Source organism: Bos grunniens, chromosome 18 (genome assembly GCF_055505025.1).
Source record: "Bos grunniens cultivar Pamir isolate PY7600 chromosome 18, Bosgru_T2T1.0, whole genome shotgun sequence".
NCBI lineage: Eukaryota > Metazoa > Chordata > Mammalia > Artiodactyla > Bovidae > Bos > Bos grunniens.
Window position 1 is genome coordinate 58,917,287 of NC_141182.1, and position 144,179 is coordinate 59,061,465.

General features: G+C 42.7%; 3 protein-coding genes and 2 pseudogenes across 34 annotated transcripts; 4 read left to right on the plus strand and 1 right to left on the minus strand.

Moving 5' to 3' along the window:
- The first annotated feature begins 5,336 nt into the window (after window positions 1-5,336).
- LOC147354431 (uncharacterized) lies at window positions 5,337-30,588 on the plus strand. 15 transcript variants are annotated; one of them, XR_015146333.1, is made up of 8 exons: window positions 5,337-5,493; window positions 12,636-12,702; window positions 14,655-14,781; window positions 17,441-18,876; window positions 20,753-20,834; window positions 21,320-21,375; window positions 25,596-26,865; window positions 30,516-30,588. XR_015146333.1 is itself a non-coding variant. In XM_086353870.1 (5 exons), the coding sequence occupies exons 2-4, from the start codon at window positions 12,658-12,660 to the stop codon at window positions 18,838-18,840; spliced, it is 1,572 nt and encodes a 523-aa protein (XP_086209996.1). In that variant the 5' UTR covers window positions 5,337-5,449; window positions 12,636-12,657; the 3' UTR covers window positions 18,841-18,876; window positions 20,753-20,935. The 15 variants fall into 15 exon arrangements, 6 of the variants coding, with proteins under 6 accessions (XP_086209996.1, XP_086209999.1, XP_086209997.1 ...); XR_015146323.1 differs by having other exon boundaries at window positions 5,337-5,449; XR_015146325.1 differs by having other exon boundaries at window positions 5,337-5,449; window positions 26,768-26,865.
- A 2,172-nt stretch (window positions 30,589-32,760) lies between these two features.
- On the plus strand, window positions 32,761-59,161 carry LOC147354432 (uncharacterized). Of its 6 annotated transcripts, none has more exons than XM_086353803.1 (5): window positions 32,761-32,931; window positions 34,259-34,393; window positions 47,611-47,699; window positions 50,379-50,502; window positions 54,733-59,161. In XM_086353803.1, exons 3-5 carry the CDS (start codon window positions 47,685-47,687, stop codon window positions 56,406-56,408), a joined length of 1,815 nt encoding a protein of 604 aa, XP_086209929.1. In that variant the 5' UTR covers window positions 32,761-32,931; window positions 34,259-34,393; window positions 47,611-47,684; the 3' UTR covers window positions 56,409-59,161. The 6 variants fall into 6 exon arrangements, with proteins under 6 accessions (XP_086209929.1, XP_086209925.1, XP_086209928.1 ...); XM_086353799.1 differs by having other exon boundaries at window positions 32,761-32,795; window positions 50,376-50,502; XM_086353802.1 differs by having other exon boundaries at window positions 32,761-32,795.
- Window positions 59,162-70,705: 11,544 nt separating this feature from the next.
- On the plus strand, window positions 70,706-71,014 carry LOC147354433 (bolA-like protein 3 pseudogene; annotated as a pseudogene).
- Window positions 71,015-71,675: 661 nt separating this feature from the next.
- On the plus strand, window positions 71,676-111,608 carry LOC147354434 (uncharacterized). Of its 13 annotated transcripts, none has more exons than XM_086353811.1 (8): window positions 71,676-71,888; window positions 72,373-73,111; window positions 81,496-81,554; window positions 83,299-83,380; window positions 95,205-95,294; window positions 96,578-96,660; window positions 101,890-102,016; window positions 109,328-111,608. In XM_086353811.1, the coding sequence occupies exons 6-8, from the start codon at window positions 96,646-96,648 to the stop codon at window positions 110,986-110,988; spliced, it is 1,803 nt and encodes a 600-aa protein (XP_086209937.1). In that variant the 5' UTR covers window positions 71,676-71,888; window positions 72,373-73,111; window positions 81,496-81,554; window positions 83,299-83,380; window positions 95,205-95,294; window positions 96,578-96,645; the 3' UTR covers window positions 110,989-111,608. The 13 variants fall into 13 exon arrangements, with proteins under 13 accessions (XP_086209937.1, XP_086209934.1, XP_086209935.1 ...); XM_086353808.1 differs by lacking the exon at window positions 83,299-83,380 and having other exon boundaries at window positions 72,373-72,495; window positions 73,025-73,111; XM_086353809.1 differs by lacking the exons at window positions 71,676-71,888; window positions 72,373-73,111; window positions 83,299-83,380 and adding exons at window positions 78,991-79,057; window positions 79,325-79,395 and having other exon boundaries at window positions 81,486-81,554.
- Window positions 100,666-101,062, minus strand: LOC147354435 (ATP synthase F(0) complex subunit C2, mitochondrial pseudogene; annotated as a pseudogene).
- Window positions 111,609-144,179: the final 32,571 nt, after the last annotated feature.

Genomic DNA, 144,179 nt, shown 5'->3' on the forward strand with positions numbered 1-144,179 from the left:
TACATCTTGAAGACCTGTGCCCAGTGGGGTACTGTCGTCTCCTTTTGACCATGGCTTTTTTTTATACATTGCTTGTGGTATCTAATCGTGACCATAAAATTCATGATAGTGTCTTCAAAATTTTTTTGTCCCCATGATCAGCAGAAAAATGACAAAGGTACAAATATTTTTCTTAATATAGCCCCATGGTACTTTTATTTTATTGAAGTATAATTGATTTACAATGTTGTGTTAATTTCTGCTGTACAGTAAACTGACTCAGTTATACATGTATATGTATTCTTTTTCATATTCTTTCCCATTATGGTTTGCTGCAGGGTATTAAATATAGTTCCTTGAGCTCTATAGTAGGACCTTGCTGTTTATACATCCTATGCATAATAGTTTGCATCTGCTCCCCAAACTTGCAATACTTCCCTCTCCTACCCTGTCCCTAGGTTCTTGTTCAGAAGTCACAGAGACCTCTCTGACTTTGGTTATTTACAGCCATGTCTTCTGACAGATAGTGATGTATTTAAAAAAAAATTATTGAAATACAGTTGATTTACAATATTGTGTTACAACAGAAATTATGTTTTATGTGTGATAGTGTGAAATCGTGGAAAATATATTTATTACTCTCTGCCCCTGGTTCCTGGCACAGAGCACCTAAAACTCATGATTTCCTAAGTGATGAGAGCACTAGGCACATCTTTTGTTCTAATTTTGGTCTTTGATTCCTGACATAGGGCACCAAATCCTTTAGAATTTCCCAGGGTGATAAGAGTGTCTTTTATTTTAATGAGACAAATCTTGGTGCGCTCCTGGATGGGAGCTAGTCACCAGAAAGACCAGTCTATGATTAGAAGGTGGGAACTTTCCATTCCTCACTTCCTACCCAGTCTCCAGAGAGAGGAAGACTGACAATGAAGTCAATGATCAATCATGCCTATGTGGGACTTCCCAGGAGGTCTACTAGTTAAGACTCCAAACTTCTACTGCAGGGGGCACAGGTTCCATCCCTGGGTGGGGAACTAAGATCCTGCAGACCATGAGTACAACCAAAAAGAGAAAAAAGAATTCCTTGTAAAAATGCCCTAATTGCCCAGTGGTTAGGACTGTGCACTTCTACTGCAGGGACGGCATGAGTTTGATCCCTGGTATGGTATTCTTGAAGCTGTTCAGTGTGGCCCAAAACAAAAACAAACAAAAAATTAGTTCCTTTTTTTTTTCCTTCTTTTTCTTTTTGGCTATGCTATGGAGCTTGCAGAATCTCAGTTCCCCAACCATTAGGCCACCAGGAAACTCCCTTCTTATTTTTGAATCTTTAATTAATTGGCATCTGTTTGGGTTTTTTTTTTCAAACTTTAAACTTTTTATTTTGTATTGGGGTATAGCTTGTTAACAATGTTGTGGCAGTTTCAGGTGAACAGTGAAGGAACTCAGCCATATATACATATATTCATTCTCCCTGGCATCTGTTTTTCCATATGACAAGAAGCCCAGGGTGGGCCACCCCAAAACGTGCCTCAATGCAAATTTTGAATTAAACCTACTTAAGAAACGACCAGTGTAAGGGAGACACTCTGATCCTCCTTTCTATCTCCTGAAAGCAAGAAATAAATCCTCATGTGGAAGGTTCATTCCCTGCGTCTGGAGGTAGAAGGATGCCCTTATCACCAGAGATAAGAAATCCAGGCAAGACGCCTGTGTAAACAAACCTTGGAAATTCCCTGGTAGTCTAGTGGTTCAGTTCAGTTTGGTTCACCCAGTCCTGTCCGATTCTTTGTGACCCCAAGGACTGCAGCACACCAGGCCTCCCTGTCCATCACCAACTTCTGGAGGTTACTCAAACTCATGTCCATTGAGTCGGTGATGCCATCCAACCAACTCATCCTCTATCATCCCCTTCTCCGCCCACCTTCAATCTTTCCCAGCATCAGGGTCTTTTCCAATGAGTCAGTTCTTCGTATCAGGTGGCCAGAGTACTGGAGTTTCAGCTTCAGCATCAGTCCTTCCAATGAATATTCAGGACTGATCTCCTTTAAGATGGGACTGGTTGGATCTCCTTGCAGTCCAAGGAACTTTCAAAAATCTTCTCCAACACCACAGTTCAAAAGCATCAATTCTTCGGTGCTCAGCTTTCTTTATAGTCCAACTCTCACATCCATACCTGACTACTGAAAAAAGCATAGCTTTGACTAGACGGACCTTTGCTGGCAAAGTAATGTCTCTGCTTTTTAATATGCTGTCTCAGTTCAGTTCAGTTGCTCAGTTGTGTCTGACTCTTTGCGACCCCATGAATTGCAGCACGCCAGGCCTCCCTGTCCATCACCAACTCCCAGAGTTCACTCAGACTCACATCCATCAAGTCAGTGATGCCATCCAGCCATCTCATCCTCTGTCATCCCTGTCTCCTCCTGCCCTCAATCCCTCCCAGCATCAGTCTTTTCCAATGAGTCAACTCTTTGCATGAGGTGGCCAAAGTACTGGAGTTTCAGCTTTAGCATCATTCCTTCCAAAGAAATCCCAGGACTGATCTCCTTTAGAATGGACTGGTTGGATCTCCTTGCAGTCCAAGGGACTCTCAAGAGTCTTCTCCAACACCACTCTGCAAAAGCATCAATTCTTCGGTGCTCAGCTTTCTTCACAGTCCAACTCTCACATCCATACATGACCACTGGAAAAACCATAGCCTTGACTAGACAAACCTTTGTTGGCAAAGTAATGTCTCTGCTTTTGAATATGCTATCTAGGTTGGTCATAACTTTCCTTCCAAGGAGTAAGCGTCTTTTAATTTCATGGCTGCAGTCACCATCTGCAGTGATTTTGGAGCCCAAAAAAATAAAGTCTGACACTGTTTCCACTGTTTCCCCATCTATTTCCCATGGAGTGATGTGACCAATATGGTGTCTAGGTTGGTCATAACTTTTCTTCAAAGGAGCAAGAGTCTTGCTAGTGGTTAGGACTCTGCATTTTCGCTACCTAGGGCACAAACTCAATCCCTGATCTGGGAACTAAGATCCTGCAAAATTCGTGGAGCAGCCAAAAAAAAAAAAAAAAAACCAAGAACCCACCACCTTATTACTCTTTAATTTACTATCCAAATACCTGATTCTGTTTAGATTCTTCACTAATCGAGCATGCAAAGCGTAAGTTTCTATGTCCTGTCAATTCCTTGCAAATTTGTTTTTTCTTTCTCCAAAAATTATAAAAGCTGCTTTTCTGGCCACTTCTTATGACATCCTTATGGGGTTTCCCTGGTGGCTCAGCAGTACAGAAATCTGCCTGAAATGCAAGAGATGCTACTGGAGCCACAGGTTCGATCCCTGGGTCTGGAGGATGCCCTGGAGAAGAGATGGCAACCCACTCCAGTATTGTTGCCTGGAAAATCTCCTGGACAGAGAAACCTGGCAGGCTACGGTCCATGGCGTCACAAAAGAGTTGGATGCGACTTAGCAATGAAAAAAAAAAAAAAAATTAGGTTCCTATGACACCTCCATGTGCTCAAATTAAAATTTCCTTTTCTTCTTTTATTACTGAAGCAAACTTGGGTCTGCTCACCTGAGTGCAATAAAGCCAATCTACTGACACCATGTTATGGAAAAGGAAAATACGCAATTTGTATTTGTATTGTAAAAGCGCCAATACAAGGAGGATGGGTGGCTTATGCCCAACAACCTCTAACTCCCTCAGGGCTTTCAGAGAGGAGTTTTATAGGCAGAATTTGGGGCAAAGGCTGCAGGGTGTGTGACTCTCATTGGTTGGTGGCGATGCTCCAGGAATCTTGTGCTCAGCCTGAAGTTACCATCCTCCACCTGAGATGGGGGACTTAGTTCCTGATGCTGCTGCTAAGTCGCTTCACTCGTGTCCAACTCTGTGCGACCCCATAGACGGCAGCCCACCAGGCTCCCCCGTCCCTGGGATTTTTCAGGCAAGAACACTGGAATGGGTTGCCATTTCCTTCTCCAATGCATGAAAGTGAAAAGTGAAAGTGAAGTGGCTCAGTCGTGTCCGACTCTAGCGACCCCATGGACTGCAGCCTACCAGGCTCCTCCATCCATGGGATTTTCCAGGCAAGAGTACTGGAATGGGTTGCCATTGCCTTCTCCTTAGTTCCTGCAGAGGAGCTCAAAGATATAGTTCTGCATTGAATATATTCCTTGAGGAGGAACAAGGACCCCTGCCCCAAAGCTGCTCTATTCTTTCTCCCTTGTCTCAGCACCCCCTTCCTTCCCTGATTAGCAATTGAATCTGCCCTTTGGAACTCAGGGAGGGTCATGGATGCTGAATGAAGCCTCCTTTGGTGCTCAGGGAAGGTCTTCAAGGCTGAAACCTATTTTCTACAAATAAAATGGGGGGGGGGGGGCAGGGCTGGAAAGAAGGGGGACACAGAAAAGATCTATACCTCAGAGGGCCTGACAGTGTGCTTCTCCATTTTCACCGGAACTTAAAATAAGCAGGACTATCACTAAGCACATCTGAAACCCAAAAGTTTACCACAACTAGATGTTTGTAAGGTGTGTCTGAACAAGTGGGGATAACTTGCTCAAGTTATTAAGAAGGCCTACTCAATGTGAGTGGCTGCAGCAGGTTTGTCCTCGGCAGAGTGAGAACTACAGGTCTAACTGGCCAACTTGCACGCACGCTTAGTAGTGTCCAACTCTTACACCATGGACGCATGCCAGGCTCCTCTGTCCATGGGATTTCCCAAGCAAGAATACTGGAGTGGGTTGCCATTTCCTCCTCTAGGGAATCTGCCCGACCCAGGCATTGAACCCGCCTTTCCTGCATTGCAGGCGGATTCTTTACCACTGTGCTACCTGGGAAGTGGACTGGCTGACCGAGTGATGAGGAATTTACCCTTGACTCATAATCTAATTGTCTATTCCTAAATTATAAAGGTACTCATACTTTTTGGTCCTATCAGACAAAAATTTCATATGGATATATACAGCAGTTACTGTTAAGTATTACTGAACATTGAGTAGCAATCTGTACGTTTAAAATTTGTTAAATCTATTTTTTAAAGGTTATTAAAGCATACCATGTTAATTTGCTTTTGTAATCAAGGTGACTAATAATTTCAGTTGTGTAAATAAAGTCATGTATCGTTTAAAAAAAAAAAAACAACGAAACCAAGAGACATGCACAGAAAAAACAGTCAAGCCCTTCCAAGCCCTGACAACGCAGAGGCATTGAGAGCGGAAGCCCTGGCCCCGCCCCTGCTTGGCCCCGTCCAATTATGCCTCTTTCCACGCCTCCACGTTCCCGCCCAGCCCAGGCCCCGACCCCGAATTGCCCCGCCTCCGGGTTGCCCCGCCTCTTCTCTTCGTTCCCCTGCGCAGTTTCCTGCCGACCCGGAAGCGGTTATCGCGGAGCGAAGGTCGCCCTACGGGAGCGTGAGTTTCATCTTTCTTGTTTAAACCTGCGCTTTGCGGTACGCTGTCCTCCATACCTGGGTCTGAGGGTCAGTACGAATTTTAACGTTCCGGCACTCATCCTCTACCCGAAGTAAATACCGACGTCGCCTTGAGAGGGGGTAGGGGTGGGGTGCCGCTTCTCCGTCTTTTTGAAATCCGCGAGCTGCCTGCCACTCGTGCGCTGCGTGCCCCTCAACCTCGCCCTCTCGGCCACTGGAGAACAGCGCCAGCTGCCCGGGTGCAGGAGAGGGCGCGTCCTCTTTGTGACGCTGGGGCTCTGGAGAGTCCGCTACTTTCCCGAGACACACTCACGTCCCTTCACTTCGTACAGTCCTCAGCAGAGTCGTACCCATCCCCAGGCCTCCCCGTGTTAGTCACCGCCTGTCCTCACCTTGCGTTGGGGAAGGAGGCTAAAAAGAGCCTGTCTTGAGACACCCATGATTTTTGTGTCCGAAATTCTACCCCACTGAATAATGTGTCCTATTAATGTGAAATTAATAGGTATCTAATTCCAGGGCTTCCCTAATGGCTCAGTGACAAAAAAAAAAAAAAAAGCCGCCTGCCAAACAGGAGACGTGGGTGGATCCCTGGGTCGAGAAGATCCCCTGGAGAAGGAAATGGCAACCCACTCCAGTATTCTTGCCTGCGAAATCCCATGGACAGAGGAGCCTGGCGGGCTACAGTCCATGGGGGTCACAAAAGAGTCAGGGCTAAAAACAATCTAATCCCATGTATCCACTTGAGGGGCGGGGGACGGGAATGCACCACGTAGAAGTTGAGAATGCTGTTTCATTTGGCAGATAAAACTGAGGACTTAAGCCTGTAAGACAGCCTCCCAGATCTCTCAAGAAGTAAGGGAGGAACCAGGGTATATAAGAGTTTTGCAGCAACAAAAACAAAAAACAGGTAGTTGGAACATCAAAAGATTAGTTAATTTAAGGAAACCAGACATCTCAAGCTAATGAGTTTAGTACTTTTCTATGCATAGGAAAATGTTAGCTTTTGGGTACATGGAAGTCATTCCTTTGGTATGCACTTTATCATAGTATCTATGGCTTTTCTCCACCCTGAATTCCCTCAGAGTGCACAGTTGGGGTGGCTGCAGTGGCTCTTGCAACATCCTTTGTTTAGATAAGGCTGGCGACATTCTTCATCCACACATCCCATACCTGGGACTGACCCACTGAGAGACTGACCCACTGAGAGAATTAGGAAAATGAGGAAAGAAAACTGAAGGGGAACCATCCACAGATGCCACAGTGAAGGATAGATGAAGTTTAGTCACTTAGTCGTGTCCGACTCTTTGCTACCCCGTAGACTGTAGCCTACCAGGCTTTTCTGGCCATGGGATTTTCTAGGCAGGAGTACTGGAGTGGGTTGCCATTTCCTTCTCCAGAGGATTTTCCTGACCCAGGGATTGAACCCAGATCTCCCACATTGTAGGCAGATGCTTTACCATCTGAGCCACCAGGGAAGTCATAAGAAACGGTTATTGTCCTAAAAAATAAAACAGCCAGTTATTTTACCAGCAGAATGGGTTTAGGAATTGCAATACAGGACAGGCAGACAGTAGCAGAAAACCATAGGCAAGACCAACAAGCCATGATGAGGAATTGCTTTATAGAGAAAAAGGGGAAAGTCGGGAGTAGTTGTTTTGAACAAAAGTCCTTTGGAGGGAAGTGGAAAGTTTGGAAACACAGCCAAGGTGTTTCCCATTGGCTGGGCTCCTGGGCGGGGAGCATAATTCCTGTTGGGGTTTGTAATTGTCTTCTTGGCATTTGTAATTGTTTTTTTTACTGCCCCCCGCCCCCATCAAGTGCTCAATATCTTTTTCTGTTTTGAAATATTTGTTTATTTGGCTGCATTGGGTGTTAGTTGAAGCACCGGGAATCTTTGCTGTGACTTGTGGGCTTCCTTGCTCTGGGGCATGTGGAATGTTAGTTCCCACACCAGGTATCGAACCCTTGTCATCCTTTGCATTGCAAGGGGGATTCTTAACCACTGGACCACCAGGGAAAGTCCCTGTAATTGAATCCCAGTGGTAGTGCCTGAGACCTTTCCCTGAAAACCTCCAGACTCCACATTTTAGAAATTTTATTTGTTCTGTTTCACAGAGTGAAAGAATAAACTGAGAAAGTAGCAGGGGGAGAAAGGAAGATCCAGATTATTTAGAGTAAGGTTGGGGTGGGGGGTTTCTCCAGGGAGATGAAGGAAAGCAAAACAGGGAGAGGAGGCCCCTGATCCGCAAGAAGAGCACTGTGCCTAGAGTGGGGGAGAGGGGTAAGAGAGTGGGCGGACAGAGCAACTTTGAGCTGGTACAGAAAGAAGGGACAATGGGAGACGAGAGGGGCAGAAGGAGAAAAAAGCAGGGAAAAAGCAGAGTGAGCCTGGGGGACAGAGGGTAGGGATGAGGCAGGTATAACAGGAAAAGAGTGAACACAGCAGAGAGCAAAGGTGGGGGAAGAAAGAGGCAGAAATCCACGAAAATGTGATGCAATCAGGGTGATTGGGGAGAAAGAACAACAGGGCTGGAAACAAGTCCCCAGAGTGGAGCAGAACAAGGCTGAGAGGAGGAATCGTTCGGCCAAGGGGAGAACAGCAGACAGGGAGGAGACCAAAATCAGCAGAAACCTGGGAGGAAAACATGGAAAAGCCAGTAGAAATGATGAGAGGGGAACTGGGAGCTGTGGAAAGAGAAGGAGCCAGATGAGTGCTGAGTTGACTGGAGATGGATGATGAGGGGGTGAGATATTTGGGTGTTGCTTTCTCGTGGCTCAGCTGGTAAAGAATCCACCCGCAATGCGGGAGACCTGGGTTCAATCTCTGGCTTGGGAAGCTCCCCTGGAGAAGGGAAAGGCTACCCACTCCAGTAATCTGACCTGGAGAATTCCATGGACTCTAGTCCTTGGGGTCGCAAAGAGTTGGGCACGACTGAGCTACTTTCACTTCACTTCTCATAGAATGCATTCAAGATCTGGTTAAATTAGGCACGTGAAGATGACATTTGCAAAACTCCTTTCTGAAAGGCTTGTACATTTTTGTAATTACTTGTATCAGAGGATAACTTCCATTTGCAGTCCCTATTCAGCCAGGAGGCAGTGATTTGACTCAGCTGGTTATCGGTCACCCTTTTCCCTTTTCCTAGTGTGGGGTAGAAGGTCAGGGAGATCAGAAGGAGGGCATGCAATGACTGTCCCTACATGGTGCTGTTTGTGGCCGCACTGTCCATTTTGCAGGATCTTAGTTCCCCACCAGGGATTGAACCCATACACCCTGCAGTGAAAGCGCTGAGTCCTCACACTGAACTGCCAAGGAATTACATCAAGGGTCCTGGAGCAAGTGTAGAACCATTGGAAAGGCAATGTAAGGTCTGTCTAGAACACCTGCAGATGGGTTTATGGGTGGTTATGGGGCTGCGTCTTGGAGTGCTATTATCTTAGCTCAAGTTCCCTGGGACATAGATGCAGAGACTGAGATGTGCAGGTGTGGGTTTAATTGGGAAATTCGTGGTCACACTTGAGGAATGAAGTGGAATTAGGCCGAGTGAAAAGACATCCTACGATGTTGGAACCAAAGCCTGTGCTGGGCTCATTGTGAATTCATGAATTGCTGGGGTTTGTGCGATTTTGTCATAGGCGGGAGGTTCAGCACGGAGTATCTGGGGAATGTGTGGGGACCCAATGGGAGTTTGTAAGAGCATCAGATTCTAGAAGTGGATCAGTGGGGCACTTCAAACAGCTCAACTGGCAGATGGTTTTCACTAGGGAGAACTTGCTGGGTATGGGCCTGGAGGCAAAACACCAGAAGAGAGCCATGAGGTAGGGAAAGATCTCTGAAGAATCAGAGGGCAGTGACGCCACAGCAAAACACCTGCAGTAGAAAGGCTCCTCCCGGGGAATTTTTTTTTTTTTTTTTAAAACTATAATTGATTTACGTTGTTGTGTTAACTTCAAGTGTTGTTGTTGTCATCTGGTCTCTCAGTTGTGTCCGACTCTTTGCAACCTCATGGACTGCCTGCCAGGCTCCTCTGTCCATGGGATTTTTCAGGCAAAAATACTGGTATGGGTTGCCGTGTCTTCCTGCAAGCGATGTTCCCCACCCAGGGGCCAAACCCATGTCTTCTGCAGGTCTCCTTCATTGGCAGGCAGGTTCTTGACCTCTGAGCCACCAGGGATACCCCAATTTCAAGTGTACCGCACAGTTACTCAGATATATATATATATATATATATTCTTTTTTAGATTCTTTTCCCTTATAAGTTATTACAAAATATTGAGTGGAGTTTCCTGTGTTATACAGTGGGTCCTTGTTGGTTATATTTTATTTATAGTAATGAATATTTTAATCCCAAACTTCTAATTTATTCCTACCCCCTCCTTTCCCCTTTGGTAGCCATAAGTTTGTTTTCTGTGTGGGTCTATTTCTGTTTTGTAAATAAGCTCATCTGTGTCTTTCTTTCTTTAAGATACCACATATAAGTCGTATCATGCACTGTTTGTCTTTCTGTGTCTGGCTTACTTCCCTTAGTGTGATCATCACTAGGTGGGACTCTCGTTGGAAAGACACAGCCTACCTTCCTTGCTGCCAGGGGAGTGGGGATTACTGTCTACTGGTCACATGGTCCCTACCCGCACTGACACTTTCTTTTTTAGAGTCACAGGCCTCTTTGCTTAAAAAATTATTTTATTGAAGTATAGTTACAATGTTGTGTTAATTTCTGCTGTACAGCAAAGTGATCCAACCCACTCAGGATACTGGAGTGGATTGCATGCCATCCTCCAGGGGATCTTCCCCACCCAAGGATCGAACCTGTGGCATCTTCTGCATCACAGGCAGATTGTTAACCATCTGAGGCACAGGCTTCCCAGAAGTTTGATCCCTGGGTTAGGAAGATCCGCTGGAGAAGGGAATGGCTATCCACGCCATATTCTTGCCTCGAGAATTCCTTGGACAGAGGAGCCTGGCAGGCTACAGTCCATGGGGTTGCAAAGAGTTGGACGCAACTGAGCAGTGAACACTTTCACTTTCACGTATATACATTCTTTTCATATTCTTTTCCATTATGGTTTAACATAGGATGTTGAATATAGTTGCCTGGGCTTTCTCTTTGTGGCTTATTTCACTTAGTATGATCATCTCTAGGTCTATCCATGTTATGGCAAATGGTATTGTTTCATTCTTTTTTATGCCTGAGTAATATTCCTAAGTATTCCATCTTCTTTATTCATTTCTCTGTTAATGAACATTTAGGCTGCTTCCATGTCTTGTAGATTTATCTGAATATATGCTCAAGGGTGGGATTTCTGGGTCATTTGGTAGCTCTGTTTTTGGTGTTTTGAGGAACCTCCCTACTGTTTTCCATAGTGGCTTCACCAGTTTACCTTCCCAGCAGCACCTCGTTTCTAAGGCCAGTATTTAACTTCCTGGGCACATTTGCTTTTCCCGTCAGCCACAGGTGCCACCGGTCATCACTCCGTTTTCCTTGAAACCTTGGTTTTGAGGATGTCTGACTAACCTCTACAAGCCTATCTGCCTATTTGTTTTATTTTCTTCTCCCCTCTCTGTTCACTTCTTAGTTTCGTCTGATGAATTCCTGAACTTCCTGGTCTTTGAATATGGGAGCATCCCAAGGCTTAGTCCGTGAATCTCTTCTCTGTCTACACCCGCTGCCTTTCCTCATCATCTCATCAAATGGCTTTCAACCCCACCTACTTGTGTCCCAGTTTATCCTTTCCATTCAGACTCCTGCCCTAAACTGTCAGTTCTGCATTCGGCTGTCTCCTCAGTATCTCTGCTGGGACGACCCACAGGCATCTCTGCCTTAACTTGTCCAGAACTGGTCCTGACCACCTCCGGTCCTGTTCCCCCTGCCGCCCTCCTTAAGGTTGCTTAAGGGCAACCCTGTACTTTCCAGGGCTTAGGTGAATATCTCAGCATGCTTTGACATACATACTCCATAATTTGTAAATGTTTTACTGTATAAGGTAAAGCAAAGATTAGATGTTTACTAAAAGTGAAAGAAGGAACACATAGTTTTCAAAATTTTCTTAAGTGATGGGAGAAGAATGTTTGGTCCTTCCTCTTTGGGTTCCCCACCCTGTGCCTCTCTGGCCGCCACTCCTGTCTCCCCGTCCCCTTCCCCTGCTCCAGAGGCACAGCTCTCTTTCCCCTTCGAGCCCCAAGTTTCCTACCGGCTCAGGGCCCTTAAGGGAGTGTCCCTCTGCCTAGAACTCTCTGGCCCAGCAGATGTAGATGGCTTCCTCCCCCAGGTCTTTGTTCTGACTTCACCTTCTGAGTGCAGCCATCTCTGAGCTCCCTGCACCCATGCCAGCCCCGTCCTCACCCCCACCTCTGTTCTTTAAGGCCTGCTTGGTGTGTTTTCTTCTGCTCCTTCCCCTTCTGTGGCTGGTTCCTGGTGACAGCAGTTCACCACGGGTCAGAGAGAGACAGAACGTGGGGCCGTGCTGGGTGTGCCTCGGAGTGGTGTGCAACCCAGCCTTCATGTTAGGTCCATGAAGCATTTTGCATAGACAGGTTTGTGCTCCTTTTCCCATCAGAGACTCTCCTCAGACAGTTGTGTGGGGCCTAGCCACAGGAATGTTTGCATGTGTGCATGCCAAGTCACCTCAGTCATGTCTGATTCTTTGAGACCCCATGGAGTGTAACCCACCAGGCTCCTCTGTCCATGGGATTTTCCAGGCAAGAATACTGGAGTGGGTTGCCATTTCCTTCTCCAGGAGATCTTCCTGACCCAGGGTCAAACCCACATCTCTTAAGTCTCCTGCATTGGCAGGCGGGTTCTTTACCACTCGTGCCACCTGGGAAGCCAGGAATGTGCACAGAGCCGCAGATGATTCCAATCTGGATCCTGCATTGAGGACCAGGGCTCTTAGCCTCCACTTCTGAGACTGAGCTCAGGCCCTGGGGGAGGGGAGGGTGCTCTGCTCTGAGTGGGACTGTGTGACCTGAACGGCATCGTGGGGTCAGCAGAGGTGCTCCCTGCTGCTGTGTACATGAGGCCTCACCAGGAGGGCAGTGTGATCCGAGGGAAAATGTGGGAAAGTCCTGTGTTGGTCTCTGTGCGGGAGTTGACCGTCCTGCGTCCCTCCTGAGACAGTGGGCACAGCGGACTGTCTGTTTCACATGGTGAGGGCTTCCCTGTGTATGTGGTTGGGGCTCAGGAAGGGGGTATGTTGGCTCTAAGCATTAAATAACATGTTTTCCACTTTCAAGACTGACTTCCAAAGTCTCAACGATGCCTGAGGAAAAAACCCAGACGAGGAGGAAGAGGAAAGAACAGGTAATGGCTCTTTCTCAGGTAAAGGTAAAGTCATATTCTCAGTTGATTTACCACCTGTCCTTCCTGAAATGCCCTTCTCCGGACTCGCGAATCTTGTTTGACTCTGGAGTATCCTGTCTGACTCCTGTACACGCACACTCACGCGGGGCCTTCCCTCAGAGCCTGTTGTCTCCACTTGGATCCTCGTGACTCAGTGATGAAGAAACTTGAAAAGGCTCCATTGTGGTCATAGAGAGACAATTCCTTTTATTTCAGTAAATTTAAGTGCATATACATGTGTGCATGAATGCACAGGTGTGCCAGCCTGTGGTTTTTATAAAATACATATCATTATGTCTATATAAGTTATATGGTATTGAGTTGTGAAATTATATTTTATATATTTTTCATTGTCTTAAAATTTTTCCACACAGTGACATTCATGAGTTAAATAAGAGTAATTAATGTATTTCTGCATGTGTGCGTGATGACATTTTATGCGATTCTAGGTTGTTAGCCTTGAACTTGTTTCAAGTTTGCTCAAGAAACCCTCTGCCAATGTACCTTTGGTGATTTTATATGACTTAAGTTTTTTACATTTAATTCTAGAACCTAAACACCTGGGTTTATATGCTTGCTCTACCATCTTTAGCTGTTTGACCTGAGGCAGATTTCTTAGAATGTCTGTGACACAACTGTCGCTGCCTTCAGATGTATGGGACTTGATTTTTTTATTTTAAAAAATTTGTTTTTAATTATTTTATATTGGAGTATAGTTTAATAGCAGTGTTGTGTTAGCTTCAGGTATACAGCAAAGTGATTCAGTTACACATACACATGTGTCTATTCTTTTCCCATTTAGCTTATTTCAGAGTATTCAGCAGAGTTGCTTGTGCTATGCAGTAGGTCCTTGTTGTTTATCTATTGTATACATAGTAGTGTGTATCGGAGAAGGCAATGGCACCCCACTCCAGTACTGTTGCCTGGAAAATCCCATGGACGGAGGAGCCTGGTAGGCTGCAGCCTACCAGGCTGCTACCATGACTGAGCGACTTCACTTTCACTTTTCACTTTCATGCATTGGAGAAGGAAATGGCAACCCACTCCATTATTCTTACCTGGAGAATCCCAGGGATGGGGGAGCCTGGTGGGCTGCCATCTATGGGGTCGCACAGAGTTGGACACGACTGAAGCGACTTAGCAGCAGCAGCAGCAGTGTGTATACACACCCAGTTCCGCCCCCTGCTCATGCCACATTTTCCCTTTGGTAACCGTAAGCTTGTTTTCTATGTCTATGAGTCTGTTTCTGTTTTGTTTTTCATTTATTTATTTACTTGCTTATCTATTTATTTTGATATTTTAATTTTATTGGAGGATAGTTGATATACAATATTGTGTTAGTTTTGGGTGTGCAGAAAATTGAGTCAGTTATACATACACAAATATCCATTGTTTTTAGATTCTTTTCAGATGTTTTAAAATTTGCTATTATGTTGTTATACGATTAGTACATGCAAAGCATTTAGAGGAATGCATGGCACCTGAGAAGTGTTGAAACACTTGATGAGATCCCTGTTGCCGTCATCACAGTTTCTTTAAAGTCACTATAGACACTGTCATCTCTAAAGATTTCATTGCTGCTCTAGTTCCTCTTAACATTGAGTATTACTTGGTGTGTGGAACATACTGTCTCACATTTCTATACAGATAATCCTGTGTCGATTGTGTGTGTTTCTTGTATTGTCCATAAAAATGGGAAATATATACTGATTTAGAGGCTGTTATAACCTCTCGTGGAAAAGTATAATAAACCAAAATCAGAGACACATAACTTGCTCAAAAGTACCTTCAGTGAATCTGTAACCACACTCACTTTAGTCAAAATCAATCCTTACACCTCTCTCCTTTTCTCATTTTGTGTGAAAATAAGACTTTCCTGGTGGGCCCCTTGGTGAAATGTGTTTTCGTTTCAGGGACGGTTGACATTCAAAGATGTGGCCATTGAATTCACTCCCGAGGAGTGGGAATGCCTGGACCTTGCTCAGAGGGCCTTGTACAGAGAAGTGATGGTGGAGACCCTCAGAAACCTGCTCTCTGTGGGTGAGGATCACTTCCCTCCAGAAGTTGGAATCTGCCCATGGGTAGCTCTGCATTTTCCCTCCTGTAACTCTTGGGGGCGCCTGCATTGCCTAACTGAGCTCAGAGCCCTGTTGACTCAGACATGAAAAGCTTCCTAATGCAGCAGGACTTTGAACTTGTCCTTTCTTCATATGACCTTCCCATTTCATGGTCGAGGGTGATTCCAGAGCTCAAATATGCACCAAACCTTATAACAAATAAAAAATATCCAGTTCCCTCTTTTCTACCCCTGAGCTTTTGATTCAGAAATTCTTGGAAGACAGCTAGGTATCTGCATATTATATACTGTGCCCTATGCATTAAAAATCAGGCAGCCAGTGGATGAATTTTTGGATTGTGGCGGGGGGAAGCTGTGTTGTGTGGCATACAGGAACTTAGTTCTCCAACCAGGAATCGAACCCAGGCCCCTGGGATTGGGAGTTGAAAATCAACCACTGAACCACCAGGGAAGTCCCATGTAATGGTTTTTTAGCTTTATTGAGGTATAGTCAAATAAAGTTATAGTATATTTAAACTGTACAACACAGTGACTTGATACACATGCACATTGTGAATAGGTTTCCATGAAGTTACTTAACACACAAATTACCTCACATGTTACTTTTATTTTTTGTTTTGGTGAGAACACTTAAGTTCTACTCTCTCAGCACATTTCAGTTTTATAGTATTAATGTTATTCACTGTCATTGTCATGTTATATGTGAAATCCTCAGAGCTTGTTCATCTTATGATGGAAATTGTGAGCCCTTTTATCAACCCCTCCTCATTTCTGTCACCCCCAGTCCCTGACAGCAGTTATTCTAGTCTGTGTTTCTTGGCCTGGTTTCTTCCCTTTTCATCACATTCCCTATCTTTTAAGTCTCTTCCTTTTGGCCCCATGTCATACAGTTAAGAAAGGACAGTATCATGCTACTTGCTAAGTCAGTTTCTCTTTTCTTCCCGGGTCAATGTTTTATGTGCCCAAGTACGTTTATCTTCCCACAAATTGGCACGTACAAACACTGCCCACATGCCCTTTGCTTCCTACCCTCCAGTGTTCTTTTTTTTTTTTATTCTCTCTATTAATTTATGTGTATTTGATTTATAATGTTGTGTTAATTTCTGCGGCTCAGCAGAGTGATTCAGTTATACAGCTATATACATTCTTTTTCATGTTCTTTTCCGTTATGGTTTATCACTGTTTACTGATCTTCACTATAACCTATAGATAATGATTTTTCAGGATGTATTTCACAGTATAACCGACTCACACCATTTGTTCATGTGGCAGAATGGCCATTCTAAGTGAGTATGGTTTTAGAAGTGGCATTCAGAGAATTATTTTATTTTTATAACATTTTATTAAATTCTTCCTCATTTCCACAGGGCAGATACGGTTTTCCAATTCTAAAGTGCCATTTACTTATATTACTCACTAATTAAATTTGTTGTGGCTTATTTACCATTAGAGTACTATGCTTTAGCATTATTACTATACATTAAGTATATAGTAAACATATATAATATGGGCTTCCCTGGTGGTTCAGATAGTAAAGAATCTTCTTGCAATGCAGGAGACCTGAGTTCAATCCCTGAGTGGGGAAGATCCCCTGGAGAAGGCAATGGTTACCCACTCCAGTATTCTTGCCTGGAGAGCAGTAAGATTGTTACTGTGTAATATTGTACTTTCAAGCATGAAGCAGCCATGTTTTCTGTGAAGTAATATGTGGGTTTAGGTCATGATGCCAAAATACCCCTGTCAGGACTAACGTAAGTTTGCATGCTGAGGTTTTCAGCCATTGATTATTTAAAGTAGGCTTCCCTAAAATTAATTTGAATTACATGTAATCACCCTTTTTTTTTCTTTCACTTTTTTCAATTATGGTAGAAGTGACAGAACATGAACCATACTATCTTAACCATGTTTAACTGTGCAGTTCAAGCTTCCCAGGTGGCACTAGTGGTCAAGAACCAGGCTGCCAATGCAGAAGAAGTAACAGAGCTTTGATCCCTGGGTTGGGAAGATCCCCTGGAGGAGGGCATGGCAACACACAGAGTATTCTTGCCTGAAAAATCCCATAGACAGAGGAGCCTGGTGGGTTATAGTCCACAGGGTCACAGAGTCAGACACGACTGAAGTGACTTAGCATGCATGCACACAACTATGCAGTTCAGTGGCACTAAGTATATTCACATCATTGTGTAACTCTCACCATCATCCATCTCCCAAATTTTTCACTTTCCTAAAGTGAAACTCTGTCCACATTAGATATTAAGTCCCCATTCCCCCTCCCCACACCTCCTGCCCCTGACACACCTCGTCCCTGGCATCTTACCAGGGACTTTGTAACTGGAAAGAGTTTCTGACTCTGTAACTTTGACTATTTGACTCATAAAAGTAGAATCAAACAATATTTGTGTGCACCTCCTGCCAATATTCCTGGTGTGTTCCCAAAAGGGAAAGATCATGGTTGCACCATTTCTTATTGGTGTGTTCCCAAAAAGGAAAGATCAGGGTTGCACCATTTCTTATCTGTCCAAAGCACGTAGTCCTTTCGGTATAATACCATGTTCTTCCATGTGAAATATTTCTTTCCCAGCTATAATTAACAGGAGACATGCGATTCTGTTTGTCTTGCAGATACCTCTCCTAAACGTGTGTTGAAGGGATCAGCACCAAAACAGAGCAGTCACACAGGAGGGATCCTGCAGACAATGTTGTCGGAAAGACACAAAAGCCATGACACCAAGGACCAAGGCTGTCAGAAAATCCAGAAAAACGTGTACCCACGGGAAAGTGACAAAAGTAATCAGAAGGGAGTGCCTGCCACCCGTCCAAAAAATCTCACTTGTCCAAGAGACGAAGGAAACGAGCCAATTGAAAGCAGGCTGGCGCTAAGCTTTCCGTCATATCTGACTGGACTGCCTGTCTTCCCAGCTGAAGGGCAGTTTTATGTGTGTCATCAGGTTGAGAAGGCTGACAACACAGGAGCCTCCTTTTCAGTACTTCCAAGAATTGTTCCTCCTGTCCAAATCAATGTTTCTGATGGATACGGCATCAGTTTCTGGCATTCTCCACTACTCATACAAGACCAGAAAGCACATGTTCGGGAAGACCCTTACAGACGCAGCCACGATAACAAAGCAGTTCATGACGGCTCCCAGCGCCCCAGCCGTCAGGTGACCCATGGAGGGGTGAGGCCTCACATGTGTAACCTGTGTGGCAAAGCCTTTCATCAGAACTCACATCTCACTCGACATCAAAGAATCCACACGAGAGGGAAGCATCACAAGTGTGAAGAGTGTGGTAAGGGCTTCAGTTACAGTTCACACCTTGTACGCCACCGCAGAATCCATACTGGAGAGAGACCTTACCAGTGCAACGAGTGTGACAAAGCCTTCAGTGTACTTTCAAGTCTTATTTATCACCAGGTCGTCCACACTAGAGAGAAACCTTACAAATGTAATGAATGCGACAAAGTCTTCAGTCAGAGTTCAAGCCTTACCAATCATCGCAGAATCCATACTGGAGAGAAACCATACAAATGTGATCAGTGTGGCAAAGCCTTTAACCAGAGCTCGCATCTCACCAGACATCAGGTCATGCACACCGGAGAGAAGCCTTACAAGTGTGATGAGTGTGGCAAGGTCTTCACTCAGAACTCCAGCCTCGTAAGTCACCGGAGAATTCACACTGGGGAGAAACCCTACCAGTGTAACGAGTGTGGCAAAGCATTTGGTGTGTATTCGAGTCTGACTTATCATCAGGTAACCCACACTAGAGAGAAACCTTACAAATGTAATGAATGTGGCAAGGTCTTCAGTCAGAGTTCAAGCCTTCCTAGTCATCGCAGAATTCATACCGGAGAGAAACCCTACAAATGTGATCAGTGTGGCAAATCCTTTATTCACTGTTCAAACTTCAATAGACATAAGAAAATCCACACTGGAGAGAAACCTTACAAATGTGACGAGTGTGGCAAGGTCTTCACTCAAAACTCAAGCCTCGTGAGTCATCGGAGAATTCATGCTAGGGAGTAACCTGACCAATGTGATGAGTGTCACAAAGTGCTTATTGTAAGTTCTAGCATAAATTGACACCAGAGAGTCCATACTAAAGAGAAATTATATCAATATAACATATAGGACAGTTCATAGCTCACTAGACATCCAGAATCATACACCTTTGATGAAGCCACAAAAATGTAATGTGTATATAAAAATCAAAACTAAAGAACATCATGACATTCCTATTGGAGAGCAGCCTTACAAATGGAATGAATATGGGAAGGTTTCTTATTAAGCATTCATGCCTTTGATGTCCTGAGAGTATTTAAACTAGGGAGAAACCAGACAGACTTACTGAGTATGGAAAGGCCTTTCAGCAACAGTATCCCATCAGAATTCACCAAATAATTCATTAATGGAAAGAAACCTTACAAACATAATGAATATTTTAAATTTCTTCATGACTTTTCATAACAGTCTGCCTCAGAGCATTCACGTGAGGAATGACTAAGTCTCAAATTTAATCTGAAGTATTTCAGACTGCAGAAAAAAATATGTTCAAACTTAGATAGGTCCTGAGGATATTATCCTATGTTTTTTTTCTTACAATGTAAATTATGACGGTTTTACATTTCATGTTTAAAGCTATGACCAATTTTAAACTAATATTTGTACAAGTGTGAAGTTTTGGTGGAGCTTCTTTCATATTTTTTTCCCTAGTATGGGAAATCAGTTGCTAGGGTATAATTTTTCAAATTCTTTGTCCATCTGGTTTCCTTGGTACCTTGTCAGACTCAGTTGGAAGTACTTGTTTGGGGGCTGTTTCTGGGTTTTCTGTTTTGTTTCTTTGACCTGTATGTCTTACTCCACAGACATCACAGTCTTGATTACTTTTTACCATGTTAGAAGTCTCGAATGAGAGTGACTCCAAACAATTTATCCTTCTTCAGATGTTTTTGCTATTCTAGTTCTTTCCATGTAAGTTTTAGAAAAATCCTTTTTGTTTCTACAAAATACCTTGATAGAAAATGTCTTATCAGTTTGCAATCATTTGACAGCGTTTCTGTGTTATGCCTTCCAATAAATGGCTGTTGTATGTCTTTATTTGTCTGTTCTTTGGTTTCTTTCACCAGTATTTTATAAATATCAGCATCAAAATCCTGTCAACACTTTGTTTAGCACATTTCTATACTTTTTGAATAATTGGACATGTTATTTTTAATTTGTCTCCATGTGTTAATTGCTACTATATAGAAATACAGAATGTATATAAATATAGAAACACACTGTGCAGTTACAGGAGAAGGCAATGGCAACCCACTCCAGTACTCTTTGCCTGGAAAGTCCCATGAACGGAGGAACCTGGTAGGCTGCAGTCCATGGGGTCGCACAGAGTCAGACACGACTGAAGCAACTTAGCAGCAGCAGAAATACAGTAGATTTTTGAATGTTGATCTTGTATCCTCAGAATTTACTAATCTCACTTATTCTAGAGATTTTTGTAGATTCTTTGGACTTGTGTATCTGTAATCATTTCAGTAGTTGCCTAGTTCATCTTGCCAACAAAAATTCAGTTATCAAGAAGAAAAGGGAATTTATTCGAGCCAAACTGCAGATTATAATCCAGGAAGTAGATTCTCAAAAAGCTCTGACAACTGTTCCAACTGTTCAAGGTACAGTCACAAACATTTTTGAGACAAAGGATTGTACGTCAAAATGACATATTTTAAAAAATTGTTTTAACATTTTATTTTTGACTGCTCTGGATTTTCATTGCTGCACAAAGGCTTTTCTCTAGTTGCAGGCTTCTCATTGTGGTGGCTTCTCTTGCTGTGGAACACAGGCTCTAGGGCACGCGGGCTCCAGTAGTTGTGGCTTAGTTTACCCTGTGGTATGTGGGACCTTCCCAGACCAGGAATTGAACTCGTGTCCTTTGCATTGGCAGGTGGATTCTTAACCTCTGGACCACCAGGGAAGCCCAGACTACTGATATTTTACATGAAGTTCACCAAGGATACATGGTCCAGGTAAGTACATTCAAAGTGAATAGCAGGTCACCAGGACCTCGTATAGAATTTGGAAAAGACACCATTCTTTTAAGAAGTTAAATTGCTAGTTCCAAAAGAAAGGGAGAATATTAGGCCTTTTCTGTTGGTTGGGCAGACATGGCCATCCCTGAGAAACTGTGGATCATGTGTAACACAGGTGCACACTGTACATTCGGGAGGGAGGGAGGAGGCCCAAACAATATTTAATGTTTAAATTTTTTCTTGTCTTAAAATACACATTGTATTTCATCAGGCTGTAAGAAATTACCACAAACTAAGTGGATTAAAACAAATTGTCTTCCAGTTCAGGTCAGAAGTCTAAAGTGAGTATCTTAACAGAACTGGGAGAAATTTGTTTCCTTGCTGTTTCCAAGTTCTGGGGACTGCTTACATGCTTTGCCACTTCAAAATAAGCCAGGTACCATCTTTTTTTTTTTTCAATTGCTTTTGGCCTCACTGTGTAGCATCTTGGATCTTAGTTTCCCAACCATGGATTGAACCTGTGCTGTCTGCAGAGGAGGTAAGGAGTCTCAACCACTGAACCTCCAGGGAATCCATATATATGAATTCATGTACACACACATACACATTATACATACATATATATGTTACACAAGCTTGAATATATTGTTTATTGTTGAAACTCCTGTAAATTTTTTGTCTCCTCAAATCTAGTGATCACAAATAAGGGTATATTCTAATCTTTGTGTATGATTGAGAAATTGTCCATTTCTACCACTTTTTTATTCTTCTGCTTTGTTCCCTTGGATCTTTGCCTAAAGAAAAATCCATATAAACGAAAAGGCCATACACCCCACCCCGTTTGTGTATGTTAGTTGCTCATGTCTGACTCTTTGCGGCCTCATGGACTGTAGCTCGCCAGGTTCCTCTGTCCGTGGGTTTCTACAAGCAAGAATACTGGAAAGGGTTGGGATTCCCTTCTTCAGGGGATCTTCCCAATCCAGGGATGAACCCCAGTCTCATGCTTTGCAGACAGATCTCTTCACCATCTGAGCCCCCACCCTGCTCCTCTGCTTTTCTAGAAATAGTAAAGATTCCACCATAGATATATTTCCTCAGTGGAGGACAGGAGGAATGATGCCAGGTTGTTTTGAGGTTCATGTGAAATGGTAGCTATTAAGCATTTGGAATACTGCCTGGCACAAAGTAGGAGCTCAGTGATCACTGTTTAGTAACTAAGCAGTGTCTGGCTCTTTTGTAACCCAGTGGATTATAGCCCACCAGGCTCCTCTGTCCATGGGATTTCCCAGGCAAGAATACTGGAGTGGGTTGCCATTTCCTTCTCCGGGGGATCTTCCTGATCCAGGGATTGAACCCTCAACTCCTGCATTGGTGGGTGCATTCTTTACCACTGAGCTACCAGGGAAGCCTGATAGAGGATGTGGAAGTTCAAACTGACTCCTGTCTTCCCTCAAACTTACTGAGATAGCATTTAACAAAATATTTCAGCCTCTAAATATCCCAACATCCAATTGATATTTTTATTCTTTTTAATATTTATTTGGCCACACCACATCTAAATTGTGGCACACAGTGTCTTCAGTCTTTGTTGTGGGATTTTTAGTTGTGGCATGTGGGATCTAGTTCCCTGAGCAGAGGTTGAGCCTGGGCCCCTGCATTGGGAGCACAGAGTCTTACCACTGGACCACCAGGGAAGTCTCTCCAGTTAGTATTTTTGCTTGTTAATTTCCATCTTAAAAATATTCTACAATGAGATGCCACCTCATATCCATTCAGATGACTATTATCTAAAAAACAAAAACCATAAAATATTAATAACAAGTGTTAGCAAGGATGTAGTAAAACTAAACCTTAATCACTGCTGGTTGGAATGTGAAATGGTACAACTAATATGGAAATCTCATGGCAGTTCCTCAAAAAATTCAACACAGAATTAACATATGATCCAAAAATTCTGCTACTGGGTATATACCCCAAAGAACTAAAAGAAGACTCAGAAAGAAATTTGTACAAGCATGTTCACAGCAACATTATTTACTGTAGCCAAGAGGTGGACACAACCAAGTGTCCATTGGCACACAAAAGAAACCCAACGTGGTCAACAGTAAAATACCGTGTATGTGTGCTCAGTCATGTCCAACTCTTTGCAACCCAGTGAATTGTGGCCCTCCAGGCTCCTCTGTCCATTGGATTTCCCAGGCAAAAATACTGGAGTGGGTTACCATTTCCTTCTCCAGGAGATCTTCCTGACCCAGGGAAAAACCTGCCCTTCAGTGCAGCGTCTGACACGTTATTCCCCCATCCAGATCCATCCTAGGTATGTAAATCAAAACCGAAGGCTCTTTCTTTCCATAAACTCTTCTCACTTTTCACTGCCTCCTGAATTGTAGGGAAATTTTTATTAGATTGAAGTACACATACTCAGAGAAACTTTATATTATCTTCAAATAATCACAGGCCACACTTTTTACAACAGATCCTTGTCTCTGAAGTCTTACATTGAAACAGCTCATGAAAATGAAACTCATGACATTTTACTTAGTAAATAACTGGTTCAGTGTCTTCAATATATTTTATTTTTTGTGTATGTTACTTATACTTTTTTTTTTTGCTTAATTTTTTATATTGGAGTATAGTTGATTTACAATGTGTTAGTTTCAGGTGTACAGCAAAGTAACTCAGTTATGCATATGTCCATTCTTTTTCAGATTCTTTTCCCATAGAGTTTATTACAGAACATTGAGTTCCCTGTGCTATACAGTAGATCCTTGTTGATTATCTATTTCATATATAGTAGTGTGTATATGTTAATCCCAAACTTAATCTATCCTCTCTGCCACATTTCCCCTTTGGTAACCATAAGTTTTTTTTTTGACATCTGTGAGTCTGTTTCTCTTCTGTAAATAAGTTCATTTGTATCATTTTTTAAAGAATCCACATATAATTGATATATGATATTTGTCTTTCTCTGAGTTTACTTTGTATGATAATCTCTAGGTCCCTCCATATTGCTGTAATGGCATTATTTTGTTCTTTTTCATGACTGAGTAGTATTCCATTGTACCACATCTTCTTTGTCCATTCCTCTGTTGGACATTTAGGTTGCCCTGTGTCCTGGCTGTTATAAATAGTGCCGCTGTGAACATGGGGACACATGTATCTTTTCAGGTTATGGTTTTCTCCAGATACATGCCCAGGAGTGGACTTGCTAGATCATATGGCAGTTCTATTTTTAGTTTTTTTAAGGAACCTCCATACCAGTTTCCATAGTGGTTGTACCAACCAATAGATTTTAACTTCTGAAGACAGTCTGCTGCTCACCACTCTGTGATATGACAGCTCATTGTGGGGCTGGACACAGCGAAAACTGAATGAATAAAGGATTTTACACTGTGAATACAAGTGGAAAATTTAGAGCTTTCTGACCCGCTTAGGGACTGGGTTATTCCTTCTGCAGCAGGCAGAGCAGAGCCTGGATACACAGGTGTCTGGACTCATGAGAAGAAAGGGACTGATAGTGGGGAAACATGAACGTGTTAGTGAGGAGATGTTAATCAGCCACCAACTGGGATGATTGAAAACCAACATAAAAGTCACAAAAATGGTGCAGAGCATGTAGAAAGATAGAAAGGTGCTCACCAGGGCAAGGATTCTTTGGGCAGCTCTGATCTCAGGTAGGGATCTGGCTGAACGGTTGTTCCTAGGAATGTGGCGGACTTGCTGGTGATGTCTGTACAGGGTGAAAACCATGTATCCGCTGGCCAGGGTCATGAGTCCAAAAGACAGAGTGCTAGGAGGGCTTAAGAAAGCTGCCAGTAGTGTGGATGTTATTGTATCAAGATGAGTAATAGAGCAGTATCCCACATCTTTTTGCTTTGTGGTGTTCATGCTGCTCCATTTCCCAGACACATATGTGAACACAAATGTATTTACAAGCAAGTGCAAAATCCAGCACAGATAAAGAGTGAAGCCGGCGTACTTGGGAGCTTTTCCTTTAAGACTTGTCCATGTGGAGTTCCTGGGGCTGATCATGATGGCCTGTAAGACACTTAAGAGACATGTGGTGCTGAAAGACACCCCCGCAGCCACCCTGTGAACGTAGAAAATGAGTTTGCATCCAGAGTCACCGAGGAAATGTCTCAACCCAAAGGCTGCCACCATCTGGGGAAGTCCTTTAGAAAGGAGGGCCAAGATGTTGGCGAAGATCAGGTGCCTGAGAGTGAAATCAAGGGGTTTTAACTTGTGTCCCCTGAGGTGAGTGGTGACATTCTGATAAAGAAACAAGAAATTCCCTAAGATTCCAACTACGGTCTGTGATAAGGAGATGACCCCTACTGTAAGATCCCTGGAGGCCACTCTGCCACCTCCCAGACCCCAGGGTTCATGTTCAGAGTAAGCTGACATTGCAGGAGTATGTGAGCTTTGTGTTACTTGGTGACGTGGCAATTGAAATCCGCTATTCTTCACTCGGGCTTCCCAGGTGGCTCAGTAGTAAAAAATTCGCCTGCCAAGCAGGAGACCCAGCTTCGATCCCTGAGTCAGGAAGATCCCCTGGAATAGGAAATGGCAACCCACCCCAATATTCTTGCCTAGGAAATCCCATGGAAAAGGAGTCTTGCGGCCTACAGGACTTAGCGATTAAACAACAGTTCTTCATTCAGCAATACTCATTCATAGTTTCCAACTGGTTGCATAAGTGGTATTGTTTTGTATGTAACAACATCGACTCTTCAACTCTGAGATGTTATTGTTTTTCAGAGGAGGAGCACCTAAGTACAGATTGTAAGAACCATGCAAACTCGCAGCCCCCTAGGTGACCGTGTGAGAAATGGAACCTGTGTTTTCTAGCTGCAGACAAGCCTCTTCACCACAATCCTACATGAAGAAAGGGTGTCAGTTTTACTCTTTGTGTCCTCAAAACCTGTACTTTTTTTTTTTTTTTTTTACTGATGTCCTTTGCCATTCTTAACTTTTTATCTTCATTAATAATTGTTATGGTAGCAATTTTATAATTATGTCTATAAGTTTATTTTTTTATAGGCCAGTGTTGCTTATGAATAAATATTTAAAATGAAAATCAGACGATAAAGCACCGACTACCATAAAACCCTGTAAGAATGATTATCCCAGACGAAGTGTTGGGTTTATAGGGGCAAGAATGGCTTAATATGATGTAACAGAGATGCATTTGTCCTTATTCCAAGAACAAGCATAAAGTGAAAGTAACCACCAAAATCTTTGTACTGTAATATGATGGGCTAAACTCTAGGCTTTGAAACAGATATGAGACAAAACACTGTAAAAGAGAGACTAAATTATTATTGATTACATAGGGCATAATTGATCAATAATGAAAGGATTAAATGAAACTCTGTGAGGAACAATGTAATAATTATTGAAATAGACTCATATACAAGCATTTCAAATGACATGCAGGAGGCAGGGAAACAAGTGTAGTGAATAAATTTAAATTGTAGATTTGGTATGAATTTAGGATTGACATTAAAAGTTATTCTGTTTTCCCCCCAGACCCTGTGGCATGTTCGATCTTAGTTCCCTGACCAGAGCTAGAACCTGTGCCCCCTTCTTTGAAAGCACAGAGTCCTAACCACTGGACAACCAGGGAAATCCCTAAAAACATTTAACAGAGAAGTATCAGGAGAACACAACTGAAGCTTCAAACTGTCCAGATCATTTTGCTCTGAAACCCACAATGTTTTTTCTGAAATAGTCTTTGACTAATTTCTTTTTTGGGGGGTGGAGTGGTGGGTTAAGTGTGATCTCTCATTGGTTTTCCAATTTTCTACACAAAAATCCACAAGAAAGACTGCTAAGTTGGATAATAATGAGTCTTTGCTGATGCCTTCCACTTGCTCTAAGAGTAAAGGGAAAAAATTCTACACGAGACTGAGTTTATCTTTCTGATGCAGGCAAGACGCGTAGGTGGGTCTTGAGAAAACCCAGAGGGGAAAACTCTGGGGCCGCCTCCTTGGAACCAGGAAGGGAGCCTGAAGGCACGAGGACTGAGGTATGTGTCTCAAACCGACCTAGGATACCAAGGAACTGAACTGGGACTCTCCCTTCCTCTGGAAATGTGACTGAAGTAAGTTCCCTCGTCCTTAGTGCTCCTGGAAAATGGGGCCCATTAACCAAGAGACTACATGCCCTACCGTGGCAGTAAGGTGCTTTGAAATCCCCTGCGAATCTCAGCCCAGAAAACAAAAGGGTCTGCGAGGGAGAGGGGAGGGGCGAGGATAGGAGGGGAGAGGGTCGGTGGGAGCCAGGGAACATGTGCCCTGGGAAGAGAGGACTAGCGGAGAAGAGGGCAGAGAAGGGCAGGAGGAGGGATGGGGCGTGTGGGTGTCCAGCCTCTGGAAGAACAAAGCAGAAAAAGAACAAAGCAGAAAAAAACCACGCCTACCAGTGGCTGTTGGCTGCAGGGCACCCTAAGCCCAGCATCTCCCAGGCAGCCCTAGATTGTCAGTCTTGGCCTAATTAAAGAGGGTTTCACCATAATCAGAGCACAGGGAGTTTCTGTTTGGGTGTTTTTTTAAATCCACATGGAGATAAAATTAGTGCATCCATTTGAAACAGATGATGTGCTCAGCTTAAGAGGGAAAAAAGATCTTTTTGTTGTAGCGTTAAAGAAGAATTAACCAATAAGACAACTTTACCAGCCAAACTGAGAGTTTTGAAAACTGTTTTGGGCGGAGGTCAGTTTACATGTGATTTGCGGGAAGGGGCTGTGAAATCCCCTGTGAAATCCCTGGTCAAGCATGCCTCTTAGTGGAAGGTTGCTGCTGGTCACCGGGAGCAGACATCCCAGGGAATGGTTTCAGTGCTTTTCTAAGTATAGGAAGATGCAAGGACCCAGATTCATGAAAACGTTTCTCCTGGAAATATCTCCATCTCTGAAGGCCAGTTCTGCCAGTTTTCCCAGAATAGAGTGCGCTTCATCCTCTCAGGGCAGCTGTAGGTCAGTGACCGCGGTGACTGACGTGGTTCTTGTAGAATTGGCTGGTGGGCAACATTCTTTATTTTTACAGTCCCTTCTCTTTCGGTCTTAATTTCAAGGTTTGGGAGGCATTTGTGACCAATTTGTCCCCCAGTGCTAGGAGCTGGGAATGCTCATTCCTAGGTCCGCCAAGGATTTTGTTGGTGGGCTACTCAATGTGCCATCAGTAGTCTAGACCCTGTAACAGTAGCCAAAGGTTTCTGGACCTTCTGTCTCGCTAGTCTGTTACAAGCCAGGAAATGATGGCCCTTGGTTATTTCTTTCCATATCTGGAGTTACACAACTACGGTCATTGATCTTAAAAGACTAGGTATTTGGACAATGGTTTTAAGTTATCTAATCAATTTGCTCAGAGGCTAAGTGAGACATACATCTGGTATGCAGGAAACTATCATCTTGTGAAATAGGCAGGACACAGGTAGTGTAGCTAGTAACATTTATAAGGAAGGTGATGCATGTTTAAACTAAACTTCCCTTAAGTGTGTCCCATTATCTCCCTAGTTGTCTGACCAGTCTGTTCTGTACCAATTGTTATCTTTAAGGGAAATGATATGACATTATTGTACATAAGTTTTCACCAAAGATGCCTGCATGCACGAGGTGAATGGCCAGTCACCGTGGTCCCTCACAGGAGTGAGAAAGGAACCTTATGTTCCAAGGCAGTGGTTTTCAACCTTTTTGGCACCAGGGACGGGTTTCGTGGAAGACAGTGGTTTCCACAGACCTGGCGGAGAAGGTAGAGGGTAGAGATGGTTTTAGGATAATTCAAGTGCATTACATTTATTGTGCACTTTCTTTCTATTATTATTACATCAGCTCCACATCAGATCATCAGGCATTAGATCCCAGAGGTTGGGGAACCTTGTTTTAAAAAGTTACATGGGGACTTTCCTGGTGGTACAGTGGATAAGACTCTGTACTCTTAATGCAGGGGGCCCAGGTTCAAGCCCTAGTCAGGGAGCTAGATCCCACATGCCACAACTTAAGACCTAGCTCAGCCTAAATAAATATATAAAATATATATTTTAAAATATACTAGAGTAAAACAGCACTCATCCTCCTCAGGGTGGATTAAAAGGCATCAGGAATTGATATATAGAGTCAGAAACTATCCATCTCTCTCCATGAGTTCAGCACATACTCCAGGAATTATTCCTGCATCCCAAGGACTCTGTACACTAGACCGCTTTCTACCTGGGAAAATCCTGTTTCTGAAATGAGCACCTCTCCAGATTCTTGATACACTCCTGCCCTTATGGGTGGGAGAGGGCTCAGAATAAAAGAGAAAATATTCAGAATAAAAAAGAAGATACTCACCAGAGTCTTCTGGCTGCTAGGATGAGTGGGCTTGGTGCCAGAGTCCCCACAGTCAGTACATGTGAGGGGGAGACAGCCAGGCACTGAAATAAAACCTTGTGATGCTGTGACCTCACCTCCCCACAGAACTACAATTATTATTTCACCTGTAGCAGCAATGGCAGTACCCACTAGGGGAGCTGAGAATGTTTTTAAGCCATTCATCCCAGTTCTTGAGTATTAAAAACAACATGTCTAGTGAGTATCTCCCAAAAGGCCATTGGGGTGTGTAAGAAGAGTCTTTTTCATGTCTGTGTCTCTGGAGCATTGCCCTGAGGGCCAAGCCATGAGGGACTTCCAGCAAAGCAGGTCTCTCACGGCATCCTCTGCTGTCCTGAGAAGTTCTATTAAAGACTCTTGTTCTTTCCTCTCGCTCAAACCCCTCTCAAGCTTCCAGACCCCTTCTAAGTTATGGGAAGAGAAATTGGATGACACAAAAGAGACTGAGAAGGACTAGCGAATGGGGTAAAAGTGAAAGGAGAAATGATGTCAAGAATTGAAATATAAAAACATTAGATAGCCAGCCAGCAACAGATGACTGGGTAAAGAAGACACGGGAATACTACTCAGGCATAAAAAAGAATGACATTTGACATTTGCAGCAACATGGATATGAATGGACTTAGAGGGCATTGTGCTGAGTGGAATAAGAAAGACAAATACTATATGATACTGTTTATATGTAGAATGTAAAAAGTATAACAGTGAATATAACAAAAAGGAAGCAGACTTAGAGATATAGAGAACAAGCTAGGGGTTACCAGTGGGGAGAGGGAAGGTGAGGGGCAAGATGGGAGTAGGGGAGTGTAAAATAAGCTACAAGGTCTATTGTACAACATGGGGAATACATTCAGTATGTTATAATAACTCTAAGTAGAATATAACCTTTAAAAATTGTGAATCACTCTATTGTACACCTGAAACATATGGTACATCAGCTCATCTATCCCAGAAAAATTAGATAGTATATTGTGTTTAAAATAAACGCTTCAGACAAGACAGATAACCCATACAGCTGTTTTGCCAAAAGTTTTACTTTCTTTTTTTTTTTTTATTTCAAATTTATTTTTATTTGGAGGATAATTGCCTTACAGTATTGTGTTGGTTTCTGCCATATATCAACATGAATTAGCCATAAGTATACATATGTCTGCTTCTCTTGAACCTCCCACCACATCCCACCCCTCTAGCTTGTCACAGAGCACCAGATTTGAGCTCCCTGCGTCATACAGCAAATTTCCACTGGCTATCTAATTTTACATATGGTAATGTATATATTTCAATACTACTCTCTCAATTTGTTTTAGGTTCAAAGGATTTGTTAACAGCAACAACAAAACCACTCATTACACGCAAATAAAGTTTCAATTGTTAATAGATTATTCAACTTAATTAATTTCAATATACAGTCATTAGAAGAAAAGTTAGAAACAAGAGAAGTAACAGCATATATTATCACCAAGTTCGGCTGAACCTACATTCAGACTTGAACAGTGCTGGTAAGTTATGAATGACAGCAATCTAGAGTCCCAGTTGGGGAAGGGGTCCCAGGCAGTGTGTCCACCCCACAGGTGAGACTTCAAATTGCAGTTTGAGGGCTCCTACTTATAATCTCAGGCCACAAAATGGGATCATCAGTCTGTGTGCAAAAATGCAGCTCTGTGGAGGCTGGGTAGGAAGCTGGCCAGGCCCCCAGAGGCTCAAGAATTCCAAGACCTACTACCTTATCTAAAGCGCTGCCTGACTTGCTGTGATTGGGGGCAGGCATGGAATCTGGGCAGTGTCTGAGCAGGTCAGGAGCAGGTCAGAAGCCTGCTCTCCTGCTACTGAACCCTGAACAAGACTTCCTTCATTTTAATTTCCTTAACAGCATGGTAGGCACTAAATTAACTTGAGGTTTTCTGAAGCTGTGTGAGGAGCACGTAGAGAATAACAGCATAATTATAAATCATTTATGTACTATATCCTCAAAGAGGTGGACTATAATTCCCAACTCTCTTCAGTGTTGCCTGCATTAATTTCTTGCTTTTAAACAGTATAGTCTGACTATAAATAAAGTAGATGAACAAGGTCCTGCTGTATAGCACAGGAAGCTATATTCAATATCTTGTGTTAAAACATAATGGAAAGAATACAAAAAAAATGTACATGTATGTATAACTGAATCACTACTGTATAGCAAAGATTAACATTGTAAATCAACTATACTTCAATTTAAAAAACTAAATGCAGCTCTGCATTTTTTTCTCTGCTACCTTTGTGGAGAGAATTTTATTTTTATTCCTTTTTCATGTTTTTAATTATTGAAATATAGTTGATTTACAGTGTTCTGTTAGGTTCAGGTGTATAGCACAGTGATTCAGTTTTACATATATATATTCACACCCTTGGGCTTCCCTTATGGCTCAGCTGGTAAAGAATCTGCCTGCAACGTGGGAGACCTGGGTTCAATCCCTGGGTTGGGAAGATCCCCTGGAGAAGGGAATGGATACCCACTCCAGTGTTCTGGCCTGGAGAATTCCATGGACTGCATTGTCCATGGGGTGCAAACAGTTGGACACAACTGAGCGACTTTCACTAATAACACCCTAATCTTGTCAACAACCCCACTGTTTTGAAACTCTGAAGAAGAAAGAAGACAGCAAGACTATTTCTGCTGATCCTTATTACATATCCTCCCCTGACTATATAAACTCTCCCTGCTCCCTGCTCACCAGGCACAGTTCTTGAGGTGCTAGGCTACTGTATCCCCACTTTGTCTGGAAAAGTTATAAAGCTACTGTTTCTTCTCCTCCATAACTCTTGTGTCCACGTTTCAGTTTGGCCTTAGGGCACCGAGAGCCAAGATTTTGGCATCAATATAACCTCTGGGTTCTTATTCAATTTAAGAGCAACCCAGACCTCTGACTTGACTTAATGATTTAGAGCAAAATTCCTTCAACACGTACTGGTCTCTAGGATGTGACAAGACCATACACAACACAGCCACATATAGACACGCAGGACCCTTCAGCATCATTCAGAGGTATATATGCCAAGGTTCTTGGGCCTTTGTTATTGTCTTATTATTATTACTTTAATATTCCTAATGTTCCATTTTCAGCTATAGCATGTGTATTTATCATTTTTGACTCTTGCCTGTTGTTACAGTTTATGGTGACAGAGTTGAAGCTTACTTCAGACCCTCTAATTGTGGAAAATAGCAAAGGTTAAAGATTTCAAGTTCCAGGAAATGGCTTACTGTCAAGACCCACCCTTCCCCATTATCACTGATTTAAGACTCCCGCTTGGTCCCTTGTTTACTTGGGGAAAAGCCAGACACAGACTGTCCAAAATTCCATTCTTTGGCCTGTCAATGATTACCACTCCGATGGCCCCGCCCACCGCGCCTCGAGGCCCCGCCTCCCCACCCAGGCAAGCCCCGCCCACCGCGCCCGGGGTCCCCACGCCGGCCCGATTCTGTCCACGACCCGCCCCGTTACAGCCTCGCCCCGCCTAGGCCCCGCCCCCCAGGCCGCTCGGCCTTTTCCCTCCTGGTGCGCGCAGTTTCTCACACACCCGGAAGCTGAGAGGTCTCGCTGTGCAGCGTGAGTTTCCGTCTTTTTAGTCAAATCTGAGCCTCGCAGTTTCCTTTCTTCTGTACCCAGGGTCTCAGGGTCGCTACAGACCATGAATCCCCTTGCCCGCCCCACAACCCCCCAGCAAATTAAGGCGTCTCCCCAGGTACTTACCTTTCGGTTTAAAGTCGCTCTGGAGCCGGTTCCTGCCTTCGGTCTGCTTAGACGCTGCCTTTCGCACCCCTTTCCAGCTTAAAACCTTTCGCTGACCTCACTGACCCCTCTGCCCCTCCTGCACCGCATAAAATTCCCTCCCATGAGGTGGATTTATTCGCACCACCGCCCCTAGCCTCGCTCTCTCGGCCCCTGAGGTCAGCCCCGGCCACCCTACTCTCGGAGAGGCCGCGTCCTGTCCCCGTCCTGAGACACCCCCTCCCCCCAGCCCCGCTGTCCTCGAGTCTCCTCAGGCCGGTCCTTCTGCCCCGCAGGCGTTCCCTTCATAGTGACCTTTCCTCTAAACCCGTGTTGGCAGAGGTGACCTGGGTCAGCCATGAGACACCCATGGTCTTCGGTTCCAAATTCCACCCTCTGGAAAATAGGCTCCTGCGGGAGAGGGGACTTCTTATTCAGTCGCCATCCCTGTAAATAGTGGGCGAGGGGGGTCAGGAGAAGCAGAGACAGCGACTCCGAGAGAAATATAAAGTTGAGAAAAGCATGAGGGAGAAGCGATGGCAATGAAGAGGATTGGTGGGGAACTTGGAGGAGACACCTTCATGAAAGAGAATAAGCCTTGAAGGTAGCGGGTGGGAAAAGAAATTTAGAGAAAAGCAGGATCTCCGGAGAAATGAAGGTGAGCAGAATAGGAGAGGGGCCCCTGCTCAGCAGTAGCAGCGGGGAAGCAGTGGTGAAGCGCGTCATTCTGATGGGGCAGGCCAGAGGGTGAGACTTGGAGCCATGATGGTGCTGGGACAGAAGGAGACCTGAACGGAAATCTGCCCCCAAGGATGCGGGGCGGGACGGCTGGAGGGGGGGGCGGGCGGTGAGGAGGGAATGTCAAAGGGATAAGAGGGAGGGAGAGGAGAGGAAGCTCAGATGGGAGAAGAAAGAGGCAGAAATATTAATACTTGGAGATTTAGGACAGTCAGGCTGGGGGAAAAAGAGCAACAGAGAAGTACTGAGTGGCAGAGTGGGCAGGGCTGGTGTGAGAGGAGAAATAGAAGGGCAGTAACAGCCCAGAGCAGAGGGGAACAAAAGGACACAGAGAGAGAGAGAGGAAAAAAAGAAATAGATAAACAGAATGACAGAGGGGAACGCGTATTAGTGAAGAAAGAGGAGTGACCTGGACCCATGTGAGTCGGTTGGATATGAATTTGGATATAAATGGATATAAACTATTGTTGTGATATCATGACTTTATAGTCTAATAAATTTAAAAGTTTGTATATATGATGAGAATTGCAAAATTCTACTATCTAATGCTTGTGTTGTTTTAGATTTATTTTTATCAGAAGATAACTTCCATTTGCAATCCTTCAACCAGAGACATGGAATAGGGTGTATGTTTGGAGCAAGAGAAAATTGTCACTTCATGGTGCCTATTTAAAGGAAAATTACAACTCCTTTTTCTGGTAATTTTTTTCATTGTTCTTTTTTTAGCTTGAACTAAATCTTATCATTCAAGTTCTACTTTCCTATAAATAATAACTTCTGAATTGCTTTGCTGAAATTGCTGGGCATCCTGTAATCGGCTCATGTGATTTTCTAAATTTATATTCATAATATTTTCTGACTTTGACACCAGAATTGTGTAGGATATATATATATATAATTGTGTAGGCTATATATGTGTGTGTATATAATGGTGTAGGCTAATATATATATATGTATATATAAAATGGTGTAGGTTGTATATATCAGATCAGATCAGTCCCTCAGTCGTGTCCAACTCTTTGCGACCCCATGAATCACAGCACGCCAGGCCTCCTTGTCCATCACCAACTCCCGGAGTTCACTGAGACTCACGTCCATCGAGTCAGTGATGCCATCCAGCCATCTCATCCTCTGTCATCCCCTTCTCCTCTTGCCCCCAATCCCTCCCAGCATCAGAGTCTTTTCCAATGAGTCAACTCTTCGCATGAGGTAGCCAGAGTACTGGCGTTTCAGCTTTCACATCATTCCTTCCAAAGAAATCCCAGGGCTAATCTCCTTCAGAATGGACTGGTTGGATCTCCTTGCAGTCCAAGGGACTCTCAAGAGTCTTCTCCAACACCACAGTTCAAAAGCATCAGTTCTTTGGTGCTCAGCCTTCTTTACAGTTCAACTCTCACATCCATACATGACCACTGGAAAAACCATAGCCTTGACTAGACGAACCTTCGTTGGCAAAGTAATGTCTCTGCTTTTCAGTATGCTATCTAGGTTGGTCATAACTTTCCTTCCAAGGAGTAAGCGTCTTTTAATTTCATGGCTGCAGTCACCATCTGTAGTGATTTTGGAGCCCAGAAAAATAAAGTCTGACACGCTATATATATATGTATGTATATATAATTGTGTAGGCTATCAGTTCAGTTCAGTCACTCAGTCAGTCCGACTCTTTGAGACCCCATGGACGGCAGCACGCCAGGCTTCCTTATCTGTCACCAACTCCTGGAGCTTGCTCAAACTAATGTCCATCAAATTGGTGATTCCATCCAACCATCTCATCCTCTGTTGTCCCCTTCTCCTCCTGTCTTCAATCTTTCCCAGCATCAGAGTCTTTTTAATGAGTCAGTTCTTTGCATCAGGTGGCCAAAGTAATGGAGTTTCAGCTTCAACATCAGTCCTTCCAATGAATATTCAGGACTGATTTCCTTTAGAATTGACTGGTTGGATTTCCTTGCAGTCCAAGACACTCTAAAGAGTTTTCTCCAACACCACAGTTCAAAAGCATCAATTCTTCTATGCTCAGCTTTCTTTATAATCCAACTGTCACATCCACACATGACTACTGGAAAAACCATAGCTTTGACTAGACAGACCTGTGTCGGCGAAGTAATGTCTCTGCATTTTAATATGCTGTCTAGGTTGGTCATAGCTTTTCTTCCAGGGAGCAAGCATCTTTTAATTTCATGGCTGCAGTCACCATCTACAGTGATTTTGGAGCCCCCCAAAATAAAGTCTGTCACTGTTTCCATTGTTTCCCCATCTATTTGCCATGAAGTGATGGGACCAAATGCCATGATCTTTGTTTTTTAATGTTGAGCTTTAAGCCAACTTTTTCACTTTCCTCTTGCACTTTCATCAAGAGGCTCTTGAGTTCTTCGCTTTCTGCCATAAGGGTAGTGTCATCTGCATATCTGAGGTTATTGATATTGCTCCTGGCAATCTTGATTCCAGTTTGTGCTTCATATAGGCTAGCATTTCTCATGCTGTACTCTGTATATAAGTTAAATAAGTAGGGTGACAGTATACAGCCTTGACGTACTCCTTTTGCAATTTGGAACCAGTCTGTTGTTCCATGTCCGGTTCTAACTTGACCTGCATACAGGTTTCTCAGGAAGCAAGTGAAGTGATCTGGTGTTCCCATCTCTTTAAGAATTTTCTGCAGTTTGTTGTTATCTACACTGTCAGAGGCTTTGGCATAATCAATAAAGCAGAAGTAGATATTTTTCTGGTATTCTCTTGCTTTTTCGATGATCCAAAGGATATTGGTAATTTGACCTCTGGTTCCTCTGCCTTTTCTAAATTCAGCTTGAACATCTGAAAGTTCACAGTTCACATACTTTTGAAGCCTGGGGTTGGAGAATTTTGAGCATTACTTTGCTAGCATATGAGATGAGTGCAGTTGTGCAGTTTTGAACTTTCTTTGGCATTGCCTTTTGCCGGGAGCCAGCACAGGAGATCCCACCCATGACAAGGTCATGCGGAAGAGACCTGACAGGCAAGGCGGATCAGGACTCAAGGGACTCCCTGGACCTGCCCGAGCATCTACCCCAAAACCAAAGTCTGTCTGTCTACTGTTTACTATATTATGTCTTTTACCAACTCTTCTGACATTAACAGGGGGCTATCCCCAACCACCTTTCTCTGAAAAAAAAAAAAAAAAATCAACTTAGGGCTCTAGTTATAAGTCTCCTGGGTTTGAAAGGAGTATTTCAATTCTAACCTCTCTGTTAGCATTTTAGCTTGCTTGGCAGGTTTATCCATACCCTTGCAACTAACGTACATGATTGCTCACAACTCCCCAGCCATGAAAGGCACGGGAAGCCTAAGCATTCTAAAAGTCCTAATGAGCATAGAGCCCTTGGAAGGATGAAAAATTATTAGAATAGTACTGGTAAAGGGCTTCATTACTGGGCCAATGCTTGCTGCATATCCATTTCCAGTTCCCATATCCATTATCCATTGTGCACCTGGGAGTGCATTAGTTAATGTAGTTGGAATGTAAGAAAAACAAGTAGTAGCCTTGGTATTAACCACATCAGACCTTTGAGCTAATAAGTTCTTTCTTTGTTGTGACCCACTACACCTTCACTCCCTGAAAATGTAACTTTATTTAGTACTTTCTGAGGCTGGGAGAAATAAAGAAAAAAACACTTTAAGGGAAAACAAGTTTTCTGGCTGGTCAACCTTTATCAGAAAAGAGTCATGAAATGTTAACAGGCCACAGGGCCAGACATAACATAAGACCTTTGTTTATGAAAAGGTGTACAGAAAATGTCCTGGTTTTGATAAAGATAAAATTGATGGAATGTTGAGCTGACTCTGTATCTTTTACTTTGAGAAATGTGTAACTCAGAGTATAAAAGTTCCTTTTGAAAATAAAGTTGCGGATCCCACTTCACCAGAGCTCTGGTCTCTGTGTCTTTCTTTCTTTCTCTCTCTCTTCTTTTTCAGGCTGACTCCCTAGAGCACAGAGGCCCTCTGAGTTCACTTTTTTGCCCGGGCTTCTAAGACCCGATCAAGGAGGTGCTCTGCATCTCCACCCAATTGAGAAGGCGCTCTGTGTCTTCACCCCATCAAGAGGGCGCCTGAGGCCTCCGTGAACAGAGCAAGTCCCGTGTCAGGGGCTTTATTGGCTTTCTGTGTAAACCAAGGAATATCAGCCTCTTTCTCTCTCCCTTATTCTTTCTCTTTATTTTTTATTTTTATTTTTGACCCTGGACCACCAGGTCCCAGTCCATTATAAGGCCCGTGTCATCTCTCTCTAGTCCATTATAAGACCTGTGTCTCTCTCGCCGACGCCATTCATCCAGAGAGTTCCCTTGGATCCTGCTGGGGCTGGACCCCGGCAGCCTTTCTTTGGGATTGGAATGAAAACTGACTTTTCCCAGTCCTGTAGCCATTGCTGAGTTTTCCAAATTTGCTGGCATATTGAGTGCAGCACTTTCACAACATCATCTTTTAGGATTTGAAATAGTTCAACTGGAATTCCATCACCACCACTAGCTTTGTTCATAGTGATGCTTCCTAAAGTCCACTTGACTTCATATTCCAGGATGTCTGGCTCTAAGTGAGTGATCACACCATCATGATTATCTGGGTCATGAAGATCTTTTTTGTATAGTTTTTCTGTGTGTTCTTGCCACCTCTTCTTAATATCTTCTGCTTCTGTTAGGTCCATACCATTTCTGTCCTTTATGGAGCCCATCTTTGCATGAAATGTTCCCTTGGTATCTGTTGGGGATTTTTTTCCCGGGACTTGGAAGTGACGAACTTGAAAGAAGGACACTTGGCCAGTCTCTTGTAATAGACTGACAAGTTTATTTTTGTAGTCAAGCCTTTTTATAGAAGTAGGAACAAAGAGCTTAGAGTATACAGCCAGCAGAGCGCGTACGGGGTTAACACCTAATCAGTAAAAGTATTTTAAGGACAGCGCGCTCTATGTGACCCATGTGCTTATCCCATAACCCGTTTTTTCAAGCAACATCTTTAATATTTATTATTAAATCTTGGCGCCAGGCATATCCAAAGGCAGGAGATGTTTTTTTGCCCAAGTACAGCAAGCCGGGGTATTTCTGGCCCTTTGCCATTTTCCCAAGGACTTCCTCCAACCGGCTATTTTGTACTGAGCTTCCCAACAGTATCTCTAATTTTCTTGAAGAGATCTCTAGTCTTTCCCATTCTATTGTTTTCCTCTGTTTCTTTGCATTGATCACTGAGGAAAGCTTTCTTATCTATCCTTGCTATTCTTTGGAACTCTGCATTCAAATGGATATATCTTTCTTTTTCTCCTTTTCATTTAGCTTCTCTTTTCTCAGCTATTTGTAAGGCCTCCTCAAACAACCATTTTGCCTTTGTGCATTTCTTTTTCTTGGAGGTGGTCTTGAACACTGCCTCCTGTACAATGTCAGGAACCTCCATCCATAGTTCTTCATGCACTCTGTCTATCAGATCTAGTCTCTTGAATCTATTTGTCACTTCTACTGTATAACCATAAGGGATTTGATTTAGGTCATACCTGAATGGTCTAGTGGTTTTCCCTATTTTCTTCAATGTAAGTCTGAATTTGCAATAAGGAGTTCATGATCTGAGCCACAGTCAGCTCCCGGTCTTGTTTTTGCTAACTGTATAGAGCTTCTCCATCTTTGGCTGCAGAGAATATAATCAATCTGATTTTGGTGTTGACCATCTGGTGATGTCCATGTGTAGAGTCTTCTCTTGTGTTTCTGAGGGTGTTTGCTATGACCAGTGCGTTCTCTTGGCAACACTCTCTTAGCCTGTGCCCTGCTTCATTCTGTACTCCAAGGCCAAATTTGCCTGTTACTCCAGGTATCTCTTGACTTCCTACTTTTGCATTTCAGTCCCCTATGATGAAAAGAATATCATTTTGGGGTGTTAGTTCTAGAAGGTCTTGTAGATCTTCATAGAACTGTTCCACTTTAGCTTCTTCAGCATTACTGATTGGGGCATAGACTTGAATTACTGTGATACTGAATGGTTTGCCTTGGAAATGAACCAAGGTCATTCTGTCATTTTTGATATTGTACCCAAGTACTGCATTTTGGATCCTTTTGTTGACCATGAGAGCTACTCCATTTCTTCTAAGGGATTCTTGCCCACAGTAGTAGATATAATGGTCATCTGAATTAAATTTGCCCATTCCAGTCCATTTGAGTTCACTGATTCCTAAAATGTCTTGCCGTATCCTGTTTGACCACTTGCAATTTACCTTGATTCATGGACCTAACATTCCAAGTTCCTATGCAAAACCGCTTAAAGACGGCAGAGTAGAAGGATGTACACTCATCTTCTTTGAGATCTCCAAAATTATAACTCGCTGCTGAATAACCATCGATAGGAGAATGTTGGATCCCACCAAAAAGAAATACTGCACATCCAAAGGCAAAGGAGAAGCCCCAGCAAGACGATAGGAGGAGCAAAATCACATTTAGAATCAAATGCCATGCCGGCCAGAGACGCTTGGAGGGCTCAAACAAAACCTTGTGCACACTAGGACCCAGAGACCCAATAGAGTGTAGTGTGTGTGTGTGTATATATATATATATATATATATATATATATATATATATATATATAATGTGTGTGTGTGTGTGTGTGTGTATGTATATGTGTGTATATATATATATATATATATACACACACAAAATTGTGTAGGATATATATGTGTGTGTAGGATGTGTATGTGTTATATATATATATATATTTGGTTGTGCCTGGTCTTCTTTGCAGTATGTGAACTCTTAGTTGTGAACTATTAGCACATAAGATCTAATTTCCCCCACCAGGGACTGAATCCAGGCTCCCTGAATTGGGAGCTCCAAGTCTTAGCCACTGGACCACAATGGACATCCCTTTGTACGGTTTGGGTTTTTTTTTTTTTTTTTTTCCCCCTATTACAAATTATTTCCCTTTTAAATTTGTTTCTGGTTTAGAGAAAGCCTGTGACTTTCTTCTTTTATCTTATATATTGGAAATATTATTTGGTAACTAGTAAAGAATTTTAGACTGTCTCCCAAAGAGTTGGAAGCTGATTTCACCTAGTTAGTCTCATACTCCCTTTTCTTTGGTTTCATGTAATCTATTACAACATGAGCCATGAGCTCCTAACCAGATGTCTCCAGTTGCATCCTGGGAGCTGACCCTTTTCTCACAGTTCCCTCTGCCCTGGTCACATTCACCTTTTCTCTGCTCCCAAACATCAACAGCTTTTCTGTCTCAGATCTCACCTCCTGCTTGACCCTTTGTCTCTAAAGCATCGCTGCTCTGGCCCTTTCTCCTCCTTTGGGTCTTGGCCAGAGCTGTCTCCCCACCTTCTCCTGCTCATCTTCTGAAGTTCCCTTCACCTGACATTCTGTGTCTCATGACCCAGGTTTTATTGCTCCCACATGGGTCTCCTCTATCAGAAATGCTCTTCATTGATTATTTTGGGTCTTTCCTGTTTCCCCTCCATTGGAGGGTGCCTGGTCTCTGTCTTCTTTCCAGGACACCTGTGACACTACCCTTTGGGAAGATTTAGATGCTGGGTACTAGAATTGGATGGAATACTCCTCAGGGAAGAATGAGGAGCTTGGGCAGGTGATGAGGTTAGTTCCCATATTTGTTCTGGAAATTTCAACTTGAACTAAACCTGCTATGACTACTTATTTACTCAAAATAAGAGCAAAATTATATGCACTGAGGCTTAGCCCTACAGAACCAGTATGCCCCATGCAGTGTCCTGAGGTGTCCCATGTTCATTCCACTGTGTCTCTGCTCCACTATAGCCCCCAGGTCTTCCAAATTGTGTGCTTCTGGGGTGAGCTGCCATCTTGAACGGGATCCTTGCCTTACAGCAGTTCATCTGCTCAGAGTCAGGGATACTGACTACACTTTACTAAGGATGCAGAGAAGCTTAGGAGTGTGGGAATGGGCATGAAGGAGGGCCCTGCCTTGGAGCTGGGGTACCTTGCAATTTTCTCTGAGTGGGGAGGACAGGAGACAGTGAGAGCGGGGCTGTCTCTCTCTCTCTCTCTCTCGGTGACTTCCTCACCAAACACAATCCAGCCAATCCTCAAGCACCTTTAAAACTAGACTCCATCATGTCCCCAGTTGCTGGTGAGGTTTCCAGGGAGGTCCCGCTTCTTGATCTCCATACTGAATGCTCAGTGTCCTGCTGTTTGCAGCACTGTTCATGCCTGTTGCAATGCCTCTGCATATGAGTTCATTTTAGCCTGATTTGTTCATACATGCCTGAGATGTGAGTGTACTGTCACTCAGTCGTGTCCAACTCTTTTGCAGCCCCATGGACTGTAGCCCACCAGGCTCCTCTGTCCATGGAATTTTCCAGGCAAGAATACTGGAGTGGGTTGCCTTTTTCTTCTCCAAGGGATCTTCCCCACCCAGGGATCAAACCCGCATCTCTTGCATCTCTGGCATTGGCAGGCAGATTTGTTACCACTAGTGCCACCTGGGAAGCCTGGAAGAAATGTCAAGACCTGCGGAAAAGTGGAGGAAAGACTTTAGGGGTCTGCAGGAGGGATATGGCACCAAGTGTGGACCTCCAGAGGAGCCCAGTGAGCTGTATGAGTGCCCGTCCCATGCATGGCTTGGGGTTCAAGGGGTGTGTGAAACTTTTGGAAAGGGGCATCTCAGTACTGGCTGGAGCATCTAGACATGGATTCACTGGGAGCTGTGGGGCTGTGTGGATCGGGCTTGGTGCCATAGTGTCTTTTCTCAGGTTCCCTGGGACGTAGAGGCTGAGACTGAGTTGTTGGTTTTGTTTTTTGAGGTTGAGATTTTCAGGCATGGGTTTCATAGGGAAAGCCATGATAACACCTGAAGAGGAATGAGGAAGTAGAATTAGGAAAAGGAATGTTATCCTGTATTGTTAACCAAAGCCTGAGAGGAGCCCACAGGAAGCTCTGGGAGCAGGAGGATGGCTGCCTTGGCCCTGGGGGCACAGGGGGTGAATTCAACAGGTGCCCCACAGCACTCACTCCACACCGTGGATTTTGTGAGGTCTTTTGGTGCTGGTTTAGTCCCTAACTCATATCTGACTCTTGTGACCCCATAGATTGTAACCCACCAGGCTCCTCTGTCCATGGGATTTCCCAGACAAAAATACTGGTGTGGGTTGCTATATCCTTCTTCAGGGGATCTTCCCTACCCAGGGATCGAACCCATATCTCTTGCATTGGCAGGTGACTTCTTTACCACTGAGCCACCAGTGAAGTGTGGGGTCTTTGTTGGGGGAGAAATCATTGTGCAACCCATAGTGTAGTTACAGAGAACATCTCAGAGGTCATTTTGTGGGTTATCTTTGGTATTTTGGGATATTTGGGCAAAGTTGCAGCAAAGTTTCAGGTGCATTTTGGAAGACACAAAGAATTTGGAATGTTTCCTGGGAAGACGTTGGGGTCTCCTTGGCATCACAGGCCAAAGCTCTGTTTTGTTAGTAGATTTTGGAGGTGACAGTGCTCAGACTGGGGTCACCATGAATGAAAACGTGGTATCACGTCTAGTGGTCTTCATGAGTATCATTCCATCGTGAATGCATGAGTCATGGGGGCTTGGAGTGTTTGATGGGGTTGTGTAGCAGGTAAGGGGATGGCTCTGCTGTTTCTGGGGAGTGTGTCAGACCCCAGGGAAGACTGTAGGTTTGTTTGAGTCCAGAAGGGAAATGATAGGTATTAAGACTCACATGGCAGACAGTTATCAGCGAGGGCCTGCTGGGGATGGGACCAACTGGAGAAGGGCTATGAGGACTCATGACTCGGGGAAAGATTGTTCAGCTGATCAGGGGCAGTCACAGCGGAGAGACATCAGCCTCGGGAAGACCCAGCTGCTGTTGTCTTACTGCCAGACCAGTGGTGGTCACTCTGCTGGGGGAAAGATTGTTCAGCTGATCAGGGGCAGTCACAGCGGAGAGACATCAGCCTCGGGAAGACCCAGCTGCTGTTGTCTTACTGCCAGACCAGTGGTGGTCACTCTGCTGCCTCTGTCTGCCCATCTGGGAACTCACACACATGCAGTACAGTCATAAGGAAGCTGTGGTGCGGAGGGGCAAGCTGTTTTAAACTAAATGTGGAACAAGCGTATTTCTTTGAGAAGGAGGGCTGCTGTGTTCTGGGGAGGAAACAGGAAGGGGGACAGTGTTTGGGAACTCAGAGCCCTGGTGATAGCAGGAAAGCTCAGGAAAGAGGTGAAGGAAAACCTCTGTTCCTACTCACCAGTGCTCAGCAGCTAGCCCAATAGAAGGGGGTGAGGTATCAGGGCCCCATTTAGAGAAAGGATCTTGTCTTTCTACTCAGCACCCACTCACACTCTGTGCACATGTCTTCATTGTCTTCTCTAGAATGGCACTCATGGTGGTGTCCCCAGTAGATGACCTGAGGAAGTAAAGTGTTTTCTGTCTTTGTGCCCCAGCGGCCTCAGCTTCTCCTCCACCATTCTGTCAGACACCCACTTCCCTGCTGTTCTTCTCACTGTTGGTTTGCACAATCCCAATGAAGCCAGTCACATCAGCATTTCAGGCTGTGATTTTTCTTCAGCTAGCTCAGTTGGTAAAAGAGTCTGCCTGCAGTACAGGAGACCTGGGTTCAATTCCTGGGTCGGGAAGATCCCCTGGAGAAGGAAATGGCAACCCACTCCAGGATTCTAGCCTGGAGAATCCCATGGACAGAGGAGCCTGGTAGGCTACAGTTTATGGGATTGTAAGAGTCGGACACGACTAAGCACACAGACAGTATCAATGCAGAGTGAGAAACCTTAGATTCCAGGAACCTTTTTCCTGATTAAGTGTCAAGGCAGCCAAGAGCCTCCTCCTTTTTCTGTGGATTGTTTTATATTATGTTTGACTGCACAGCTTGTGGGCTCCTTAGTTTCCCCCAGGGATTGAACCCAGGCCCACAGCAATGAAAGCTGGTGAGTCCCAACCACTGGACTGCCAGGGAAGTCCCAGTTTTCAGCTGTCTATTGCCAGAATGGGTCTGCTCAGCCTCAAGCAGCTACCACTGGGATGAGCTCATTGCCATCCTAGTTGGACTTGCACGTGATCTTTGCACCTTTGGAGGGCAGGGAGCATTGTTTAAATGGAGGACACTTGGCTCCACCATCCTCCGCTGTTCCTGTTCGGCTTGTCCTCACTCCTCCAGGGCAAAGGTCCCCTGCCCATGTCAGTCCCCCAACGTGAAGACGATGGCAGAGTGGAAACTAGTGTAACTTTGTGTCCATCTCATTTACTTATTCACTACATAAAGAGCGTATACCATATTTTTAATTTCTGTGTGTGTGTGCTTAGTTGCTCAGTCGTGTCCAACTCTTTGCGACCCTGTGGACAGTAGCCCGCCAGGCTCCTCTGTCTGTGGGATTCTTCAGGCAAGAATACTGGAGTGGGTTGCCATGCTCTCCTCCAGGGGATCTTCCCAACCCAGGGATCAAACCCTGGTCTCCTGCATTGCATATGTTTTCTTTATCATCTGAGCCACAACAGAGGCTGGTTTTTTAATATTTATTGGGGTATGATTGATTTTCAGTGTTGTGTTAGTTTCAGGTGTTTAGCAAAGTAAATTGTCAAACACATACATCCACTGTTTTAGATTCTTTTCCCATGTAGGTCATCACAGAAGACTGAGTTTAATTCCCTGTGCTACACAGTTAAGGCTTAATTAGTTATCTATTTTATATATAGTTGTGTGTATGCGTCAGTCCCAATCTCCTAGTTTATCCCTCCCCTCTTACCCTTTGATAATTATAAGCTTATTTTCTACATCTGTAACTATTTCAGTTGTGTGGATAAGTTATTTGTAGCCCTTTTTTTTAGATTCCACATATGGTTGATATCATACAATATTTGTCTTTCTCTGTCTGACTTACTTCACTCAGTGTGGGAATCTCTAGGTCCATTTGTGCTGCTGCAAATAGCATTTTTTTTTTTTTTTTTAGTGACTGAGTAATTTTCCCTAAATGATGGAAACAGGGACTTCCCTGGCTCTGCAGAGTGTTTAAGTGTTTAAGAGTGTTTAAGACTTTGTACTTCCTGGGACTTCCCTGTGGTTAGGACTCAGTGCTTCCACTTTAGGGGCACAGGTTTGATCCCTGGTCAGGGAACTAACATCCTGCATGCTGCCTGGTGCAACGCCCCACCCCCACCCCCCAAAAATGGAGACAAACCCACCTTGTCACTTACAGTCATGCAAGTCAAATGCCCCAAAGTGAAGGCCTGGTGTGTGGACGTGGATTCTCCCCCACACCCATTGCTCTCCCGACACCCCCATCAAACCAGTTCTACCTTGTCCCCGTATGGCTCATCACAGCTGGAGAAAAACACACCCCCGAACTGACTGGTCTTGCTTCAGATTCCTCTGTTCCCTCACATTCCCTGTGTGTCTGCTCCATACCTTTCCTATGGAGCTCCTCAAAAGTCCACCTCCGCCTGTCCCATCTTTTTTTCTCAAAGACCCTGTTTCTTCTCCATTGAGCTCCTGGAGCAAAGGGAAGAGATCTCTTCTAACTGCCTCAACCATTGGCCTTAGGGCCTGTGCTCTGTCCTTAATAATTGACTGCTAATAGTCTGAAACTGCCTCTGGCTGTTGCTGGCCCTGAAATTGTGCCCCGGTTGCCAGCTCCACTGTCTAGGTCAGGGCCATATGGCATCATGTATTTTTACTTCTTGGAAGTTACTTTGATCAACATTCAAACATGGTGATATTGTCTCTCTGAAACACAAAGATGGGCACTCACATACACCCCACACCTTTTTATATGCTCAGTTCTTTCCTCTTTAAAATACAGTGTTCTCAATTAGCTACATTTTCCTCTCCTATTAAATACCATGTTGTACTGTTGCAGAATAATGGGGTGCAGAAAGAATGGTCATGTCCCAGGGGAAATCTTGGGATAGGTCTCCAAGTAAGGGTCCCTGGTTTCCTACAGGAAAGAATTCAAGAGGGAGACATAGTAGAGTGAGCCATGCTGTGCCGGGCCGCCCAAGATGCCTGGGTCATGGTGGAAAGTGCTCATGAAACGTGGTCCACTGCAGAAAGGAATGGCAGACTCCTTCAGTATTTTCGCCTCAAGAACCCCAAGAATGATAAACAGGTTTATTGAGAGAAATACACTTTCCATAGGCAGAATATGGTTGTCTCTGAAGGGGAGAGTGACCCTGGGCTGTGGGCATACTTAGTTTTTATGAGCTGGGTAATTCATGCACTAACGTGTGGGAGGATTTTTCCAGCTATTTGGAGGAAAATGCAGAAGTTGATTTTGGTAGTTATTTCACAATATATGCGTATATATATATGTCGAATGTCACATTGTGTGTCTTAAATATGCATGATATTTATTTGTCAATTATACCTCAGTAAAACTTTAAAAGAAAAAGGTGCAAGGTATGCTGTGCTTGCCTCCACTGAGTGGTGCTCATCCAGGCTACACATTGCATCCATGAGGCATTTTGCAAATACATTTGTGCCCTGACCAGAGATTCCCCTTTGAAAAGTCCATGTGGGGCTCAGCCTCAATGGTATTTAAGGGTGCTTGGTGCATCTAGCATTGAACATCAGGACTCTTAAGTCCTTCCATCCTGAGGGATGAGATCTGGGCTGAGGGTAAGGCTGCTTTGCCCTGAGTGGGTCTGGACCAGGGCCTGCTGTGTGACCTGAAGGGAATCATGGGGTTAGCAGAGGTGCCTCCTGCTGCTGTGTGCATGAAGCCTCACCAGGAGGGGAGTGTGATCTGAGGGAAAGTTTGGGAAAGTCCCGTGTTGGACTCTGTGCAGGAGTTGACTGTTCTGCGTCCCTCCTGTGACAGTGGCCACAGAGGACTGTCTGTTCCTCATGGTGAGGGCTTCCCTGTGTGCGGGGTTGGGGCTCAGGAAGGGGGTGTGTTGACTCTAAACATTAAACAGAATGTTTTCAATTTTCAGGATAGACCTCTGAAGACTCATGTTGCCTGAGGAAGCCCAGAAGAGGAGGAAGGTGAAAGGAGGAAGAGTCTGGAATGGCTCTTTCTCAGGTGAATTCATATTCTTGGTTGATTATTCTGTTTCTCCTTTCTTTTCTTTTTTAATTAATTTTTTTTTTTGAATACAGCTACTTTGCAATGTTATGTTAGTCTCTGCTGTTCTCCTTCCTTCTTTGCACTTGCTAATCTCTGACTCCAGAAGTAGCCTGCTTGATTCCTGTTCATTCACACTCACCCAGGGCCTTCTCTTAGTCACTGACACGTACCCTTAGATTCCATCTGTGACTCAGTTTTCTACTCTGTAAAATGGAAACGGATCTTTCTCTGATGAGTTATTACATTGACAACAAGTTAATTCATGAAAAGCATCTAGAGTAATGCTTCCGTGGTAGCTCAGATGGTAAAGAATCTGCCTGCAATACTGCAGACCTGTGTTTGATCCTTGGGTTGGGAAGATCCCCTGGAGAAGGAAATGGCAACCCACTCCAGTATTCTTGCCTGGAGAATCCCATGGACAGAGGAGCCTGGCGGGCTACAGTCCAAGGGATCACAAAAGAGTCAGAAACGACTGCTACTACTCCCACTAGTATTACTAGAGTAATTCATAACATACAGGAAGTGTTCAAAATTGTAGTCATTGCTGTTAATCATCATCACAGTTTTTAGATTCTGAGCTTTCCTTAACACCTTTGTATAGATGACCCAGTGTTGAATTTCTGTTTGTGTATTTCACGTGTCATACAGAAAAATGAGAAATCCACATTGATTTGGAGGCCATTGTAATCTCCTATGGGAAAGCAATTAGAGAGGCATCAGATCAGATCAGTCGCTCAGTCATGTCCGACTCTTTGCGACCCCATGAATTGCAGCACGCCAGGCCTTTGTGTCCATCACCAACTCCCGGAGTTCACTGAGACTCACGTCCATCGAGTCAGTGATGCCATCCAGCCATCTCATCCTCTGTCATCCCCTTCTCCTCCTGCCCCCAATCCCTCCCAGCATCAGAGTCTTTTCCAATGAGTCAACTCTTCACATCAGGTGGCCAAAGTACTGGAGTTTCAGCTTTAGCATCATTCCTTCCAAAGAAATCCCAGGGCTAATCTCCTTCAGAATGGACTGGTTGGATCTCCTTGCAGTCCAAGGGACTCTCAAGAGTCTTCTCCAACACCACAGTTCAAAAGCATCAATTCTTCGGCACTCAGCCTTCTTCATAGTCCAACTCTCACATCCATACATGACCACAGGAAAAACCATAGCCTTGACTAGATGAACCTTCGTTGGCAAAGTAATGTCTCTGCTTTTGAATATGCTATCTAGGTTGGTCATAACTTTCCTTCCAAGAAGTAAGCGTCTTTTAATTTCATGGCTGCAGTCACCATCTGTAGTGATTTTGGAGCCCAGAAAAATAAAGTCTGACACTGTTTCCACTGTTTCCCCACCTATTTCCCATGAAGTGATGGGACCAGATGCCATGATCTTCGTTTTCTGAATGTTGAGCTTTAAGCCAACCTTTTCACTCTCCACTTTCACTTTCATCAAGAGGCTTTTTAGTTCCTCTTCACTTTCTGCCATAAGGGTGGTGTCATCTGCATATCTGAGGTTATTGATATTTCTCCCAGCAATCTTGATTCCAGCTTGTGTTTCTTCCAGTCCAGCGTTTCTCATTATGTACTCTGCATATAAGTTAAATAAACAGGGTGACAATATACAGCCTTGATGTACTCTGTTTCCTATTTGGAACCAGTCTGTTGTTCCATGTCCAGTTCTAACTGTTGCTTCCTGACCTGCATGCACATTTCTCAAGAGGCAGATCAGGTGGTCTGGTGTTCCCATCTCTTTCAGAATTTCCCACAGTTTATTGTGATCCACACAGTCAAAGGCTTTGGCATAGTCAATAAAGCAGAAATAGATGCTTTTCTGGAACTCTCTTGCTTTTTCCATGATCCAGCAGATGTTGGCAATTTGATCTCTGGTTCCTCTGCCTTTTCTAAAACCAGCTTGAACATCAGGAAGTTCATGGTTCACATATTGCTGAAGCCTGGCTTGGAGAATTTTGAGCATTACTTTACTAGCGTGTGAGATGAGTGCAATTGTGCGTAGTTTGAGCATTCTTTGGCATTGCCTTTCTTTGGGATCGGAATGAAAACTGACCTTTTCCAGTCCTGTGGCCACTGCTGAGTTTTCCAAATTTGCTGGCATATTGAGTGCAGCACTTTCACAGCATCATCTTTCAGGATTTGGAATAGCTCAACTGGAATTCCATCACCTCCACTAGCTTTGTTCGTAATGATGCTTTCTAAGGTCCACTTGACTTCACATTCCAGGATGTCTGGCTCTAGGTGAGTGATCACACCATCGTGATTATCTGGGTCTTGAAGATCGTTTTTGTACAGTTCTTCTGTGTATTCTTGCCATCTCTTCTTAATATCTTCTGCTTCTGTTAGGTCCATACCATTTCTGTTCTTTATCGAGCCCATCTTTGCATGAAATGTTCCTTTGGTATCTCTGATTTTCTTGAAGAGATCCCTAGTCTTTCCCATTCTGTTGTTTTCCTCTATTTCTTTGCATTGATCGCTAAAGAAGGCTTTCTTATCTCTTCTTTTGCTCTAAATACCTTTACATGAATCTGTCAGAATACACATTTCAACTGAATCAATTTCTTCTCATTTTGTATGACGATAAGAGCTCTCCTTATGACCCCATTGATGATATGTGTTTTCATTTCAGCAGCAGATAACCGTCGAGGATGTGGCCATCAAATTCACTCCTGAGGAGTGGGAATGCCTGGCCCCTGCGCAGAGGACTTTGTACTGGGACGTGATGCTGGAGACCTACAGGAACCTGCTCTCTGTGGGTGAGGATCACTTCCCTCTCAAGTTGGGATCTGTCCTTGGGTATCTTTACATTTTCCCTCATATGCCTTTTTGGAGCCCCTACCTTGCTTGGCTGAGCTCGAAGCTCTATTGAATCAGAGGCCAAAAGCTTCATAATGTGGCATGAGGACTTTGAAATTGCCCTTTCCTCCTTTGATCTGCCCGTGTTATGATACCTCGAGGGTGGGTCCAGAGCTTGAAAATGCATAAAGCCTGTAGCAAACTTAAAACCTACACTTCCCTGTTTTGAAAATTTTATTTATTATTTTTTGGCTGTGCTGGGTCTTTCTTAGTTGCAGTGATCAGGGGCTACTCACCAGTTGCGGTGCTCGGGCTTCTCATTGTGGTGACTTCTCTTGCTGTGGTAGGCGGGCTCTAGGGCGCAGGGTCTCCGCAGTTGTGGTGTACGGGCTTAGTTGCTCTGCGGCATGTGGGATCTTCCTGAATGAAGAATTGAACCTGTGTCCCCTGCACTGGCAGGCAGATTCTTAACCACTGAGCCACCAGGGAAGTCCCACTTACCTTTTTACTACAAGCAAGATGTCTGCATATTACACTCTTCCCTGTGTATTCACTTGATCTTAGCCAAAAGGCTAAGAAGCGATTCCCCTGTGCATTCAGAAGGAGGCAAGCTGTGGATTGAAGTGTTTTCCACAACCGCCCCATATTGTCCTCACTCCTCAGCTGAACAAAGAGCTGGGGTTCTGGAAACAATATAGCATGTGATGTTTCTTTCTTGCAATTAGCAATAATTTCTTTTTCTGACCTGACTATTCTTATGTCCATTTTGGAGTAAAGAAAAGAGAGCACTGGACCCTGGAGAGGGAAGTGAAAATAGCAAAAAAGAAAAAGAAAAAAGGGAAAAACCACTAAAGGGGTGGAAAGTACCATGTGTAGACACAGGTCAGATCTCAGATGAACGGAGAAGAAACTGCACCATTAATAGTTTCAGGGAATCTCTCCCCAAGGGGAAGAGTTCTGTGGGAAAACAGTTTATTTTTTGGTAAACTCTCAGAGGAAATTGTTGTTCTCCCCATTCTTTAGTATGTAAAATGTATCTCGTCCTCCTGTGGTGCCACAGCTCCTACAGAGACAAAGGCAAGGTCTTTATATGATCTACAACAGCCTGTCATTTGACTCCTGTCAGCTTTATCTCTTGACTTTGAGGAACGTGGGATGGGCTCTTTCAGAGGGGTCTCTTGCCCCTGCATCTCCACTTCTGTGTGTGCTTTCATTGGCTGCTCAGTTCTTGGTCCCTGCAAGTAAGAGCTGAACTGCTCTGTAGCACCACGCTCAGCACCTGTCCTAGTTCCATCCCTACTCACTCTTCTAGGAAGACGTAGTCAAGGAGGTAGGAAACCACTGGTGCTCTCTGATTCTATCTCTCACCCTAGAACCTGCACAGAGCTGTCTCAAGCCCCATCTGCCTGTTCAGATCCCTCAGCCCTTCCTTCTGGGATTGTTATGTAGGAGAACTGTAAAGACAGTAGACAGATCTTCTCTTTGATCCTAGGTCCTACATGGGGAGCATATGTCGGCCTTTGAGATTCTTAACTCAGTGTCTGTGAGGAGAGCGCACATCTCAAGATCCTGCAGGATCCTCCCCTCCTGTCTTGTATTTTCATCACTCTTCCACTGCTCTACCTGGTCTGGGAATGTAGACTTTTCCTGATTGCCTATTGTCTTAAGTTGCCTCCGATGATTGCCTTTGAAATACACATTCCTAGGATCTGAGATTTTATCCTATATTTTTTTGCTGTGATAATAACACTTTTAAGGGATAGACAACTTCTAGGGACTCTCCTTATGGAGTAGGGTTATTTGGTGACAGAAACTTCCCCCCCACACACCCTGAGACTTTTTTTTTAATTGAAGTATAGTTGATATACAGTGTTGTATTGTCTTCTGATGTAAAGCAAGGTAATTTAGTTATACATATATATACATTCTTTTTTTTATTGTGTTTATCACAGGATATTGAATATAGTTCCCTGTGCTGTACAGTAAGACCTTGTTCTTTATCTGTCCTATATATAATAGCTTGCATCTGCTATTTGCAAACCCCCAACCTGTCCCTATGCATGCACACTTGGCCACCAGAAGTCTCTTCTGTATGCCTGTGAGTCTGTTTCTGTTTCATAGATAAGTTCATTTGTGCTGCATTTCAGATAGGACATACAAGTGATATCATATGATATTTGTCTTTCTCCTTCTGACTTATTTTGCTTAGTATGATAATCTCTAGGTCCATCCATGGTGCTGCAAATGGTACTATTTCATTCTTTTTTATGGATGAGTAATATTCCAGTGTTTGTGTGTGTATGTGTGTGTGTGTGTGTGTGTGTATTTATATGTGTAGACACACAACATCTTTATCCATTCATGTGTTGATGGTCATTTAGATTGTTTGTATGTCTGGCTATTTATAATAATAAATAGTGCTGCTGTGAACATAGGGGTACATGTATATTGAAAAGAGTCTTTTTACTTATTTTTCATTTAAAAATTTTTTTATTTTTGCCACATCTCAGAACTTGTGGGAACTCACTTTCCTGACCAGGGATCAAACCCAGGCCATAGCAGTGACAGTGCCAAATCCTAAACACTAGACCACCAGGGACTCCCAGCATCAAGCTCTTGCTTCTTTCACTTTCTTTGTAATTCTGGGTTATGTACATAGCCTTCTAAGTCTTGTGCCCTCATTTGAAAAATAATGGTAGTTTACCTCAGGCTTTTAAAACAAATATGTACTGTTAGATAGCTTATATATAATAATATTGCATATTTTATAGAAAAGCTCTAAGTTACTGTTGTTTAATGATATATATCTACTTTGTCATGTTTTGTTATGCTATATCCCTTTGTGTGCATTATAGTTTATATGCTTTTATTTTGCAGTTTGTCCTCAACAATGTAGTCTGTGACCTTAGTTAATATACATTTTAGGCACACACTTCATACTACATATCTGGGGACAATAAGCTGGAGAATTAAAGGGCACTGCATAGATAAGAAATTGCTCTGCTTGGTTATTATATAATGGCAATCATGAAATCATGTGACTTTTGTCTTCTTTCTTCAGGTTCTGTTCTTTTGTTGTTCATTCACAAAGTCATGTCCAACCCTTTGCGACCCCCATGAACTGTAGCATGCCAGCTTCCTCTGTCTTTCATATCTTCCAGTTTGCTCAAATTCATGTCCACTGAGTCGGTGATGCTATCTAACCATCTCATCCTCTGCCACCCCCTTCTCCTTTTGCCTTCCATCTTTCTCATAATGTTATATATTTTCCTGACCTAATATTTTAGAAGTCAGTTATGTCAATACCTTTTACAGTTTTCATATTGTGTGCCCTTTCCAGGGTGAAATTCTCTTCTTTATTCTTAAGGAAGAATGTTTAGAATTCCATAGAATATAATGTTGTACAACATGTTTACTTATTACTGGTTGTTTTACTACAATAGTAAAGGGTTGCTTTACTAGAATAGAAAGGGTTACTAGAATAATGTGTTTATTAATTTTTATTGTGATTTACAGTCGATGGTCTTTCAGAACATATTATGCAATATAACTGACATTTACTTGTTAATGTTATAAAATGCCTGTTTTTCATGGATATTGATGCTTTTATAACAGGTAATTCAGGAAAATACTTCATTTTTTAAATATCCCTAGTAAATTCTTTATTTTCTCAGTGCTGTATTTGTTTTGCAATTCTAAACTGCCATTTATTTAGGTTACTTGTTAGATAAGCTTGTTTTGGATTATTTACCATTATATTACTTATTTTAAGTATTAATTTATATACAGTAATGATGTAGATACTGTATGTAGATTATGTATAATAAGTATGTGGAAAATATGTCTAATATGTTTCTCGTCAGTTACAGTCAGTATGTATATGCTTTGGGTTCATGGTCATGAGATTAGCCACTTTTTAAGAGCTAACATAAGTTTACACAACCTGAGTGTTTTTGTCCTACAGTGTCTGAAATGAGGCTATGCTAAAATCAGTTTGAATTTCATGTGAACATACTTTATTTATTAAAGAATCCTATTTCTTTACTGTTTCTCAAAATTTGAAGATCATGGTTGGGAAGTTTCATAACTACATTCAGTGTAAGTGTTATTTTTGGTATAATATGTTTTCAACATAAAATATTTATGAATTATAATTAATAACATACCTATGATTTTTTTGTATTTTGTAGATATCTCTCCCATACATATTATCAAGAAATTACAATCAAAGGAGAACACTAACTCAACAGATACATTCCAAACAGTGATTTTGGGAAGACATGAAAGCCATGGAGTCCAAGATTTTTACTTAAGGGAAATACGAGGCAATACGCTTGAGTTTGAGTGTCAGTGGAAAGATGATGAAAGAAATTACAAAGGAGTGCTTGTAATCCATAATGAAAAGCTCACTGATAGAAAAGATCAACGTGGTAGAAGCAATGCAGGAAACAATGCAATTGAAAATAAACTTGCATTAAGCTTTCAGGATGAATTGCAGATATTTCGAATGGAAAGGAAAATTTTTGAATGTAATCAAGTTGAGAATGTTATCAACAATAGTTCCTCAATTTCAGCTCTCCAAAGAATTCCTCCGAGTGTTCAAACCAACACTTCTAACATGTATGGGAATAATTTTATCCATTCTTCAATACTGACAAAAGACCGTAAAGCGCATAGGGAAAAACCTTACAGGTGTAATGACTGTGACAAAACCTTTACTCATGTCTCACACCTCACTAAACATCAGGTAGTCCATACAGGAGAGAGGCCATACAAATGTGATACATGTGGCAAGGACTTCAGTCAGAGTTCGAACCTTGCAACTCATCAGAGAATTCATACTGGAGAGAAACCTTACAAATGTAATGAGTGTGGCAAGGATTTTAATAGAAAATCAAACCTTGAAACTCATCAGAGAATTCATACTGGAGAGAAACCATACAAATGTAATGTGTGTGGCAAAGCCTTTAGGGTGTGTTCAAGCCTCAGGAGCCATCAAGTAATCCATACTGGAGAGAAGGATTACCATTGTAGTAAATGCAACAAGGCTTTTTCCCGTAATTCCAAGCTTCTAAAACATCAAAGAATTCATACTCGAGGGCAGCCCTACAAATGTGATGCATGTGACAAAGCCTTTATTTTGCGTTCAAGCCTAATCAACCATCAGGTAGTCCATACTAGAGGGAAGTCTTACCCATGTAATGAATGTGGCAAGACGTTCATCAAACGTTCACACCTTAGGCTTCATGAGAGAATTCATACTGGAGAGAAGCCATACAAGTGTACTGAATGTGGCAAGGGCTTCAGGCAATGGTCTGATATCAGAATTCACCTAAGAATTCATGCTGGAGAGAAACCTTTCAAATGTAGCAAGTGTGGCAAATCCTTTACTCGGAGTTCACACCTCACTAGACATCAAATCATCCATACTGGAGAGAAACCATATAAATGTGAGGTCTGTGACAAGTTCTTCAGTCGCAATTCACATCTTGCAGGTCATTGGAGAATTCATACCGGGGAAAAACCTTACAAATGTAATGAGTGTGGGAAAGCCTTTAGTGATCGTTCAAGCCTAACTTACCATCAGGTAATTCATACTGGAGAGAAGTCTTACAAATGTAATGAATGTGGCAAAGCTTTTATTAAGCCTTCATATCTTAGGCATCATGAGAGGATTCATACTGGAGAGAGGCCATACAAGTGTACTGAATGTGGCAAGGCTTTTATCAAGCTTTCGCATCTTAGGTATCATGAGAGGATTCATACTGGAGAGAAACCATACAAGTGTACTGAATGTGGCAAGGCCTTTCAGCAATGGTCTGACATCACTATTCACCAAAGAATTCATGCTGGAGATAAATCATAGAAACGTAGTAAGTGTAGTGTAGCAAATCCTTTAGCCTTTGAAGCCTCAGTAAATACCAGGTGACCCATACTGGAAAGAGACTTTACAAACAATGAATGTGGCAAGGCTTTTTAGCAGGTGTTCACACTTTAGGCTTCATGAGAGGATTCATACTGGATAGAAATCATACCAATGTATTGAGTATGGCACAGCCTTTAGACAATAGTCCTACCTCAGGATTCACCAAAGAATTCACTCTGGAGAGAAACTTTACCAATTCCATGAGTGTGGGAAAACTTTTGCTCAGGGTTTACACCTCCCTAATCATCAATAATCCATAATCCATACAGGCTTGCAGATGTACTGAGTTTTGCAAGGCTTTTAGCTATTGCCTTAAACTCCAGGTTCACCAAGTAGTCCATACAAAACAAATGTAATGAATGTGGCAAAGTTTCAAATTATTGCTCACTTTTCACTAAATAAAGGTATCTGTATTCTGGAGTGAAAGCATACAAGTGTAGTGTGTGATAAGGATTTTACCCATATAGTAAACATTGGGGGACGATATAGGGTTGACACCTTCAAAATACAATAAACATGGTAAAGACTTTCCCTTGAATTCAAATATTATGCAACAATAGAGTCTATATTGGAGAGAAATCACTAAACTTTAGAATATACATCCTTGAGAGAAGCCACAAAAAAATAATGTGCATGCTAGTTACAGTTCACAATGGTGGAGTAGAAAGACAAGTGTTCATCTTCTCCTGAAAGAGCACCAAAATCGCAACTAGCTGTTGAACAGCCATCAGCAGGAGGACATTGGTCCAAAGACCAAGAAGCCACAATAAGATGGTAGGAGGGGCGCAAACACTATAAAATTAAATCCCATACTGGCTGGGTGGGTGACGTACAAACTGGAGAACAATAATACCAAAGAAGTTCTCCCACTGTAGGGAAAGTTCTGAGCCCCACCTCAGGCTTCCCAGCCTGGGGCTCTAACAAAGGAACTGGGAATACCCAGGGAATCTGACTTTGAAGGCCAGCGAGATTTGATTATAGAACTTCCACAGGACTGGGGGAAACAGATTCCACTCTTGGAGGGCACAAACAAAATCTTGGCATGCACCAAGACCCAAGGGAAAGGAGCAGTGACCCCCACAGGAGACTGAACCAGACCTACCTTCTAGTGTTGGAGGGTCTTCTCTGGAGGCATGGGTCAGAAATGGCTTGCCATGGGGGCAGGGGCACTGACAGTAGCAGCCTGGGAAGGTCCCCCTTGGTGTTAGTCCTCTTGGAGGCCACCATTAACCTGACCATAAACCCCAGAGCTGGGTTGCCTCAGGCCAAACAACCAACAGGGAGGGAGCACAACCCCACCCACCCATCAGCAGATAATTGGATTAAAGTTTTACTTGGTGAGGCCCTGCCCACCAGAGTGGGACCCAGTTTTTCCCACCCAGTCGCTCCCATCAAGAATCTTACACAAGCCTTTAGCCTCATCTACCAGAGGGCATATAGAAGAAACAAGAAGAACCACAATTCCACAGCAGCTAGAACAAAAGCCACATTACTCTAAGTTAATTAGGGTGAAAAAGAAGAATTATATCACAGATGAAGGGACAAGATAAAACCCCCAAAAAACAACTAAATGAAGTGGAGTTAGGCAACCTTCCAGATTATTCATGATTCAGAATAATCATGAAGATGATCCAGGATCTCAGAAATAGACTGGAGAAGATGCAAAAAACTGTTTGCCAAAGACCTAGAAGAACTAAAGAATAAACCAACAGAGATGAACAATACAGTAGAAAGAATCAATAGCAGAATAACTGAGGCAGAAGAATGGATAAATGACCTGGAAGACAGAATGGTGGAAATCACTTCTGCAGAACAGAATATAGGGGGGAAAGGAATTGAAAAAAAAAAAAAAAGCCTAAGACCTCTGGGACAACATTAAATGCATTAACATTTGCATGATATGGGTTCCCAGAAGAAGAGAGAGAGAGAAAGGACCAGAGAAAATATTTGAAGAGATAATAACTGAAAACTTCCCTAACATGGCAAAGAATATAGTCAGCTTACCAGGAAGTTCAGAGTCCCAGGCAAGATAAATCTAAGGAGGAAAACACTGAGACACATAGTAATCAAACTGCAAAAATTAAGACAAAATATTAAAAGCAACAAGGGGAAAATGACAACATAAATGGGAGCTCCCATAAGGTTAAAAACTTGATTTCTCAACAGAAATTATATAAGCCAGAAGGGAATGGCACTATATATTTAAAGTGATGAAAAGGAAGAACCTACAAACCAAGAATACTCTAACCAACAAGACTCATTCAGATATGATGGAGAAAGCAAAAGCTTTCCAGACAAGCAAAGGTTAAGAGAATTCAGCATCATCAAACCACTTTTACAATAAATGTTAAAGGAACTTCTCTAGGAAGGAAACACAGGAGAAAGAAAAGACCTACACAAAATAAACCCAAAACAATTAAGAAAATGGTAATAGTACCATACATATCAATAATTACCTTAAATGTAAATTGATTAAATGCACCAACCAAAAGACAGACTGGCTGGACCAATAAAAACATGTGCATGTATGCACTTAGGCTTACCACATCACTCTCCTTAATCCCCCAAATTGTAGGTAATTATTTTATATTGTTAGGTTAATCATGTTCCTATTATGGCTTGCGATTATAATTATTTTTGAATCTTGGATGCTATTGATTGTGAAAACTGATAAACATCTTTTACTATTGTGATTATGTAACTGTTATTCACTTAATACCATTGTATCATGATTGGTCAACAGAAAATAATAGAATTCTATATCACCAAAATTGCCATTTAATGGAAAAACCTGTAATCACTTTTTTAAATCCAGATGCATAACAGAATTATCTTGGAATTTTTTTGAAAAATACAAATGCCCAGGTATTGCTTTTTTTCTCCAAAGCTCCAGATGTATTTTTTTTTCTAAAGCACTTTTTTTTTAATTTTTATTTTATTTTTAAACTTTACAATGTTGTATTAGTTTTGCCAAATATCGAAATGAATCTGCCACAAGTATACCTGTGTTCCCCATCCTGAACTCTCCTCCCTCCTCCCTCCCCATACCCTCCCTCTGGGTCGTCCCAGTGCACCAGCCCCAAGCATCCAGTATCGTGCATCGAACCTGGACTGGTGACTCGTTTCATACATGATATTATACATGTTTCAATGCCATTCTCCAGATGTATTTCTAATGAACAGCCATGTTTAAAAATAACTGGACTCTATGGCAAAAAAAGGGTGCAACACTAGTGGTTTTACCCAAAGATGAAAACTGGAGCATCAGAGGATTTATATTTGAGAGCACCCTTACAACTGTAATGAATGTTGTAAAGCTTCAAATGTCCGTGCCTTTGGCATAATGAGAGAATTAATGCAGGACAGAAAATACACAGATATACTTAATGTGAAAATACCTTTAAGAAACAGTGTGTCCTCAGGACGCACCAAATAATTCATATTGGGGAGAATATTTTAAAAAGTATGTGGTAAATTTCTTAACCAGTTTTCCCAATGGACCATATTTCAGAGGAAACTATACTGGGAATAACTAGGTCTTCAGTTTTTTTGAGATTCGTCTGAGATACTATATACTGCAGAATAATTCAAAGTCAAAATATGTTAAAACTCATGACACAATTATCCTGGGAACAAGGACTTGTGTGGAAATGTTTCATTATCTCCAGTGTGTATTTAAATAATTAAATTTTCTTGAAAAGACTACTTTGACTTTAAACTTGAAGTTTGAAATCTTTTGATCTTATTCATTCAATACAGACCTTTCACAATGGTCTTGTTACAAAAATCACAAGTCGTGTGCCCAACGTACAGTGAAACTCATCAATACTAAACATAAAGAGTTTGGACCAGAGAAAGGTTTATTACAAATTCGTACAAGGAGATGGGTGGCTCATGCCCTAAGAACCCCAGAGTTACTGAAAGCTTTCAGCAGGTCCCTTTAATGCAAAAGGTGAGGGATGGGCATGGTTAGTTGTTGGAGACTTCTCAGTGTCAGAGCCTTTGTTCTTGAGGTCCGGTCATGGTCAGGTAATGATGTTCCTGTACCTCTCTACCAGATGAATGTTATTCTCTGTCCTGAACAGAAAGGACAAAGTCCCAATGCACAACTTTCACTCTTCAAGGTCCCAGTCCTGACCAAGTGGAGGCACATCTCAGTTGGCAGTTCCTTCAGGGCCATGTTCCCTCATCCTTCCCAGCTGTCATCCCTTAGGTAGCCAGCATCCAACCCAACTGACCCTCAGTCTCCTCAGGCCACCCAAAGGAGGAGACCAGGTCTCACAGACTGACCCGTGCAGACGGCCACTGCTATTAGGTCGCAGAGACAGGAATGGAGGAGAGGTTCATCCACCTCACTTCAACTGACTCCAGCTCCAATTCCACTGTATTCATGTACCACATTTTCTTTATCCATTCATCTGTTGATGGACATCTGGGTTGCTTTCATGTCCCAGCTATTGTGTAGCATCTCTTTACCACCAGGTGTGCATGCCTCTTTACGTTCACAGGCAGAACAAGATACGATTATTTTGCTTCCCCCAAAGATACAGACTATTATGAACAGTAGTGTTAATCCACTTCTCTTAAGGCCAGTTCTGGGAACTGCCCTAGGCACAGACTCGGTACTGGCTCAAGATGAAGCACTTTATGGCATGGGTGCAGTCGGGTCATCATGCAGTTGGCCTTTTCCCTCTGGTGGCAGTTACGTATCTGTAAAACTCAGAAATGTAGGACTTCCCTTGTGGTCCAGTGGTTAGGAATTTAATTTCCCTTCCAATGCAGGGGACATAGGTTCCAGCCCTGATCATGAAACTGAGATCCCACATGCCACACGACAACTAAACTGGCACACCAAAACAAAAGATCCCACATGCCACACCAAAGATACCATGTGCCACAACTGAGACCCAATGCAGTCAAATAAATATTTTTTAAAAGAACTCAGAAATGTGCATCAGATACTGTCTGTGGTTCCTTTGTCCTATTTATTAGATGCTTGAGTCTTTCTTTTGTGCCTCAGGGAAGTCTGGGAGACTTCAGCTTTTTTATCAACAAGAGACAGAAGAGAAAGACAAATCTAGGGTTTCATTTATCTGTGGAATCTAAACAAAGGGTACAAATGAACTTACTACAAAACCAGAATAGAGGTATAGACATACAAAACAAACATGGTTATCAGGGAGTGAGGTGTGGAGGGATAAACTGGGAGATTGGGATTGACACATACATACTAGTATATATAAAGTAGATAACAGTGACCTACTGTATAGGACAGTAAATTCTACTCAATACTCTCTAATGAGCTATGGGGGGAGGAATCTAACAAAGTGTGGGATGTGTGAAACATTGAATTTGTTGTACGCCTGAAACTAACACAATATTGTGAATCAACTATACTCCAGTAAAAATGTTTAGAAAAGAGAAGACATGGAGGGGCCTTTGTACTTGGGGGTGGGGTGGGGATGAGTGCAGGGTTCTGCTGGGTTCCAAGAAGATTCAGTCTTTTAAGGGGTCGGGATAAATGACAATCGAGGGACTCCCATACATATATATGTATTCATTCTTCCCCCAAACTCCTGACCCATCCAGGCCCACATGACATTGAGTAGAGTTCCCTGTGCTATACAGTGAGATGTTTCTGTTTTGTAAATGAGTTCATTGGTATCATTTTTTCAGATTCCACGTATCAGTTCAGTTCAATCGCTCAGTCGTGTCCAACTCTTTGTGACCCCATGGACTGCAGCATGCCAGGCTTCCCTGTCCATCACCAACTCCCAGAGCTTACTCAAACTCATGTCCATCAAGTCGGTGATGCCATCCAACCATCTCATCCTCTGTCGTCCCCTTCTCCTCTTGCCTTCAATTTTTCCCAGCATCACGGTCTTTACCAATGAGTCAGTCCTTTGCATCAGGTGGCCAAAATATTGGAATTTCAGTTTCAGCATCAGTCCTTCCAATGAATATTGAGGACTGATTTCCTTTAGGGTGGACTGGTTGGATCTCCTTGCAGTCCAAAAGACTCTCAACAGTCTTCTCCAACACCACAGTTCAAAAGCATCAATTCTTCAGCGCTCAGCTTTTTTTATAGTCCAACTCTGACATCCATACATGACTACTGGAAAAACCGTAGTCATGTCTCTCTTTGACTAGACAGACCACTATTGGCGATGTAATGTCCCTGCTTTTTAATATGCTGTCTAGGTTGGTCATAGCATTTCTTCCAAGGAGCAAGCATCTTTTAATTTCATGGCTGCAGTCACATTCTTCAGTGATTTTGGAGCCCCCCAAAATAAAGTCAGGCACTGTTTTCATTGTTTCCCCATCTATTTGCCATGAAGTGATGGGACTGGATGCCATGATATTAGTTTTCTGAATATTGAGTTTTAGGCCAGTTTTTTTCACTCTCACTTTCATCAAGAGGCTCTTTAGTTTTTCTTCACTTTCTGCCATATGTGTGGTGTTATCTGTGTATCTGAGGTTATTGATATTTCTCCCGGCAATCTTGATTCCAGCTTGTGCTTCATCCAGCCTGATGTTTCACGTGATGTACTCAGCATATAAGTTAAAGTAGGATGACAATATACAGCCTTGATGTACTCCTTTTCCTATTTGGAACCAGTCTGTTGTCCCATGTCCAGTTCTAACTGTTGCTTCCTGACCTGCATACAGATTTCTCAAGAGGCAGGTCAGGCGGTCTGGTATTCCCATCTCTTTCAGAATTCTCCCACAATTTGCTGTGATCCATACAGTCAAAGGCTTTAGCATAGTCAATAAAGCAGAAGTAGATGCTTTTATGGAAATCTCTTGCTTTTTCAATGATCCATCGGATGTTGGCAAGCTGGTCTCTGGTTCTTCTGCCTTTTTAAAACAGAGCTTGAACATCTGGAAGTTCATGGTTCATGTCCTCTTGAAGCCTGGCTTGGAGAATTTTGAGCATTACTTTGCTAGTGTGTGAGATGAGGACAATTGTGCATAGCTTAAACATTCTTTGGCAGTGCCTTTCTTTGAGATTGGAATGAAAACTGACCTTTTCCAGTCCTGTGGCCATTGCTGTTTTCCAAATTTGCTGGCATATTGAGTGCAGCACTTTCACAGCATCATCTTTCAGGATTTGAAATGGCTCAACTGGAAATCCATCACCTCCACTAGCTTTGTTCATAGTGATGCTTCCTAAGGCCCACTTGACTTCACATTCCAGGATGTCTGGCTCTAGGTGAGTGATCACACCATCGTGATTATCTGGGTCGTGAAAATCTTTTTTGTACAGTTCTTCTGTGTATTCTTGCCACCTCTTCTGCTTCTGTTAGGTCCCTACCATTTCTGTCCTTTATTGAGCCCATCTTTGCATGAAATCTTCCCTTGGTATCTCTAAGTTTCTTGAAGATATCTCTAGTCCTTCCCATTCTATTCTTTTCCTCTATTTCTTTGCATTGATCACTGAGGAAGGCTTTTTTTTTTTTATCTCTCCTTGCTATTCTTTGGAACTCTGCATTCCAATGGGTATATCTTTCCTTTTCTCCTTTGCTTTTTGCTTCCCTTCTTTCCACAGCTATTTGTAAGGCCTCCTCAGACAGCCATTTTGCTTTTTTCCATTTCTTTTTCCTGGAGATAGTCTTGATTCCTGTCTGCTGTACAGTGTTATGAACCTCTATCCATAGTTCATCAGGCTCTCTGTCTATCTACTGGAGAGAAACCATATAAATGTGATATATGTGGCAAACCTTTAGTGAAAGTGCAAATGTTGTAGTTCATCGGAGCATTAATACTGGAGAGAAACTATATAAATGTGATGTTTGTGGCTGGTCCTTTACTCAAAATGCAAACTTTGGAAGTCATCAGAGAATTGATACTGGAGAGAAACCTTACAAATGTAACGTGTGTGACAAAGCCTTTAGTCGGATTTCTGGCTTGTAGTTCATCAGAGAACTCATACTAGAGAGAAATCATGCAAATATAATTAGTGTGGCAGAGCTTTCATTGCACATTTATCTGTAACTGACCATTAGGGAAAACGATATAAATGTAATTTATATGTCAAAGCCTTCAGTCACAGGAATCATTTTGCAGATAATCAGTGAATCCATACTGGAGTGAAACCTTACAGATGTAATAAATGCAGTAAAGTATATCATCCTTTTGACCTTCAGAAAAGTCAAACTGTAGGAAAACTGCACGAATACAGTGGGTGTGGCAAAGCTTTGGATTCTGAGTTCAGAACTAACTAACCATCATGTAATGAATTCTGAGATCTTACCCATGTAGTTATTGTGGCAAATGTTTTAGAAGGCATTCAAACCTTGCAAATCGTGAAAAAAAAAATAATACTGGAAAGAAGCCATACATTTAGAGTGCAGTAAATCTTAAGGGGACCATAAGATAACCTGTACATGAAAGAAAGGATGTAAATGTAATATATGTGACCACTGCTTCAATACAACTTGTATTGTATTGTCTCATTAGTCACATGATCGGGGAATTCATAATCCAGAGAAAGGAAATGTAATAAGTGGGGCAAATGCATCAGGTAGCACTCAGGCCTAAAAAGACATCAGGGGATCCATACGCAAGAGACCTTACAAATGTATTCATTGTCATAAGGCTTTTGTCAGGTGTTTCCATTTAGGCTTCATGAGAAAATTCATACTCTAATACATAGAAGCTATGTTGATGTAATGAGTGTGTCTTGACAACAGTCTTATAGAAAGCTTATAGACAACAGTCTCAATTTAAGATTCCATAAAGAAGTCATTCTGAAGGAAAAGCTTACGACTGATAATGAATGTGTAAAACCTTCACTCAGGGCTCATATCTCACTAATCATCAGATGATCCATACTAGGGAGATCCTTACAAGTGTATGTAATGTGGCAAGGCTTTTAGGTGCTGCCTTAAACTCAGGATTTATCAAATACTTTATACTTAGAAATGCAATGACTATGGCAGTTTTTACAATTACTACTCACTCTCTAGGTATGTAGGAATATATATCCTGGAGACAAGCCACACAAATGTGTTTGTAGGAAGGAATTTTCTTAAACAGCAAAGTTTGGGGACGATACTAGACCAATGCCTTACAGATGCAATCGGAGTGGAAAAAGTTTCACCTTGAGTTGAAGTATTAAGCAATAAGAGTCCATATTGAAGAGAAGTCATGAACTGTGTAGGCAAGGGCTTTCTCAAGACATCAGAGTGTATTAGACTTAAAAATATATGTCTTTCAAAGAAACCACACAAAAGTTGTGCATGCTATTTCCTCTATCTAACTTCTTCAGGAAGAAGACAAGGGTGCCCACTCTCACCACAACTATTCAACAAAGTTTTGGAAGTCCTAGCAGTCAGAGAAGAAAAAGAAATAAAAGGAATCCAGATTGGAAAAGAAGTAAAATTCTTACTGTTTGCAGATGACACGATCCTCTACATAGAAAACCCTAAAGATACCACCAGAAAATTACTAGAGCTAATCAATGAATATAGTAAAGTTGCAGGATATAAAATTAATACTCAGAAATCTCTTGCATTCCTATATACTAAAAATGAAAAAAGAGAAACCAAGGAAACAATCCCATTCACCATTGCAATGAAAAGAATAAAGTACTTATGAATAAATTCACCTAAAGAAAAAGACTTATGTGTACAAAATTATAAACACTAGTGAAAGAAAGATGACACAAATAGATGGAGCAATATACCATGTTCGTGGATTGGAAGAATCAGTATAGTGAAAATGAGTATTCTACCCAAAGCAATCTATAGATGGAAATATGTTCATGTATGAACTTTGAGTTGTAAAATGAGTAAGTTCTGGGGAGCTATGTGCAGCATTCTAACTGTAGTAAATTCTTCTGTTACTACATACTTTAAATTTGCCAGTAGAGTAAATCTTAAGAGTTCTCACCATACAAAACTTGGAAACTGGGAGTTGATGGATGTGTTGACTGGATTGTGATAAATATTTCACAGTGTATACATCTGTCAAATGGTCACATCATTCATGATAAGTATACACATATCCATTTCATTAGTTCTATCTCAGTAAGGCTGGAAAAGAAGAAAGTAGGAGGTGGGCTGGGTTCGCCACCTTTAATGGTGTTCAACCCATGTTTCCCATGAGATCCATGAAGCATTTTGCAAAACCATGTATGGTACCCCCTGCCCTATCAGACATCCTCAGATACTTGTGTGGGTCCTAGTCCCAGGTATGTTCACAGTGCAACAAATCTGATCTGGATCCTACACTGAGAACCAAGGCTCTTAGGCTCCACTTCTGAGACAGAACAGCCCCAGGGATGAGGAGGCCACTCTGCTCTGAGTGGGGATGGACCAGGGCCTGCTGTGTGACCTGAAGGGGATCGTGGCGTCAGCGGAGGTGCCCCCTGCTGCTGGGTACGTGAGGCTTCACCAGGAGGGGAGTGTGATCCGAGGGAAAGTGTGGGAAAGCTCCTCTGTTGGTCTCTGTGCCGGAATTGACTGTCCTGAGTCCCTCCTGAGACAGTGGGCACAGAGGACTGTCTGTTCTCCATGGAGAGCTTCCCTGCACGTGTAGTTGGGGCTCAGGAAAGGGGAATGTTGATTGTAGGTATTAAACAGCAAGTTTTCAACTTTCAGTATCAACCTCTGCAGGATGCCTGAGAAAAAACCTGGAAGAAGGGAGAAAAAGAGTCAGGAATGGCTCTTTCTCAGGTGTCATATTCTGAGTTGATTCCCCATCTGTCCTTCCTGAAATGCCCTTCTCTGGACTTGCTAATTGAATCTGACTGGAGTATCCTGTCTGTCTCCTGCACATGCACACTCACCGGGGGCCTTCTCTGAGGGCCTGTCATCTCCACTTAGATCCCGTCTCCCCATGACCTGGTGACCTGGACCTTGTGAGGAGGCTCCCCTGGGCACCGTCCTGGGCAGGGCTTCTCACCCACGGGTTGGAGATGGGGGTCTCAGTGCTGTTGGGCAGGAAGTTTGCTTAGGGCCCATCTGAATGCACTGTCTGCTCTCTGTCAACCAGAATAAAGAAGCTACACGTGGACATCAGGTATTAACACTCACAATACGTGGTAAAATCTGGAAAAGAGGCCAATAAGGGGAAATCAGTCCTGAGTATTTATAGTACATTTAAGGACCCCCTTGAAAATCTTGGTGTTTGAGAATGGAATGGAAAGTTCAGAAAGAGACCTCAGGGCTAGGGGGCTTTTCATTCCATCATCTATTTTTCACTATGAAATCCAAGTTTACTGATTTTTTTTTTTTTTTTTTATATTCTTTGTCACATGGTGCAGCTTGCAGAATCTTAGTGCCCTGAGTATGGATTGAACCTGAAACTCCCGAAATGGAAGTGCGAGGTCTTAACCATGGGACTGCCAGGGAAGTCCCCAACTTTACTAACCTTGGTTCATTGTTTATTGTGGAAGTAACCAATAAACTTTGATTTTTGTTAATAACTACATACCTAAAATTTACTGTGGATAAAATCATTTTTTTAGAAAAATTATTTAATTAGTGTGCTGGGTTTTTGTTGCTGCTTGGTCTTTTCTCTAGTTGCCAGCAGTGGGAGCTGTTGTCTAGTCGTGGTGCATAGGATTCTTGTTGTGTCTTGTTGCAGAGCATGGGCTATATGAATCTTGGGCTTCAGTAGTTTCAGCACGTGGGCCTAGTAGTTTGGGCTCTTGGGCATTACAGCACAGGCTCAGTAGTTGTGTCACTTGGTCTTAGTTGCCCCGAGGCATGTGGCATTATCCTGGGGCAGAACCCATGTCTTCCACATTTGCGGGTGGATTCTTTACCATTGCGCCAGGAGAGATGCCCTCATATTATTTTTGAATACAGGTATTTTATAGAGATAGGACTCAAAGTATTCTATATGTGTTTTTTATATGTCTACCACTTTTTTTTAAACTAATATGGTATTAGAGTTGAGACGTCCCTGTTGGTACAGTGGATAAGAATGTGCCTGCCAATGCAGGGGATATGGGTTTGATCTCCCTGGTCTGAGAAGATTCCGCATGCCTGGGAGGAACTAAGCCCATCCACCACAGCTACTGAGCTCATGCTCGAGAGTCTGTGAGCCAAAACTGCAGACCCCATGTGTTGCAACTACAGAAGCCTTGTGCCTGCAGTTCACCTACAACCTGTTCTCTGTAACAAAAGATGCCATTGCAATGAGAAGCCCACTCACCACAACTACAGAGTATCTCCTGCTCAGTGCAACTAGAAAAAGCCACACAAAGTAACAAAGACCAGCACAACCTAAATAAATAAACAAGCTTTAAAAAAAATGTAATATTGACAAACTTAAGTACAGTTGACTCATTTTCATGGCCCCAGAGATGCTGAAATACATATGACTAAAAGTGATAATGAGAAAATGATTTAAAAATCTGTCAAGAGGCAACTCTTCATTTCAGTCAATTGTGTATTTACATATGCATGCATGTGTGCATGGATATGCAACTCCATGGTTTTATTACAAAACATCATCTCATAAATAAGCTTTGTACTTTTTAACAGTTGAAATTATATCTTAAATATATTATGTAGCCTTAAATTTTTTCTACCCAGCACAGGAATGATTTAAATAGTAATAAGATTACTGATATTGTGTGGAGGGAGGGGTTGAGGAGTGACCCTATACAATGATCTTTTATGGCCTTCCATTGCTCTTCAAATTCCTTGATGTTATTTGAGGTTTCTCAGGGAACTCTTATTGATGGACTTTTATGCTCTGTTACTTAACTGTTTGATTCCTTAGGTTCAAAGGAATTTGACTTGACTTTACTCCCTCCTCTTTTAGTATAAAAGGGGACTGAGTTCTAACTCGGATAAGATGGTTTTGGGGGTACAGTCCACCATATTTTCGGTTTGCTGACTTTCTGAATAAAGTCGTTATTCCTGCCCCAGCAACTTGTCTCTCAATTATTGGCCTGTTGTGTGGAGAGCAGTAGAAGCTTAGAATGTGAACTAAAGGAACAATGTGGCTTTCATCAATTTTTAAAGATGTATTGCTCTTTTTGGCCACATGATGCAAAGAGCGGACTCAATGAAAAAGACCCTGATGCTGGGAAAGACTGTGGGCAGGAGAAGAGGGCGACAGAGGATGAGATGGTTGGATGGCATTACCCACTCAATGAACACAAGTTTGAGAAAACCCTGGGAAATAGTGAAGGACAGGGAAGCCTGGTGTGCTGCAGTTCATGGAGTTGCAGAGTCAGATTCGACTTAGCAACTGATCAACGAAAATTGCTCTTTTTAAAGTAATGGTTAGTAAACTTTGTCAATTTCAAAATAAAAACAAAAAATGGTACTGACGGAAGTTCCCATCACATACCTTAGTCCTCCAGTCTCAGACTGTAGGTTTTGACCTTGTGTCTCTGGAACTGAGCCATGTGGAGTTTGGCCTTCCAGCTGAATGAAGAACAAAGAGGAAAAGTTGTTATACAGGATGTCACTGTAAAATGGCACATTTTCTCCAGGGATAGTTTTGTATTTCTTATTTTAGTTTGCAGTACAGAGAGAAATCCAGAAAATTTTCTTATTTTCTTAAGATGGTTAAATTATTCTAATGGCAGGAAATGTTCTGCATCTCATTACTGCCCTACAGGAACTCTTTGGAGACTCAGGTTCCCAACCCCTGAATTGCCAGGAGCAGACAAGAACCTGCTGACAAAAACATTTATTTATTTATTGCACTTGAAAATATGTGGGTTATTTTCAGATACCTTTTGGTTTTAACTTCTCACATAGTTTCACAGTAATAAGAGAATAGGCTCTGTATGATTTCAACACTCTTTATTTAGGCCATGAAACTTTTGCACCTTGTTTTACGTCATGTTCCAGTGTCTCCTGGTTAATAGTCTATGGGAACTTGAATAAATTTGTATCCTGCTCTTGTGTGAAAATTGTATAAGCCTTAATTATGTTGAATTGGTTCACAATTCTTTTCAGGTCTAGTATATCCTATTTTCCTGTCCATTCTATTAATTTTTGAGAGTTTAATACTGAAACTCCAACTAAAAATCTTAATTTGTCTACTTAAAAATTGTAATACATAGTGGAACTGTCTGTAACTATTTTCAAAGCCTCATGTAAATGTGTTGTCATACTTTCGTAATTTCAAAAAATTTTAAAAAGGAAAATAAAATCTTTATTGAAACTTTTCTACTTGTTAGGAGGACAGATCCTAGTTTCCAACATACTGGTCTACAAAGTTATAAGCTTTTGTCTTAAAAGTGTAACGGGGTGACACAGCGACCTGGGAAGGCCGGCCGCCTCTGCAGGCATGGCAGCGTGGAGCCCCGCCACAGCAGCGCCTCTGGTCCAAGGAACCAGTCAGCTTCCTCTTCTCCACTGTGCGCAGTGCATGTTTTCCTCGCATCCGGAGGTTGAGTGCAAAGTGACCCAAATCCTCAAAATTTCCAGGAGGCTGTAGGGGAATGTATAAAGTTCAAATTAAATCGGAAGAATTTAAGGAGAAGAGAACTGTCTAGCAGCCAACAGGCACTAAAGGAAGAAATCAAAGATAGGCACGGATTGCAGATTAAGTCTGTCGCCAAACACTGACCATACCCTGGCTGCTTAGATGTTGTTGCTAAAACACTGCATATATCTTACTAACGAGGGCTTCCCTTGTGGCTCAGCTGGTAAAGAATCCGCCTGCAATGCGGGAGACCTGGGTTAGATCCCTGTCTTGGGAAGATCCCACGCAGAAGGGAAAGACTACCCACTCCAGGATTCTGGCCTGGAGAATTCCATGGACTGTACAGACCATGGGGTCGCAGTGTCGGACACGACTGAGGGACTTTCACTACTACCACCTTTCTTTCCTCAACATATGACAAAAAGTTTATTTTGTTCACAGTCATTTCCATATTGTAATTATAGAAGAATATGCTATCTATTTAGATGTTAAAGGCAACTAAAAAACAGGCTGTAATTTATGGGGCATCAATTCAGTTCAGTTCAGTCGCTCAGTCGTGTCCGATTCTTTGCGACCCCATGAATCGCAGCACGCCAGGCCTCCCTGTCCATCACCAACTCCCGGAGTTCACCCAGACTCAAGTCCATCCAGTCAGTGATGCCATCCAGCCATCTCATCGTCCTAAATACCTCCCTGCACCTTGCCCCGCCTTGCTCTCGCTGTAGACCAGGACGCTCCTCGCCCCGCCCCTCGCCTGGAGCAATCCGCCCAACCCACGACCCGGAAATTCCGCCTCGGAATCCACGCGTGCGCACTTTCCTGCGGAAGCGGAAGGCCGCGAGAGAAGGTCGCCTGGGGGCACTTGAGTTTTCTTCTCCTAGTGTAAACGTGTGCTGCGCACTTAGCCGTCCAACCCGCCCTCGCTACGCCCATCTTCTGCGTCCCGCTGGTTATGCGAAAGTTATATCCCAATACCCCGCTGTCCGCCCCAAATAAACCCAGAGGCCGCGGTTACAGGTCGAGTATTCGAAATCGCTCTGAGGCTTGTCCTTGCCTTTTGCTTTTCGGCCTTCGGCTCCAGAGACACCGCCTTTCGGGGATATTTTCCTGCTTAAAACTTAACCGTTAGTACCTACGCCTGTGCCTTGTAAAGTCCCCGGGCGCGAGGGGGATTCGGGCACGCCCACCTCCACCGCCTCACCCTGTCGGCCCCTGGAGGTCGCGTCGACAGCCCCGCTCCCGGAGAAGCCGCGTCCTCTCCCCTGTCCTGCGATTCTGGAGAGCCCGCCCAGCCCGAGACCCCCTTCGCTCCCAGCCTCTCTGTCCTCGCCTCTCCTGAGGCCCATCATTCTGCCCCGCAGGCCTCCCTTCCTGGTCAGTCCCTTTTCCTCACCCCTGGGCTGGACGTGTGACACCCAGTGTTTATCCGTAACGAGTCTGTCTCGTTGGAAAATGTGCTCTTTTGATAGGCGGGCGTTTCATTTACTCATCATTTTTGTAGATACGTGGGCGAGGGGGATCAGAAGAAGCAGTGACTGAGAGTGAAAGGCCAAACTCAGAAGTGGAAAACAATGAGAGAACCGACGGGGTCGCCCAGGATGGCTGAGGCAGTTGCAAAGGGATGGTAAAATGAAATAAGAGTTAGCCCTTAAAGTAGCGGGTGGGTGAAAGAATAATGGACAAAGGCGTGGGATCTCCAGGAGTTGGAGACAAGGAGACAGGGGCCCTGCGTCTGCGGTAGGAGGGCTGACAGTTGTGATCCTAGGAGAGAAACAGGGATAGGTGTTGACTAGAAGAGAAGGAAGTGAGCCTAGACACCTGGAGTGCCCCAGAGTGGGAGTGTAACAGGGAGAGAAGGCGTGTGACAAGAAGGCAGAAAGGGAGCAGAGTTGGAGAAAGAGACGAATGTGTAGATATTTAGGACAATTAGAAGGGTGGGGGTGGGGAGAAGAGCAGCAAGAGGAGAACAAGTTGCAGAGGGGAGCAGGACAGATGTGAGGGAAGAAATAGGAGGGCAGAAACAGCATCCCACCTGAGGCAGTGGACACCAAAGGACTGTTCCACATAGTGAGGTCTTCCTGTTTTTGTGGTTGTGGCAAACGAAGGGGGGATGTTGATTCTAAGCCTTAAGCAGCCTGTTTTCCACTTGCAAGATCAACTTCTAAAAACTTACATTGTCTGAGGAAGAAGCTGGGAAGAGGAGGAAAAAAGGAAAGAAAACAGGAATGGCTCTTTCTCAGGTAAAATCATATTCTCAGTTGATTTTCAGTCTGTCCTCCCTGAATCCTTTCTTTGGACTTACTAATCATCTCTGACTCTGAAGTATCCTTCCTGACAGCTGTACATGCACACTCACCAGGGAACTTCCCTCAGGGCCTGTCGTCTCCACTTGGATCCCATCTCCCCATGACCCAGTGGCCTGGACCTTGTGTGGAGGGCACCATCCTGGGCAGGGCTTCTCACCTACAGGCTTGAGAAGGGGTCTCAGTGCTGTTGGGCAGCAGGGATTGTCTCGGATCTTTCTGGATGTGCAGTCTGCTCTCTGTCAATCAGGATTAAGAAGCTGTGGGTGGAAGTCAGGTATTAACATGCCCTGCTGCTGCTGCTAAGTCGCTTCAGTCGTGTCGGACTCTGTGCGACCCCATAGATGTCAGCCCGCCAGGCTCCCCCGTCTCTGGGATTCTCCAGGCAAGAACACTGGAGTGGGTTGCCATTTCCTTCTCCAATGCATGAAAGTGAAAAGGGAAAGTGAAGTTGCTCAGTCATGTCTGACTCTTAGCGACCCCATGGACTGCAGCCTACCAGACTCCTCCATCCATGGGATTTTCCAAGCAACAGTACTGGAGTGGGGTGCCACCACTGCACAGTACCTGGTAAAATCTGGAAGTAGACCTAAAAAGGGAAATTTGTTCTAACGTAATTGAAGCTAAGTGAGTGAGTCACTGACTTCAAAATCTTGATTGGAAATGGGATGGAAAGTTCAGAATCAGGTATCAGTGATAGATGGTGTGCTATTCCATCATCTGTTTGAAACTGTGACATGAATCTAAATCTCTGAAAGCTTGAAATTCACTTTCATTGCCTTCATTCTTCAGATTTTGTCTTTTCACGGTGTTCATTTTGTGGTTTGGCACAGAGATGTTTTTACTTTTGATGCAGGTGAGGTTTCCTCTTCATTGTTTAACCCATAGATTCACCATTTGTTATGGCAACTGTCTTTTTTCCCACTGGGTTTTCTTAGCATCCTTGTCATTAGATTTTAAATATATGCAAATCGTTGTTTCTGAGCATTCTCTTCTGTTCCCTTGGTGTATAAATCCGTGTTTATGCCAGTACTACACCATCTGGATTATATTGTGATATGGCTTGAAATTTTAAAAAGGGTGGCCTTCATCTTGCATCTTTGTACTTATTGAAGAGTATTTTTGCAGTTTGTGGTCCCCTTGAGATTCTTTATGACTTCTGACAAGTTTTTTCTATTTCTGCAAACATTTCTATTGTAAGTTTCATAATGAATTCATTAAATCTGTGGAGCACTTTGAGTAACTTGGAAATATAGAGTACTGAGATTTCCAGCCCATGACTACTAGATTTATTTGTTTATTTTGGGTTTCTTTTAGAAATGGTTAAATGGCACCACACTCCAGTACTCTTGCTTGGAAAATCCCATGGACGGAGGAGCCTGATAGGCTGCAATCCATGGGGTCGATAGGAGTCAGACACGACTGAGCGACTTCACTTTCACCTTTCACTTTCATGCATTGGAGAAGGAAATGGCAACCCACTCCGGTGTTCTTGCCTGGAGAATCCCAGGGACGGGGGAGCCTGGCGGGCTGCCGTCTATGGGGTCGCACAGAGTCGGACACGACTGAAGCGACTTAGCAGCAGCAGCAGCAGCAGCAGCAGCAGCAACAAGTAGTTTTCAGTGTATATGTTTCACCTCCTTGGTGAATTATTCCTAAATATTTCACCCATTTTTAATACAATAGTAAATAAAATTGTTATGTGATTTTCTTTTAACATTGTTCATTGTGTACAGAAATGCAGCTGATTTGCACGTTGATTTTTTTATCCTGCAAGTTTGCTAAAATTGCTCTTTGATGTGGCAGGGTTTTTTGTGTGTGTGTGTCTGTGTGGAATCTATAGTTTATGCATAAAAGATCTTGTCCTCTAGGGAAGAAGATAACTTTCTAATTTTCCCTTTGGGAAGCTTTGATTTCTTTTTCTTGTCTAATTGCTCTGGTTAGGAGTTTTAGTCCTTTGTTGAACAGTGATGCAGAGTGCTCATCCTTCTTCCCGATCTCAGAGGAAAAGTTTTCAGTCTTTCACCACTGAAAACAATGTTAGGTGTGCTCTTTTCATACATCATATATTTTAGTTTGAGATACTTGTTTTGAAAATGAAACAAAACCCCGAAATGGACGGGAATGTATCAAAAGTGCGAACAGAGATGAGATCTCAGGGCAGAGAGGAAAGCACAACATTAATAGTGGTTGGAAACCTCTTGTAATGTACCATAGAGGTGATAGCTTACGGTGAACAACATCAAATTCATGATCTCCGAAGAAGTAGATATAGCTTTGGGACCAGGGACCAGGCTTGATCACTCAAGAGCTTTTGTGTAGCAGAGTTTTATTAAAGTATGAAATGAGACAGAGAAAGCTTCTGACATAGACATCAGAAGGGGGATGGAGAATGCCCCCCCTCGATAGTCTTAGCAAGGGAGCTATATACTTTCTCAATTAGTTATTACAGTAAGTCAAAAGAATGTCTCAACGTTGTAAAGGTCTTACCAGACCCATGCCTAGAATTTACATTTCAAGATGACAGGATTAATCAGAAGGTTCTCAAGAAGGAGAAACATGTCCTCAAGCAGGATACATTGTTGTTACATTACTTTCAGTTCAGTTCAGTCACTCAGTCAAGTCTGACTCTTTTCGACCCCATGAATTGAGGCACGCCCGCCCTCCCTGTCTATCACCAATTCCCGGAGTTCACTCAGACTCACGTCCATCGAGTCAGTGATGCCATCCAGCCATCTCATCCTCTGTCGTCCCCTTCTCCTCCTGCCCCCAACCCCTTCCAGTGTCAGAGTCTTTTCCAATGAGTCAACTTTTCGCATGAGGTGGCCAAAGTACTGGAGTTTCAGCTTTAGCATCATTCCTTCCAAAGAACACCCAGGACTGATCTCCTTTAGAATGGACTGATTGGATCTCCTTGCAGTCCAAAGGACTCTCAAGAGTCTTCTGCAACACCACAGTTCAAAAGCATCAATTCTTCAGCACTCAGCTTTCTTCACAGTCCAACTCTCACATCCATACATGACTACTGGAAAAACCATAGCCTTGACTAGACGGACCTTTGTTGGCAAAGTAAATGTCTCCGCTTAATACAGAGTTTAAGCTGAGTTATTTTGTTGTGTAATCATCAGCTCTGGGCTTAAAGAACAAAGGTTGTCCTTTTCTCCTCCTTGGGAATTCCAGATCGCTCTCTATCCTCCTCGAGAGCCCGAGACCCCTTTCTCCTCCTCAGGTACCCTAGTCTTATCAACCTGCCTAGGAATTGACTCTCTCAGATCTTTGGCCAAAGAGAAGTTTGTTTATTAAATTCCCAGAGGAAGCTTAACCTTTCCCCGAGTTCTCAGCCTGTCCTTCAACATGTATCATGTATTCTTTCACCCACCAGTGGTGCTGCAGCTCCATCAGACACAAAGGCAAGGTTTGTATCCACAATACTCATCATCTCCCTGCTGTGAGCTGGTTGGTCTTGAGTGTGAGGAGCATGAGGTGGGCTGCCTTACTGGGCTGCCTTACGCCCTCTTCTCGTTGTGGGCTTGGATCTATTGGCTACTCAATTCTTAGTCCACATAGATCAGAGCTGATGGCCTAAGCATCTAACCCCTGATCCGGTGCTGCTTTCTTCACAGTTGTCATATTTGGAAGGTATAATCAGAAAATGGGAAAGTACTGGCTGCTCTTTGATTTTATCTGGCACCTCAGAACCTGTATGGAACTGTCTCAGTCCCTGTCTGCCTCTTGAGATCCCTCAGCCATTTCTGCTGTTCTCCTTGTGCTGCCATACATGTCAGGGTGTGTGGAATAGGTTGGTGGATTGGATCTTCTGTGCCTATTACTTAGGAAAACTGTAAGGAGAGCAGTCCAACAAAGGGAAAATGTGGGAATCTTTCAGGCTCTTAGCTTGGCGTCTCTGGGTGGACCAAATAGTCCCATCTCAAGGTCTTAGGATATGAGACCCCCACATGTCATAGTTTTCCGCTTTTGTAATGGTCTGTCTAGTCTGGGAGTGTAGACTCTTCCTGACTTTGCTTTCTCCTTAGTTTGTATAATTTTTTCTTTTAAGTTTGATTTTGAAATATGTGGCTCTAGGGTCTGAAGTCATGTCCAGTTTCTTTGCTGTGGTAATCCGCCTGTGTTTAAGGGGCAGCTCCTCATGGACTCTCTGTGGTGTGGGTTTACCTCTGTGGTAAAACTCTCTGTGGGTTTACTGGGTAAGAGAAAATTTTTAAGGAAAAATACTTTCCCTTATTGGTTGTAATATTTTCGTGCTGCATACAGAATTACCACTTGAAGCTACTTAGTATAGTGGTCAGCGTGTTCTGTGATATGAGAAAGTATCTGAAGACCTTGACCTGTACATCTTTTTCTGGCTTTGAGTGATGTCAGAAAAGCCTGAGTGAAGGGCACTGTGATAGTGTTGTTCACGTGTACTATCACCATGCCCTCTGAGCCTCAACAAGAGGTGTAGGAACTTCTCCTGACAAGGGTATTGTCCAGGTTCACACCCTCACATTTGTGAGGCTGTTGACTAAACTGTTGTTGATGCTGCATGCTTGTCACCTGGGTGCTATTGATCATTCTGCCTCCACACTTAAGTTTGTAGCAACTGAATGACAGAGCTTATGTCGTGGAGTGATAACTTCAGTGATGAACCATCGTTTGTTTTTTTTTCAAGGCATAGCTACTTTCCTTTTTTAATATTTTTATGCATTATAAAAGATTGTCTTTTATTTTTGTCATTAAGTTTCTATTTTATGTTACTCTTTGTATTTTATTTGCAACATGTGGGATGGTTGGTTAAGAAAGCTCCCCCACCCCTATGGTGGAATTGGTGATCAGTACTTTTTAGAGTTTTTTTTTATGTATTTTTGATGTTAAACTATTATTGAATATATGATTGGCAATTTTTTTTGTATTATAGTGTACATGTTTTTTTCACTGCTGAGGATGGTTTACTGCACAATATTTGATAATTAGGATGTGTGCAATTTACCTCTTTTTATTTTGTTGGCGTGAGCTTTTGGTGTTGTATCTGATAAATCATTGGTGAATCCACTGTCAAGAATCATTTTTAGGTTATCTATATGAAATTATGGATGCTAGGCAAACTTATTGTGATAATCGTTTCACAGTATACTATCAGTTAATTTTTCTCTGTAGCTTAAACTTACACAATGATATTTGTCATTGTAAGCGTTGCTTATACAACCCCCTGTATGTCACTGTTCAAAGAGTTGGGTTTAGAAAGGGAAATAATTAAAACACGTTGGATAAAAGAAACAATAACACAGTTTATAATCATTTAAAGTGTCTTGCTCTTAAAAGGCTGTGGTTAGTGACCCAAATGATCACATCCTGTAAGTCCTCCATCTCAGACACCCAGGTACTGATCCTGAGTTTGTTGAACTCAGCACTATGCTGTTTGCTGTTTTGTAGGGTGTGAGTAGGGAATAGCCCATTTCTACCCAGGCAGAGTTTTGTATTTGTAATATAGAGACTAGTCCCATTCTTGTTTGTTAAAACTGCCCAAGTTCCCAGATCCCTGAATTGCTTCAGCCTCACTAGCAGGATCTGAGCACAACATGCTGTGGAAAACAGCTTTTTATTGAGAATAAGCCCTTTTAGTCTTAAGAGGAAGTATCTTGGCTTCCGACACAACTTGAAGCTTTTACCTGAGCAGTGTTACAGAAGGTAACTTAATGCTGTCCAGGTAACAGGCCCCACCCCGCTCCGCGGCCCGCCCCTCCCACTAATTCTGAGCACAGCGGGTGCTCGCCCCGCCCCTGGTCGGAAGCCGCGGCTCTAATACCAAAAGCCCTTTCACACAGAGCCGGAAGTTGGAGAGCGCGGAGACGAGGTCCCGAAGCGGCGCCTAAGCTTCCTTCTAGAGTAAGTCTGCAGAGCCCGCCACCCCGCCAATCCCCACCTCCGCCCCCCTCACTCGTCCTCGTGGTGTGGGAATTGCCAGCGACCTGAAAACCCTGGCACCCGGTGCTCGGCACCGAAAAAACGCTACCGCTGCCGTTGCGGCCCAGTTATCTTTTCGTTTGGGTTTTAAGTGTTGCTGAGGCGGTTTCGGCCCTCGGTCCCCGTAGACACCGCCTCAGGCGACATTTTCCTGCTTAAAACCCTTTTTTAACCTTTGGCCTTGCGAAGTAAAGCCCTCTCTCGCGAATTGGAGTCGCGCCCGCCGCGTCGCCTTCTCCACTGCTGGAGGCAGAGCCCAGGTAGGCCGCGCGCCCTCTCCCCGGTCCCGGGATTCCGGAGAGCCCGCCCCGCTCCTGAGGCCCCTCCCTCCCAGGCCATCTGTCCTCGAGTCTCCTGAGGCCGGTCCTTCTGCCCCGCAGCAGGCCCCTTTCCTGTCAGCCCGTCCCCTCACTCTGCATAGGGTAGGTGACCTGGGCCAGCCATGTGACAGCCAGTGCTGTTCCATGCCCAGTTGAGCTCGGTCGGAAAAGGTGATCTTCCGGTCCGGGGGCGTCTCGTTCTGTCGCCCACTCAGTAAATTCAGGAGGCAGGAGGATCAGGAGAAGCAGAGTCAGAAGGACTGAGAGAAATGACTGCAACTGAGGAGAAAAGCATCACGGAGAACCAATAGGAAAACTGAGAATGGCTGCTGCTGCTGCTGCTAAGTCGCTTCAGTACTGTCCGACCCTGTGCGACCCCATAGTCGGCAGCCCACCAGGCTCCCCGATCCATGGGATTCTCCAGGCAAGAACACTGGAATGGGTTGCCATTTCCTTCTCCAATGCATGGAAGTGAAAAGGGAAAGTGAAGTCGCTCAGTCGTGTCCGAATCTTAGCCATGGACTGTAGCCTACCAGGCTCCTCTGTCCATGGGATTTTCCAGGCAAGAGTACTGAAGTGGGTTGCCATTGCCTTCTCCGTGAGAATGGCTGAGGGATTTGCAAAGGGATAGTCATGTCAAAGAGGTTAAGCCTTGAAAATAGCCAAGTGAGTAAAATAGAGAAGTATTAATAAATTAGAAAGCCAGATTTCCAGGGATTGGAAAACAGCATAGGGAGAACTGCCCTGTATCAGTGATGGGAGCAGGGAGGCGAAGGGCGATGAGGACATCAGACGTGGAGAGTCCCTAACTGGGTTTTGGCCGGGTTTGAGTCCAGGCCTCTTGGGTTACAGTCCCGAGTTGTGTTTTCACCCGGTTGGAGTCCCGCCACAAGGGTTCACGTCTCAATCCGAGGTAGCCGGTTTCATAGTGCTGGCAGAGAAAGAGGTAAGGAGCAGAGGAAGAAAGGGGCTGGAAGGAAGCATAGCCACATGGCCTCCCAGAGAGTGGGGAGGAAGAGAGAGTCACAGCGAGAGAAGGGGAGTAATCTGGAGCGCAGAGAGGGAGCCGAAATGGGGGAAGAAAGAGGCAGACATAGGTATGGATTTTTGAAAAGCTCAGGATGGTTGGAGAGAGAGCGTTTCTAGGGGGAACGAATTGCAGCAGCCTGGGACAGGACACGTGAGAGGCAGGAAATAGGACAGGAACAGCAGGAGAGCAGAGGGGGAGAAAAAGAGACACCGAGACCCAGATTAAATAAGGAGACTGGTGAACAGAGGGATAAGCTCGATCCAGGTGTGGCCAGTTGTTTGGTTACAGATGATTTTTTTAGTTATACAGAGGAGGCTGAGAATTTCAAAACTCCTGTCTATAAGGCTTGTGTCTTTTTTTATTACTTGTGGCAGACGATGACTTTCATTTGCAAACCCTGTTGAGCCTGGGGCAGTGGCTTGATTCACTGAGTTGTGAGTGACCCCCTTCCCTTGTCCTATCATAAGATAGAGGTCAAGGAAGAAGAGACCTGGGGCAAGAAATGACTGACTCTAGAGTGTCACCCTGTGGTAGCTTTTTTTTTTTAATTAATTTCTTGGCTGTGTGTCTTCGGTTCTGTGCCCTGGGCTCAGGAGTTGTGGCTCCCAGGTTCTAAAGCACAGGCTCAGTAGTTGTGCACAGCCTTAGTTGCTTGTACTTGTGGGATCTTCCTGAACCAGGGATAGAACCCATGTCCCCTGCATTGTCAAGCAGATTCTTATCCACTGTATCATTGTTGGGTAGCGTTTTTAAAGTAACACTTTTTTTTTTTTTTAAACGGATTCACATTTTCTCCTTTCTTTATGTATGGTGCTTTTTGTAGTTTGGAATAGGTCTTCATTCATTCAGTTTCTGTAATCATTTTTAACTTTAGAAATAAGCTTTGTTAGTTACCAGTATTCTACTCGTATCATCCTTTTCTAAATATGATTATTCTCCACATTTTTTTAAACTTTGACCAGATTTTTAGATTAAAAATAATTCAGTTTTTTGTTTCAAGTTTTTTTCAGATTCATTCCTTGCCTGAGTGCTTTCTTCCCTTCATCTCATACATTTGAAATTTTCTTTGGTAAGTAGTAAATCATCTTAGACTATTTTGTGGCATACTTAGCAAAAATGTCACCTCGTTTATCAGTTCTAATGAGGTAGATGAACCTAGAGCCTATTATACAGAGTGAAATGAGTCAGAAAGAGAAAGAGAAATACTGTATATTAATGCATATATATGGAATTTAGAAAGATGGTACCAGTGACCCTACATGCAGGGCAACAAAGGGAGACACAGATGTAAAGAACAGACTTTTGGACTCAGTGGGAGAAGGTGAGGGTGGGATGATTTGAGAGAATAGCATTGAAACATGTAAATTACCATATGTAAAATAGAATAATCAGTGCAAGTTCGATGCACAAAGCAGGGCACCCAAAGCCAGTGCTCTGGAACAACCCAGAGAGATCTGGTGAGGAGGGAGGTGGCAGAGGGTTCAGAATGGGGGGGCTTCTGCTACTGCTGCTAAGTCGTGTCAGTCGTGTCCGACTCTGTGCGACCCCATAGACGGCAGCCCAATAGGCTCCTCTGACCCTGGGATTCTCCAGGCAAGAATACTGGAGTGGGTTGCCGTTTCCTTCTCCAGTGCATGAACGTGAAAAGGGAAAGTGAAGTCTCTCAGTCATGTCCGACTCTTAGACTCTTAGCGACCCCATGGACAGCAGCCTACCAGGCTCCACCATCCATGGGATTTCCAGGCAAGAGTACTGGAGTGGGGTGCCATTATAGTCAGTAGCAGTCTGTTAATGAAGGAAAGGAATGTTTTAAAACTCAGAATGGCACCAGGCCCCTGGTCCATAAGATGCATTTTGGAATAATCTTGGCACCAGATGATTCATCCCAGGCCATAAAATGATTAACTTGAATCTTGTAGAAGGTCAGATTACCATACAAATAGTTTTGTTTACATAGATTAGGGGAACAGTATCTGAGTACAACATACTGGTTTGTGAAGTAGGTTCTGAGCCATTAGGCAGAACCAACTTGAAGACAGAGTCTGGGGTAAATGCATAGTCTATTAACATAGCTTAAGACAAACATTTCCATAAGAAAAATGCATTGGTTAACTCAAGGTTTGAGAATAGTTAACTTCAGGTGAAACCAGGTGTCATTATGGCAACACAGTATTTTAAGAGAAACCTCCTTTTAAATTTGTATAGAGAAGGAAAAAAATACTGCTAGTTTGTTTCCTCCTGCCACTTAAGAGAGATAAAAATGTCTGACACTTGCAGCCTATTTCCTCCATTTGGAGACCCCTGGCTTTCCTGCCTGTTACCGTCTCATTGCCCCCTTTTCTTTTAGAAGAATTATGTTGCCTAGGGAAAAGGGGCATCGTTCTCGTTCCATAACTGCTTTCAAGCTGACAAGGGGCATTGTCCCTAAATTGGTGAGGCAACATATTCTCCTAACCCTCATACCGAAGATGTCTGATCCAGGGGCCCCAAATAATAGTTGGAAGAAGCTGCAGCAGTAGCAGGAGTTTGAGCAACTATTGCAGGAAGGGGGACCCCTGCCAGGGCCCGAAACTGGGCTCTTGTCTAACACTCGGAAATGAATTGTCCGAGGAGACACGTGTGCTGACAAAGCAAGAGATTTTATTGGGAAAGGGCACCCGCGTGTAGAGCAGTAGGGAAAGGGAACCCAGGAGAACTGCTCTGCCACGTGGCTCCCGAGTCTCGGGTTTTATGGTGATGAGATTAGTTTCCGGGTGCTCTTTAGCCAATCATTCTAATTCAGAGTCTTTCCTGGTGGCACATGCATCGCTCAGCCAAGATGGATGCTAGCAAGAGGGATTCTGGGAAGTGGACAGACACTCCGTGTCTCCTTTCAACCTTTCCCGAACTCTTCAGGTTGGTGGTGGCTTATTAGTTCCATATTCCTTATCAGGATCTCCTGTCATAAAACAACTCATGCAAATGGTTACTATGGTGCCTGGCCAGGGTGGGCGGTTTCAATCAGTGTGCTTCCCCTAACACAACCATTTGTCACTTAAAAGCTTTCATGCAACTAGAAACAAATCCAGTTACACAGTTACAGATGCAGGAAGCAAACAGCAAAAACAAAACAATCAGAATTATTGTAAGTCAGATAGTTTTCCACCATGGGGCACTAGTTAACATCTCCCAAAATGAGGCAATTGAGGCTTCAGGAATATCCATAGCCCCAGTCATCTTGTTCATGTGTTTAGTAAAATGAGTAACATTAGTGCTCATATCAGGTATATATGTACAGCATTGAGTATGAATAATGGCACAAGTTCCTCCTTGTGCAGCTGTCAGAATATCTAAAGCCAATCTGTTTTGTAAAACTACCTTTCTAATTAGTGCTTGTTCAGCATTAAGAGCTGAAATAGATTTTTGAGAATCTTGTAATGCCTGTTGAGTAAAGTTAGTCAAAGCATCCACTCGTAGCATAACATCTGTAGTTCCCAAAGAGGGAACAAAGACTTCAGCCAAATAATCATACCAGTGAAATACAGACCTTGCCCACTGAGTTTTAAGGTGGTGTAAATTAGCAGGCTTTTCTGGAAGCTCTGAAAATACAAAGCCATGAGTAAAGGCTAGACCCAGGGTGCATCTCCCTATCCGACCAAGGGGAAGCCATGCCCATAGGTAAGAGCCACATATCCATAGGTCCCTTTTGGAGCAAGCCACCTGACTGAGATATCCAGTCCCAATTAGTGCCTGGCCAGACAAAGGGAGGACCTGAATTGGGGTTGGAAAACAGGGGAATGATTATGTTGCATATTCCCTGAGGCAAAAATCCCAATTGTTTCCAATCATTGTAATTAAGTTGTTGGCTAACTTTTGGGGATGGCTCTGTTTGTTCCCAGCATATAGGGGCAGTAGATACTTGACGTCCTTTTTCAGGAGTTAGCCATATAACTTCATCCCATATTTGATAAACTTCAGATAAAAAACCATTAGATCCAGACCCATTTGCATTATGTGTAGTGCAATAGTCATTAAACCGGGACAATGTATAATCAAAATTAAAAGTCACGTTATGTCCATAGTTAAAGTACAAAGTGTTGCACCAGTCCATTTTAGGGTTGGTAGATGTCATCAGATGAAGAAGAGGCATCACATATGATTGTTGTCAAAGGTATTCGCAGACTTGGAGAAAGTCTTTTTCTTGAAGTGAGATGTCCACCACAGGAAGCCTTTCACTGATGAAGAGGGGAGCGCTCCGCAGACCCAGCAGTTAGACCAGTTGTGGAATGCAGCGTAGGGGTGAGCCCAAGACAGGAAGGCATTGTCTTGAGGATCAAATGGCACACTCAGGATTTTTGGAGTCAGTAGAAGTAGGCTCACATAGATTACAGGCCTATCTGAAAAGTACAAAGTCAGAGCATAGAAAGTAAAGACATAAAATGAAGTCACTTAGTTCTGGTCAGGGTGCCACCTCTTAACTCAAGTGTGATGCACCACGAATCAATTCCTGGCACTTTGACAGCTGTGGGAGAAGAAAGAATAACCTGTTAAGGGCCTTCCCAGAGGGGCTCGAGGAATGGGCCCCCAGATCCCAATGTTTTTATGAGGACCTGGGTTCCTGGCTCAAATAGAGGCTTGCTTGACTCAGAGGCTGGGTCAGGAGTTGTCTCCCAGAGTTCTGTTAATGCCTGTTGAAAAGCTGAGAGCTGAGTTACATAACTAGTTAATTCCAAGGCTTCAGGGTCTATAACGATGTCTGTGCACAAGAAAGGCCTTTTTGTGCCTTTCTTTCATAAATAGATTCAAAGGGGGACAGTCCCTCCTTTTGGGGGCAGTTCGAGCCCTCACTAAAGCTATGGGTAGGACTTTAATCCAATTGTCCTGAATCTCTTGAGTTAATTTGGACACACGTCTTTTAATAATGTAATTAGCTTTTTCAACCTTTCCTGAAGATTGGGTTCTCCCAATCTTCATTTATCAGTGTAAGTGATATTCTATTTCTAGAGCTTTAGATACCCCCTGAGTTACAGCAGCTTTACATGCAGAGCCATTGTCACTCTGAAGGCTCCTTGGCAGCCCAAACCTGGGGATAATTTCATGGATTAAAATCTTTAGAACTTCCTTAGCCTGCTTACTACGACAGGGAAAAGCCTCAATCCACCCAGTAAAAGTATCTACCCAAACGTGTAAGCAAGAATATCAAATAGCTTTTGGCATATGAGTAAAATCAATTTCCCAGGCCTCTCCAGGATACTTACCACTTCGTTGTAATCCAGATGTTGCTAGCTTCTCAGTCTTCGGGTTATTTTTCTGACAAACCTCACATATTTTGATACGTTCTTTAAAGTTTTCATTATGTTTTTACTTTCAAACAAACATGAAGCCATTTGGTAAGTACTCTGTGCACCCAAATGAAAACTCTGTTGTAAACCCTTAAGAATTTTCCATTGAGCATTTTCAGGAATTATTAATCGTCCATCCTCGGACTGTAACCATCCGTTATCTGTAATCTTAGTTCCTCTTTTCTCATATCTTTCTAATTCTTCCTCAGTATATTGTGGTTTCTCCTGTTCCACAGGACCTGTCCAGATCAAAGGCCTCTGCAGTGAAAGGGTTTCCTAAAGTGCTGCTTTTCTGGCTTGACAGTCAGCCAGCTGATTACCTTCAGCTGCTTTCCTCCCATCCCTGCCGTGCCCTTTGCAATGCATAACAGCTTCTTCTTTAGGGCAATATATAGCAGTTAGAAGTCTCTGGATCTCTCTGAAATGCATAATAGGTTCTCCTGTTGCTGTTTTAAACTTTCCTTCCATATTGCAGAATGAGCATGTAAAGTCAAAGAAGCACACTTAAAATCCATGTAGATATTTACTAGCTGCCCTTTGCTTAACTCTGCAGCTCGGGTCAGAACCACAAGCTCTGCTAACTGAGCACTGGTTCCCTGGGGGAGAGATTTTGTTTCTGAAACCTATTCAGCAGTCACCAAGGTGTAACTTGCTTTATGCTTTCCATCCCAAACAAAAGAGCTGCCATCTGTAAATATTTCCATGTCAGGATTGTCTAATGAGGTATCCATTAGATCCTCCCAAGCTGCATAGTTTAAAGTTAGAAATTGGGAACAATCGTGATCAGGTGTTTCATTTTCCTTCTCAGGAGGGAAAGTGGCAGGATTTAAATTTCCACAAACTTTCAGCTTAGTTACTGGTCCTTCTAACAACAATGACTGATATTTAAGAAGTCCACTGTCTGTCATCCAAATATTAACCTTAGAATTTAAGATGCACTCACATCATGAGAAGTCAGTACAGTAAGATTTTGTCCATTAATTATTTTTAAAGCTTCAGGTGCTAATAAAGGGGCTGCTCTAATTACTCTTAGGCAGTGGGGCGACCCACATAAACTTACATCTGGTTTTCTGCTTAGATAAGCAATAGGTTGCTGGTGTGGGCCTCGGGCTTGTGTCAAAATTCCCAAGGCCATACCTTTTTTTTCAGTGACAAATTAAATCCTGACCCTGTGGGTAAGCTCAAAGCGGAAACTTGCAGGAGGGCAGTCTGAAGAACCTTAAAAGCCTTTTGAGTATCTGGAGACCAAACCAGTTTGTCTTTTGGGGCCTGCTGAGTTTCAGCTCTAAGTTTATATAAAGGTCGGGCAAGTTCCCCATAACCTGGAATCCAAATATGAGAGTAGTCTGTGATTCCCAGAAATCTTCACAATTGTCTTAAAGTCATAGGTAGGGGATGATTTAGTATGAGTTTAATTTTCTCAGGGCCTATGGCCCTAGTCCCTTCTGATATGATTAGGCCCAGATATGTAAGCGATTGTTGACAAAGCTGAGCCTTTTCTCTTGATGCCTTATAACTGCAGCCTGCCAGAAAGTTTAAGAAATCTTCTGAGGCTCCTAAACAAGCTTCTTCTGTCTCAGCACAGAGCAAAATATCATCAACATATTGTAACACCACCACTTCGGAGCTATTAAAGTTTTGTAGATCCTGTGACAAACTTTGTCCAAATAAGTGAGGACTGTCACGAAATCCCTGGGGCAAAACTGTCCAGGTTAACTGAGAAGCTGGCTGCGTAGGGTCTTCAAAGGCAAATAGAAATTGACTTTCTTCCGCCAAAGGCACAGCATAGAAAGCATTTTTCAAATCAACTACTGAGAAATATTTGACTCACTCAGGAATTTCAGACAATAGAGTATAAGGATCAGGCACCATGGGGTGTAAAGGAACTACAGCCTCATTTATCATTCGTAAATCTTGAACTAGTCTCCATTTTCCATTTGATTTCTTTATACCCAAAATAGGAGTGTTGCATGGAGTGTTACAGGAAACTAATAGTCCCCACACCTTTAAATTTTCGATGATGGGTTTTAACCCTTTCTTAACCTCAGGTTTCAATGGATACTGCTTCTTATGTGGAAGTAAGTGTGGGTCTTTGAGCTTGACAACTACAGGAATAGCATTTTGTGCTCGACCCACAGATTTTCCCTCAGCCCATACTCTAGGATTTATATTTTGTTCAACTAAAGGGAGGGAAAGGGAGGGCTCCATATTTATGAAAACAGAGGCATGGACCTTGTTCAGCATCAGTTCAGTTCAGTTGCTTAGTCATGTCCGGCTCTTTGTGACCCCATGAATCGCAGCACGCCAGGCCTCCCTGTCCATCACCAACTCCCAGAGCTCACTCAGACTCATGTCCATCGAGTCAGTGATGACATCCAGTCATCTAATCCTGTCGTCCCCTTCTCCTTCGGCCCCCAATCCCTCCCAGCATCAGAGTCTTTTCCAATGAGTCAACTCTTCGCATGAGGTGGCCAAAGTACTGGAGTTTCAGCTTTAGCATCATTCCTTCCAAAGAAATCCCAGGGCTGATCTCCTTCAGAATGGACTGGTTGGATCTCCTTGTAGTCCAAGGGACTCTCAAGAGTCTTCTCCAACACCATAGTTCAAAAGCATCAATTCTTCGGCGCTCACCCTTCTTCACAGTCCAACTCTCACACCCATACATGACCACAGGAAAAACCATAGCCTTGACTAGATGGACCTTTGTTGGCAAAGTAATGTCTCTGCTTTTGAATATGCTGTCTAGGTTGGTCATAACTTTCCTTCCAAGGAGTAAGCGTCTTTTAATTTCATGGCTGCAATCACCACCTGCAGTGATTTTGGAGCCCAAAAAACTAAAGTCCGACACTGTTTCCACTGTTTCCCCATCTATTTCCCATGAAGTGTTGGGACCAGATGCCATGATCTTCGTTTTCTGAATGTTGAGCTTTAAGCCAAGTTTTTCACTCTCCTCTTTCACCTTCATGAAGAGGCTTTTGAGTTCCTCTTCACTTTCTGCCATAAGGGTGATGTCATCTGCATATCTGAGGTTATTGATACTTCTGCCAGCAATCTTGATCCCAGCTTGTGCTTCTTCCAGCCCAGCATTTCTCATGATGTACTCTGCATAGAAGTTAAATAAGCAAGGTGACAATATACAGCCTTGACGTACTCCTTTTCCTATTTGGAACCAGTCTGTTGTTCCATGTCCAGTTCTAACTGTTGCTTCCTGACCTGCATACAGATTTCTCAAGAGGCAGATCAGGTGGTCTGGTATTCCCATCTCTTTCAGAATTTTCCACAATTTATTGTGATGCACACAGTCAAAGGCTTTGGCAGAGTCAATAAAGCAGGAATAGATGTTTTTCTGGAACTCTCTTGCTTTTTTGATGATCCAGTGGACGTTGGCTATTTGATATCTGGTTCCTCTGCCTTTTCTAAAACCAGCTTGAATGAATCGGAATGAAAACTGATCACTATATTCCTCCCCAAAAGGGGTGATGGAGACTCTGGCACAATCAGAAACTCGTTTGAAAATAGCACAGAATCTCAGTTACAGCATAAAGAGTAACTGAAATAATACCCTTTGGCTCATCCAGACAGTCCCATTACGGAAGCAGATTGGGAAGGAAGTGGGCCAGGGGATTCAGTAAGCACGGAGTAAGTTGCCCCAGTATCTAAAAGGAAATCAACAGATTGGCCCCCCCCACAGTTATTAATACTTGGGGTTCCTCAGGTGTAATTAGGATGGGAGCTTGTGTGGGGGACCCCTGGGCACCTTCAGTCCTGATTGTCTTGAGTCTGACCCCAGGTATAATTATGACAACACAGTATTTTAAGAGAAACCTCCTTTTAAGTTTGTATAGAGAAGGAAAAAAATATTGCTAGTTTGTTTCCTCCTGCCGCTTGAGAGAGATAAAAATGTCTGACACTTGCAGCCTATTTCCTCCATTTGGAGACCCCCTGGCCTTCCTGCCTGTTACCCTCTCAACATCGTGTAATAAAACAGACATAGTTTCAACTGTGGTTTTACCAAAGACATGAATTGTGTGTATGTTGTTATGTGTGCACAGACAAATGGATATTTCTGGTTTCAGCTCTTTACCAGAAAATAACGGAGGTATGACATTAGATCTTATGAAATTAAAGGCATTTCTTTGAGAAATGGGAAGATAAAAGAACATTTAACATGATAAAACCAACAAAATAAAATGTTTCTACCGGAGTCCAGCTCCAGCAGCCAGGGATTCAACCTGAAGGGGTGAGCGGTGTCGGCGCGAAACGAGACAGCCTCTCAGTTTTCTTGGACTGCCTGTTTATTTCAAGCTTATGATTCTCTTTTATACTTTTACAAAAACATTAGGTCAGGGATTTGACATTTTCAGTTCCCCCTGACCCAGATTTGTTGTCTCCATAAATCATTGTTGCCCCTCAAAAGGAGTTCTTGCCTCAGCGATTCTCTTATTTACTTCTTCTCTTGTGTCCTTGTGAATACGTAGTAACTCATGCTAATGTCTGGGCTCCATACCACATTCCTCAGTTTATTTCTTATCTTTTTAAGTCCTGTTTGCCCCTAGTATCCTGGCTCACTATTTCTTAGAAAGGGCTTCTAACTATTAATATGTCTAAAGTCCCTAATCTCTATAAGCTATAATAGAATATGCTAAGATTACAACATTCCTTAAATCTTTAGCTTCTAACTATTTTAAATATTCCTAAGCCCTAAATTCAGCAAACTCCTTTGCCAAAAACACTTTCCTTACAAATAGGTTTCAGATAGCAATTCCTCCCATGGTCTCAAGCTGCGGCCTGTGTGCTCACCCTGGAACACTATTTTGTAAAAGTCCTTGAACAAATGTCAATGATTAACTTTATGAATTATTCACTGAGCACAGCTGCAGAAGGCTTGGTGCCTTCTCATGCAGTACTCTTGCCTGGAAAATCCATGGATAGAGGAGACTGGTAGGCTGCAGCCCATGGGATCGATAAGAGTTGGGCACGATTGAGTTACTTCACTTTCACTTTTCTCTTTCATGTATTGGAGAAGGAAATGGCAACCCACTCCAGTATTCTTGCCTAGAAAATACCAGGGACTGCGGAGCCTGGTGGGCTGCCATCTATGGGGTGACACAGAGTCTGACACGACTGAAGCGACTTAGCATTAGAATGCTTCTCTCAAGAACAGTAAGCACCTTAATATTGTTTTCTGTCAACCTAGCCGAGGAAAGGAAAAAGCAAGTCAGAATCACAAAGCCTAACCTCTTCATCCCGGTTCCGTGCCTGCGGGACAAAGAGAAGGGGTTGGGGCCGTGCCTCCATTTTGTCAGTAATGCCTAACGCGGCTCCCAACATGCTTCATTCTTTCTTTTCAAAAAAAAAGAAAAAAAACCACCTAGTTTAACTGGTTACTCTAGTGGTTTGTTTTCTCCATTTTCTATGATCAGTGAAAAAAAAAGTGAGCTGTGTGGTGATATGAAGATGTTTCCCTCAGGTCCCTTTTTGACTTTTCTGTGCAAATGAGGAAGGATGGACTGGCTTGACCTGGAACCTTCCAACAGAGCCTCTCTATTCATAATGAAAAAGATTGCTCAGATCCTATTTCTAAGCTGACCCGTTACACTGTTTTTTTGTACCAGTGGATATATATTTGCAATTCTGTATTTTTAAAATATTTTACTGCAATCTTATAATAAAGAACTACCTGCTTGGTATCATCACTTTGACCCAATCTTGAAAGAAAAGTTTCCTTTGCTCAGATACATGACAGATGTTCCTGGTCTTAAATGGGATGGGCAGTAAGGACTAACTTGGCCCCCTTGCCCTTCAGCCTCCCATTTCATTATTCAGTTATACCCAGTTGTCTTCACTCAGCTCAGACCTTCTCATAAACGGCTTCTCTCTGGTCCTGAGGGAGCCCACTTGTAACATGCAGATGAAAGACTAGACCGGAAACTCTGAGCCTGAGCAACACTGACCCCTGAAATGATTAGCCAAATTGGCTGTGTGTCTGTGTGTGGCAGTTTTGGTTTGGAGGTAGTTTCTGGTGGTAATTCGAATTTTAAATAGATCCCAGTCCTCCCTGAATGAAAAACAAAAAGGAAAACTGTAGGATGGAGGCAGGATCACAGGCTCAGAATTTGATGACTTCTATGAATAAGACTAAATCTGAAGGGAGATTTTTTTTTATGTCCTGACGTTCAGACCTCCACTGGCTTTCATGTGTTCTTGGGACAAAAGCTTGACTCCTTGCTGTGGCTCCACAGCCCTCTGTCAAGCTCAGGGCCCTGTCAGTGTCTCCAGCCTCATCCTGGGAGCTGACCCTTTGCTCATGATTCAGCCTGTCCTGGTCTCATTTACCTTTTCTCTGTTTCTAAATACCAAAACCATTTCTGTCTGACATCGTAGTTCCTTTTCTCACCTTCAGGTCACCCTGGCTCAGGCCCTGGTCACCCTTCAAGTCTAGGCTCATAGAGGTCTCCCCATCCCCTCCTAACAGTCTCTCTCATGTTACCCAGGTTTATTGCCTCCATATCAGTTGCCATCAGGAGAAATTAATGCCCTTCTTCAAGGGTTATTTTGAGTCCTTCCTCGTTCCCCTCTTTTTAGGGCTGATAGTGTTCCTCTTCTTCCCAGCGTGGCTGTAGTATCTGATACTGGAAATGTCTTTAGATGACCGGACTATGGGTTGGGCTGAATAATCCTCAGGGAAGACCAAGAGAACAGGGCAGGTGATGAAGATGTTTCCCATGTTCTGGACATTTCAGCTGTAATTGATCTTTACCCCATGTGATTACTTAATTACTCAAAAGAAGGGTCAAGAAATATAGGAAGTCCTGAAAAGCCCTACAGAGGTGGTGTCCTCAAGCAGTGAGCTAAGATGTCCCCATGTTTAGTCTGCTGTGTTTCGTCCTCTGCAGCCCCCAGATCTAAGCTCTGTCCATCCAGGACCAGTCACCATCATGGACAGCAGCTTTGCCATCTAGGAGTTCATGTACTCTTGTCAGCGATTGTGATTTCAGTGCACTGAGGATGAGCAGAAATCCGAAACCTAATGGGGCAAGAAGGAGACACTGCCCCCCCGCACCCCCCAAGAGGTAGAATATTTTTCAAGTAGGTGTGGGTGGAGAAAACAGGAGATAGTGAGACCTGGAGCCCCTTGCTTTGAGACGTCCTCATCACAAATGCCTTTGTACATGGAGTCCATAATGTCCCCAGGTGGTGGCAGACTTTCCCAGGAGGGCCAGTCTCTTGGTTTCCATACTGCACGTGCAGTGTCCTTTGGGTGGTAGCTCGTGGACACTCCTCTTGTGATCCCCTTTGCCAAGAAACCCTGGTGCACTTTAGTCTTGCTTAGTTCAGTCATGCAGGGAGGAGAGGTAGACAAATGGGGAAAGTGGACAGAACCTGCTGGGGTCTGCAGGAGGCTTGTGGCAGTACTTGGGGGAATCAAGGTGAGCCCAGTGAACGGAGCGTGCACCCATCCCAAGTGTAGTTGCAGGGACAAGGCAGGTGTGGATCTGTTGGAAAAGAATGTCTCAGTTCAGGTTGGAGAACCTGGGATTGGGTTTCTTGGAGAGCCTGCATGGAATGGTTTGAGGTTCCAATGCCTTAGCTCGTGTTCCTGGGACAGCAGTGCTGAGGCTGACACTTGCCTGCAGAGGTTGGATTTGACAACTTGTGACCACACGTGAGCAGCAATGAAGGACGTGGAATTCAGCCAAGAGAAGCCTTTTCCACTGTTAGAACTGTGGCCGGGACTGAGCCTGCAGGCACCTGTGTGTGCAGGAGGATGGGAGCCTTGGGCTTGAGGGGCTGGTTCTAGCAGGTGCCCCCAGCATCCACTCCACTCCCTGGCTTTTGTTGGCTCTTTTAGAAGGCAGGCACCATAGAGTAACAGGGAAAATCTCAGGTCATTTTTTGCATCAACTTTGGTATCATTGTGTACTTGGGGTTGCTGGTGAAGAAAGGTTCATGTGCATTTGGGAAGATACCAAGAGAATCTGGAGTGTTTCCTTGGAAGATGCTGAGGTCTCAGTGGTCCATGTACATCACTGGAATGATCCCTCTTTTTCATAGTCTTTGGAGATTTTGATGTTTGACCTGGATCACTCACTGTAAATGAAAATATGGTGTCTTGTGTCTGTGGATCCTTGGGTGTCCTCTTTTGTATTTTGCCTCATGCATGAGTTATCAGGGCTTGGAATGCTTTGTGTTTGTATAAGAGGGTCCGAGGCTCATTGTAGGCTCTGTGGACACTCTGTTGGACACCATGAAAGTTTGTAAGTTTGTTTGAGTCCCGCTGGGAAAATAGAAGTACCAAGGTTAAGATCACAGAATGCTTGTTATGAGGTGGTCCTGCTCGGTAGGGATCTCTGGGCCCAACCTGAGTAGAGTCATAAAGTCCTGTGATGTAGGGGAGGATGGCTCCAAAAAATCGGAGGTCAGCGATGCCACAGTGATCTGCAATCTGGAGGTTTGTCCTCTAGAAGATGCAGCTGCAACTGTCTTGCTGCCAGGCTGCATTCTCTGTTATCCACTCCCGTCCCTCCCCAAATAAGCACACATACAGGCACAGTACAGAAAACACAGAATCTTAACTGCACTGTTGGTGGTAATGTAAATGGTACTGCTATGTGGGAAAATAAAATGGAAGTTCCTTAACAAATTAATATAGAACAGGCCTACAGTCTGTCAAACCCATTTCTGACAGATATCCAAAGGAAAAGCAATCAGTTTTTCAGGAATATGTCCACAGTCCCATGAGTGTGACTGGATTTGCAGTAGCCAAGGCATAGACACAGCCCAGATGTCTCTTGACAAAAGAATAGGTTACAAAAGTGTAGTATAGAAATATTTATTATATACTGTATATTCGTGAACTATTTTTTCTCTGTATATAAATATAAAAATCAAGGATCCTGCATTTATGCCAGAATGAATGAACCTAGGGAACATCATACCAAGTTAAATAAGCCTCACAAAGGAGGACAGACACTATGTAGAAACTAGAATTGTCAAACTCATAGAGCCATCGAGTAATAAGGCTGTTACCAGGAGCTGGGTGGAAGGAGAAATGGGGCACTGGTAGTCAAAGAGTAGAGATTTTCAGTTATAAAATAAGTAAGTTCTGGGGATCTGCGGTACTGCGTGCTGCCTGTAGTGTTTCTATATCCCTGAAATTCGCCCAGAGAGAAATAATACAGTGTACTCATAGGTGGACGTGTAACTTACTCGAGTATAATAATTATACAGTGTATGAGTCTATGACATGATCACTTTGTACACAGTACATTTATACCATTTTTGTTAGTTACACCTTAGTAAGGCTGGGAAAGAAAAAGAGAGTTGGGGGGTGCTTTTCTCCTCTGAATGGTGCTCAGTCCAGGCTTCATGTTTCATTGATGATGCATTTTGCATAGACATGTGCCGGAGTCCAGCTCTAGCAGCCAGGGAATCAGCCTGAAGAGATGAGCGGTGTCAGCAGAGAATGATGCAGCCTCTGACTCAAGGTACGGGACTGCATGTTTATTTCAAGCTTCAGGTTCTCTTTTATACTTTGACAAAAGCATTAGGTCAGAAGTTTGGCATTTTCAGTTTCCCCTCACCCAGATTTATTGTCTCCATAAAACATTGTTGCCCTTCAACAGAGTTTCTGCTTCAGTGATTCTCTCAGAATCCTGTTTACTTTAACTTGTGATTACATTGTAATTCATACTTATGTCTGGGCTGCATACCACCTTCCTCAGTTTATTTCTTATCTTTCTAAATCCTGTTTGCCCCTAGCATCCTAAGCTCACTATCTCCTGAAATGGCTTCTAGGTATTAATATCTCTGAAATTCCTAATCTCTATAAGCTATAGTAAAATACGCTAGCACTACAACATTCCTTAAATTTTTAGCTTCTAACTATTCTTAATTATTCCTAAACCCTAAATTCAGCAAACTTCCTTTGCCATAAACATTTCCTTCACAAATAGGTCTCAGATGACAATCCTTCCCATGGCCTCAAGCTGCGGCCTACGTGCTCACCCTGTAACACTCTTTGTAAAGATCCTTGAACAAAATATCAATGGTTAATTTTATGGATTATTCTCTGAGCACAACTGCAGAAGGCTTTGTGCCTTCTCATGCTCCTCTCAAGGACGATAAGCACCTTAACATTCTTTTCAGTCAACTCAACCGAGGAAATGAAAAAACAGGTCAGAATCACAAGACCTAACTCCTTCATCCCGGGTCCATGCCTGCAGGACAAGTAGAGGGGTTTGGGGCCGTGCCTCCATTTTGTCAGTGATGCCTAATGCCCCTCCCGACACACGTTTTGTACCCTCTGACCAGAGATTCCCCTTCAGGTAGTTTGTGTTGGTCCACAGCTCGAGAGTGTTTAAGATACCCCAGTTGATTCCAGTCTGGATCCCTCACTGAGCATCAGGACTCTGAGTCCTCCCAATTCTGAGGGCTGAGATCTGGGCTGAGGAGGGGATGCTCTATTCTGAGTGGGGATGGATCAGGGCCTGCTGTGTGACCTGAAGGATTGCCTGGTCAGCAGAGATGCCTCCTGCTGCTGTGTACATGAGGCCTCACCAGGAGGGGAGTGTGATCTGAGGGAAAGTGTGGAAGGTCCCATGGTGGTCTCTCAGTGGGAGTTGACTGTCTTGAGTCCCTCCTGAGACAGTGGCCACAGGGGACTGTCTGTTCCTCATGGTGAGGGCTTCGCTGTGTGTGTGGTTGGGGCTCAGGAAGGGGATGTGTTGACTCTAAGCATTAAACAGTATGTTTTCAACTTTGATGATAGACCTCTGAAGATTTGTGTTGCCTGAGGAAGCCCTGAAGTTAAGGAAGAGGAACAAAAAGGAGTGAGGCATGCTTGTTTCTCAGGTAAGGTCATATTTAGTCTGTCCTTCCTGAAATGCCCTTCTCTGGACTCGCTAATCGTGTCTGACTCTGGAGTGTCCTGTGTGACTCCTGTACATGCACACTCACCCAGGCCCTGTTGTCTGTACTTATATCCCGTCTCCCCATGACCCGGTGACCTGGCCCTTGTGAGGAGGCTCCCCTGGGCCCCATCCTGGGCAGGACTTCTCACCCACAGTTTGGAGACGGGCTCTCAGTGCTGTTGGGCAGCAGGGATTGCTTAGGGCCTATCTGGACGTGCTGTCTGCTGTCAACCAGGGTAAGGAAACTGCATGTGGATGTCAGGTGTTAGTATGCACAATAGCTGGTCAAATCTGGGAATCAGATCAATTGAACCTGTCCTATCCCTTTTGTGTATCTTGACATCCTTGTAAATATATCTTACATATACACAAAGAATTATGTCTGTGTACTGTGTTCTGTTCAGTGGGTTTATTTATCTGTTTTTATACCAGTACCACATCACCTTGATTACCTTGTAATAAGTGTTGAAATAGAAAGACCTCCATCTTCCTTCTTCAAGAGTTTTGCTGTTTGCTCTTTGAATAGTTCTATGACTTTCACCATGTTTTATTCTGCTTCTAGAAAGATTGTCATGGCAGTTTTGATAATGAGTTAATTGGTTGATTGATCCTTTGTGTGGTTATTAAAGAATCTTTTTTCATATAGTACGTTTCTTTTGTAATCTTTTTGATTTTTACTGATGAAACTTTGTCATGTGGGAAAGAAGATAAATTTACTTCTTTTTCAATTTGGGGACCTTTGATTTCTTTTTCTCATCTAATTGCTCTAAGGGTTTCAGTGCTTTGTTGAACTGTAGTGTAGAGTGTGCATCCTTGCCTTCTTCTTGACCTCAGAGGAAAAGCTTTCATTCTTTCCCCATTGCTGTGCTCTTTTCATAATGGCATTTATTATGTTGATGTTGGTATAATTTATTGTTTGTAGTTTGTTGAGTGTTCCATCTTGAAAGCTTGTCAAATTTTTGTCGAATGGTTTTTTCCTGCATCGAGATGATCCCGTTTTTTTTCCCCTTTAATCTGATAATGTAGTGTGTCATATTAATTGATTTTTGTATGTTGACTTCTCCTTGCCTTATATGAATAAAATCCGTTTGGTTATGGTGTCAGATCTTTATTTACTTATATTATTTTAATTGAAGGATAATTGCTTTACAGAAGTTGTTGTTTTCTGCCAAATACCAACATGAATCAGCCGTAGGTATACATATGTGCCCTCCCTCCCATCTTCCTCCCTATCCCACCCCTGTAGGTTGTGAAAGAACCCCTGTTTGAGTTCCCTGAGTCAGTCAGCAAATTCACATTGGCTCTCTACTTTATATATGGTAATGTAAGTTTCCATGTTACTCTCTCCATACATCTGACCCTCTCCTTCCTCCCCTCCCCACCCCCATCTGTTCCGTTTCCATTTCTCCAGATCTTTTTAATATGTGTTGAAATTGGTTTGTAAGTATTTTAATTTTGCATCAGTATTCGTTAGGGGCATTGGTTTCTAGTTTTCCTTTCTTGTGTCTTTGGGAAATCAGCAAACTATTAGAATCATGCTTGCTCCATAGAATTAGCAGGATTAGTGGTAATTCTTTTGTAAATGTTTGGGAGAATTTGGTCCTGTATTTTTCTTAGAGGTTTCTGGATACTTCTTAAATCTCTCTAGTTATAATGGGCTTCCCTGGTGACTCAAATCATAAAGAATCTGCCTGCAGTGCGGGAGACCCAGGTTGTATCCCTGGGTCGGAAGATTGCCTGGAGAAAGGAGAGGCTCTCTAGTCCAGTATTCTTGTCTGGAGAAATTCCATGGACAGAGGAGCCTTGTGGGCTACAGTCCATAATGTCACAAAGAGTCAGATACGACTGAGTGGCTAACACTTTCACTTTCAACACTTCTCACTTTTTTAATTTCTTAATAAGTAAAATAGTTTGTATGTTTCTGAGAATTTGCCAGTATCTCCTATATTCTGTCATTATAGGCATTATTGGTCATAGTACTTCCTTATCTTTAGAAACTTTCTTTGACCTCAGTTGTAATCACTCCTGTTTCATATCTGTTTTTAGTTCTTTGAATCTTTTTTTCTCTTTTCCTTGGTCTAGGTGGGGGTTTTCCTATACAGTTTTTTCAAAACATCAACTCTTGGTTTGTTGATTTTTATATTTTTCTACTTTCTATTGTATCTCTGGTTTCTTATTTACCTTTTTCCTTCTGCTAAACGAGTTTAGTTTGTTTTCCATTTTCTGCTTCCTAGAGATCTAAAAATAGATTTCAGATTTAAGATCTTTTCTCTTTTTTACTTAAGCACTTAACAGTTCAGACTTTCCTTTTAGTACAGTGTTCTCTGTGTGTTATAAATTTTGTAATGTTTTCTTTTCGTTTTCATCCATGTATTTAAAAATTTCCATGTGATCTTTTTCTCAGACCCATTTGTGGTGTAAGAGTGAGCTGCTCAATGTCCACATTTGAGGAATTTTTTTTTTTTCTTGTGTTTATTTCGTTGTTGTCAGGGAAGATACTTTCCTGTTATCAGTCTCTTAAGATGGTTAATTTTGGCCTAACATGTGGTCTCTGATAGAGAATGCTTTATGTGTCCTTGAGATACATGTGTTTTATGCTTTTGTTGGGCCATGTGGTCTGTACATGCCTGTTCAATGTTTGCTTCATTTTTCTGAGATATCTAATGTTAGATGTATATATATTTTTATTTGTTACAGCTTTTTGATAAATTGACCATTTTGTCATTATACAATATTTATCTCGTTGCAGTTTTTTTTTTCCAGTTTATTTTGTCTGATATAACAGTCTCCCCTGCTCTCTTTAGGATGGACTGTCTTTTTCCATCCTTTCACTTTTCACCTTTCCATGTCCTCACAAACGTGAGTACTACCTGTTTCACCTCTCTGACAAACTCTGTGTCTCTTGCCCTGGGATTTTCCTCCTGTTACTTCTGGTGGTCCCTGCTCATGTGCATTGTATTGTGGTGAAAGACAGGCCCCCTGGACTGCTCCTTTCATGCCACTGTAATTTCAGAAGGAATGCATTGAATGTTACCTTCCTATCATGATGTTTCTTGAGATAGTCTTGCTTAATAACTATATTTTTTTCCATATTCTTTTTGCCATGATTTTTAATTCTCCAAGAAGTTTTTTTACTTTGCTATTGTGATAATTTTTTTTTTTTTTTGGTCATAATCTAATGACTCTTCTAATTTCAAATCACTGTTTTATTAATGGAAAAAAGCAAAGAAAGTCTTTGGTTTCTGTTAATGCCTTGCTATGTAAATTTAAATGGACAAAATTTTATTTGTATCTTTGTATATGGTAATTTTATTATGAATTGAGTTCAAGTATTCTTTTTTTTTTTTTTTAATGTTTTTACCAGTTTTCTTTTGGTAGCCTAGTATAGAATCCTGTTGACAAACTCAGCTGAGTACAAAGGATACATTTTTTTTATCTGAAAGATGCTGAAATACATGTGAATAAAAGGATGATATAAAATTGTCCAAAAAGTCTGTCAAAAGACGAATCCTCTCGTGTCAGTTAATTTTTTATACATAAGCAAGCATGCATGTGCAAGTCTGTGGTTTAGATAGAAGACATTATGATTTAAAAACTACATATCAACTTTTTTTTTCAGTTGAAATTATGTTATCAGTATAATCTGTGGCCTTGGAATTTTCCAAACAATCCTGTTAGTGTTTTAAGTAGTAAATTACTAACAGTTGTGTTTCCGTATCCACGTCTATAATGACCTTTCATGCCATTCCACATTGTTCACCTGGGACTTTTTTTTTTTTTTTTCATATTAGTACAATATTTATTTATTTTCGTTCTGTCAAACCCTGAGCCCACCACTTTCCCCAGGCTGCTTGGGGAGTTACAGGAAAGGGAACATACAGGGCAGACACAGGAGAAAGAATTATGGGAGGTGGAAAGAGCTCCTTCATATTGTGAAGAATATGAACTAGACCACCATCAGGCAAAAGAGCCCCATGGCCTTTGAGAGGGCCGCCCATGGCATAGAAGAGCTACTGTTTCAGAGAAGGGTTCCTGGCATAAAAATGATGAAGCTCCCGAACACAAGCCCACTTCCAGCCCTGGAGCCAGCCACCCCTGCTGTGGCAGCTCCAGCTCCACGGAATTTGGCTGCTGTGTCAAAGTCCTTTGAAATGGCACTGGTTTGGAAGCTGTGGCTAGGAATAAGTGAGATGGTCCGGGGACCTGGGGCTGCCAAGCTGCTCTGGCTCTCATCGGTCAGTGTCTCCAGTCCTTCACCACCACTGCGGACAGTGATCACTCAACAGGGAGGAGGTTCTCCCAATCAGGGAGGGGGTAGAGACTAATTTGGCACAGGTGTCCATTTTCAAGGGATGAAGGCCCAAGGCTCGAGAGCTGGTCCCCCTGCAGAGAAGACAGAGGGGCAGGGAGGAGGCTCACCTTGGACTTCTTTCAAGTTTTCTTTAGAAGCCCTCTGTCAAAGGACTTTTAATGTTCTCTGTACTACTTAACTGTTAGATGCTTAAGCTTCAGTTGCTGAGCCCAAGCTTCTGAGTTCAGGTGCTTCATGTAACATTTCTTACCTTCTTGATCTGAGTCGAGTTTCTCAGAGTGTCTGTGACACAGGTTGTCTTCCTAAGGTGGGAAAAGATCGTTCTTTAATGAGCTATTACATTGATGACAGGTTCTTGCCTGTACAGTACTTATTTAATGTTTAGAGTAATACTATAGTAATTTAGAGCAACAGGAAGCCTTCAGACGCTTTTGGTCCTTGCTGCTGTTATCAACATCATAACTGAAAGTTTTGACCTTTCCATTGAAAGGGCCGTGGATTTCGTCATCTCTGAAGACGCCACTCATGTTGTACCTCATCTAGATAATGAATTGCACTCACTGGGTAGAACATAATATCTGACACTTCTGTATAGCCACAACAGTTTTGAGCTTTATTTATTTCATGGATTTTGAACAATGATGAAAAATCCGTATTAATTGGAGGATCTCATAAGGTCTTAGGGCAAAGCATAAGAAATTAAAATTAGAGATCCATAATTTCTCCAGATACCCCTGCATGGATGTGTTACAACACATACTTGAACCAAGTCAATCCTTAGCCCTTACTACCCTTTCTCTTTTGCATGAAAATGAGAACTTTTCATGGCCCTTTTGGTGACATGTGGTTTCATTTCAGGAACGACTGACCTGTGAGGATGTGGCCATCGAATTCACTCATGAGGAGTGGATATTCCTGGACCCTGCTCAGAGGGCCTTGTACAGGGACGTGATGCTGGAGACCTACAGGAACCTGGTCTCCCTGGGTGAGGATGACTTCCTTCCAGAGCTGCCCTTGGGTATCTGCATTTTCCCTGTGTGCCCCCTTGGGAGGCCCTAATGTCTTTCATCTGAGAGTTCTGGTGACTGGGGCATGACACAGCTTCACAAGGTTAAACTGACCCTCTTCAGATGCTGTGTCTGTTTCATGTCATATCTGAGGTTGTCCCAGAGCTTAATCATGTACAAAGCTCACTGGCAAATGCTAAAAAAAAATACCAAAAAACCCGATTTCCTATTTTCTACCTTTTGACTTTTGGCTCAGTGTTTTAAAAAATCCACAGCACTTTAGATTTCTCTCTTCTGATAACGCTGAATATCTGTTTGTTTTTGCTTACTTGTTTACTTTTTTTTTGCTGCGCCTTTCTGCATGTGGGATCTTAGTTCCCTGACGAAGGATGAAACTTGCACCCCCTGCATTGGAAATGCAGAGTCTTAACTGCTGGATCACCAGGGGAGTCCCAGAATTTCTGTTTCTGATCTGAATAGTATCTCCACATTGGAGCATGAGAAAAAGCTCTGGACAGTGGGGAGTGATGTAAAAGTAGCCAAAAATACAATGTATAAAGAAAAACGAGTATCTCAAAAGGGCTGTTTTTTTCTGTTTAGGAGTGGAACAAGTTGGTGGATTGGATCCTCTGTGGTTGTTACTTAGGAAAATGTAAGGAGAGTAGGTAGAGAGATTGTCTTTTTGATCCTAGATCCTACGAGGGGAGCATATGTGAATCTCGCAGGCTCTTAGCTTGCCATCTGTAGGTTGAGAGCATGGTCACATCTCAAGATGCTGTGATGTCTGACGTTCATGTTGTATTATTTTTACTCTTGTACTGCTCTACCCAGTCTAGGAATGTGAACTGTTCCTGATGTTACATTCTCCTTACTTTGTTTCCTTTTACCTCTTAAATTTCTTTGAAATATATTCCTGAGGGTCTGAAATTTTATCTGGTTTCCTTGCTGTGATAATCCACCTATGTTTAATTGGCAGCCTCTGGTGAGTCTCTGTGGAGTGGATTTACTAGGTAACAGAAAACTGTGATGGAGACACTATCCCTAATGTTATTTTCTTGCTCTGTACAAAGTCACCACTTGAAGCTATCCAGTAGAGTGGTCAGTATGTTCTAGGCTTATGAGAGAGAAAGTATCACGAGAGCCCGATACATCTTTCCAGGTTATTTTCTGGCTTTGAAGACTCTGTCAAGGGCACCGTGACAGTGTTGTTCATGTGTATCAAGGACCATATATTTTAGCCTCTGTAAATGGTATGGGAATTTATCCCAGGACAGCTTTGTCCAAGTTCACATTCTCATATCTATGAGGCTATTGGCTGCACTGTTGTTCTGGGCATTGTAGGCATTTTTTATTTTATCATTGAGTTCAAATTTCTGTGTTACTCTTAATGTTTCTGTTTTGTATTTGCAATGCGTTAGATGGTTGATTGGGAAATGGTCCCTATGGTGGAACTGGTGATCAGTCCCTCTTAAAATTCTTGATATATTCTTTGTACTCATTTACTTATCAGATGTATGATTTCCACATATTTTGTCTTTTACTGTTGATTGTCTTTTCAAACTCACTGCACTTTAATGCACAGTAGTTTATAATTTTGATATAGTTCAATTTATTGATATCTGGTTTTATTTCGTGGCCTGTGGTTTTGGTGTTACATCTGGTAAATCATTTGTGGGTCCAATTTCCAGAAACATTTCCTGCATGTTTACTTCTAGGAGTTTTATACATTTGGGACTTAGGTTTAGGTCTTTGAACCATTTTGAGTTCATTTTTGTCTATAGTGTAAGATAATGTTCCAAGTAAATTCTTTTGCTGGTGGGTATTCATTTTTGTCAACATGTCTTGTTTCATAGACTGCTTCCTCCATTTAGTAGTTTTTACACCCTTGCGAAACATCTTTTGAACATTTGCACAAGAGGTGTTTTTGTTTTTGTTTTAACCATTCTTTTTAGGTATGATGCTGCTGCTGTTGCTAAGTCGCGTCAGTCGTGTGTGACTCTGTGGGACCTGACAGACGGCAGCCCACCAGGCTCCTCTGTCCCTGGGATTCTCCAGGCAAAAACACTGGCGTGGGTTGCCACTTCCTTCTCCAATGCATGCGTGCATGTACACCAAGTCACTTCAGCCGTGTCCAACTCTGTGCGACCCCATAGATGGCAGCCCACCAGGCTCCTCTGTCCCTGGGATTCTCCAGGCAAGCATACTGGAGTGGGTTGCCATTTCCTTCTCCACTTTTTAAGTATAGTTAATTTACAATGTTGTGTTTCAGGTATACAGCAGTTTACAAGATACTCAGTATAGTTCCCTGAGCCATTATATCGTAGGCTCTTGTTGCTTATCTATTTTGTATATATATTAGTTTGTATATATTTAGACTTCTAATTTATCTCTCCCTTTCCTGCCCCCATCACCATCCTGTACTATCCCCTTTGGTAACCATAACTTTGTTTTTTATGCTGGTGAGTTTATTTTGTGAATAAGTTCATTTGTATCATTTATTTCAGTTCAACATATAATATCCTATGATATTTGTCTTTCTCTGTCTGATTTCCCGTAGAATAATCTCTAAGTCTGTCTATATTGATGCAAAAGGCATTACCTTTATTGTGTTTTATGCGGTGGAGGTGGCAACCCACTCCAGTGTTCTTGCCTGGAGAATTTCATGGACAGGGGAGTCTGGCAGGCTGCAGGCCATGGGGTCTTAAAGAGTTGGACATGGCTGAGCTACTTTCACTTCACAATATTCCCTTGTATATATGTACCACATATTCTTTATCCCTTTGTCTGTCAGTGAACATTTAGGTTGCCGCCATGTTTTGGCGGGTATAAATAGTGCTGCTAAAACATTGGGGTGCATGTGTCATTTTGAATTAGTTTTCATCCTTACTGGATATATGCCCAGGATTGGAATTGCTGGTTCATGTGATAGCTCTATTTTTAGTTCTTTATGGAGCCTCCATGCTATTCTCCAAAGTGGCAGTACCAATTTATGTTCCTTCCAACAGTGTAGGAGGGTTCTCTTTTCTCCACACCCTCTCAAGCATTTATTGTTTGTAGACTTTTTGATGGTGGTCATTCTGACCAGTGTGAGGTGATAGTTTTGTGGTTTTGATTTGCATTTCTCTCATAAGTAGAGATGTCAAACATCTTTTCAGGTGACTGGTGGCCATCTGTTTGTCTCCTTTGGAGAAATATCTGTTTTGATCTTCTGCCCAGTTTTTGATTGGGTAGTTTGTTTGTTTTGATATCAAGCTGTATGAACTGTTTGTATATTTTGGAAATAAATCCCCTATAGGTATCATCATTTGCATATATAGTCTCCTAGTCCAAAAGTTGAATTTTTGTTCTTTTTTTGGTTTCCTTTGCTTTGCAAAAAGGTTTTAAATTTAATTAGGTCTCATTTGTTTGATTTTGCTTTTATTACCATGACTCTAAGAGATAGATCCAAAAAAAATTTGCCGACATTTATGTCAGTGTTTTGCATTTGTTTTCCACTATGAATTATATAGTATCTGGCCTTGCATTTAGATGTTTAACACATTTTGAGTTTATTTTTGTATGTGGTGTTAGAGAATGTTGTAATTTCATTCTTTTTCATATAACTATGCATTTATCCCATCATCACTTATTGAAGAGACTTCTTCATTCTATATTCTTTCCTCTTTTGTTATACAATAATTGACTCTAAGTAAACTGGTTTATTTCTGGGTTTTCTCTCCTGTTCTACCGATCCGTGTTTCTGTTTTGTGCCATCATCATACCACTTCCCTGGTGGCTCAGACGGTAAAGCCATCTGCCTACAATGCAGGAGACCCAGGTCCAAGTTCAGTCCCTGGGTGAGGAAGATCTGCTGGAGAAGGAAATGGCTACCAACTTCAGTATTCTTACCTGGAGAATCCATGGACAGAGGAACCTGGTAGGCTATAGTCGATGGGATCACAAAGAATTGGACACGACTGAGTGACTTCACTTTCACTTTGTTGACTGTCAGTTTGTAGTGTAGTCTGAACTCAGGGAACATGATTCCCCCACTCTGTTCTTTGTCAAGATCATTTTAGATATCAGAGTCTTTTGTATTTTGGTACAAATTAAGTTTTTCTTTGCTTTATGAAATATGTCATTGTTAATTTGATAAGGGTTGCATTGAATATGTCGATTGCCTTGGATAGTATGGTCATTTTGACAGTGTTACTTCTTTCAATCCAAGAACATGGTATATGTTTGTGCCATCTGTTTGTGTCATCTTTGGTATCAGTCATCAGCATCTTATAGTTTTATCAGTACAGTTCTTTTAACTTCTTAGGTAGGTTTATTCCTTAAAATTTTATGCTTTTCTATGAGATGGTGAATGGGATTGTTTGATTAATTTCACTTTCTGATATATCATTATTAGTGTATAGAAATGCAGCAGTTTTCTATATATTTTGTATCCAGCAAGTTGACTCATTGATGAGGTCATCTGGTGGAATCTTCGGGATTTTCTGTCTGTAGCATCATAGTGACAGTTTTACTTCTTTTTAATTTTTTTTAACTTGAATTCCTTTTGTTTCTTTTTCTTTTCTGATTGTTGTGGCTAGGACTTCCAAAAATATGTTCAATAAAAGTGGCAATAGTGAACATTCTTGTCTTATTCATGTTGTTAAGGGGAATGCTTTCAGTGTTTCCCTGTTGAGTATGATGTTAGCTGTGTGTTTGACATATACAGTCTTAATTATGTTGAGGTGGGGTCCATCTGTGCTGACTTTCTGAAGGGTTTTTATCATAAATGGCACTTGAATTTTGTCAGAACCTTTTCTGCATCTATTGATGATCATATGGTTTTTAGTCTTCAACTGTTAATGTGGTGTATCATAGTGATTAACTTGTGGATATTGAGAAATCTTGCATCCCTGCAATAAATCCCACTTGATCATGGTGTGATCCTTTTATGACCTTTTATGTATTAGTAACTCTTTGAATCTGCTCTTTTGAACTCAGGGAAGGTCTAGGAGAATAAAGCCTTTTTCTACGAAAAAGAGTTGGGTGCCTCAGAAAGGCTTTTGTAACTGGGAAGGTCTTCCAGAGTCAGTTTCAGTCCCTCCTTTTCTTTGATACTCCTCGATCTGGAGATGAACATGTGTGGAAGAAGAAATGAAATAAATGTCCAATAGAGAGGTTAATCATACTTGACAGAGGAACCCAGGTTTAGATAGCCTTTTCCTGGATTTTCCTTCTGATTTCTGCTGATAAGATTCTTACACAATATCCTGGAATATTGTGTATGTTTTTCTTGAATATAAGCATTCCATTGTAACTTAACAAAATTCACAGTTGGATACATTACATTGTAAATAGTATAACAGGTATTATCCTGCTTTCTCCATATATCACAGTCACTTTTAAAATTTCTCTTGTTTCTGTCCCATACCCATAGTATAATGCCCATAAACTTACTGAACCAGTTCTTTTCTTTTAAAGTCAGTATATTAGTTTGTGCTCTCAGTTATTTTCCCAAAGACATGCAGTCACAAGCTGATATCTGACATAAACCTGTGTACCCTATGCTCCACGCAGGCCCTTTCTTAGTCCTGACCATTCCTCACATAGTACCTTGATATGGATGGAAACATTGTTCATACCTATCACATCCCTCCACGATCTACATACTCTCACTGTAAAGATAATGTCTGGTCATTTATTGAACAAGTTTCTCAGGACATGACCTAAATCACTCTGTGCATCCATGATGACTGACAACCCATTTCAAGATGGGATGGTTGAATAATAGTTAAACAGACTACTTCTGACTTGTATCTTCCTTGACATTTTCTTTCTAAGTTCCTTATATGTTTTTTTTTCTTTTTTTAATATTTTCTAGTCTATTCATTTGGCAGGTGGTCATGTTTACAATGAAGTTTTCTCAGTCTGTAGGTTCAGATTCATATCCTGGTTCTCTTACCAGTTTGTGTACCAATTGTGTGTGTCTCCTGCTCTGATTAGAGAAAAACATGTTAATTTACCTCAAGCCTTTTAAAGCAAATTAGTGCTATCAGTAGTACATGTTTTATAGTAAATACTCAAAATGTATTTTTGTTTAAAAAAGGTAATGTCTATATTCCGTCATGTTCTTGATGATACGACTTTATCTACATTATATCTTTTTAAATTTTTATTTATTTTTTACTCAAAGGATAATGGCTTTACGGAATTTTGTTTTCTGTCAAATCTCAACTACATTATATCTTGTATGCTTTTCACTTGCAACATTTTTCAGCAATATTGTGTATGACCCTAGTCAATAAATACACAAAGCACTCTTTATTTATTATATTATGGTGCCATTAAACTAGGTAATTAAGAATAGTGCATGGCTAGAGATCAGCCTTCCTTGATGGCTCAGTGGTAAAGAATTCACCTGCATAATGCAGAAGATGCAGGTTTGATCCCTGAGTCAGGAAGATCCCGTGGAGAAGGAAATGGCAACCCACTCCACTGTTCTTGCCTGGGAAATCCCATGGACAGAGGAGTCCAGTGAGCTACAGTGCACGTGGTCACAAACAGTCAAACACGACTGAGCAACTGAACAACAACAACATAGGTAGGGATTGCTTTGTTTATTGGCTGTAAGAAAACTGGTGAATATTTTACGTCTTAATTTATGTATCATTTACAGATGATGGTCTTTTAGCGTGTATTCTGCAATACAGCTGACACATACTACTTGTTAACGTTGTAAAATGCCTTTTCTTTTTGGGTACGTAGTTCTATAGCAGATTTAGAAAACTACGTTGTTTCCAAAAAATTGTTTTAGTCATATTCTTCATTTTCTCATTTGTTTTCAATTGTAAACAACCAATTATGAATAGTTATTAATTGGATAAGCTTGGTTTTGGATTATTTACTGTTACAATATATAATATTTTGTTTAGAATTTATTTATGTATAGTAAGTATGGAGAATACAGTGATAGTGTAATATTTTTCTTTTCAATTTGAGACAACTGTTGATTGATACCTTCCTAGGGTCCTGGTAGAAAAATACTCTGTTTTTGAGAGTTGGCATAAGATTGTCCAATGTGAGTGTGTTTGGCATATGGTTTTTAAAACTATGCTACCTTATCGGTGAATTTATACCATGCTTTCTTAAGTTAAGAATTCTATACCTTTAGTGTTTCTAAAAACTTAAGGTCATCATTGTGGTGTTTCATAACTTGGCATAAGTATTACTTTTGGTATAATATATATTCAACATGAAACATTTATTTTTGAATTATTGTGAGCAGGATACCTATGATTCTTTTTATCTTGTAGATATCTCTCCTACACATGTGATCAAGCATTTGCAACTGGAAGCGAACAGTGATAAACTAGAAACATTCCAGACATTGATGCCGGGAAGACCTGAAAGCTGTGAAATCAAACATTTTCATCTTTGGGAAAGTCAGGAAAATATGTGTAACTTTGAGTGTCAGGGGAGAGAAGACAAAAGAAATTACAAAGGAACACCTGTAAGCCTTAATGAAAATGTGCCTGATGGAAGAGATTCGCGTGATAGGAAGGATGCACGAATCAAGCCCTTTGGAAACAGGTTTGGACTTAACTTTCAGGATAAACTGCAGATATTTCAAACTGGTGGGATAATTTCTGAATATAATGAAGTTGAGAGGTCTGTCAACAACAGTTTCTCATTTTCACCACTTCAAAGAATTCCTCCTTGTGTCCAAACCAGTGTTTCTAATATATATGGGAATGGTTTTATGAATCCTTCAGTAACAACACAAGAACTCAAAGCACACAAGGAAAATCCTTCCAAATGTGATGACTGTGGCAAGGCTTTTAGTCACAGCTCACACCTCAGGAGACATAAGAAAATTCATACAGGAAAGAAATTATTTAAATGTGATATATGTGGCAAAGTCTTCAGCGGAAATTCAAACCTTGCTGTTCATCAGAGAGTTCATACTGGAGAGAAACCTTACAAATGTGATGAGTGTGGCAAGGCCTTTCGTGTAAAGTCAATCCTTTTAAGTCATCAGACAGTTCATACTGGAGAGAAACTTTACAAATGTGGTGAGTGTGGCAAGGCCTTTCGTATAAAGTCATACCTTTTAAGTCATCGGACAGTTCATACTGGTGAGAAACCTTACAAATGTGATGAGTGTGGCAAGGCCTTTCGTATAAAGTCATCACTTTTAAGTCATCAGACAGTTCATACTGGAGAGAAACTTTACAAATGTGGTGAGTGTGGCAAGGCCTTTCGTATAAAGTCATACCTTTTAAGTCATCAGACAGTTCATACTGGTGAGAAACCTTACAAATGTGATGAGTGTGGCAAGGCCTTTTGTGCAAAGTCAGCCATTTTAAGTCATCAGAGAGTTCATACTGGAGAGAAACCTTACAAATGTGATGAGTGTGGCAAGGCCTTTCCTGTAAAGTCCACCCTTTTAAGGCATCAGACAGTTCATACTGGTGAGAAACCGTACAAATGTGATGAGTGTGGCAAGGCCTTTCCCATAAAGTCAACCCTTTCAAAGCATCAGACAATTCATACTGGAGAGAAACCTTACAAATGTGATGAGTGTGGAAAGGCCTTTCGTTTAAAGTCAATCCTTTTAAAGCATCAGACAATTCATACTGGAGAGAAACCTTACAAATGTGACGAGTGTGGCAAGGCCTTTCGTGTAAAGTCAACCGTTTTAAGTCATCAGGCAGTTCATACTGGTGAGAAACCTTACAAATGTGATGAGTGTGGAAGAGTCTTCCGTAAAAAACCACAGCTTCAACGTCACTGCAGAATTCATACTGGAGAGAGACCTTTCAGATGTAATGAGTGTGGCAAGTTCTTCAGTCGAAATTCACACCTTAAAAGACATCGGAGAATACATATAGAGAAACCTTTCAAATGTTTTGAGTGTGGAAAATCCTTTACTCAGGTCACAGCACTCACTAAACATCAGAAAATCCATACATGATATGAATGTGGTATATGGTAGAAGTCTTCAAAATTCAAAGTTCAAAATTCACACCCTACGGTTGGTCAGAGAATTCGTACTACTGAGAAACCATACAAATATCGTGAGTGTGGCAACATCTTAGGCTTCATGAGAAAATTCATACTGGATAGAAGCCAGATATTTATGTATTGATTAATCAGGTCTTTAGAATGTGAATTCATTCTAGAACGATTCCTCACCAATTTCACAAATGTTAAAAACAGAAAAAAAACCCTATCCTCACATCTCACATCTCACCAGTAGTATTAGAGTATTTATCCCAGAGAAAACACACAGCAATGTAATATGTGTGGCAAGGATCTTACCTAGAAGTCACAAGATAGGAACATAGTGGAGCCATACTTCCCAGACACAGTGGTTGTGGCAAATCCTTTACCTTTTTCACTCTATGTATTCTCTGATGACTTTAGTTCAGATACTCAGCAACTGCAGTAAGTCCAGATTTGAAGAGAAGCTACACAGATCTTTTGTGTAAAAGAAACCCAAATTCTAACTCAGCAAAGATGATTCTTTGGGAAAGTAGTCCACCATTTTTTGGTCTCCTGCCTTTCTGAATAAAGTCAATATTCCTTGCCCAACAAGTAGTCTCTCAGTTTATTGGCCTGTTGTGTGGTGAGCTCTATGAGCTTGGCTTTGGTAATACATTGATCTAATGCATTTGCTATATACGTTTCATGATGGTCTCTGGGAAGGAATCAATGAGATGAAGGGGCCGACTTCATTAGATACAATTCATTCACATCCACGTTTCCTGGAAAAACACACAGCCTGAATTACAAAATTCAATAGTGTGTGTGAATTAGCAACAGGGAGGGCAGAAAATAATGTAAAACTAGGACATGACCCATCATGGTCAGTAGGATCAGGAAGCTCTTCCGTACATAGTACAGTCTGTTATAAAACATAATGTTCTACCAACTGACCTTGAACAGAGTAAGCAAGATGTTAAAAGGACTGGGCTTTTTGTAGGAGAGGGACAGTTACCAGGGACTGATGGTGTGCTAGGAACAATGCATAGGAAAAGGGTCATGTTCTCCATTGGATAGAAATAACTGTTGTATATATGATTAAAGAAGAGTTACTCCTATTTGTGGAAATTGAAGACAGAGCTGTCACGGTCTTTGTAGACTGGGACCTGGGGACTGGAGTCGACGAGAAGAAGGAAGCAGGGGACCCAAGTCTCGAGTGAAACAAGGGTGCTTTATTTGCAGAAACGCATGTTTATGTATCTTTATACAAGGCAGCTTTAGGCAGTAAAAAAGTTGAGCAAAAACAAAGCCAAGCAAATAATAATCTTGAAAGAGCCAGAATGCATTCCATATCCTGAGTAAGAGGGGCATAATTGAATAGATTACCTTTAAGTAAAAGGTCACTGAAGGGAGTCACTGAAGGGAATCCAAGCAGATGCTCTTTCTCATGACCTCAGTCCTGAACACTGCGTGCAGCTCTGCTCGTTCCTGTTCTCCAGGAACTGATAAGGGATAGAGTCCTTGAGAAATGGCACACAAAAGAAGAAAATATCATGTTGGATCCTTTAAAGTTGAATGTCCCCTGACAGTTCCCCCTTTTTTATTTTTTCATAATTGAGTATGAATATGACGGCGCACAAAGCGCCAGCAGCTGCAACGGCACACAGAGTGCGGCCGAGAGGAGCTACCCCACGTCCTGAGGTCAGGCGCATAGGCCGGGAGGACCCCATGCCCAAGGGTCGGCAGCCAAGAGGAGTTACCTCATGTCTGAGGTCAGGGGCAGCGTCTGAGAATGCCAGGCTGCGACGGCGCAGGAATGGCCGGGAGGAGCTACCCCACGTCCAAGGTTAGGGTTGACAGCCAAGAGGAGCTACCCTGCATCCAAGGTCAGGGGCGGCTGCCGGGAGGACCAACCCCACGTCCAAGGAGTGGTGGGTGCGTGGGTGAAGGAGGGCCTAAGGAGCTTTTCCACAGTCAAGGTCAGGAGGGGTGGTGGTAAGGAGATACCCCTCGTCCAAGGTAAGGAGCAGCGGCTGTACTTTGCTGGAGCAGCCATGAAGAGATACCCCACGCCCAAGGTAAGAGAAACCCAAGTAAGACAGCAGTTGTTTCAAGAGGGCAGACACACTGAAACCATAAACACAGAAAACTAGTCAATCTAATCATGCTAGGACCACAGCCTTGTCTAACTCAGTGAAACTAAGCCATGCCGTGTGAGGCCACCCATGACAGGCGGGTCAGGTGGAGAGGTCTGACAGAATGTGGTCCGCTGGAGAAAGGAATAGCAAACCACTTCAGTATTCTTGCGTTGAGAACCCCATGAACAGTATGAAAAGGCAAAATGATAGGACACTGAAAGAGGAACTCCCCAGGTCAGTAGGTGCCAATATGCTACTGAAGATCAGTGGAGAAATAACTCCAGAAAGAATGAAGGGATGGAGCCAAAGCAAAAACACTACCCAGCTGTGGATGTGACTGGTGATAGAAGCAAGGTCCGGTGCTGTAAAGAGCAATATTGCATAGGAACCCGGAATGTCAGGTCCATGAATCAAGGCAAATTGGAAGTGGTCAAACAGGAGAATGTCGACATTCTAGGAATCAGCAAACTAAAATGGATTGGAATGGGTGAATTTAACTCAGATGACCGTTATATCTACTACTGTGGGCAGGAATCCCTTAGAAGAAATGGAGTGGCCATCATGGTGAACAAGAGTCCAAACTGCAATATTTGGATGCAATCTCAAAAACGACAGAATGATCTCTCTTCGTTTCCAAGGCAAAACATTCAATATCACAGTAATCCAAGTCTATGCCCAAACCAGTAATGCTGAAGAAGCTGAAGTTCAATGTTTCTATGAAGAACTACAAGATCTTTTAGAACTAACACCCGAAAAAGATATTCTTTTCATTATAGGGGACTGGAATGCAAAAGTAGGAAGTCTAGAAACACCTGGGGAAACAGGCAAATTTGGCCTTCGAATACAGAATGAAGTAGGGAAAAGACTAATAGAGTTTTACCAAGACAATGCACTGGTCATAGCAAACACCCTCTTTCAACAACACAAGAGAAGACTCTACACATGGACATCACCAGATGGTCAACACAGAAATCAGATTGATTATATTCTTTGCAGCCAAAGATGGACAAGCTCTTTACAGTCAACAAAACAAGACCGGGAGCTGACTGTGGCCCAGATCATGAACTCCTTATTGACAAATTCAGACTTAAATTGAAGAAAGTAGGGAAAACCACTAGACCATTCAGCTATGACCTAAATCAAATCCCTTATGATTATACAGTGGAAGTGGGAAATACATTTAAGGGAGTAGATCTGATAGATAGAATGCCTGATGAATTATGGATGGAGGTTCGTGACATTGTGCAGGAGACAGGGATCAAGACCATCCGCATGGAAAAGAAATGCAAAAAAGAAAAATGGCTGTCTGAGGAGGCCTTACAAATAGCTGTGAAAAGAGAAGTAAAAAGCAGAGGAGAAAAGGAAAGATACAGGCATCTGAATGCAGAGTTCCAAAGAATAGCAAGAAGAAATAAGAAAGCCTTCCTCAGGGATCAATGCAAAGAAATAGAGGCAAACAACAGAACGGGAAAGACTAGAGATCCCTTCAAGAAAATTAGAGATACCAAGGGAACATTTCATGCAATGATGGGCTCGATAAAGGACAGAAATGGTATGGACCTAACAGAAGCAGAAGATATTAAGAAGAGGTAGCAAGAATACACAGAAGAACTGTACAAAAAAGATCTACACGATCCAGATAATCACAATGGTGTGATCACTGACTTACAGCCAGACATCCTGGAATGTGAAGTCAACTGGGCCTTAGAAAGCATCACTAGTAACAAAGCTAGTGGAAGTGATGGAATTCCAGTTGAGCTATTTCAATCCTGAAAGATGATGCTGTGAAAGTGCTGCACTCAATGTGCCAGCAAATTTGGAAAACTCAGCAGTGGCCACAAGACTGGAAACGGTCAGTTTTCATTCCAATCCCAAAGAAAGGCAATGCCAAAGAATGCTCAAACTACCGCACAATTGCACTCATCTCACATGCTAGTAAAGTAATGCTCAACATTCTCCAAGCCAGGCTTCAGCAATGCATGAACCGTGAACTTCCAGGTGTTCAAGCTGGTTTTAGAACAGGCAGAGGAACCAGAGATGAAATTGCCAACATCTGCTGGATCATGGAAAAAGCAAAAGTTCCAGAAAAACATCTATTTCTGCTTTATTCACTATGCCAAAGCCTTTGGCTATGTGGATCACAATAAACTGTGGAAAATTCTAAAAGAAATGAAAATACCAGACCACCTGACCTGCCTCTTGAGAAACCTGTATGCAGATCAGGAAGCAGCAGTGAGAACTGGACATGGAACAACAGACTGGTTCCAAATAGGAAAAGGAGTACGTCAAGGCTGTATATCGTCACCCTGCTTATTTAGCTTCTATGCAGAGTACATCATGAGAAATGCTGGGCTGGAAGAAGCAGAAGCTGGAATCAAGATTGCTAGGAGAAGTATCAATAACGTCAGATATGCAGATGACACCACCCTTATGGCAGAAAGTGAAGAGGAACTAAAGAGCCTCTTGATGAAAGTGAAAGTGGAGAGTGAAAAAGTTGGCTTAAAGCTCAACATTGAGAAAACAAAGATCATGGCATGTGATCCCATCACTTCATGGCAAAGAGATGGGCAAACAGTGGAACTAGTGTCAGACTTTATTTTTCTGGGATCCAAAACCACTGCAGGTCATGACTGAAGCCATGAAACTGAAAGATGCTTACTCTTTGGAAGAAAAGTTATGACCAACCTGGATAGCATGTTGAAAAGCAGAGACATTACTTTGCCAACAAAGGTCCGTGTAGTTAAGGGTATGGTTTTTCCAGTGGTCATGTATGGATGTGGAAGTTGGAGTATGAAGAAAGCTGAGCGCCGAAGAATTGATGCTTTTGAACTGTGGTGTTGGAGAAGACTCTTGAGAGTCCCTTGGACTGCAAGGAGATCGAACCAGTCCATTCTGAAGGAGATCAGCCCTGGGTGTTATCTGGAAGGACTGATGCGAAAGCTGAAACTCCAGTACTTTGGCCACCTCATGCGAAGAGCTGACTCATTGCAAAAGACTCTGATGCTGGGAGGGATTGGGGGCAGGAGGAGAAGGGGATGACAGAGGATGAGATGGCTGAATGGCATCACTGACTCGATGGACGTGAGTCTGAGTGAACTGCGGGAGTTGGTGATGGACAGGGAGGCCTGGCGCGCTATGATTCATGGGGTTGCAAAGAGTCGGACATGACTGAGCGACTGAACTGAACTGGTATAATTGATTCAGATGATAAGGGAGAAATTCAAATTATGATGTCATCTCCAATACTATGGCAGTTCAAAAAGGGGGACAAAGTTGCCCAACTACTTCTTTTTCCTTACACGTCTATTAACTCCTCTATTGGCATCTGGACAGGTGGATTTGGCAGTACAGATCAAAAACAATCCTTATGGACGTCAATAGTATCTGAATATGCACGACCAAATATAAATATCAAAATTAATGGCAAAAGATTTTCTGGTCTTCTTGATACTGTATCCGACTTTACTATTATTTCTAAACATATATGGCCCAAATCTTGGCCTATACAGATAATTTCTTGCCCAATTGTAGGAGTTTCTCAAACCAAAGTACAGGAGGTTTATTAAAGTGTCCAAATATATCCATATGAGGGACCAAAAGGCCAGCCTGCAACATCACGACCTTATGTGATAGATACACCCCTTAATTTAATATGAAGAGATTTACTTATGCAATGGCAAACTCAAATATATATTCCACATTTTCCCTAGGGGCCACTGCTCACTTAAAAATCAATGCAATTATTAAAATTACTTGGAAGAATGATGAGCCTATTTGGACAGAGCAATGGCCCCTCACAAAAGAGAAATTGGAGGCTACTAAAGAGCTTATCAATACACAATTGTTATCAAAGCACATTGAGGAATCTTATTCCCCTTGGCATTCTCCCATTTTCGTAATAAAGAAATCTGGCAAATGGCATCTCTAAACAGACCTTAGAAAAATTAATACATCTATGAAACATGGGTGCATTGCAACCAGGAATTCCATCACCTGCCACTATCCCTCAAAACTGGCATATTATTATTATAGATTTACAAGATTGCTTTTTTACTATACCTTTACACCTTCTAGACCCAGAGAGATTTGCTTTCTCTCTTCCTTATCCTAATCATATCGGGCCTAATAAACGACATCAGTGGACTGTATTGCCTCAAGGAATGATGAATTCTCCCACCATGTGTCATTTGTAGCCAAAGCCCTTGAACCTGTGAGAAAACAATTTCCTAACTTTCTTGTTATTCATTATATGGATGATATATTGTTTTCAGCTCCATCTGTATTAGAAACTCAACAAATGTTTGGCATAGCTCAACAATGCTTGAAAGACACTGGATTAAGCATTGCTCCTGAAAACATTCAAACCTCTACTGCTTACCATTACTTAGGATCTGTTGTTAATAGACAACGTATTACTCCCCAACTAACACAGATTCATGTTGACAAATTATCAACCTGGAATGATTTTCAAAAACTTTTAGGCGATATAAACTGGATTAGGCCCACTTTAGGCATTGCAAATGATCAGCTGACTAATGTATTGAATACTTTGAAAGGAGATCCCTATTTAAATAGCCCTCGTTTAATACAAAATAAATTGCAGAAACAGTTTCTGACTCGTATTAGACTTTAATTACCTCCCGAGTTGTTTATATTCCCTTCTCTCCATTCCCCCACGGGAGTTCTTGCCCAACAAGAACACCCGGTAGAATGGATCTAAACCCATTTTAGAGGGACAAGGTCACTTATGGCCTATCTTGATTTGATCGCTCTAATAATTATCAATGGGAGAAATAGAACTAAGACTCTAGTTGGCTCCGATCCTCATAAAATTGTAATTAATAAATCTCAATTTGAGAATGCACTACAAATGTCTACCAATTTCCAAATAGCCTTTCTGGAATATTTTAAAGATATTTCATTTCATTATCCTTCTAACAAACTCTGGAATTTCTTCGAAAATACTGAATTTATTATCTCTTGCATTGTCACATTACAACCTATACCTCAAGCTGATGTTTTTTATATAGATGGGACTAAAAACACCAAAGCCTCATTCTGGCCTGTCAAAGAATATAGTCTTTTATACTAAATTTCATTCTGCTCAACAAAACGAATTATATACTCTTATTTAAGTTATTCACCTACATCCTTACCCTATTAATATAGTCTCTGACTCCTTATGTTCAGTTTTTGTGTTAGGATAACCTCTATTATAAATTCCAATCCACCTATTATTCAACTTTTTCTCGAACTACAGTCTGTTATTAGGGACTGGACTTCCCGCATTTATATTACCCATATTCGAACACATTCCTGCCTTCCCGGCCCTATGACTCATGGTAATGAACAAGCCGATAAACTTGTTTCTTTTGCTACTCCCGAGGAGCAACATGCTCTATTGTACAATAATGCTGGCTCCTTAAACCAAATTTAGAAACTTCCGTACTGCCATGCTAAAGAAATCATTAATAATTGCTCTACTTGTAGACTTCTACATCTTCGACCCATTGCACAGGATGTTAATCCTTGAGAATTACAACCCAATGAATTATGGCAAATGGATGGAACTCATTGTCCTGAACTTTCTCCATCTTCTTTCCTACGTGTCTGTATCAACACAAATTCTTTTATACGGGCCACCCCTCTTCGAGGTGAGGCTACACGGCACGTTATAATCCACCCATTAGATTGTTTTGCAATAATGGGAACTCCCAACTCTATAAAAACAGACAGACAATGGCCCTGCCTATACTTCTAGGCAATTCAAACAATTTTTACAACCTTTTTCTATTAAACATATTACAAGCATTCCTTACAATCCACAAGGACAGGGCGTAGTTGAACAAGCACATCAAACACTGAAACTACAAATAAAAAAATTAAAAAGGGGGAATACCCAGGGACATTTCTATCTTCCTTATCCAGAGCAGATTTTACTAGATCTCAACACTATATACTCTCTAATCCTATAACTATTGTTAATACAGCTTTATTTGTTTTAAATTTTTTAAACTTGCCACAAAGAGATCTTGACACGAGCAGAAAAACATTTCAAGGAATTAAAGGATACCTCTCTCCTCTGCCCATTTGGTATCAAGATGGGCTAACTAAGCAATGGAAATCTGGGAAATTAATCTTACAGGTAAAGGGGTATGCTTGTATTTCTCCAGATGTATCCAACGAACTCAGTTGGCTTCCTCTTTGGAAGATCCACCCCAGGGGAGTGTCCAGTGTTCAAAATAAAGACCAAAAAAGAAAACCGCAGGAGGAAAATATTCCAGTACAGGTCATGGCGGCTCTAAAAATCTTCAAGAAGCACTGCCCTCGATGTCATCGACCTCATAATCTCCCTACTTGGGGACAAATAAAAACCCTTACTAATCAAGCTGAGAATCTGGTTTCTCAACAGGGAATGCCTTGGAATCCAGAAAATATTTTTGTTGCTTTGCTTGCTTTTGCTTCCCCTGCTCAAGCTGAATTAATTAATCATACTTACTGGGCCTATTGGAGAAGGCACTGGCGACCCACTCCAGTACTCTTGCCTGGAAAATCCCATGGATGGAGGAGCCTGGTAGGCTGCAGTCCATGGGGTCACACAGAGTCGGACACGACTGACCTGACTTAGCAGCAGCAGCAGCAACTGGGCCTATATACCCAACCCCCTTTTACTGCACGTTGTAGAATTGACAGATAAAGGACCAATCGTATCCACCAATGACTCAGTACATATGCCTCCTCGTTGGAGCTTGGAGAGGCCCTTTCATCCTGAGGAAGAAGGGAGAATAATTAATATTTCTCTAGGGTATGAAGTCCTTCATGTCTGCATGGGTCCAACAGAATTATGCACTAACGTTGGCCGACAAACATGGGCTTTTGTTCTGCCTCCAAAGAAGAACTTTTGGACATTGCTTGGACTGTTTATTGCCCTTTCTTTCTATAAGAACCATGTCAACACTACTGAAACTCTAAGAAAAGGACAAAAATCATTATGCAAAGCGTTTACATATAAGAACTTTAAATATACTCCTGTTCATATATATGAATATACAGATGTCAAGCTAAATCAGGGAAATTAAAGTTTGTGGCCAATTGCACCATTGTTGATTGGGGAACCCATGGTATGTGGTTGTCTAACTGTTCAGATGATATTAATAGCACTGTATGTGACTATGCTACTCAAGTAGCATGCTGCTGCTGCTGCTGCTGCTAAGTCGCTTCAGTCGTGTCCGACTCTGTGCAACCCCATAGACGGCAGCCCACCAGGCCCCGCTGTCCCTGGGATTCTCCAGGCAAGAACACTGGAGTGGGTTGCCATTTCCTTCTCCACTCAAGTAGCATAGAAGGTTACTAATACTATGATGGAACGTTACCATGACAAAGGACTTCTTGGCTGGCTTGATGGTGAAATGGCACCCCTTCACCCTCGAATCCTGCTCAATAAACAGATTGGGCCTGAACAATGGGACATCTGGAAAGTTGCCGCAAGCACCGAAGAACTTGGAACTTGGACTGGATATTTCATGGGGACCAGCTGTAGTCATAGTAACTATTCCTTTCGTTATAATCATTCATATTTCATACAAACTTCTGTTCCCCTTCCTTTTGTTATAGCTATAGGGAACTTGCAGTTTAATAAGACTTTATATTCTGTGACTTGTACAGATTGCAAATTGTATACTTGTCTTAATTCCTATGTTTCTTTGAAAAACGAATCCCTTTTGATTCTTCAATCTCGACGTAATCTATGGTTGCCAGTAGATCTCCAATGACCCTGGGAAGAGGATCCCATGGCAAGACTTGCCTCCTGGTTACTTACTAAATTACTTTGATGATCTAAACGATTCACTGGATGGTTAATTCTTGGAATTTGGGGATTAATAGCCATTTGCACTACTGCCGCTGTCGGAGGCATTGCTTTACAAACCTCAATTCAAACACACAACTTATTCAAAATAGGACCAAAGATGCTCACACTCTGTGGACCACTCAGGTGCCAGCAGCCGGCATGAGAAGCTCCACCCATGGCAAAGGTCATGAGGAAGGAGGCTTGGCATACGCAAAGGTGGGATCGGGCCTCAGGAGTCCCCCTGGATATTCTCCAGTATCTACCCCCAAAAACCAGAGCCTGCCTACTTTATTGCTTTGTGCTCTCACCTCTGACTTTACGGGGGCTGTCCCCCACCACCATCTCGCTCTCTCTGATAAAGAGTTGACTTACAGCTCCAGTTAATAAAGTTCCTGGGCATTAGGAGTGTTTAAATCCAAACCCCTTAGATAGTTCTCTAACTCGCCTGACAAGTTTACTGGGACTCCTACAGCTCTGCATACGATTGTTTACAGTCTCCCAGCCTTGAGAGGCACGGGAAGCTGAAGATATTCAAATAGCTTAGAGCCTCTCAGAGAGTTAGAAACTGTCAGAATAAAACTAGTAAAAGATTTCATTGATGAGCCAATGCTTGCTGCCAAGTTTCCACATCCCCTGTATTGTATCCTTGAGTGTATATTAATTAATATAGTTGGTAGGTAGGAAAAATAAGTAGTGGCCTTGGTGTTAGCAACTTTAGACCCTTAAGGTAATAAATTCTTTCCTTTGTTGTAAACCCACTGCACCTCTGCCCTATAGGAATGCAACTTTATCTAACACCTTCGGAGGATGGTGCCAAACCTTAAAATAATTACTCTTAGAGAAAATAAGTCTTAAGGTTGACAAACCTTTGTCAAGAGTCATAAAATGTTAATAGGCCTTCTGGCCAGAAGATGATGTAAATCACCTAAACCATTTGTATAAGATAAATTTGCAGGAAAGAAACCCTGGTTTTGATAAGGATCAAAGACTGCTGACTTTGCATGATTTCACGCCCCCTATTATCCTCTATATACAACTTATGGTATAAAAGCCCCTGTTGAATATAAAGCTACGGGCCTTGCTCACTGAAGCTTGGTCTCCCCGTGTCATTCTTTCTTGTTTCCTTTTCCTTCTTTTCTCTTCTGTTCTTCCTTCATGCCAAAATAATTTGGAGTGCGGGGGTCCTCTGCGACCACTTATTTGCCTGGGCTTCTAAGACCCACTCGAGAAGGTGCCTAAGGTGGGGCACCTTCCGCTATTCGAGTGGTCGCCTGCGGCCTCCGTGGTCAGAGCAAGTTTGGTGTCATGAACTTTATTGATTTCCCGCGTAAACCAGTTATTATTGAGCATCTAATAAATCTCTCAGCCTTTGCTATCCCTTAATCGCTGACACCATCATCCTGAGGGAATCCAACCGGGGCTGGACTCTGGCACTCAGGCTCAGATAAACGAGGAAGTTCAAGATGAAATACAGGAAATAAAAACAGCCATCCAATGGGTCGGCGATCAATTAATAGATTTACAAAAACAAGTGATACTAAAATGTGACTGGAATTCTACTCAATTTTTTATTACCCCTGTTTGGTTCAACTATAGTGCCTACTATTGGGAACAAATCAAATTTCATTTGCAAGACATACATGATAATGCTTCCTTAAATGTACAATTATTACAAAAGGAAATCTTTGAAACCTTCTCTAAGAGTCTACCCTCTTCCAACAGTTTGGAAACCTTAGCGGAACAGCTAGCTGATCAATTTTCTGGGCTAGACCCTCAAGGATGGTTTCAAAGAATTACACGTACTGTTGGATCTGGAGCTATAATGCTGATAATTATCCTGGTGATTATATTTGTAGTATACTGATGCTTTTCAACTAAAATTGTTCAAACTAAACAAACTCAATTGGTCAGGGCCTTTTTCACAAAAAGTATCTACAGTCACCCCCCCAATTATGAAAAAATAAAAAAGGGGGAATTGTCGGGGGACATTCAACTTTAAGGGATCCAATATGTTGCATTTTCTTCCTTTGTGTGCCATTTCTCAAGACTCTGTTCCTTATCAGTTTCTGGAAAACATTGGGAAAGTCCCTGATTAGCTTTATTCAATGATTGATGCATTGGGCAGAATTCAACCTGATAAATAGGTGCACCAAGGACCCTGACACAGTGGACAGAATCAGGATGTTGAGGGTATTTTCATGTGCATTTTGATTGTGTATCTATTACAGATTTTTGGCTTGTTGTTACTATGAAGTTTTTATTTAGATATGGGCTCTTGGTGTTTCTTAGACTTGGGTGACTGTTTCCTTTAGAAGATTAGAGTGGTTTCAGCTGTTTTCTCCTCCTAAGATCTTTCCTGTCTTCTCCTGGGACCCTACAGGGCAAATATTAGTGGCTTGTTGTCCCAGAGGTCTCTTAAAATGTCCTCCTTTTATTCTTTTTTATTCTGTTCAGTAGTGGTGATTTTCAGTGCTCTTTCTTCTGCTCACTGATGTGTTTTCTGCCTCATTTAGCCTGTTCTGATTCATTTTACTTTCTGGTTTTGTTTTGTTTTGATTTTCATTTCATTTACTATATTCTTCAGTTCTGTTTGCTTGGTTGTTTTATTTTCTAAGTCTTCATTAAATTCTTCTCATTTCTCAGGTCATGCATTCTTCTCCCAAGTTTTTTGATCATGTTTACTATCATTACTTTGAATTCTTTCAGGTAGATTGTCTATCTCCACGTTACTTAGTTCTTCTAGGGTTTTGTCTTGTTCCTCCCTCTGAGACATATTCCTCAGTCACCTCGTTTTGTGTAAATTTCTCTTTCTATTTTAATCTATCTGGTAGCGTAGTTATGTTTCTTGACCAGGGGAAGTGGCCCTCTACAGAAGATATCCCAGGCATCCTTCTTCCAATCCAAGAGCCAGAGGACATCTGATCCCAGGGTGGTGTCCTACGTGTATTTGTGGACTTGGTTTGCAAGCTGTGGGGCTCTACTTTTCTTGCTTTTGCTATATGCCCCCTGATGTGAAGAGCCAACTCATTGGAAAAGACCCTGATGCTGGGAAAGATTGAGAACAGGAGGAGAAAGGGGCGACAGAGGACTAGAGGGTTGAATGGCATCACCGATTCAATGGATATGAGTTTGAGCAAACTCTGGGAGATGGTGAAGGACAGGGAAGCCTGGCATGCTGCAGGCCATGGGGTCACAAAGAGTTGGACACGACTGACCGGCTGACCAACAGCCCTGCTGTGTGAGGCTGGTCCGGAGGCTTGTGCCTGCACAGTGGTGGTTAGAACTGGGTCTTGACCCTTTTGTGGGTAGAGTTACATCAAAAGTCATGTGTACAGGAAACCTTTGGACAGCCTGTCTGCTGATGGTTATGGCTGCATCCTGGCCCTTTCATCCTTTGGCCTTAGTGGCCCCATTACTGTAGCCTACAGGTTCTGAGTGGAGCCAGTGTTGGGCCAAGATGGAGACCTCACTCAGAGGAGTGCTCTCTCATAGTTCTGCCCTCAGGATCTGTGTCCCACAGCACAGCCCACCCCTTACCCCCCGGAGATCCTTCAAGACCAGCAGGCAGGTCTCACCATCCAGGATCCTAGAAAACGATTGTGTTTTGCCCTTCATCTCAGCTTCGTCTCAGTGTGCATGAAGTTTCGTCTGCACCTGTTAAGAGTGAAGTCTCTGTTTTCCCCATTCCTGTGGGTCCCCTATAGTCAGGGCACACTGGTCTTCAAAAGTAAATAAAGATCTCTATGGCCTTATTCATTGATTCATGGGTTGGTCAGCATCCCACCTGGTAAATAACAGGTGCTCCCAGAAGCTGTTTGTCCTCTTTACACCAAGGTATATATGAACCTGTGGGTTGTTTTCAAGCTTTTGTAACCTGAATATGCTCATAACTGCCATGACATGAACAAAGTAGGTGCAGCGAAGAAGCTGAGTTTCTTTAGGGGTGGAGTTAAGTTCCATGAAAAAACCTGAAATGGCAAAATGGTGAAATGAAATGTTTTATTTGGGAGTTGGCTGTGATCAGGTGCTTGAAAGTCAAGTGAGTAGACTTGCACAAGCACACAGTGAAGGGAATGACTATGGATTCCAACTGTATTTTGTGACAGGAAACTAGTCTCCAGGGACAAATGCCTGCAAGCCATCCTCCCGTTTCTCAGTGTTGTGTTCATATTTAGAGCCCGAAGATCTTGCAGAGGAAGTGAGATATGTTCTTTGTTCCCAACGGAAAATACTTTCCTTGATAACTGATGTTAAATTGGACTCAAATTCACTTTTATATCACAGTTTGAGAATCCCTGTTTTAATGCTTTATACATGCTATCTTTTTGAATTTGAACTCCAAAATAAGTACTGATGTTGTTTCTCGTTTCCTATATGAAGGAACTTGAATGGATCAAAAGCACCCCATCCCAGGAAGTGACTAAATCGGAGCTTGAATCCACGTTGTCCCACCTCAAAGATCTGTTCACCATGTTGCTACACTGAGGCCTTGGTTGTTGGCATGGCTACAGTAATTCTTGTTGCAGTTGACAGGGCCGAGGTGCAGGCAGACACAAAGCGTGGGACGAGTCACCTTGTCCCAGTTGTATTTCTGGGGAAACTGCTGAGGGGAGGCTCCCTGAGGTGGCACCTCAGGCAGCAGACCAAGTGCAGGTGCGCTCTGCATATAGGAATTCTGAGAGAGTAGGGCCATCCAGCAGCTCTGTGCCCACAAAAATCAAATGCTGCTGGTCAGTTAGGATGACCTCAGTGTATTTACAAAGATCTGTTGGAAGAACTTAACAGAAAAACCTGCACAAAACTGTTTGGCCAATCCAGTAAATATCTGTGTCCAGTGGGCCAGCTCCCAGAAGAAAAAGACAAGGCATAAACATTTTATTAATGTATTTAGACTGTTTTTTTTTAAGACCTAATTCTGTTGCATAGTTTAGTGTGTAGAATAGTGAAAATATAACTTTTATATGCACCATGTGTGTGTGCTAAGGCGCTTTAGTCATGCCTGACTCTTTGTGACCCTATGGACTGTAGCCCCCCAGCCTCCTCTGTCCATGGGATTCTCCAGGCAAAAATACTGGAGTGGATGGATTGCCATGCTCTCCTCCAGGGTATGTTGCTGATCTAGGGATCAAACTCTTCTTTACCACTACGCCACCATGACCCAGTGATAAGTGCCTTGTTGTGGTAGTCCGGAAACGAACCCACAATATCTCCAGACCATGTCTTTAGTTACATTTCATCAGTCAGTGTTGCCAATGAATGTTTAAATAAGATGTACGTACACTGATTACCATATAATCCTAGAAGAGGGATTATCCAAGGTGAAGTTGTATTTGTTTAGGCAAGAGAGGTTCATTCTGATAGAGAAGACACATTTCCTTTTAGCCAAGAACAAGCCTAAATTGGTGCCAACTACTGAAGTAATTGGACAAGATTGTGGTTGCTGAGGTTTAGAAGAGAATCATGAGGAAGAGATAAAACCCTTTAGAGTAACAATAATTTATTATCTATTAGAAATCATATCATAATTAATGGAGGACTAAAAAAGAAACTCTTGGCAGAGCTCTATTAGCCTTTGCCCTGCTTCATTCTGTACTCCAAAGCCAAATTTGCCTGTTACTCCAGGTGTTTCTTGACTTCCTACTTTTGCATTCCAGTTCCCTATAATGAAAAGGACATCTTTTTTGGCTGTTACTTCTAGAAGGTCTTGTAGGTCTTCATAAAACTGTTCAACTTCAGCTTGTTCAGTGTTACTGGTTGGATTACCGTGATATTGATATTGAATGGTTTGCCTTGGAAATGAACAGAGATCATTCTGTCATTTTTGAGATTGCATCCAAGTACTGCATTTTGGACTCTTGTTGACTATAAGGGCTACTCCATTTCTTCTAAGGGATTCCTGCCCACAGTAGTAGATATAATGGTCAAAGTTAAATTCACCCATTCCAGTCCATCTTAGTTTGCTGTTTCGTAAAATGTCAGTGTTCACTTTTGCCGTCTCCTGTTTGACCACATTCAATTTGCCTTGATTCATGGACCTGACATTCGAGGTTCCTTAGCAATATTGCTCTTTACAGCATTGAACCTTGCTTCTATCACCAGTCGCATCCACAACTGGGTGTTGTTTTCACTTTGGCTCCATCCTTTCATTCTTTCTGGAGTTATTTCTCCACTGATCTCCAGTAGCATATTGGGCACCTACTGACCTGGGGAGTTCATTTTTCAGTGTCCTATCTTTTAGCCTTTTCATACTGTTCATGGGGTTCTCAAGACAAGAATACTGAAGTGGTTTGCCATTCCCTTCTCCAGTGGACCACATTCTGTCTGACCTCTCCACCATGACCCATCCGTCTTGGGTGGCCCCACACAGCATGGCTTAGTTTCACTGAGTTAGACAAGGCTGTGTCTGTGTGATCAGACTCGTTAGCTGTCTGTGATTGTGGTTTCAGTCTGTCTGCCCTCTGATACCCTCTCTTAGTGCCTACCGTCTTATTTGGGTTTCTCTTACCTTGGACATGGGGCATCTCTTCATGGCTGCTCCAGCAAAGCACAGCCACTGCTCCTTACCTTGGACATGGGATAGCTCCTCTCAGCCACCACCCCTGACCTTGGACGTGGGGTAGCTCCTCTCCACCGCTGCCCCTGACCTTGGACGTGGGGTAGATCCTCTCAGCTGCTGCCCCTGAACTTGGACGAGGGGCAACTCCTCTTGGTCATCCTTGTTAAAGGCCACAAAAAACAAGCTGCATTCTGAGTTAGTGGTACACTGGTGTGGTGCATTTTCAGATCCAGTAAGTGATAAAACTTTTTAGCTTGTGAAGTCAACCAGAGAGTTCCAGAAACACATCTATTTCTACTTTATTGACTATGCCAAAGCCTATGACTGTGTGGATCACAATAAACTGGAAAATTCTGAAAGAGATGGGAATACCAGACCACCTGACCTGTCTCCTGAGAAAACTGTATGCAGGTCAGGAAGCAACACTTAGAACTGGACATGGAACAACAGACTGGTTCCAAATAGGAAAAGGAGTATTTCAAGGCTGTATATTGTCACCCTGCTTATTTAACTTCTGTGCAGAGTACATCATGAGAAACGCTGGGCTGGGAGAAGCACAAGCTGAAATCAAGATTGCTGGGAGAAATATCAGTAACCTCAGATATGCAGATGACACCACCCTTATGGCAGAAAGTGAAGAGGAACTAAAGAGCCTCTTGATGAAAGTGAAAGAGAAGAGTGAAGAAGTTGGCTTAAAGCTCAACATTCAGAAAACTAAGATCATGGCATCCGGTCCCATCACTTCATGGCAAAGAGATGGGGAAACTGTGGAAACAGTGGCTGACTTTATTTTTCTGGGCTTGAAAATCACTGCAGACGGTGATTCCAGCCATGAAATTAAAAAACGCTTACTCCTTGAAAGGAAAGTTGTGACCAACCTGGACAGAATATTAAGAAGCCGAGACATTACTTTGTCAACAAAGGTTCGTCTAGTCAAGGCTATGGTTTTTCCAGTGGTCATGTATCGATGTGAGAGTTGGTCTGTGAAGAAAGCTAAGGGCTGAAGAATTGACGCTTTTGAACTGTCGTGTTGAAGAAGACTCTTGAGAGTCCCTTGGACTGCAAGGAGGTTCAACCAGTCCATCCTAAAGGAGATCAGTCCTGAGTGTTCATTTGAAGGACTGATGTTGAAGCTGAAAGTCTAATACTTTGGCCACCTGATGCAAAGAGCTGACTCATTGGAAAATACCCTGATGCTTGGAAAAATTGAGGGCAGGGGGAGAAGGGGATGACAGAGGATGAGATGGTTGGATGGCATCACTGACTCAATGGACATGGATTTTTGTGGACTCTGGGAGTTGGTGATGGACAGGGAGACAGTTCTTGGGGTTGCACAGAGTCAGACATGACTGAGCGACTGAACTGAACTGAACACCTAATTGATATGTAACATAATCTATCTACCATATTCTCATTCCACATTTTCTATGTCCTTCATTTAATCCCGAAAGAGGAATACTCAAGACATCTGGTGCCGGGAGCCGGCATATTGCATATTGAGTGCATATTGCATATTGCATATTGAGTGCAGCACTTTCCACAGCATCATCTTTCAGGATCTGGAATAGCTCAACTGGAAGTCTATCACTGCCAGGAACCAGCGTGAAGAACTCCTCCTGTGGCAAAGGTCATGAGGAAGGAGGCTTGGCATACACCAAGGCGGGATCGAGCCTCAGGAGTCCCCCTGGAAATTCTTGAGCATCTACCCCCAAAACCAGAGTCTGCCTACTTTCTGCTTTGTGCTTTTACCTACACCTCTGACTTTATGGGGGGCTGTCCCCCACTACCTCTCTCTGAAAAAAGAGTTAGCTTACAGCTCCAGTTAATAATTCCCGGGTGTGACAGTGTTTCACCCTACAAACTCCTTTGGAAGTCCTCTAGCCTGCCTGAATAGATTTTTCCGGCCACATGTGATTGGTCAGAGCCTCCCAACTGTGAGAGGCAGGAGATGTTCTAAACTGTCTAAACACAGATTCCTTTGAGCAGTTAAAAGATTGATTAGAAATTGTATTGGTGAAGGGTTTTTCACTTATTGCGCCAATGTTTGCTGCCAAGTCTCCATATCCCTTACCTACTGTGTCCTTGGCAGTGTATTGATTGATATAATGGGTGTATAGAAATGTAAGTAGTGGCCTCAATGTTTGTAACCTTGGATCCTTGAGTTAATTCTTTTCTTGATTGAGCCCACCTCACCTTCACCCTATAGGAATGCAACTTTATCCAGTGCTTTTTGGAGGCTGGAGCCTGACTTTGGAATAATCACCTTCAGAGAAAAATAAGTTTCTTAAAATGTTAACAGGGCTCCTGGCCAGAAGAGGGTGTAAATCACCTAAACTTTTGCATATGATACGTTTGAATGCCTGGCTTCGATTAGGATAAGGAACTGCTGTCCTTGCATGACTCCACCCCTTCCCCCGTTATCCTCCATGCACAACTTAAGGTATAAAAACTACTTTCGAAAATAAAGTGCGGGCCTTGTTCACCAAAACTTCATCTCCCCATGTCGTTCTTTCTATCACCTTCTGGCTGAATTTTTCCTCTGAGGTGGGGAAGCTCATCAAGCCTACTAATTTTGCTTGGGCTTCTAAGATCTGACTGGGGAGGCCTTAGTGTCTCCTCTCCTTCGGGAGAATGGGAGGATGCCTGCAGCCTTTGTAGGTGACATAAATTCCCTGCTTTGGAATTTTATTCAGCCTCTTTTCTTTACTGAATTTTCCTACTGAGCTATCCTTATTTGAGCCTCTTCTCCACTGAATTTCCTCACTGAGCTATCCTCATTCTATTACTCTTTATATCTTTGATAAATATTTAAATAAATAGGTCGCCGATGCTGTCTCTCCTTCGAATACCCTGGATCAGCCGGGGCTGGACCCCGGCAATCTGGCTCCTCCCATGGCTGGAATTCCTCAGGGATGTGTGACCTGTTTGCTAAACATGAATGCCTGGCTTTGACATATTACCTTTTAATCTTTCTCCAGGCATTGCTTTCCCCGCAAAGTTTAACTACTAGTATAATGAAAGTCATAGCAGACTTCTGGTACGGGAGCACCTGTAAGAAATATTTCTCTTACCCCCAATGTGAAATATATAATTTATACACCACACTCACCTAGATAAAATTACACAAGTAAATTAGCTTCCACAAGTACATGATCTGATTTGTCAAGGAATAAGGTTTATATTTGAGATGCTCAGTATGAGGTTTGTAGTCCTTATCAAACTCTGTACGTGTTCTGTGTCTGGTATCCTTTAACCCATGGCCCTTCAATCTAAGAGTCATGCCATCCTGGCAGCTGACCAGCCAGGCAATTTCTCAAAAGCCAAACAATACATGGCTTTTGTGATTTGTCAGTAACAGGGAAGAATTTCTGTCATCACATGGTGTTCTTAAAAATGCTCATTACACATTACTGCACTTAGAACATTATAGTCTCGGTAAATTGAAGTGAAACCATATCAAGAATCTTCTCTGACTGCTATGAAAGGGAGAATCAAACTACAAGGGGGAAAAGTGCAAAGACAAGATATATAAATTTTTAAAGCTACCTAGACAAAAATGAAAGGAAAACACAATTCACATGTGGGAAACTGATACCTACCACCTACCTCAGGAAATAAGGAAAATCTCAAAGAATTTTTGTACCTAGAAAAAGAAGAAAACCCAAAGAGAGCAGAACAGACATAAATGAAATTTTAAAAGATAATAAAAAAGATCTATGAAGTCAAGAAAAAAGAGGGCCAAAATCAATAAAATGAAAAAGAAATTACAATCAACACCACAAAATACATAAGGAAAAAAAAAAAAAACTCTAGGCCAATGAAATGGACAAATGTGAACTACAAAGAAAATACCAGATTGGCTTACAGGGTGATTTCTAAATCAGACTTCACTGATTCTTCTCAAGCTACTCCAAAAAATTAGAGAGAAGGATGCTTCCAAGACTTATTCAACAAGGCCTCCACCAAACACCCTGGTAAAAGAAATGGTTAAATGGAATCAGCACCATGATCAAGTGGATCTCCCATGGGCACAAGGAGACATTCAATAATTGTAAATTCATCCATGTGATACCAGACCATATTAACATTTTGATTGTGGGATTTTTGCAGAAACTAAGTAACACCTGTGGCATTCGTAAGAAAAGACTCCAGTCAAGTAAATGTTAGATGCAAATAAAAGACCTTTTCATAAAATTCACATGTTACATCACAGTTGAGAGTGAAAAGCTGAAAACATTCTAAGATCAAAAACTAAGGCAAAGATGCCAAATACCACTTGCATTCAAGTGAAACTGTCACTGTTTGGGGACATTATAAGTATATATCACCAAAACAAAAATTATAGCCCACCAAATTTATAAAAGTTGCAGGATATTAAACCTACAGAAATCTGTTGCATTTTCTATATGCTAAGGGTCAGAAAGAGAAATTAAGGCATGGCAGGCAAATGGGAGTTTTCCTTAACTCCCAGTCTGCCATATCAAAAAGAATAAATACCGCAGGGCCAAAGTCTCTGTTCTTCACTGAGCATACTACATGTGAGCTCAGCTCAAGGCTGGTTTCTAATAATATTCTCTCTGCTTAATTCCACTTCCTTCATTTCCGTGCCAGATATGATTATTAATTACCCAGTTAAAACCCCAGGCATGCAAATCTGAGTTTCACCACCCACTGTGGCATCTCACACCAATTCCTTGATCCTGAAACTACCCACAAACTCAGCCTCAGGCTTCCAATCAGACCTGAGACATCCAGCAGTTCCACACACTGCTTGATCCCATAATCACCTTCGATGCACACCATTCACTGGGTTCCTCTAGAGCTCCACACTCTCCTCCCTCCAGGCACTGGTGTCACAACAGGAATGCACACAAGCTGCAAATCCAAGGACACTGGTTGTTCACTTGAACTTTGCAGAACAAAGATGGAACCATCCAGACCTGCCCTGATCCCTTGGTCTTTCCTAAGGATTACTCAATCTCAACCCCTACACACATCCCTACACACATCCCCAGAGTGACATGCTGCAGGCATTCAGGGAAGAAAATAAACATTGTGTGCCCGTCAATGAAGAGAAAAGAAGGAAAACTCAATCAAAGGAGATGGGCAGTTCTGATGTATTAGTTGATAGGGAGGCCATCAAACCATGGTAAAAGTACATGATGGATGGGAAGATATCTTTGAGCCTAGACCTGAAGATCTGAGAGACAAAGGAGAGGCACAGGAACCTCAACTTTGAGAAAGAAAAGGTGAAAGTGATCAGAGCAGAGTGAACCATGAGAAAAAGGTCTGTGCCTAGGGTGGGGTTGTGACTACATGTCCAGAAGACAGACAACTAGAATCCCGTGGAGCACATAATTTTTCACGTTTAACCTAATGCAGAGAAAGACATATGACTCCACCAGCCTGCACTCTGGCATTTTTTGTTTTTCATTCTGAAAGGAATGGCATTCCACACGATTTGTGCATCTTAGTTCCTCAAGTCCCTGCCGGAGGCAGTGAAAATACTGAGTCCTAACCACTGGACTGCCAGAGAATTTGTTGGAATCCATTCAAAATTTGAATTACAAGTAGGCTACTAACCCTAACCCCTGTGAACACACAGACACACACCCAACTGAGCCAATCACTTCAGGGGTCTCTCAATCTCCCTCAAGCCCACCAGGGAGACATTTCTGAAACTGTCTTGAGTTGAGTGAAAGAACCAGGTATAACTGAATTCTGGAGAGGTCACATGATGGGCTAGTCAGTGGGCAGTTTGTCCTTAGTGTTCATCCCACTTTAAAACACTGGGACCATCTTCTGTGTCCATGAGCACAAAGGAAAGCTCTCTTTCAAGATCTGATCACACTGGTGGTGGTTTAATTGCTCAGTGTCCAACTTTGCAACCCCATGGACTATATAGCCTGCCAGGCTCCTCTGTGCATGGAATTCTCCAGGCAAGAACACTGGAGTGAGTTGCCATTTCCTTCTCTAGAGGGTCTTTCCGCACCTCCTGCATGACAGGTGGACTCTTTACCACTGAGCAAACAAGGAATCCCTAGTCACACAGATAACAACCATGTAATTCCTCTTTGCCAGAAAAATCTAAATAAAATACGTAAAAAAAGTACTGAGTTGCAAAAAAATAGCTACTCCTCAGGAAAACACTGAAATGGAGTTAAGTTAGAAATATGCTGAACAGACATGTCTATTTATCTCATCATGAATAGACAGATTCTCATTTACAGAGAATGGACTTAGGTGAATGTCTATTTAGTACCTCACAGCTCACTGTTTTACATTATAAAAAAGGGAAGAAAACAGACTGTTAAATGATCATCAACTTTCTTTACAGGGCTTTCCTGGTGGCTCAGATGGTAAAGAGTCTGTCTGCAATTCTGAGGCCCCTGTTCTATCCCTGTGTCCAGAAGATCTCCTGGAGGAGGGCATGGTACCCCACTCCAGTATTCTTGCCTGGGAAATCCCATGGATTGAGGAGCCTGGCAGACTACAGTCCAAGTACTTGCTAATACTTGGTAATACTTCTTACCAAGTACTCATCAAAAGTGTAAAATTATTAAGTTATTACCAATGAACTTTTTCAACATGTAACATAAAGAGGAGAAAGCATACAAGTCTTGATCTAAACTTGAAATGAGTGAAAAAAAAAAAAAAAACTATAAGGTTTTTTTTAATTAAAAAAAAAAATCTGGTGTCACGGTCCTTCTACCCTAGTGGTCCAGTGGTTAAGATCCCACATGCTACAACTAAGACCCAGCATAGCCAAATATTTCAAAAGCTTTTAGAATATAGCATAAGAATATGAGTGGATTATAGGAAGCCTTCAAAGTACATTTCAGAAGAATTCTTTGTAGAAAACAATTCAATGTAAAGCAAAAAGCAAAACCATCACCAGAAGGAATAAAAGCACCTTTAACATTCCTTCAGACACCGCATGGTGACAGATGTCATTTCTGGCTCCACCAGTCTCCCGGTTCTCTACTCCACACCAGGAAACAGAAGAGGTGACCCACAGCTGTCTGAGTCAAGTCACTGTCCCCTGGGCTGAACAGGATGGCAAATGGAAGCTCTACTGTGATACAAATAATTAGAAGATGCACACATACAGACAGGAAATTTTCAATTCTCATCCTTATCAGAATAATTTTAAAAGGTATTTTTTGGAGTCCAAAGCCACGAATCAAATACATCACAACTTAATCATGCATAAGCAAACAGCTCAGCACTCATCTGGGTCCAGATCTCCACCCCCTCACTTCTACGAGTTTCCCTTTCATTTGGTTTTTCTCTCTGTTCCCCTCTGCTGTCCTGACCCTCTGCACATTGTTCCCCCTCAACCTTTCTGACCTGTTTCCTTGTGTCCCTCTCTTTCAGTCCTCCAGGTTACCACCATTGAATCCGTGATATGCCCTTCATCCCCACTCTGCCCCGCCTCTGGTGGCTAAACTACCTTTCCACCCTCTCTTCCTCTGCTCACTTTGTCTCCACTCCAGCCCTTTTCTCCCAGCATCAAGTCTCTCCCTAGGTCATGTCTTCCACCCTTTTATACCCTCACAATACTGATCAGCCCTGGAGCAGGAAATGGCAACCCACTCCAGTATTCTCGCCTGGAGAATTCCATGGACAGAAGAGCCTAGTGGACTACAGTCCATGGGAATCACAAAAAGTCAGACACGACTAAGTGACTAACCTTCCCTTTTCATACTGATCAGGGGCTCCTCTCCTATTCTGTCTTTACTCTTTCATGTCCCAAGAGATCCCAACTTTCTTTCACTTTGTTTTTTACCAACTGCTACTTTCACTGCTTATTCTTTCATTCTTACCATCTCTTTGCAAAACGCCTATCCTCCACACTGTCCTCTGATCTCACACACTCTTCTGTTCTCCTCACGTTTCTATTCCGCTCAGTCACCCTGTCTCCTGACCCCTCTTGCCCACACATTCAGAGTAGGTGGGATGCAGTAAGATGTCTGCTCCGTGAGAGAGCACTGATGAAATCAAAACTCAACAGTTTAAGGCAAGACAGGAAAATTAAATGCAAACTTTCCCTCTGCCCATTTTGGCCCCCTCCCTCCTCTCCCGTGAGCCCTCTGTTAACCAGACCTCGATGGAAGAACCTGCTCAAACATAAAGATCAATTTTTCTTCCTCTGGCACCAAGCCACATCACTCCTTAGAAGACAATATTCTCAATATTCTAAAGGATCACAATGAGACAGAAGGAAGGGGGCAGGGCACAACCATTCAAAGAAGTGGGGTGGGGGGAGGGGATGACACAGTCATTGAGAAAAAAAGGATATGACAAAAAGTAGAACCGCAATGAGGCCCAAGATGGCAGAAGAGTCTACTTCCAGTTGACCTTAAGCCTCATTACACTCTCACTCTACCACATCACCTAAACGACACACCCACAGGCACAATGATAGTTCACAGGATAACCATAAAAGGCCAAAAAGCAGGCAGAGGCCCAATTCCCAGAAACCCTGCCCCTTCCTTAAAAAGAATATTCCTCCCATCTATTCCTCCCATTCTGCTTCATTGAATGCTCTTTGACTGTGTGGATCACAACAAACTATGAAAAAGTCTTCAAGAGACAGGAATACCAGACCACCTGACATGTCTCCTGAGAAATCTATATGTAAGTCAGGAAACAACAGTTAGAACTGGACATGGAACAACAGACTGGTTCTAAATAGGAAAAGGAGTATGTCAAGGCTGTATATTGTTACCCCGCTTATCTAACTTATATGCAGAGTACATCATTCAAAATGCTGGGCAGGATGAAACACAAGCTGGAATCAAGATTGCCAGGAGAAATATCAATAACCTCAGATATGGAGATGACACCACTCCTATGGCAGAAAGTGAAGAGGAACTTAAAAGCCTCTTGATGAAAGTGAAAGTGGAGAGTGGAAAAGCTGGCTTAAAGATCAACATTCAGAAAACTAAGATCATGGCATTCTGTCCCATCACTTCATGGCAAATAGTTGGGGAAACAATGGAAACAGTGAGACACTATTTTTTTGGCTCCCAAATCACTGAAGATGGTGACTGCAGCCATGAAATTAAAAGACACTTGCTCCTTGGAAGAAAAGCTTTGACCAACCTAGACAACATATTAAAAAGCAGAGACATTACTTTGCCGACAAAGGTCCATGTAGTCAAGGCTATGGTTTTTCCAGTAGTCATGTATGGATGTGAGAGTTGGACTATAAAGAAAGCTGAGTGCTGAAGAATTGATGCTTTTGAACTGTGATGTTGGAGAAGACTCTTGAGAGTCCCTTGGGCTGCAAGGAGATCCAACCAATCCATCCTAAAGGAAATCAGTCTTGGGTGTTCATTGGGAGGACTGCTGCTGAAGCTGAAACTCCAATACTTCGGCCACCTGATGCAAAGAACTGACTTCTTGGGAAAGACCCTGATGCTGGGAAAGATTGAAAGTGGGAGGAGAAGGGGACAACAGAGGATGAGATAGTTGGATGGCGTCACTGACTCAATAGACATGAGTTTGAGTAAGCTCCTGGAGTTGGTGATGGACCAGGAAGCCTTGGCATGCTGCAGTTCATGGGGTCGCAGACATTCGGACATGACTGAGCGACTGAACTGAACTGAGAGCATTACAGTAAGTGTATCTGAGCAGGACTTTGAAAAGGAGTACCCGGGCAAAAGAGCTTAGATAAATTCAAGAGATACACCAAACACCCAATGAGGATCCATCAGAGTTTCTAGAAAGAGTTTATCATACTTATAGGCACTACTCTGATGCAAACCCTGAGGCCTCTGAAAATAATGAGAATTGTAAACATAACCTTTATTGGACAAAGCTCCCCAGACATCAGAAACTCACAAAAGTCAGATGGTCCGCTTGGAATGACCCCTTCTCAACTGGCAGATGTTGCTTTAAAAGTGTTCAACAACAGGGAACAGCAAACGAAGCAAGAAGATGCAGGACTGAAAGCCACATTACCTGGTGGCAGCAGTGGACTCCCAGAGCACGAGTAACCTGAGGAGAGGTGAGCCACCGCGGGGAAGGGAACAACACACTTAGTGTAAGGAGGGCACTGGAAAACAGACTGTCCTTGGCTAAGGAGTGAGAAGGAAAACAGTAACAGACAGGAGCCTGTCGTTGCAGTAGAAAGAGATGAACACTCTGATGATGCCCCAGGAGCCCCAGGTACCTGTGACAGTGGGGACAAGCTGGCTGACCTTCTGATAGCTACAGTGCAGCATACTTGGTAGATACCAAGATGGCACAGAGAACAACTCACTCCATCCCAGTCACAAGAGTTTCTGGAGAAGTGCAAAGCTGTTCTTTCTTACAACCTCTGCAATGCCAATTAGGGGACCTCAACCTGAAACACAGTTTCTTGTATATGCCAACATGTCCAATCCCTCTTTTGTAAATTAAATGCACAAATGATTTTTTCACCGAAACAGCTTGACCTCAGCATCCTGTCGGGGCACCCAGTAAGAAGGCAGATGACATTTGTGGACACTCTGGAGAAGGAGACTGATTCCCCCTCCCCAAGTATACAAAAAGGTAAGGCAGGAAGTGTGGGCTGACAGCACCCTAGGGAAGGCCGACAAACACGTGGCCAATACAAATCCTGTTATTAGGGACACTGGAGGGATTCCCTGGTGGTTCAGTAGTTACAAGTTGGCACATTTGCTGCAGTGGTTCAGGTTCAATTCCTGGTGAGGGAACTTAGGATCCTGCAAACTATGCAGGACAGCTAGAAAAAAAATAAAGGACACTGGGACACCTAATTTAAAACAGTACCTTCTGAGGCAAGACACCCCAAGGATAATTCAGACAATTCTTGAAAAGTTGGCTTAACTGGGACTAATTAAACCTTGTAGATTCCTATATAAACTCCTATCCTCCCAAAGAGCCAAACTCAGCAGTGTACAAATCATTGTCGAAGATGTGAGGGCCATTTGTGAGACAGCCCAAGATTTGCACCCTGTAGTAAGTAATCCATATATGTTCTGCATACAACTACTGTGGGACAATACTGCGGGTTCTCAGTTCTGGGCTTGAAGGATACTTTCCCCTGCATTCCTACTGCAGAAGAACCACTGCAGCTGTCTGCTTTCTGGCGGCAGGACCCAGAAACACAGAGAGTCCAACAGTACTGCTGGACAGTGTTGCCTCAAGGACTGAAGATTTCCCCTACCTTGTTTGGGGAAATGTTGGCTAGGGTCCTTACTCCAATATGTGTGGATGACTTGCTTACAACAAGCAAAGTGTCTAAAAAATACCATAAGAACCCTGAACTCAGCCAATTGTGGATGGAACGGCTCCCAGAAGAAGGCACAAGTATGTATGTAACAAGTCACGTACCTGGGTTTCATCCTCTGCCTGACAGAAAATAGGCAACTGCCGGCTTGGGAACACCCAAGACACACAGAGCTGAGGGGCTTCTGGGAAAGGCAGGATTCTGTCGAATTAGGATCCTGAATAAAGGCTTTAAAAGAACATATGTTGAGCTCTTTACTTCAACAAAAGAGCACCAAACAGGCTGGGAAATGATAAAAACAAGGTTAGTCTCGGCTCTAGCTTTGGAAATAGCAGACTGAAACCTTTCACACTGTAGGTCCATGAGAGACAAGACATGAGTCTCAGATCTTAATTCAAGCTCTGGGGAACATCCCTCGGCCCACTACTTACTTCTCAACTTAAACAGAGTGTTCAGGGTGGCCCCCTAGCCTTTGAGTGGTAGCAACTCCTTGTGCCAGACTTCTGGAAGTGGAGTAGTTCACCCTGGGGCAACCTACCACTGTGTATGTCTCTCACCCTGTCCTTTCTTCGGGCTTCCCTGGTAGCTCAGTTGGTAAAGAATTTGCCTGCAATGCAAGAGACCCCAGTTCGATTCCTGGGTCGGGAAGATCCGCTGGAGAAGAGAAAGGCTACCCATTCCAGTATTCTGGCCGGAAGAATCCCATGGACTGTATAGTCTGTGCGGTTGCAAATAGTCAGACACGACTGAGCGACTTTCACTTTATTTCATGTGCTTTCTTCACTGGAACAAAAAGGGGGCTATTGGCTGACTTCTGGGAGAATGGGGAAGTACCAAGCCATTCTCTCAGGCAATTCCCCTCTAAAACTTCATGTCACTTTGGCCCTAAATCCAGCATCACTGCTTCCGACGGTTGCTACACAACCCCCTGAGCACGAGCAGACCGGGCTCAAGCAGACCGGGCTCAACACAGAACCCTTGGCTGAGCCAGATGTGGACCTGTTCATGGATGGAAGCAGCTTCATGGGCCAAGGCAGGGGACGTATTCGGTATGTAGTGAAAACCCTTTGCGTTTTTTTTCCACACAGCCTACAAGATCTTCGTTCCCCAACCAGGGCTCAATTCTGCACTCCCTGCAGTGGAAGTGCAGAGTCTTAACCACTGGACCGCCAGGGAAGTCCTGTGCTGCTAACCCTTGAAAAGGTGGTAGAAGCAAAAGCCCTGCCCCTAGGGAGCTTAGCTCAGGAGGCAAAGTCACTGCTCTGACAAGAGCCCTACTGCTCACTGAAGGCACGTGAGTGATACGTACAGAGGCTTCCGCTCTGCGTTCTCTGTGGTGCCTGCTCACAGCACCATCACCAGCAGAGAAGGGGGCTCCTCGCTTTGGACAATAAAGACAGAAAACATGCTTTGAGATCCTGTCACTATGAGAAGCCATCCACAAGCCCTCACTGGTGGCCGGAGTGCACTGTCCAGGCCACCAGAAGGGTGAAATTCATATAATCCAAAGCAACCAGTTAGCTGACCAAGCTGCAAAGCCAGGCAGCAAAGGCAGGCGATTCTCAAGCCATGAGAGGGTCATTACAGATCAACTTGTCAAAATACCAGGTGGCGTATCCGGAAAAGGATTGGGGATTCACTCTGGACCACACCACACCTGGGGGAGATGTGTGCATGTGGAACTGTCCTGACTCCTGTCCTGTCCTCTTGCACACTGTGCCACAGCACACTGTAACAGCACCCACACCAGGAGAGAAGTCACAACAGATTCACAAGTTCATAATGGAGCCTAATCTGCAGAAGACGATCCAGCGAGCCCCTCAGACTTGCATGATCCGTGCTAAAAATAAAGACTGCTGTCAGACCTCCCCAGATGGGGACCCAACACAGGAACCTGGGTCGCCCAGGACTGGCAAGCAGACTAAAGTAAATCAAGTTGATAAGGATAGAGAAAAGAGACAGAGTAGGTGATTAAGTAGTTAATCCCACTAGGGGATTGTAAATAAAGAAAAGAGTATGGGAGACTCTGTAAGTTAAAGGATCAGTCAAGAAAGCAGGTTTGCTCAGCCACAAAACCATGTGGCAAAGGCAGAAGACCTGCCTCCAAACAATAAAACAATGGTGGTATGAGCCCCACATCCTGCCCAGGGGGCTCAGTAAGTTAATGACCCCCTCGGACATGCTCTTTGTGTGCACTAAAAACAAAAACATAAGGAAAAGGTGACATTATGCTGAAACCTCAAATGATTTACCAAATTTTTGTGCATTTCCATTGAGCTGTGAGAGTCCAAGCTTGACCATGTAAGGAGAAGAAAATTCCCCCGCCCGACGAGGAGGAGGAACTGACGATGGAAGCTGACTTCTAATCAAGAAGTTTGAACTTAACTTTGCTAGTGGGTGACATGAGTGCAATTGTGTGGTAGTTTGAACATCTTTGGCATTGCCTTTCTTTGGGATTGGAATGAAAACTCACCTTTTCTGGTCTTGTGGCCACTGCTGGGTTTTTCAAATTTGCTGGCATATTGAGTGTAGCACTTTCACAGCATCATCTTTGAGGATTTGAAGTAGCTCAGCTGGAATTCCATCACCTCCACTAGCTTTGTTCACAGTAATGCTTCCTAAAGCCCACTTGACTTCACATAACAAGATGTCTGACTCTAGGTGCGTGATCACACCATCATGGTTACCTGGCTCATTAAGATCCTTTTTGTATAGTTCTTCTGTGTATTCTTGCCACCTTTTCTTAATCTCTGCTTCTGTTAGGTCCATGCCATTTCTGTCCTCTATTGTGCCCATCTTTACATGAAATGCTCCCTTGGTACCTCTAATTTTCTTGAAGAGATCTCTAGTCTTTCCCATTCTGTTGTTTTCCTCTATTTCTTTGCATTTTCCACTTGAGAAGGCTTTCTTATTTCTCCTGGCTATTGTTTGGAACATTTCATTCAAGTAGGTTTATCTTTCCTTTTCTCTTTTGCCTTTCTCTTTTCTTCTTTTCTCAACTATTTGTAAGGCCTCCTCAGACAACCATTTTGCCTTTTTGCATTTCTTTTTCCTCATGATGGTCTTGATCACTGCCTCCTGTACAATGTCATGAACCTCGCTCCATAGTTCTTCAGGCATTCTGTCTATCAGATCAAATCCCTTGAATCTATTTGTCACTTCCACTGTGTAATCATAAGAGATTTGATTTAGGTCTGACCTGAATGGTATCTAGTAGTTTTCCCTACTTTCTTTAATTTCAGTCTGAATTTGGCAGTAAGGAGTTCATGATCTGAGTCACAGTCAGCTCCTGGTCTTGTTTTTGCTGACTGTATAGGGCTTTCCCATCTTCAGCTGCAGGGAACATAATCAATCTGCTATCGGTTTTGACCATCTGGTGATGTCCTTGTATAGAGTTGTCTCGTGTTGTTGGAAGAGGGTGTATCAACTAAAAAAGATGTACAACTTGAGAGTTGCAAGTTAAGTTTTATTTGGAGAAAATGAGGACTGCAGCCAGGGAGGCAGCAGGTCAGATAGCTCTGACAGGTGTCCAGAGATCTTTGACTATTAAGACCTAGTACAATAATAGCACATTGAACGGCGTATCAGCAAAAACCTTCTTCTGAACTGGGAATGACCCTTCCCAGCAATGTGGGACCAAATGGTCATGAAATGTCCCCCAAAATAGGGTCATATTTGCAAAACATTCATATCAGCAGAACAGTCTGAGCAGTCTGAGAGACTGCTCCAAAGCAGCAGTGGGGGAAGTTCAATATATAAGGTTTTGGTGAAGGGGAAGTTTAATACCATGAAGCACTCATTTCACAAAAGGTTTTTTGTTAGTCATGAGGATCTGATGTCACCATGAAGGGATTTAGTGCTTCTCTAGATAGGAGGAGATGCAAGGATTGAGATCATAAAGTCTGTTTCTAAAAACATCCAACTCTCTACAGACCTGTCCTACCAGAGTCCCTGGAGCAAAGTGCCTTACTCCACTCTGAAGTCCCTCTGAGGCTGTTGAAAGTCAATAGCTTTAGCAGAATGGGGTTCAATCTCCGTGGAGGCAGAGGGTAAATGCCTTAGCCGTTCACTCGTTGGCAATGCCCTTGGTAAGTGCCAATTTGTAGCTGACACGGACCTCTTGTGGTCATACATCCGATCATGTTTTGGGGAGCATTTCATGAACATTTTGTCTCACATTGCTGGTAAGGCTCCTTCCCAGTTCTGAAGAAGGCTTTTGCTGACAGGTCACTCAATATGCTGTTACTGGACTAGGTCTCCATAGTCAAAGATCTCTGCACACCTGTCTTCTAGTTATGGTCCAGGAAAGTATTCCTTCTTGTTGCATCTTCCCATATCTCAGTTCAATTCAGTCACTCAGTCGTGTCCAACTCTTTGCAACCCCATGGACTGCAGGATGCTAGGCCTCCCTGTCCATCCCCAACTCCCAGAGCTTACTCAAACTCATGTCTATCGTGTCGGTGACATGATCCAACTGTCTCATCCTCTGTCGTCCCCTTCTCCTCCCGCCTTCAATCTTTCCCAGCATCAGGGTCTTTTCCAATGAGCCAGTTCTTCACATCAGGTGGCCAAAGAATTGGAATTTCAGCTTCAGCATCAGTCCTTCCAATAAATATTCAAGGCTGATTTATTTTAGGATTGATTTATTTGATCTCTTTGCCGCCCAAGGGACTCTCAAGAATGTTGTCCAACATGACAGTTCAAAAGCATCAATTCTTCGGTGCTCAGCTTTCTTTATAGTCCAACTCTCGTATCCATACATGACTACTGGCAAAACCATAGCTTTGACTACATGGACCTTTTTTTAGTAAAGTCAAGTCTCTGTTTTCTAATATGCTGTATAGGTTAGTCACAGCTTTTCTTCCAAGGAGCAAGTGTCTTGATTTCATGGCTGTAGTCACCATCTGCAGTGATTTTGGAGCTCCCTACCCTCAAAAAAATGTCTCTCACTGTTTCCATTGTTTCCCCAACTATTTGCCATGAAGTGATGGGACCAGATTCCATTATCTTCGTTTTCTGAATGTTGAGTTTTATGCCAGCCTTTTCACTCTCCTCTTTCACTTTCATCAAGAGGCTCTTTAGTTCTTCTTCACTTTCTGCCATATGGCTGGTGTCACCTGCATATCTGAGGGTATTGATATTTCTCCCAGCAATATTGAGTCCAGCTTGTGTTTCCTCCAGCCCTTCATTGTGCATGATGTACTCCGCATAGAAGTTAAATAAGCAGGGTGACAGTACACAGCCTTGACGTACTCCTTTCCCAATTTGGAATCAGTCTGTTGTTCCATGTCCAGTTCTAACTGTTGCTTCTTGACCTGCATACAGATTTCTCAGGAGGCAGGTCAGGTGGTCTCATATTCCCATCTCTTTAAGAATTTTCACTGTTTGTTGTGGT

What these genes read in the sequence shown, in the direction of transcription:
- LOC147354431 (XM_086353870.1), top strand. Translation starts at nt 12,658, where the DNA reads ATGCCTGAGGAAAAAACCCAGACGAGGAGGAAGAGGAAAGAACAG. An exon ending in GGAGGAAGAGGAAAGAACAG is followed by an intron (nt 12,703 to 14,654) that starts GTAATGGCTCTT and finishes TTTTCGTTTCAG; the next exon opens with GGACGGTTGACATTCAAAGA. An exon ending in CAGAAACCTGCTCTCTGTGG is followed by an intron (nt 14,782 to 17,440) that starts GTGAGGATCACT and finishes TTTGTCTTGCAG; the next exon opens with ATACCTCTCCTAAACGTGTG.
- LOC147354432 (XM_086353799.1), top strand. An exon ending in CAGGAACCTGCTCTCTGTGG is followed by an intron (nt 50,503 to 54,732) that starts GTGAGGATCACT and finishes TGTATTTTGTAG; the next exon opens with ATATCTCTCCCATACATATT.
- LOC147354434 (XM_086353811.1), top strand. An exon ending in CAGGAACCTGGTCTCCCTGG is followed by an intron (nt 102,017 to 109,327) that starts GTGAGGATGACT and finishes TTTATCTTGTAG; the next exon opens with ATATCTCTCCTACACATGTG.